The sequence below is a fragment of the Taurulus bubalis genome, assembly GCF_910589615.1.
Source record: "Taurulus bubalis genome assembly, chromosome: 15".
Classification (NCBI taxonomy): Eukaryota; Metazoa; Chordata; class Actinopteri; order Perciformes; family Cottidae; genus Taurulus; species Taurulus bubalis.
In genome coordinates, this window is record NC_136603.1 from 13,212,028 (window position 1) to 13,340,507 (window position 128,480).

General features: G+C 39.3%; 8 protein-coding genes across 8 annotated transcripts; 2 read left to right on the forward strand and 6 right to left on the reverse strand.

Moving 5' to 3' along the window:
- Window positions 1-6,081: 6,081 nt before the first annotated feature.
- Window positions 6,082-12,239, reverse strand: sp3a (sp3a transcription factor; the record flags this gene model as incomplete). The annotated part of the gene is made up of 5 exons (XM_079231044.1): window positions 6,082-6,611; window positions 7,765-7,961; window positions 8,050-8,236; window positions 9,224-10,448; window positions 12,177-12,239. 5 exons carry the CDS (start codon window positions 12,237-12,239, stop codon window positions 6,319-6,321), a joined length of 1,965 nt encoding a protein of 654 aa, XP_079087170.1. The 3' UTR covers window positions 6,082-6,318.
- Window positions 12,240-18,356: 6,117 nt separating this feature from the next.
- On the reverse strand, window positions 18,357-55,714 carry LOC306748287 (obg-like ATPase 1). Its single transcript, XM_079231442.1, has 11 exons — window positions 55,585-55,714; window positions 55,389-55,477; window positions 51,221-51,364; window positions 49,992-50,119; window positions 39,073-39,248; window positions 35,711-35,791; window positions 35,260-35,357; window positions 25,118-25,258; window positions 24,473-24,569; window positions 20,873-20,995; window positions 18,357-18,914 (listed from the first exon to the last, which is right to left on the reverse strand). Exons 1-11 carry the CDS (start codon window positions 55,597-55,599, stop codon window positions 18,813-18,815), a joined length of 1,194 nt encoding a protein of 397 aa, XP_079087568.1. The 5' UTR covers window positions 55,600-55,714; the 3' UTR covers window positions 18,357-18,812.
- Window positions 55,715-58,990: 3,276 nt separating this feature from the next.
- Window positions 58,991-61,221, forward strand: sp9 (sp9 transcription factor; the record flags this gene model as incomplete). Its single annotated transcript, XM_079230768.1, has 2 exons — window positions 58,991-59,011; window positions 59,478-61,221. The coding sequence occupies 2 exons, from the start codon at window positions 58,991-58,993 to the stop codon at window positions 60,774-60,776; spliced, it is 1,320 nt and encodes a 439-aa protein (XP_079086894.1). The 3' UTR covers window positions 60,777-61,221.
- A 1,276-nt stretch (window positions 61,222-62,497) lies between these two features.
- On the reverse strand, window positions 62,498-68,122 carry cirsr (corepressor of RBPJ and splicing regulator). Its single transcript, XM_079230767.1, has 10 exons — window positions 67,979-68,122; window positions 66,909-67,003; window positions 66,565-66,638; window positions 66,429-66,442; window positions 66,260-66,312; window positions 66,112-66,160; window positions 65,511-65,631; window positions 64,553-64,659; window positions 64,221-64,306; window positions 62,498-63,871 (listed from the first exon to the last, which is right to left on the reverse strand). Exons 1-10 carry the CDS (start codon window positions 68,048-68,050, stop codon window positions 63,166-63,168), a joined length of 1,377 nt encoding a protein of 458 aa, XP_079086893.1. The 5' UTR covers window positions 68,051-68,122; the 3' UTR covers window positions 62,498-63,165.
- Window positions 68,123-68,823: 701 nt separating this feature from the next.
- On the forward strand, window positions 68,824-71,973 carry scrn3 (secernin 3; the record flags this gene model as incomplete). The annotated part of the gene is made up of 7 exons (XM_079231162.1): window positions 68,824-68,979; window positions 69,115-69,296; window positions 69,459-69,658; window positions 70,736-70,948; window positions 71,043-71,205; window positions 71,302-71,482; window positions 71,672-71,973. The coding sequence occupies 7 exons, from the start codon at window positions 68,824-68,826 to the stop codon at window positions 71,831-71,833; spliced, it is 1,257 nt and encodes a 418-aa protein (XP_079087288.1). The 3' UTR covers window positions 71,834-71,973.
- A 94-nt stretch (window positions 71,974-72,067) lies between these two features.
- gpr155a (G protein-coupled receptor 155a) lies at window positions 72,068-81,122 on the reverse strand. The gene is made up of 15 exons (XM_079231249.1): window positions 80,635-81,122; window positions 79,350-79,749; window positions 78,771-78,939; window positions 78,515-78,670; window positions 77,769-77,852; window positions 77,541-77,661; window positions 77,338-77,422; window positions 76,945-77,035; window positions 76,637-76,832; window positions 75,655-75,744; window positions 75,345-75,475; window positions 74,502-74,597; window positions 74,353-74,417; window positions 74,061-74,198; window positions 72,068-73,846 (listed from the first exon to the last, which is right to left on the reverse strand). Exons 1-15 carry the CDS (start codon window positions 81,098-81,100, stop codon window positions 73,651-73,653), a joined length of 2,484 nt encoding a protein of 827 aa, XP_079087375.1. The 5' UTR covers window positions 81,101-81,122; the 3' UTR covers window positions 72,068-73,650.
- Window positions 81,123-82,126: 1,004 nt separating this feature from the next.
- On the reverse strand, window positions 82,127-90,480 carry LOC306747592 (acetylcholine receptor subunit alpha-like). Its single transcript, XM_079230656.1, has 9 exons — window positions 90,389-90,480; window positions 89,248-89,390; window positions 89,116-89,160; window positions 88,203-88,312; window positions 87,577-87,772; window positions 86,498-86,735; window positions 83,579-83,802; window positions 83,154-83,393; window positions 82,127-83,060 (listed from the first exon to the last, which is right to left on the reverse strand). The coding sequence occupies exons 1-9, from the start codon at window positions 90,429-90,431 to the stop codon at window positions 82,932-82,934; spliced, it is 1,368 nt and encodes a 455-aa protein (XP_079086782.1). The 5' UTR covers window positions 90,432-90,480; the 3' UTR covers window positions 82,127-82,931.
- A 5,145-nt stretch (window positions 90,481-95,625) lies between these two features.
- Window positions 95,626-103,931, reverse strand: chn1 (chimerin 1; the record flags this gene model as incomplete). The annotated part of the gene is made up of 7 exons (XM_079230710.1): window positions 95,626-95,797; window positions 96,044-96,149; window positions 96,888-97,025; window positions 97,752-97,829; window positions 99,158-99,331; window positions 102,257-102,341; window positions 103,680-103,931. 7 exons carry the CDS (start codon window positions 103,929-103,931, stop codon window positions 95,626-95,628), a joined length of 1,005 nt encoding a protein of 334 aa, XP_079086836.1.
- Window positions 103,932-128,480: the final 24,549 nt, after the last annotated feature.

The window sequence follows — 128,480 nt, forward strand, 5'->3', positions numbered from 1 at the left end:
AATGATGACAGCTCTAACTCAGTGCAGGTGCAGCAAAGCATGGCAGGTTGGTCAATTGCCCAGAACCCATTACTTCTCTCCCGAGACCAACCTTGTAATGTGCTAGGTAACTTCTGTAAAGGATTGACCTACTGTCAACAGAGAAATCTCTTTTTACATAAAGACACAAGTGCACCTCACAAGGTTACGCAGGCGGGTTAAGGGCGTGTTGAATACCTTTTGAGTGCACTTTTTGCAGACATTATATATTATGAAAGAAAAAAAACTTTAAATAATAAAACCTTTGGATTTGCTTTATCCTTAAACCAGTGGAACACTGTCTTTGTTTGGAAAACAAACAGTAGTATAGCTATCGGCAAAGAAATGCTCTGTCTGCACTTGGTGGTTGGTCTTGTTGGACAGGTTCGCCCCGTTGAGCTGTAGGAGACACTTTGGTATTTTGTAAGCACAGAACACAATGCCGGGGAATGTACAATTCATAATATTGTTTCTCCCTTTCTGCCTTCACAGGAGCCTGAAACATGTGCGACACTGCCAGAGATGGGAATAGGATGACCTTGGGTGCCAAATACATCTGTTTCGGTGTCATCTTCAGACAGCCACAGTTTGACCACTATCTACCAGATGCATTCCATCCGACACTTGTAACAATAGTGTAAATGGGACGAAAATTGAGCTCACCTTAAAGGCGGACTTCAGTCCTCTTGAAGGCTGAAAGCCCTGGATGAGTCCGGTGCCCAGTGGCAGCTCAGAGTCCTTGTTTTGCTCCCTGAGACGTGTGTAATCAGAGAGAAAGTCCAGCACAGATTACAGTCTTCAATCAGTCAGGGAGGAAAATGATATGTACATCATTGTCTCTGCCGCACATCCCAGGCACTGTCAGCCTGCATGCATATTACCTGTGTCAAAACTGCCAGGGACATGACGAGAGAAAGTGAGAGCCATCACAGAGCCGCCACTCAGGGGGGTGTCGAGTCTTCGAGCGCAGCAGCCAGATTCAGTCTCCATGGGGACTCTACTCTGACCTCCAGGATGTTGTTGACACCATTTAATGTACATTTTCAGATACAAAACGACTCCTTTCATATCTGAAATTGTTTTCAATGGGCTAAATGACACTGAAGGCCAGCTCTTGACACCAAAAGAGAATATTGAGCGCACGCTTGCAGTTCATCCTCAACTCCAGTCTGAGGAAGTTGAAGCCATTGTCACATTTGACCTTGAGGTGCACAATAAAGACAAAGAGTTATTTCGTGCCATGAGAAAACTATACGACTGCTGTGAGGAATGGCTAAAATTATACGTCCTAATCTTCTCATAGATCCCAACCGCATCTTATGCAATTGTCTCTTCACCAAAAACAGACACATGCTGCGTATGAGTACAAAGAACAACATAATGTGGAAAATTTGATGGAGGTGTCTCATTGTTGTCGGTTCAATTTTCACAGTTGGATCTGGTAAAAAACGTACATACAGAAAATGCAAACCAGCAGGAGAGAATATGGACAGAACAAATTGATCAAGGAGAGTTCCACTCTCCTAAAATAGAACGTAGTCAGACCATAATTTTACTGTATTTAATTTGAAGCTGTGAATGGCACTTCTGAATGGAAAAGGATGATGGAAAATGTACGCACCTTACTTTTATACCCAGTGGACATCTTTAAATTTAAACATCCACCCAGACACTCAATAATTGCCAAAAATACATGAAAACCTAAACCCACAAGCCCGCGACTTCTGGCCATGGCCCAGGTTTGCATAATAGCCTCCCTGTCCCTCACTAGGTATCTGTTCACCTTGAAAAGTCCAGCCCTAAACACAATGTCAACACAAGCACTTTCTAGCTCGACGATTCTGTTTGTCCTGCTGGGGCTCCAGAGGGAGGTTACCAAATTGTCTCTGGAATAAAAAAAAAGGCGCTGACCTGAGCTAAATTGGCCACACTCAGTAGACAGGGAATATCAGGTTATTGAGTTGATCCATGCTGTGTTTCCCTGCATGGGGAAAATGATCTGCGCTATTGTCTGCCTTCTACAGTTGATCAAGGGCAAGAATGTGTCAGGAATGTAAAAACACAGGACACTTTTTTATGTGGTTTCAAATGTCCTAATGGTTTAAGAGTGAAAACACCATTAGTACCCTTCTATAAACAAAATATTAAGCATGATGCTAAGTGCATTTCAGTCACGAGGAGACATTCAGTTAATATCCAAGAGGAAATTAAATAAAGGATTTATTCTCTAAATTCTGTGTTTCACAGAAGGGACATATTGCAAATAAATGCAGCTGCTGAACCCCAACAATTCATCGCACTGTACTTTCAAGTTGTTGATTCCTTGAGAAAGGCAAATAATAGTCACTTTGCAAAAATTGTAGGCCTATCCTTCAACAACTGGGGAAAACAGTTACAATTTGGCAGGGATACGGAGGGAAGAAGCAGCCCTCTTGCGCAAGTATCTTGTATATTTGGGACCGAATAATACAAGAAGTCATTTCTGCCAACAGTTCACATTACCTCCCAATGGTTAAGAACCATAATCCCAATAGCATTTTGAATTCTATCACACAAACAGATGGAAATGTTATTGCATGATTACAGTATTTATTGTGTTTATGCATTTTGTACATGAATTGGAAGAGAAGTTGTACACCATGTACAATTGCACCAATATTCAAGCTGAGCCAGAAGCAAAGCCGTTTGCTGCAATAAAACCACACAAACAACTAGTAGTGTAAACACTATTTTTCCATCACAAAAACACAATACTGAAGCTGCATTATTGAAAAAGCTTTCCTTTTACTCTCCAAAATAAGACTTATGTTGAATTGTGTTTCATTCCTCTTTTGCAAAATTCGTTCTCTATGAAGTTCAAACTACACCAACGAGAAACTAAGTGTGTGCAGTAAACACACATTTGCCTCCACAAATCAAAGCAACAAGATACATGTCTTGCATCCGTTTTAAAGAAACTAAAATCACCTCTCCAGATCAATTAACTGGGCTAACAACAGTTCTCTGCTCATAAGGTTCCAGGCCAGTGCCGACATACATAAGTACGCTATTAGACGAGCTGTTGACAACAGTTTGTTGACAAAGTTAGCCTCTAATCCAGGTGGTCAGTTGAAATGACAGCGTAAACAGTGTCACGCTCAGCAGCCCGATCTCTCTTCCTTCCTTTAACGTGCAGAGGAGGTTCGCCAACTGATGGCAGCTTGTATCTGCAGTGGCCAGAAGAAGCATCCCTCCTTTTGTTACAATGCAACGTGGCTGTCTAGCAAGAGAAAGTTAACCTGACTCTGGCACCGGACAATCCTCCTCAACACATTTCACACTGTGGGTGTGATTTGCATCATAAAAGCTAAAGGCAGACATACGCAGACTCTGGTAAATAATATTCAAGCATTCACAGAGTACAAATTATCTAAAAGCTGCAGAAATATTCCTGAACTTCACACCTAAGAAATATTTCACGTTTTAAAAATGAAAAAAAACTCAAACAATTCTCTAAGCAGATTGTCCCAAAGGTCTGTGTATAGGTTCATTCCTGCAGGGGAGAACAAATTATTACAATATTCAGATTACCGAGCAGGGGAAATTAATTGGACTAATTAACATACAAGTAAATGATGATACCGTTAACACATTTCATTAACTCAAACTGTCATTCTATGTTCCTGATGCACTTGGTATTGCATTACAATGAATTGGATTCATTAAATTATGCAAATGAAAGGAACGACAATACGGACAAGTCCTTTTTAACTTTATAGACCACAGCTTCTGACTCGCTTTCATCAAATTGACTAAGACTCAAAAAGCATGTGCTTTCCATTCTGATTAAGCAGATAAAGCTTTTCATAGACTACCATTTTAATTATGTTCACAGACACTAAAACCAGGAAGGCTATAATACATATTTAACTCCCTTATGCCGCTCTCTTTAATATTAAAGAGAAAATAGCAAAAGTACCTAATTAGTCAAATGTCCAATTTAGTGTAAGAGGCACAGATAGTGATGCAGATACTGTGGGAATGTAATATCAGGTTAATATTAAGAAATATTAAGAAACGAATGGTAACTCTAGCAAATGATAGTGACTGGAAACTGTATGGACTCTTAGAAGTCAGTAAAAAAGAGAGCAGGTTATTTAAATAGGTTCCTGATAATTAACTCACCTATACATGAATCTAGGTCATAAAACCAGAAGCTGTTACCTCCCGTGCGTCTGTAGGGTTTGTTCAAAGTCATGAGACAGTACTTTGTTCTCAGAATATGTTGCTGACATTTGTGTGTGACATTAACTTGTGGTCCACACCTCCTGTTAGCCTCAGTGACTTCTGTCCATATCTTAGCGGTGCTACATGGGGAAGGTCAATGGGTCAAACGTACCTCTCGTCCTGCTCCCTTGGCTGTAGTGACATCTACTGGACTACTAACCCAGAGTTTAAGCGACGGGGGGGAGAATGAACCGCTGGCTCGATGACAAGTCTTCGAAAAGACACAAAACAAAAGGTTTCAAGTAGAACTCGAACTTGTCTTAAGTTAAGTCATTTTAGTATGAAATATCAATCTACCAACAACGTTCATGGATACAAACCTAAAACAATTAAGGAAAAATAAAAATAAATTCAAGTGTAACAGAAGGTTTATATTGATGTTATATGTATATATTTATACAGAAGATGTTTAAGTGAGAACAAACATAAACAGTGTTTAGTACATAATATAAAGATACTGTTTTAGTGAGGGGGTAAATCATTAATCTCCTGAAGAGGACAACGTGTCCAAAATCTAATCAAATATGACACCATAATTCACTATTCATTGTGCATTAAAATTGACAATTCAACAGTTGGGGGGATAAAAAAAAACACATAACAAAGAAGAGGGAACTGCAACAAAAAGTTAAAGAACAAGTATCAACAAAAAGACAAACATTTTTATATTTACTGACTGAATATAAAGGACAGTTTCTTGGGAAGTATACAAACAAAATTATACAAAAAGGATTAACAACAAGATGAAGTGATGAGAATAGTGCCGTTATAAAGAGTACCGCTTTCAGGAATGCACAACGTTTTTCCAACTGCATGACGGAGCAAGAGGCTGATGAGAATTCTGCAAAGCTGTTTCTATAACACGAACAGGGTCGTCCTCATCGTAAAGACGGACATGGTAGAATTCGACGAGCATTGGCAACATGGTGACAGCTTAATTCACCTCAGCTTTTGGTCCATCATCAAATACTATTTCTTCACATCACCACCACAGCCCGAGAAGCTACAGGGGTGCTTACTCTAATTATATCACACAGTCACAAGTCACCCTGAGTTTCTAGACGAATTTGGCAATTCCCTCAACAAAAATGGCTTTTCTTCTAAATATTACAATGCATGTTTTTTTTTTAAAGTCCTCCAAAAAGGTTTTATAAAAACACATTTAAATTACGTATAATGGAGCCATTTGAATATTTTTGACTTTTAATATCACAAATGTGTTTTCTATGTAAAGCCCAAATATAAATAGCTGTTCAGTCAAAATATTTAATCAGCAAATAATGTGCATCATATCAACAGTATGTATATATATATATATATATATATATATATATATATATATATATATATATATATATATATATATATATATATATATATATTCAAGAGAAATTACAATACAAAATTGTGATTGTTTTGATTTTCACCTGCAAAATGTAGCAAGTGTGAGCAAAGCTTTTCAGGAGGGCTGGCTAATTTGCAAAAAGACTAAAATAAGAATGCATAATATAAAAAACACACACAACATGAATAAATTTGCATGGACATAAGCAATAACATTACTTAAAATTAGCTCTGTTGCGAGATTCAATCTTTGCTTAAAGGATGGAACAAACCTTGCTGACGAAGGACATCATAAGAATATACCATGAAAAAAAAGCGAGGAGAAAATTGCTCAACTTACCAATATTCTTTTGTGAAAAACACATTAACACAAAATAGTAGGTTCAAAACAAAATGGCATCCTACATTTCCAACGACATAATATTGTAAAAAATAAGGCATTTCCTTGTGTGTTTACTGCAATGTCATTTTCCACTTTTATCTTCTTTTTGTCTCCCTACTAGTTTTTCCTCAGTAAAAACTGAGTACAGACATGACCTGACGATTTCCGTGTTAAAATATATACTGTATATATACATATATACTGTATATATATTTATAATTTTAGTTTTTCTTCAAAACTCGAATAAAAATGCAGGTAGGAGTACACAGTATGAGAAAGGTTGTAGAAGTTCATAAGTGTAGTGTAAATCACTCCATGACTTCGCTGGCCGCTACCGTGGTGACGAGCTGGAGAGGGATCTCTGCGTTGGCCAGGATGTCCTGGGCGTCGCTGGAGCCCTGCTGGATGCTGGTGAGGATGAGGGTGGTCCCGCCCGCCGTGGTGATGATGCTTTCCGAGGACCCCGCCGATTCCATCGAGGCCACCACAGCGCCGCCAGAGTTCACGCCTTTTTTGTTCTGATGAGTTTTAATGTGCTTCGCCAGGTGGTCGCTCCGCATGAAACGCTTTGAACATTCTGGGCAGACAAACTTCTTCTCTCCTGCCAGAGAGGAAATATAGTTTGAAAGATGAAGAGTGTGATGCTGAATACATTTGGAGAGACTCAAACATGGCATCTATCTGGACTGTATGGTTCATAGGCGAGGAGGCAAGTTTAGGAAAGGGCAGCCAAATTCAATGTGGTTGTCTGAAATAATAAAAAAGGCAGAAATGTCCCTGAAGTCTAAATAATTTGATTGTAATATTATTTGTTGAAATCCAACCCATCACTGACAAATTGATACTATATAGGTGATTACAATTATCACAAATTATAAATCTAGAATTATTAAATACGCAATGCTTCAAGGGATAGTTTGGACTATTTGTTGTGTTGTACGAGATAATTTTCCGCAGTCAGTGTGGACCGTAACAGAATCGCGGTCGGCACGCCCCCCAAAACGTATTTTAGCCACTTAAAAACTACTGTGGTAATACACTGAGTATGGATAAGTACTTATACAAGCCCACTGAAAAAAAAAAAAAAAATCAGAACTATCCTTTTGATATCTGAGCTTGAAGCTGACATTTTTATGAAATGCTACTATAGGCCGTACTGTCAGAGGCCTCAGTCAGTCAATTATATGGCAAAGGCTTGTAAATTGGTCATTTCTCTTTTAAAAGTCTATTCTGGGGGTAAATGTCATCAGATAATATAGATCATTATGTTGTACTCGTATATTTCCCTGGATTTCGTACAGGCTACTACTTCCTATAGCTTACCCAATGACAACAGACGGTAACTGCAGGGAAAGATTTCATTAAACAGCAAATTAGGTAAACTGATACAAGATTGTTCAGATTAAAAAGGAGAATAATGTGATAAACCGAAAAGCCAAACAGCTCACTACAAGTATCTCTTGAAACACTTGTTATTTAATCTGATGTTAACAGATCCTGACTGTCCAGTCTGGATCTAGACTGCATACAAAAAATGTTTAAACCCCATTCTGAACTAGAAAACTGGGAAATCTGGTTGTACTTTTTTCACAATGAAATCAATCCTCAACTGACATTTTACATGTAAATCTAAAGGGGGACAAATGCTGTTAATTCTTACGTGACTCACACTTTGCAGGGCACAAATTAACATATTTTACTGGTGTTTTCCTGATGTGCAAACACAGAGGGAGCAAAAAAAAAAAAAAAGGCACCTGTGTGTGTTCTCCTGTGTCTCTGCAGCTCGTCGCTGCGTGTGAACCTCTTCCCACAGAACATCCAGCTGCAAACAAAAGGTCGCTCTCCTGAATGCCAGCGCAGGTGTGCTCGCAGGTGTGATGTCTTTCCATATACCTTCCCACAGCCAGCAATGTGGCAGATGTGCTGCTTCTTCTTCCCTGTGTTGGATCCCCTGAGGAGCACAGGTACGGACAGTTAGGGTCCCGATGTGTTTATTTCCAATGCAGAGCAGTACAGAGTATGAAGTCCGGTTTACTCACCTCCCACCTGACTCTTTACAGTTGGGGCACGTGCACGCCACTCTGCGCAGCCTCTTGCCCTCTTGACCCAACTGATCCTCCTCATCCACCATCCTCACGCGAAGGTGGGACAGGTCGCTTGTGTTCAGGGTGGAGTCGGTGCTTAGCTGCCAGTCTCCAGAGTCGGGCTCTTCTTTTATCTGAATGTCTGGAAATAATGTGTACGTAAATATCAAGCTCTGGTAAATTTATCAAAAAGCCTTCAGAGAGAGAGATACTCCATTATTCTGTGTGACTGACAGCATGGAAGCACATTTCACAAGTTAAACTTAGTGATAAAATAATTACGTGATTGACAGAAAATGCATCAAAGGCAATTTTGATAATTCAATCAACATACTCTGTGGATTTTTGGCCCACAAGTGGCAGAAAATGGAAGGAAGGACTTTGCTACAATGAAAAACTTCATCATAAGGTTTGGATAGCTATTATTACATACAAACTAAACAAAAACCCATTTAAAGATGCAATGCATTTTGCAGAGATGCTGAATGTAAACAAACTATATTTATAAAGAAAACTCCAATTGTTTAAGCGGATTATCTACGAAGAAATACCAAGTTTATACAATGTCTTTGTGGATTTTTGCTGTATACATTTACAATTGACTAAAATATGGACCATCTTCACAACACATCATATAAATAGCACAGGCTTTACTGGTTGTTTGAGCCAGCGTGCACATTACCAGGTTTGTGAAACTGAAGACGCTAAATGGAATTCAGCCATCATTCATTTCATGATTTACACCTGTGCTTTTCCTGCTGTGACGCATCAAGGTGTCTTCAGTGTAAAAGACCTATTGACTGATTTAATTGTAGTAGTTTAGTAGTCAGTTAGATCCGTACAACAGTACAGATGATTTTACACAGACGGCACATTTAATAAATTAGTGTGACACAAAAGTCGGCAATCTATTTGATATGAAGTGCCATTCTTAAACATTCTTATTAATCAGTATGCCATTTCATCATTAAGGTTAACATTGTGTTCAATTACGACACCACAGAGAAAAATGTATTCGTCATAGATAAATAATCACGACATTGATGACATTGTATGATTTCTAAATATCTATGCAACAAAATAAAAATTAAGTACATTATAAATGTATTAATAAAAAGAGCTACTGTACCTCCAGGATAGTCTGTGTCTCCTTCATGTTGAGCCATTGTGTTGAGTGTCACTGTCTGCAGGTTGGGGATCTGTCCCGTGCTGATACCGACTGGACTGGAACCCAGTGATAGCGTCTGGACTGGTGCCAGGGTTATCTGCTGGGGTGGGGTTGTTGGCAGCTGCAGATTCTGTAGGTTATGCACTCCCTGCACCTGAAAGGTCTGCCATTGTATCTGACCCGACGGTGTGACCGTCTGAGCTTGGATGATGAATGTTCCCGGGTTGATCAGCTGCACGTTTTGCAGGTTCTGCCCAGTTGCGATGGACTGGACCACCTGACCGTTGGTGGTCTGAATGGGTACCTGCTGCAGCTGGATGATGGGCTGAGCTGAAGACACCTGGATGCTTTGCTCCTGGTTCTGTTGGAGGAAGCCCTCCTGGAGACCAGAACTCGAGTCAGATTGCTCTGTAATCACTGATGACAATGAAGTGTGTTGTGTCAGCAGACCTGATTCGTTCGTTTGAATTTGTAGCTGAGAGGAAGACGTTGGCACATAGATCTCATGATTTGCATTTGAGCCATCTACTGGTAGCGTCTGTGACAGGTGATTATCTGTCTGACTGTCCGAGCCATCAACGGGCTGACTCGTTATAATTAGCTGGCCATCAGCAGTGATCCCTGTTGCTATAGTCTGAGCACCAGAGAGGCCAAGGGAGTCCAAGTCCACACTGTTAATAGGAACAAAAGTAATGTTCCCAGGCAAACCAGCAGGCACATTAGTAACAACCTGACCCTGGTTGTTGAAGGTGGCGCTGCCAAGAGAAACCCCCTGGAGCTGCTGGACATTACCAGTCTGTGATATGAGGTTCTGGTTGTTATTAAGGATGTTTGCAGTTGGTGTTATACTGAGACTCTGGCTACCGTCAGGCAAGATCTGAATCTGCCCTGTGGCTCCTTCCATGCCGGAAGTGGAGAAGCTCAGCTGTCCATCTGCTGTTTGAAGCTGAGGAATTACTTGGTACTGAATGTTAGGCACTGAATTGGCAGAGGAGGCGTCCGTTCCCGACGTCACAAAGATTTGCTGACTCTGTAAGTTCTGGAGAGGAAGAACATACTGTCCGTTCGATGTTAACATTCCTTGATTTTGGATTTGTATAAATCCAGATTCATCTTTTGCTGATGTGGTGGAGGTTAAAATCTCCCATTTTTCAGTTCCAGTAAACTGAGTAGATGGATCCGATGTCTGGGGAAATAAATTATTGAAAAAACTAAATTAGGCATTTATTGTTAATTACATATTTTAAGTCCAGTTATAACCTGTTTTTTTTTTCAAATATACAGGAGATATATTTGAGACTTTGTACACAGCGTTTCACATGCATGTTCCTGTTCTTAGTAACTGGTAATCTATGAATGTGATATTACCTGACCTTTAATTCTGTAAGGTTCAACGCTGATTTATCATAAATAACAATACATCAAGAGTTCATACATTCAACTCATACATTTGACAATCTCAGTGGTGTGTCATCCTGCGTCAGCTACTCCGACCCATGAAACAAAATTCCATGGCCGACAGCAACTCCCGCTACACCTAACTACGCTTGAAGGCTATATTTAGCATATTGGCAAAAGCATTTCATGTGATAACATGTAGAAATGTACATCCCAAAAAATAGTCCGAACATCTTGGGATAAGAAGAGCTTAAAAATGCTTGATATATATATACACTCACACAGTTGCTCATAATCAATCTCATCAATAAGCACAAATACAAAACCACATCTTGACCTCCATTAATTTATCTAGAGTTTAACTTCACTTCATTCCCTGATGGACTTTTAGTTAGGGATGTAAGAAAATATCAAAAGTATTGCAATATTATGTTTTGTGATGTGTTTTTGATACAAGTGTATGCAGTAGAGATCCCGTTCTTCTGATTGCATTAAAAAGTTGAATTGTTTTTTTACTCATATTCTACAGATGTGATTTGTTCTTTATAACAGATTTTCCCAACAATTCTATTTTTAAATATTGCAATATATCGCTTTGCCTGCAGTATCACAACACATCGCAATCACACCAGTATCATGATATGTATGCTTGCCCATACAAGCCCTACTTGTGGTTGATGTTGCTTTTTATCTGAGGGCAATACAACATAAGCACGAAGCAATAGAGTGAGTTGCCAGATGTTTACACTACATTAAATATAGAATATCTAGTTACATAGTACTTCCAGTGATAACTGCAATTGCGTTCAATAGGTCATATACAAGGGCCACTGGGTTTAGCCCCAGTACACGTAGCCACATGACCAGAAGGATACGGATGCCCTTACGGAGTCTGTTTTAGTAGTTACTGGTAAAAACATTCCAGTTGATGCAATGAGATATCCACCTAAATGTCAAAAAGTGTAAGCTTGACTACTGTCCAACCACCAACGTTGCTCAGTTGTGACTGAGGACTTAACCTAACTGCTGTGTCTGATCTAGCAGAGGTGCTGACTTACCACATCAGCTACAGCACCTCTGTCCACCTCTGACGACGGTGACCCAACCTTAGTGCAGGTGGTTGCTAGCAGGTCGAGGGGTGATGGCTGAGTGTCCTTCCCACAATAAGCACATTTTAAAAAAGGAAGAAAGTGGTTGTCCATTAGTCTGGGCCACATATAAATAATGACTCATTGCCAAAGAGCAAAGTCTGAAGTTAGGAGGTTAAGGGACTTTCTTGTGTTGAGCCCTGAAGGCAGCACCTATGATAGCACCCACGTGATGTTTAGATCTTACTGGAGTTCACAGCATGTCACTTGAATCCAAGCTAAGGAAGCGGGATTCGTAAACTGCCTGAGAAGAACAAATGAGGGCACAATCCCCCTCTAGAAGTTTGAAACGTGTGAACTTCGGTAAGCTCCACTCAACGACATATGGGAGTCCCAACCCCGTGAGGGAAACATTTACGTTAAGTTACCTGGCTGCCTTGCTCCTGCTGCAGGAAGTCGCTTTGACTGCCGTCCACGTCCAATGCAGCCATATCTTCTGGTTTCATCGGCTGTTCTGGGGCTGTGTAGTAAAGAAAAAGCATACAGCTAAGAGGGGGAACAGCCGAAGCTAACGTGAGCTAAACAAGCCTGATACTCACACAACTAGAGGACAAGCACACATAATAACGTCATAACGTCGACTAGCAAACAATAACACCACAACTGCCGCTACCACCTGAACTAAACTCCAAGAGGAAAATAGCGACGTGGCAATAATTAGTTTGAGACTAGTGATGTGTCCTAGACAAGCTAACGCGGCTAGCTTAGCTCACTCAGCGATGATTAGCGGTATCACAGCATCCACTAGCCTGCGAGCTAATTCAGCCAGAGGATGCCTGTGGTAGCTCGTTAGCTCGGCGGAGAACAAGATATAACGCCGTGTTACGTACCAGTCATCACGTGACTTGTCGTGAAAGGGAGAATCCTGATAGTCACAAGCCAAGGGACATTATCAGCAAATACAATTGATTGTTTACGCGTAGAAATAGGTGATAACTGTCAGATTTTTTTTCTTCTATTTTGATTGACGGGCGGTAGGTAACACAAAGGGTGGGGCCTCCAGTGTTGACTGGGAGTGTTTGCGTCACGCACAGGAAATCCCGCCCCTCCTTCTTAAAAGTGATTGGTTATTCGTTTTTCACACCGCGATGTTATTTGTCGGTGGAAATGTCAATCATCCTTTGTTGGGTTCTTTTCCTGTGTAATATGCGTGTTCAGTTGTACAGTACTGAGGTTGATGGGAGGGAGGGTTGAAGTTTCATTGTTTACTCTCAGTTACATTGTTGTTATCAGTAATTTAAACCTGTTCAGTGAGATGGTTGCGGTTATGCACTATATATACAGTACATACGGTCGCCAGTCTGTGTTTGTGTGTGTGTCATCTGTCTGTCTGCGGTCAGATGTGTTGTGTCAAAACAGTGCAACATGCAGTCACATATTGTGACTGGTGTGATCCTACTATCACAAGATGTTTTCTTATTATAAGTCATTTTTTCAGTTATTGTAATTGAACATACCTAACAAAACACAACTCACGGTTATTTAAATTAACAGATTCTTTATTTCACATATAATGCACCAATAACACATTTCTCCATACTGATACAGATAAAGATCTATAACCAGTGCTCTCCCTTTTCCAAATGTAAAATCTGTATACGTCGCTACGCAATGCTTATTATCTCCACTCGGGTTATATGAACATCGTGTGTGCATGTGTCTGTGAATGAGTGTGCACCTCTGTGTCCGTCCATGGCTAATTTTGCTCTGGTGTGGCCACTTATGGCTGCATGCTCAAGGCCTCTTGTGTTTGCAGTGACTCACACTTTCTCACAACACATTTCATTGCCTGTTTTATACTGCTCGTTTTTATAACGACATTAACTGCCAGCCGACTGGTCCACCAGCACTCTTAACCGGCCCTCTGCTGGTCCGGGCTATACTAGTGATTACAGTGCATCGCCGCCCCATCCCTCATCCCTCATCCCCCAGCTGCTCTGTGCCCAGAGACACATTGGGTTAAAACAGTTTGCTCACTTTTATTGTTTTGGTGTTTAGCTAACTGCTACTAGTACACACACTGATGACATTGGCGCCACTCGACCGCTGTTACACAGGCAGATAACTTGGTGAGTTTAGTTTGGTTTTTCGCCAGATTGCCTGCAGTCCTCTGAGCTTGTTTTGAGTTTGAATAAAGTGTCAGCCTCTTGCTATGACCGACCTCTATGGCTTTAAAAACTGAGCCGGTGGCCTGCTGGAAGTGAATGAAATACAACTGACAGAGGAAACACTGCATTTTACTATGATTCTGACAAAGAAACTGTATTTTAGAATGATGGTTCAAATAAAGGCAGATTAGATCAGTATCTCCTTATTTTTAAGTTCACAAAACAGACTTCTATTTAAGGCATTGTTAGATGAGATTCTCTCATGTGTTTCTGCAAACTTATAATGTCTTACCTGTGAATAGGAAAGTGATCAGCAATTGAGTTTTAAGATGTGCTTTGATTACTAGGACCAAAAGGAACACAATCGAGACACAATCTGAGTTTGTATTTGACATGATTTTCCCCCTCCATCTGATTGTGCACGGTACACCATTGTGAAAGTGCATTGAAATGAGAGCCTGCATGCTATTGTACATGCTCTGTGATGCTATCAGGACCCCACTTCTAAGTATTATTTGTGGTGTGTCAGTTCCTCACAGTGCGCGACCGCAGTGAGGCTATTTCTCTCAACCTTCAATTCAAACTTGGCCCATTACAGCCAGACTACAAAAGCACTTTCCGTGCACTCAGGAGCTCACGGTAGTGAATGGTGGATATTTCCAATCACTCTACTGTCAATCCAAGTGTCAGGTAAACACAGGCCAATGGAAACAGCTTTAGAAAAACCTTTGCAGCTGTGCCTGTCTTACTCCAGGAGTCCTTGGAAAGGTATCAACAATTTCTAGAAAGACCTCCAAGTTAAAGGTAAAAGTCAAATATCCTAAAAACAGCTCAAATGCAACACCCTGGTGGGCGCAGGGGCCTACACAAAATATAACTGCCATGTTTGTCTTCAGACCTGTGAGTGTTGTCACCAGCTCTGGCTGCAAACAAAGGAAATGAGATTTTATTGCAAACCTAGTATTCACTTTGTGAGAGGAATCTGTGAAGTCTGTGGAGCAACTACCCCAGTCATAGCTTCAGCACATCTATAAGGATTCTGTGTGATATATATAACTGTAAATAGGGGCATCAATTACCTTCTCACTGCACAGACCCAGATTTCATTGAGTATTGTGACGGGGAAAATTCAATGATATTTTTTAACAAATCTGATTCGAAATTGATTAGAAATAGTAATGGAAACTTTAATTTTCAAAGCAATAGCCACTGCTCACTGTATTCTTGGGGTGAACATTGTTTTTGAGGCACAGAGCAGAATGGGAAGGATAAGAGGAGCACCAGAGTGAGCCGACAATAGTGTTTCATATTAACATATTGACAGTTGTTTTCATGAAGGTTAGTGCAAGGGAGAGTGACCCCACAGAGAAACTGCCCTGCTGGAGACACCTCGTGGGACACTGTAAATGGGAGCTGAGAGAGAGAATTGAAGTGTGGATGGAATATCAAATCCCTGTCTGAACTGATATAATGTCTGAACTATATAATATCACTGTTATACGTAAGTAAGAGCTGCAAGGTTTCTATAATAGTTTGTAATGTGATAGTTCAAAATATCTTTAACATACAGATGTAACACACAAACACATTTAGTATCAGAATTTCACATATACAAGACATTTTATTACAGTTTTCAGTCGCTCTCATGACAAAACAAAACAAAGACAATATGGTTGCACAAAGATAAGCAAACAAACAGTTTTTATGCGTAAAAATAGAAACAGCAATTAGACAACCAGCTCAAAGTATCTATATGTGGAATAATTGTTGGTTAGATGTGTGTAAACGTGGGTTGAGGTCTGGTTGGTAATGTGTATTACAAGCAGGTCAGTGCAAAGATCACTGAAGTAATATGATATATATATATATATATATATATATATATATATATATATATATATATATATATATATATATATTACATTTATCTATGTACAGATGAGGATGATGTGTGTCTGTTAAAAAGCAGATTTACACTCAGTGGCCACTTGTACAGTAAAATGTAACCTAATCAATAGAAAAAGAGATATATACTTTATTCATCCCCAGGGGGGAAGTTACAGAGTAAACATACAAATATTAAGTATGGGAAATACTCAATATATAAAATACAATAAAATAGCATAGCAGAACACAGCTGTTTTGCCATACAGTCTACTTTTATAAAGCCTATACTGTTGTTATACTGGACTGCATTATATTGATCTCAGTAATGACATCATTATACATGTCCTCAGTCATAAATATAATATCATTTACATATTGTTGGTGCAATAAGAACTGCAGATGTGAACAAAATACTGAATTTGTCAATCTGATTATGGTTTAAACACTTCTTTCTGTGGTGCCTAGCTTCTACGGTGTTTCTTTCTCTCAGGTTCTATTCATCTGACGGAGAGAGCAATAAATCAAAGCACCGAGATGAATCATGATAGGTGAACACAATAGTTGCATTAACTTTTATCAATGAACATGAAGTGTTATTTTAGTAAAATCTTGATTCTACATTGATTTCATGTTTGTTCTTTGCACAGTATATGATGCATGTGACAGACAGAGAAGTCACAATGGCAATAATTATAACATGGCAACACTTTTATTATCGTCCAAAATAATTCCTCTCTGTAATGATATGATACAATGTGTTTACAATAACCATTGCACAATCCCTTGTGCATCGTAGCTGCTCTAAAAAATGCTGTAGTTATTTATCTGTGTATTTGTTATATGTAATACATTCCTGTTTTTTAAAGTTCTTCAATAGTCTTTGGTGTGCATGTGATTTACAATAGCAGTCGGTTTTCCGGGGTGTGTGTTTGAAAGCAAGCTTTCCACGCTGAGCCTTCTTGGTTTGATGCCACTGCGGTTTGCCTCTGGGCAGAGTGGCACCACTTGATTGATGGTGCTGACAGAACATTTGTACCAACAGAGGTTCCGTCATATTTGGACTTGTTTTTAATTAGATGTACGCCGAGGTTAAACCAGTTAGAATTCTTTACCAAGCCACTTACGACACCTGATGTTGTTTATATCAGGTGCTTATGTTTGCATATATACTTTAAAATGTGCTCAAGTCAGGACAGAAAGGACATCCAATGAGTTTATAATTCAGAATGAAATCATTATATTATTATAATTCTTGCCTCTTTGTTATGGTGTTTTGTTCCTATTCTACATCTGCATGATTCTAAAAAGCTTTATTTTTTGCTCTGACAATATTTATTGTCATTTTATGAAAAACAAAATATTCCACGCCCCAAACCACTGGGAACAACTCGTCAATCTTCGAGCCTCAAAACTACAGCAGATGAAAATGTGGGATTTAAGTTGGCCAACACCACCACCACCACCCTGGGAGGAATGCAAAGCCCCTATTGTGTTCTCCAGAGGATCGGTATGGTTTCACTTAGAAAACAGTGAGCTGAAAACAGCCTGTTGTTGCACAGAGGACAGTATATGAGAGCTGTAAATGTTGCTCTACTGCATGAAATATATTTAAGTCATTAAAATCAGTGGTTAATGCTAAAGCAACCAGGCAAAGAAAGCTTAATGTTATTCCATACACATGTTGTCATCCTTCTTTCGTTCCATCCAACCACAATAAACACTATCCTATATTTTGCCACTGATCTCAAACCTCAAAGACTATAATCGACCTTATTTCCATGACAAACACTGTGCTTTGTAGTGCTAGCACAGGCTCGGCTCCTTTCCAAAACTTGGATATGCAATACTATCTCCGTAAAATGACAGTTTTTATTCAATCTTTTTGTTCCCATCAAAAGGCCATTTTGTTCTCTGCAGTCTTAATGGTTACACGATATTCACCAAAGCACTGCTGATCTACAGCTCTTTGTTCGGACTCCCATGGAGAATACAATCTTACTTTGGAGCACTGCGGCTGCAGCCATACAATTCCATCAGCATAAAAGCTTCACAAACACTTACACACAAAGTATAGAGGCGAGAAAAACACTACTTCAGACAACAGGAATCGTTTTCTGGTTGTGGATTGTGTCAACCTCTATTTTCATACTATACAGAATATCACAAGATGTGGACTTCTTTAAAAATAAGAATATGTTTGAATGAATATTTCTTCATGTTTAATTATATTTACTTGTAGGTGTGTATTTGCCTTCAATGTTCGGGGACAGGAAAATAAAACTGTAAACATAACAAAGATGCTATATTAAGGGTTTGTAACAAAGTACTGGAGGGAAAGTAAAAGAGAGGACACACATATTCATCAATCATAAATGAAATTGATGTTGTAAATGAAAGGTTAACTCAATCATTTTACAAATAATAATTTAAACTGACCAGTTCTTTTGGCCGAAACACCTGCATCCTGCATGTGCCCTTCTAAAATCAGCATCACTTAACAGATTTAATTATAATTGTCCCCTCTCTGCTATACAGTCAATGTCAGCTGTGTCTTTTAATTCTCTAATCAGTGGTCGGCAGGACCACTATCACCATCCCCATGCAGCTTCCCACTCAATACAGACATCCCAAAACACACACAGACTGGTTTTGTCAAATGTTTTATTGAGTGTAGACATCTGGGCTACTGTAAAACATGCATTATCTGCAGAAGGGGGAGAAGAGCAGGTGGCATTGTCCCCGCTGTCAGCTGTGTCAGTGCTGGCACCCGTGATGGAGATTAATGAGGTATCTGGAGAGTAATATGCTCCTTCAAATGCTGCAACAATTTGGAGTGGGGGCCGATCCTGATCTTAAATAGCAAAGCTGTCAGAGTTTACTGAACCTGTGCTTTGGATCAGAGGGGGGATTTTATCCTAATGTGAGAGCGTGGCAATGGGTCTCAGGCCAAAGAAGACAGCAACGGGTCAGAAGAACTAGTCAGTTATGTAAACAAACAGATTGTTCTTGTCACTTTTTCTTTGGTGCATTTGGGGTGTTAAACTTGAAAAAGATGATGTCTCCATCTTCAACAACATAGTTTTTGCCCTGTTGTCTGTATTTCCCTGCTGCCTGTAAGATAAGAAAGAAAGAAAAAAATTAACAATGGAGCACATAATAACAGTGTGCATTGTAAATAAATAATAGTGGAAAATAATAGTTCAGTCAAATTCTCTCTCTCTCTCTGTCTCTCTGTCTCTCTCTCTGTCTCTCTCTCTCTCTCTCTCACACACACACACACACACACACACACACACACACACACACACACACACACACACACACACACACACACACACTCACAAATCCATGTTTTGCTCAAGGGGTGCCTAAATTCCCACTGACTGAATATTCCTCTGTTCTGCTCCTTGCAGTTTCATGTGTACAAGCACAAAATGTTAACATGTCTTTGATTACAGCACTATCCAACTTCTCAAGGAAACAAAAATAAGTTCTAACATTTCTTTTGTATACAGTAAGTGTTTGTTCTCCTTCCCGGCAAACTCAAAAATAATTGACTTGAAGTGCTAATACGGACAGGTTTATGCATTCTGGTTCAGCACAGCGCACAATTAATTAGAAGAATCAATGTCCCTTTAAAGGCTCAGGAGACCATTTAATCCAAGCTCAATACCACCAGAAACACTGGATGGAGAGGGAGACAGGGAAAAAAATCAATGGCTATTTGTGATTCCTGAGTATGTATTAAACCAGACACGTCTAACTGGTTCATTTGCACTTGAAAGCAGCCATCTGGAGCAGCAAGCTTGGCTTAAGCAGATATGATTACTAATAACGTGATATCCCCATACACTGGCCGTATTCAGACAGCCTATTCCCACACATGGCATTAAATAGCACAGACATTAATGCCACAGTCAGAAACGCTCAATGTTCTTACGAGGCCCAAAAAAGGATTAGTAAGGGAGCATGCAGTAAGGACCTGACACTCAGATCTCACCCTCGGATAACAATGGTGGAACTCCCCAGGGACCCACACGCTTCACCCTCTGTTTGCAGCTTATGATGGGTGTGGACAATACACTGCCGCTGCATTAAAATCTAAAAAAAGGCTTGAATAGTAAAGAGATTTAAATGTTTTCATAGTGCTTCCTTTCCACACTGGTCCCCGCAGGTCCCTGTGTCACGATAATTACATTAGTTGAGTCTGTAAGTGGGCACATGGAGTTGATGGTGGTGATAGTGGGATTGTAATAGCATGGCTTGCAGCTGCTGCTCACAAATGTCACACATAGCAAGGTTTAAGTCACTATACTGCTTTAATTAATCAATTTAGAATTCAATTTTTAAAACAGAAATTAAAGTATGAAAAAGAGCATCTTTGATTTGAATGGCATCCTACAGCGTTGATTAACAGATTATTAACTCTGTACCTTCAATTACCAAATTACAGTTTGCCGATATGAAACTAAATTAATGCCAACCCCTAAAAACAACACTTGTAGTAGGAAGGATTAGCATTTTGCAAAGTAACGGATGCAGCACATGAACAACCCATACCCCAGTTAAATAGTCAAAAACAAACAGTGGCCATCATAAAAATAAGATACGGAAGTCACATTTATGTGCTAACCATGCATGAAACAGTCCTTATTTGAGGAATTTCACACTTTATTTAACTTGCTGCTTTATATCACTGTCACATGCTTACGGCGGCTTGGGGATTTGGCAACAGAGAACTGTGAGCTAACAGCACACTCTATAGATCAGATAAATGCCTGGTGAGGAGACGAAGTGCTGCCTCCGAGCGACTGTGCTGAGCCACGACCAAGAGCTGCCATCAGCCAGTTAAGACACATTGTGATAAAGATATGCACAGCTGGAGCAGAATGGCAGTGTTTAGAGCCAGAATCAGTTGGCTTGTCAGGAGTGGTGCTGGAGTGTGTGTAGTAATTTCTTCCCCTGAGTAAAGGTGAAGAGCGGTTTGCAGTCGGAGCTGTGTGGTGACTGTCAGCTCCACTGATCACAGGAGACTTCCCCTCATCTCTGCTGGCACCCTGACTGCTCACCTTGACAGCGTTCTCACTGCCTTCCTCTTTAAAATCCTGGAATTTCATTACTTCCGCCATAATGAAGCCCTTCTCAAAGTCTGTGTGGATCTTCCCTGCAGCCTGTGGAGCCTTAGTTCCTTTCTGTCACGAGGAAGGAAAAGAGAGGACAAATGAATTGTTTTGGAGAAGATGGATTGCAGCATGCAAGCGACATGGTGTTTGATAGGGTGATAGCGTTGCGAGCATCACTCGGGGTGTTTTCTGTCGGGGGTATTCTTGCCTCAGCCCTGATTTCTGGATAGCTTTCCACTCGGCTGTGCCCTGCTAGGGCAGCCTGGACACCGATAAGGACCCTAGCACTGCTATCAATGCCTTCTGATTCCCATTCCGTGGTGGTATTGATTTCTGTCCAAGCAATCTCGCCCTCATTGTGGGTCGCTGCTCGGCTCTCTGGACATGACAGCAAGAAGACCCAGTGTTGCAGTGAGAGGCCAGGGTGGTATAGGCCTCACTGCAATGGGCCTTACTATTTTGGCACAGCAGAGTTTGGTTATTCAAATTGATTTCAAACCTTCAATAATATTTCACTGTTCGAGATGCAGGGCGTTTATTATGACGCTGTTTATGATGTCTTTAAATTGACTTCATGATTTTATCCTTTAAAACACACATTTAGAGCTGCGACTAAAGTTATTTCCGATGCCAATTTAAAAAGCACAACATAACAATTGAATAGTTTTATATATTTGTTGTACCTTGCATCCTCTTCTAAACGCAAAGAGACAACTGGTGACTGATAAAATGTGCAATTTATATGCACTGAAATAATGCAGGACGGAAATGACAAATGACCCAAATAAGTGACGTGGCTGCTGTGTATCATTATGACTCCTGCCTGTCGACCTGCTCGCTCGCTCTCTGCTCTGCAGCTCTGTGCTCAGGAACTGTTGAGCAGTTTTAATTATGTATATAATCAGGTTGGGGTCAACATATTTCATGCCAAAAGAATGATGCGTATTTAATGACTCTAATACATTACCATCTCTTTGCAATCTCGTTGACGGAGTGCTTGTGAGTTTAACTACCATTAATCAGCATCAAGGTTTGTCTATCTGGAGAAAAATAGATTAAGGGAGGGATTTTTTTCATATGGAGCATAACAAGAGATCCACATTGTCCTAGTTAAGAGCTATGCAGAGCAGGCTGATAGATAATGCTCACCTCGAGGCTGCCTAATAAAGCATGTTAAAGGACTTAGGAACACGACATTACTGAGTGGAGTTTTTACAATACAAGATGTATTGGCTTAATATAGTTACCCACTGATGCTTACCTGACTAAAGGCCCCTCACACACAATCAAGGCTGGCTGTAATCAGTTATGTCCATGAGGATAAGAGTGTTTTTGAGGATGCCTTTGAAGTGTTTCAGGACTTTTTTGTATATAGTGAGCACATCAGTCATGCTGAGATGAGTGTGCGTCTAAACCCGGTGATGTCATCTGACTGAAATGTAATGTGTCTGTGTCAAAAAAAAAGAAAAAAGAAAGGAAGTGAGCTCACCTTCCCCTCTGGCCTGTACTTGTCTGAGAAGCCATCATGAAAATATTTAACAACAGTTCCTGTTTATAAACTTGTGTGGACACGTTTTATATCATATATACCTTTACATTTAATGTTTATATCAAATATGAATTAAATGATGCTATTTGAAGATGAGTGTTCCTCACATGGAAGTTTGATATTCATGTGAAGTTACAGCACTAACATAATTATCTGATCCAGTCAGTGGCAAAATAATCTTCTGCATAGAAATAAAATTTGCATTTCTGATCAAAATGGGAATATTTTTCTTAAGTATCAGCATGGGGCGTCCTGTTGGCAGGCGATCGAAGGCTCATACTGGATAATGAAAGTGCCGTCCTGTGTTCCTATCTGAGCAGGAGGGGTTTGTTGTTGTTATCTCCCTTTCTTTGTAAACAAACTACTGAAAGCAACACCCTGAAATAATCAGAAAAAAAACTACTCAGTATGAGTTTCTGAGTCTGTATTTTCTTACATTGCAACACAACACAAGAAATATCAAATGATGTGATGCATTCCTGTATTATTTGTGCATATTGTGACTCCTGTAAACCTGAAACATTTTGACCTTCCAACTGGAGATATCTTCCTATGAGATAACCGTAAATGCTGTTTAACACATGTCAAATGGGATTTATAATATATATATATATATTATACATTTTTGAGTAGTGCTTTGTATATATATATATAGATAACGTCTTATCTATTTTGAAATAATGGTGTCTGCATGCATACTAATTTAGTACAATAAATACATCTTGAAGAGAATAACAGGAAAACAGGCTTTGAAAATATAAAAAGGCTTTTTTTATCCTCTTGAAATATTGCATCCTGTCAAATGGATATGATGCACAACCCAAACACACCTACTCATGCCCTGTAAGTATTGTCGGTGTTAGAGAATTTCAAGCAGTATCTGCAATGATGATTGTAAGACACTGATTTCTCTGGCATTACTGGTTCCAAATAAACATAATTTATAGCAGCTTTTTCCACAAAGATATTGAACAAACTGGAGAATTTTTGAAAATGGAAATAACTCACATTCAGGGAACAAAGCCATAATGATCTGCTAGGCAACATGTTCTTTGAATAGATGTCATTGTGGGAAATTGCAATACCTTTTGAAAACGGTCATCCAAGTTACGTTTCTGGGAAGTTTGAAATTATAACCCTTTATCAAATATCTGATGGGATGGAAGAATATGATTAAGTGTGACAGGATAAAACTAAAATCTTTAGTTTTCAAAAGTTTGTTGAAGAGTTACTTTGCAGTATTTTTACAATGTGTGACTCTTAATACCTTATTTCATTGGCAATCGATCCTTCTATTTTCTGAAGAAAAATAAATATATACATAAATATATTTACACAATACCAGCATGCAAAGCCAGCGTCTGTATTCATGTATATCCTGCGATCCCGTTGAAGCTCTTGGCGGGCCAGGCTCAGTAAACTGAGACACACAGGGAGGAGGAGCCCCCTGCAAGGCCCACAAACAGTCGAATGAAAAGCAACATCAATTTTGGCACAGACAACCTCCGTCACACAGATTAGGCAGGCACAATGCACAGGCTCCTTATCTCCAGCGGCAGGAGGAGGGCAGGCAGATCTGCACAGGATGGAAACATTCTCATGGACGTAATGGGCAAAATCAATTGTTGCCCTCCTCAATCAATGTAGCCCCCACTTTCACTGTTCAGCAGCTCACCAGTAATTGAAGTTATCCTTGGCCTGTAATGACTAGCTAAAGCACAACCATGACAAAGTTGAAAGTGTGTGATATCAGTGAGGGTGCCAGCAGGGTGGAACGTGGGACACCGTGTGTGTGTGTGTGTGTGTGTGTGTGTGTGTGTGTGTGTGTGTGTGTGTGTGTGTGTGTGTGTGTGTGTGTGTGTGTGTGTGTGTGCGTGTATGTGTGTGTGTGTGTGTGTGTGTGTGTGTGTGTGTGTGTGTGTGTGTGTGTTCCTGTGTGTGTCTGGTACACAGCCTCACACTCATATGTGTGTGCACAGCAGACAGCTGGCTCTTACCCGCATGGTCCATGCACGGACCTCATCGGGTCCAACAGTGAAGAAGTACTCCAGCAGCAGGGCTGCGTAGCCTGTCTTGATGATCTTGGCCAGGGCACTGGTGGAGAGAAATTTCAGTTTAAATTGAGGGGTCTGAACTGTTTAAGTATTATTTATTGCTACTAATGCCAAGACAAAGTTCACTTCAGTGGCAAGGCCCCATTCATTTCAATATAAAGTCATTAAGTGAATAAGATGGGTCACTTCGTTTCACATAAGACATTCAACTCTCCAATGGTTTCTTTGATTAATTAGAAAGCGTGTAGACTCATTTAGCATTTTTAAGAATGCAACACGGCGCCTCGTTCTGCACCAAGAGGAAAAAAAACATCTGTTGCCACAATTTTTCTCTCTACAGAGGTTTTCACGCGAGAACAATAAGCCCAAAATGCCCATGTTATAATTATACCTACAGATGACAGATGACAGTTAAAAACTTAATACAGAGGAAAACCCTTTGACTGAGTTGTTCAGTAAGAAGAGGGATCCTTTGCTTTATAATGGTAATTACTCTTCCATTTATTATTCTATCAGCACATGCAATTAAAGGAGTGCATGGAGGACACAGCTGATAATAAAGTGTGAGGGGACTGAATGATAATTAACCTCTGTGTCTTGTGCTCTGTGCAGTGCTTCTGCCTCTCTTCTTCACTCTTGTCCTGGAGCTGGCTCTCCAGGCTGCCGCTGAAGGGGATGACCAAGGCTCCGGGGTCATGACTGTCCACCCACTCCTTGATTTGCACCAACCTGGTAAAAATCAGCAGCCACAAAAGCAGTTGAAGGACTTGATTCACATGAAAGTATTTGTTATCCGCTGGTGTATGCATAGCCATGAGAACAGCTGAACACATGAGTGTTTGCAGGAGAACGCACTCCAACAAGCGTTGTTTTTTTTTTCAGAGAGTTTGACTTTGTTTCCTTAAAAGTTTTTGACTCATACATTTGACTTGGCATTGTCTCATAGGAAAGAGTATAGATCCACAAATATGTAAAGTCCCAGAATCCCGCAGTAAAAATACAAGTACAAGTTCTGCAATTAAAAACACATGCTGGTCAATATTTTATAATTGTATACAAGTATTATAAAGTTTGTGTTCTTTCTATCCAGTTCATGGCACACACAAAGCTTTTGGTTTTTACAATAACAAACTAATAGAGTTAATTCACCCCAACTAAATATGTACCATGAAGCCAGGAAAGAGTAAAGACATTTACCGCAAAGTGTCTCCTTACTCATAAATGTCTTTGTCATTCTCTGCAGTGTTTTCAGAGTGTTTTTTTTCTTCTTCTCTTTTTGGCTTCCTGTCCAGCAGGACACCTGACATTGCAGGACAAAGATATCCTCACACTTAATGGTAACTCTCGGTCAGAACAATACAAGGGGGTTAGGGCAATTATGAGATTAGCCCCACAAGCTCTCAGGCTGGGATTGGACAGGTCTCAAAGAACAGCATCACACAAATCCATTTTCACACGGAGGCTCTGACCGAGCTCCTAGGCTGGATTGATTCTACGGGGTCCCTGTCATTATCTGTAATCCTAGTTTCCTGTTTAAAGCCCATAAGAATCAAAGACTGGGAGGGACCCAACCCCCTCAAAACCACATCTATTCCAATAACAATGTCACTGCTTTATCACCTACAAAACCATATCACTGCTCGTACCTAATGATTATCAATATACAACATATGACAGGGAGAGCACAGTTTTGCTTTAACTGGATGTTTTTCCCAACAAGGTAGAATAACACTACAGGCTAGGTATTTGAATTGCCTCATATGCCTCTTCAGCTGCACATCTATTAGGATACGTAACCTAATATTTCCCTTTCTGTTCGACGTTTGACTGCCAACGCAATAAGATAGTTGCCATGTCTCACCAATAAAAGGACAGAAAAATAAAACACATTTAGTCAAAGCCTAAAAAGCTGAAAACAGGAGATGGCGGGCGCTCCAAGAGGCGAAAAAATCCAATCTGAGATAATAACAGCTGTAGTTTGTCACTTTTAGCAGCACAGCTGTCTATTTGGTGGCATGTTATTTGCATTCCTCAGGTATTGCGTACTCTACAGGCGGCTGAATAATGATTCACAAATCACTCTCTCCACACCAGTCAAGGGCTGTGATCCTTTGAATAGACCATTGTACCTGAGACTGTAATTGGTGAAGACTTGACAGAGCTGAGCCAAGCCAGCCAAGTAACAAAGAGGCCCTCGGTAGAAGGCTGAGGGATGATTTTAATAATGTGAAGCCGAGATGGAGAACGTGAGCTGCAAATGAGCAGAGGGGTCTCTGGTCCTCACACTGAGTGACACAGGACCAGACAAACACCTTGCCACAGGAACAGGGAACTCCCCCTTCCCTCAACTCCAGAAACAAAGCACTGTCAATTAAGAGCTTTGATGTTTCGTCAACATGGCTCCCAAAACCGATTCTGTCAACTTCAGCGCTGTCTTTGCAATTTGTATTTATGTCCTTTCCAATTATTTGTGTGAAATTCTATGAGGATGTGTAAATTGGGAAAATTATTATGTAAAACATGCTGCAGATTTTGTTCCATCTTGTCATTCATACAATTCTATATCATAGAAAGGTCTCCATGTAAATCTGTTTTTCGGGGGAAAAAAAATGTTGACAAGAATCATGTTTTCTAGACACCAGTGACTGTTTACAGTAAAGTCTGCTCAATGGCATTGTATCAGCATCTCCTCTCTTGAAAGTTGACATTTTTTTTATGCACGGTTTATTTCATTTCATCTTAATATACAAATCTTTTCAGATAAAATTGAAAGTATTCTACTTGGACATGCAAACTTCCATGACAGAAATAGCAGATACAATATTTGTTAATGTAAAAGATTTAAAAGGTCTATGCCGCACACAAAAGAAATCCAGTGTGCAAGATTGTGTGTGTGTGTGTGTGTGTGTGTGTGTGTGTGTGTGTGTGTGTGTGTGTGTGTGTGTGTGTGTCTTGTCAGTCTCCTATTATGTCCCGGCACTGAGTGCCATCTCTCACTGCTGGTTAATAGAAAGATTCAGCACTTTCTGGTCTTGATATCCCTCTCTGAACAAATGATGCCTGCAATTTTTATTCTTTTTATAATGGAATTCCAATGGCCTCTGCTGCAAATCAAGTGGAAATTTTTGCATATCAAGTGGCCAAAATTAAATATTAACCACGTTTTAATGTGATTAAGGGTGACAGGGACATTATTTCTGCTAATCATTCACCAGCTTTCTGGCTCAAACACAGCTAGGGAACAATCCATGTTTATGCTTTTGCTGCTGCTCTCGATTTAAAGAGGAAAATAGTTCAAACTTTTACAAATCTAAAAGATGATATGCATTTATTATATATATTTCGGTTTATTTTCACTTATAAAACAAGAAGATAATAGCCAATATATGTTCATCTTACACCGAGAAAGATATGTCAAGTTATTTGTTCTAGGCGTGAGATTTTATGTTTCTTGTATTTACATTCAATTTAATGCAAAAATATATTGTGAAATGAAGAAAAAAACAATTGGCGCTTTCACAACAGGCTGGCTCTGAATGGAGATGTCCCACAGGGGGCCACCCTCTGGGGCTAGTCTATTTGTCTTTTTGTGTGGGAATCCTGAGGGGGGTAATTTCTGTGTTTCCGCATGCCTGGGGCTTCCCTGGGCTTTGTCAGAGCTTTGATCTGCTTAAATGGCTCAGGAGGGGAAAACAATGGGAGTTTCTAAAGTACAGGGGCAGCTACCTGAGACAATGACCTGGGCCTGCGTCAAACATACATTCATACAGGTTGGCTTTATTAGGAGTGCTTAGCCAGTTAAGCCTGTAAAAGGTGGGCCATCACCTCCAGTTTGTGAGCTCCTTTCAGATGTAATTGAATGTTGATAGACCTAAAGAGTAATCTACTACCTGAATCCACCACAGCTTTATCACTGACACACCCAACATGGAGAGTGGTGAAGGGACCGACGACAGGTGTCTGTGCAGGCGGGCTTAAATAATTTAGGAACATTGGCCAGGTGTTCACAGTTAACGCAATGGCACCTCAGCTCCACACAGGACCGAGGCAAAGGGCGCTGGGGCCGCCCCAACCAGCCGATTGTGTTACTGAGCCGTTCCACAAACCTTGGCAGCTGCTAGCGTGCATGGCAGCACAGACTCATCAAGTAATAAACCCAGGGTCCCCTCTGTTTTGCTACACCCCAGTTGCAGGGACAAGTATCTTCGAGGGGTAGGATGCTGCAGCACACAGCGCATACTAGCACCCTCCTCTTTCCTTTTTCTGCGGAGGGAGACAGCTATGAGAGGTATGAGCTCATGGTGGCTTTTGAGGCTGGAAAGTTGGTAGCTCTGTGGGAAGCTTTTCATCTTCCCAGTGGTGAGCTCCTGAGCGACAAGAGTGCAGACGCTCTATGCTTCCTGTGGCCATGGCCTGATGGAAAGGAATTACACATCAGTCTCTGAGATCTGACACAGACAGAGACACACACACACACACACACACACACACACACACACACACACACACACACACACACACACACACACACACACACACGCGCTCGCTCGCGCGCACACACACAGACTATCTCCAATATTGTGAACTTCTTTCAGCCTTCAAAGCAATCACAGGCTGGAGGAAACAGAACCCAGCGCAGGCACAATGGGAGCAGCTTTAATTAAGAGCATCATCTCACATCATATCTCAAACAAACCTTGTGGGTGTGCAGATAACAAGCTTTTTTCTAACAACTTTTTCTTTGATAACTACACCCGTAACATTTGTTTGTGATTTTAAATGTTTGCACGTGATAGATAAAACCCTAAAAGAAATCATCTCCCCCAGTTTCGTCTTTACGAAGGCTGTTGAGAGCACATTATCAAAGCTATAGCCTTGTTTAAGGGTCTTTGTGAGAGGGGGTTGACAAAAAAAGCTAACAGTAACCCAGAGTAGTACATTCTACATCACCCAAAAATAATTCTCTATATGGGGTATCCATGCTGTCATTCACAGCAGTTGACTGGGCGAGAGAAAATAAGGGGGCTGGGGTAGAGTGGGGGAGTCATCAAAATGTGACAATTGTGACAAGAGCAGGCAAAGTGTAGCGTTAAAGAACACCACACGGATTTCTCCATCTCTTCTTTTTTTCCCCCTGGATGACAGCTTAATGTCTTCCACATGCAATATTTATTCTCATCGTGTGTCAGACTGTCTAGCTGTCCTAGGGAGTACAAAGAATGCCACTTATTAGAATAAAAGCAGAAGGAAGGTAATCAAGGACATATGTAACATCAGCCAATCATGTTCCCTTCCAATCCTGCATCTTTTTTTCCTTCCCCTATTTATAACAGTTCAACAATAATCCTGATAATAAGCGTTTAGGAGCTGTATGTGGCAACACTAAATTCATTTATTTGTCTCATTAGAGCTGCCGAGGCCACAGGCAACTCACTGTTGCATGTGTGTTCGGGCATAACCTTATCACAAAGATAATGAAAACCACAGCTCAACAAAGCCAAAACTATCAAAATGCATCATTAGACAAACTTTAAACTTGCAGACATTTTTTTTTAATGTTATGCCAAACTTGGATTTTGCAGGGGAACAATTCCCAAGGCACCTTCAAAGAAAGCGAGCATGTTGTGTTGCTGCAGGGGTGTCTACATACATTAGGAACCGCAGGAGACTGCCTCGGCATGAGCGTCCTTGGGTCTGACAAATGAAGGTGAAGTGACAATCCGTAAAGGATTTCTGAGAACAAGCTGATTTCTTGCAGGGTCATTAAAGAACAAACAAGAACAGAAAACATATCTTTATTCTGAAGTTTAGGATCTGTCTCATTAGTTACAAGAACAGTGCTGTGTCTTCGCCACCAGGGCACAACAAAAGACAATGAGGTGACATGTCAACAGTGTCCTTTCATTACCTGGACAGGGGACAGTCAATAACCAGGCTATCTGGACAGACAGGGATTTATTAGCACCATCTGTTTCAGTTTTACTGTACAGCCTCTCCTGTTGTTTTCACTCATTGAAAGCTCGCTGAAGGCATCCACTAGGACTGACTGTGGGCAGTAGGATACACATCTTACCATGGGAAAGTGTTTCTCAGGATCCCACACTGCACAAGGAGAGAGTGGCCAACTGTGCACAAAATATAAAAGAACAAGTGATCGTATATATATATATATTTCCCTCACGGCTTTGAAAAGGGAACGCTAACTCCCCAGATAGTGGTTACTAAACAACATGGATGGAGGCAGTGGTTTTGCACTCAATAAAGTTTCAGTTGTGTTTATGGGAATTATGGTTTGGAGTAGCTGAAGTGGGCTGCAGGACTGCTTTCATGCAGTGGTTTTAAGTGAATCATAATAGTGTCACCCCATCTCTGTTCTTCTTCTGTCTCTAAACATTGACGGGTACTCAGAAATAGCTGGCTGTTTGTCAAAATGATCACACAAAAAGAAAATGCATTTTTAACTTATTATTGTGCTTTTTTAAACCCCCAAAATGCAGATAACACAATACAAGTCAACACTAAAGCTATAGGCATGTTCTCTCGAGACAACTGCCGTGCTGCAACTCTGTCAGGGCTTCCTTTACTTTCATTGTCAAAGCTCCTCCTACGGCCAGCCAGAGTATCAGTCTCAGCAAAGAGATGTTCTTCTCCTTCCTTAACTGTGGTTGAATTTCCTTTAAACTTAGCATTAGAGATCTCACCTGGTGTTTTCAGTGCATTAACCCTGCAACAGATAATTAGGATCTGTCGATGTTATACTGTATTTTTCTTCTTGTCATCCCTGTAAAACGGATAACAGATGCGTTGAATTCTTTAGAATTATAAATATTTTCCTGAAACAGCTGGGTACAGTTTTTAGCAAACATCACTCAAGACTACCCACTGCATTTGTTGGGGACTATTTTCAGCTGCGGAGGGATACACGTGTTGTCAGTTAGTGGGTATTTTTTAAGAGCAGAAATCAAAATAAACGACATGTCCTTGTAGGTCGTTAAAAAGGAAAATGTCCCTCCGTTCTTAGACAACAACGGAGCTCTATGACACGGAGGGATAAGATCAGGCTTTGACTACACACACAACAATTTATAGAATTCTTACATTGTTGGTTTTGATCTTTTCATTAGATTTGTTGACAATAAGAAACATATATCTAAACCATATCCTTTTTACTTATAATGAGTAAGGTAGACAGGGGTTGAGTTAGTGTCTTTCTCAAAGACACCTTAACATAAAAAGGCCTTTTTTCTGAGATCAAACCGGACAAAGACTTGGAAAGAAAACAAGTCTCCTGAAGTGCTGAGACACACTGATTGTTGTTCAGACACAAGCTGTCTTTTCATCATCATAGTCAGAAATGGCTGATGAGAGCACAAGCATGGCAAACAATTTTCTGAATTACACCATGCCAGACAAATATGTAGGGAATTAATTATGAAAGATCAATTTGTGCCTTTATGGCAGGAAAAAAAAGATGATTACAAAGGCTGACTAGAAGAGCAGTTGTGGTATGTAACTATTTCAGTTGTGGTTTCCCGAAGACAGAGGTACCTAATGTAACACACATTTAGGATGAAATAGTCTTAAAAGAGACAAAATATTCAATCCGTTTGAATGAGTGTAACAATAAGACTCAAAGAGTACAGACTAAAGAAAGAAGAAGGCCTTCACATCTTCACATGCTCTGACATATACACACACTTGCATACAAGCATACAAGCACACACACACACACAGACAGACACACACACACACACACACACACACACACACACACATTATACACAGTTAATAAAAGCTCCACGCAATAGTACCCTGCAGTTCTCACACTCACCAGGAGAACCCACACGGCACACACTCACAGACATAGGTCACGCTGGCTGGTTTCCTTAAAGGTCAACTTATCTACTTAAGAGGCACCAATTTACTTTAATGCACATTGTCCAATAGAAGAACAAAATAATAGAAAAATAAATGACAAGAGAAAAAAAAACATCACAGCATATCTGGAGTATTCTAAACTGTGCTTTTTACCATTACAACATGTGACTGCTCTTGGTTCTCTGAGGAGGATTTAATAAATGTCTGATATCAAACCTATTAAAATAAATAAAGAATGATAAAGCTGGCGAGGCCAAAAGCGTACAAAATAAATAATAACTGACAAGTGAAAACACGCTAACACTGGGCAGGCTGCAGTCACCACATCATCAACAGTGCTCTAATGACCCTCTCTAACACACACACTCGGTATGCGGCACAGAGAAAAAGTCTTCGAGGCAGCTCACTGACGCCGAGGAAAGAGGAGAAAGCCTCTTGATAGACTCTTGTAGATGCCATTCCCTATCACGCAATGCCTCTCAGTCATAAACACATGACAAATGCGGCCTTAATAATTTTTTACGAGCGGGGATGTGCAGGGGGCAGTGCATGGTTAGAGGGTAGAGGGGAGCGGTGAGCAGCAGGCGGCCCCCTCTGCACAGAGGAGAGGGCCGTGTGGTAAAGTCTCCTCTGGAACATCACTCGCCAGCGATCCTTTGATCTACACACCGCAATTACACCAGCATCCAAATGAGCATGGAGTCGCCTCTGAAACAGACTTCAAACATGCACATGTACACATTCTAATACACATACACTGTATAGGATTGGAGCCATGTGCTCCTCTCAACAGTAAATGATGTACTGTCTCCAGCAGAGAACCTGGGGATGAAAGGAGGCCTTGCTCCTCGTCTGATCCCTCCATTAATGATGGCTTGCTAAAGCTAATACTGTGTATTCTCGTGTAAACAAGGGCAGCTTCCAAGGCTCCAAACAGGATGATCTTGGTTCACAATGAACTGGTTTTGGAGGCTCAAAAAGTTTGATCAAACTGCTGCAATCTCCCATGTGAGACAAAAGCTACAGCAATAATCTATTATGTCTCTACAACCTGTAATAGAGTGTGTCATAAGGAAATCAATTAACTTAGATACATTAAACTCGTAAAATAATGTTTGGTGGAGCGTGCTGCTAGAACATTAACATAAAGCCTGAGTGGCGGCATGAAGAAAACACCTAGAATATAAAACAGTGCCACTTGAAAAAACTGAACCTGTGAAATGGCCTGAATGGATGTCCTGAAAGACACAGATGAGATTGGCTTATTTGCCTCATTCTAGATTTCGCCCTCTTTTCCTCCACACATTTTTGAGCTGAGATTGCAATTTGTCTTGCTGTTTGCTTTGAATAGTCCTTAACCGTATCATCATCTCAACTGTGCTGGTGGAAAAACACGGGAGCATGGCGACAGCCAAATGGCAGTCTGGCGTCTCTGCTGCAGACTAGCTACCATTAGAGCTGAGAGCAGCATTTATTGTACAATTAGGGCCAGCTAGATCTACCTGTAATCATCTCCATACAGGTGTGAGCTCCCTGGACAAGGGAAGTGACTCATCACTTGTCAAACATCAACACTTTGATGTCGGCATTGTTCATTGTGGCGCCCTCAGGATACCTGAGCACTACTGTTTGGCTCTTTAAAACGCTCTAAGATTTATTGCGTTTCACACAGTTAAAAAAGAGGCGCACACATGCAACAGGAAAAAAAAACCTCTTCCTTCTGATGACGGATGCTCCACATGTCATGAATCATTTGATTTAGGATTTCCCGTCCTCCTCCCTCCATCTGACACTCATACTTTCGTGTCATGAACATTTTAACAAACAGTCAAAGGTAAACAACTTCCCTTGTAATACAACGCTGCCAAGCAAAGCACTAAAAATACATTTAGGAAGAACTGACACCACAAGCCTAGAGGGCAATTGGAAAAGTGCAATAACAATCCACAACTTGATGTTATTGACAAAATGGCTGGAGTGTGGAAAAAGTAGCCTTTTCAGATATAATGGCTGTCTAACAGCCTACTAGATCCATTCTCACTGTGGCCACGTGACAATAAAACGTGTTTTGACAAAACAGAGCTGTAACCGAAGCGAAGTAAGTTCACATTATGAATAGTGTTGCACATGCAAAGTTAAAAGCACATGTATTTTATCTCCAGCTCGCGGTGCATCAAGAAAGCCTCAGTTGTGGGAATTTCATCTGTAAAGTGATGCTTGTAAAAAAAAAAACATGTGAGGACAAAACCAAATATTTGGACACAAACATATTAAGATATAATAAGTATAATATTCATAGTGCTATCCTTATGCTGTATTGGCTCTCTCCAGATGATTTCATTTACTTGTTGGGCTTTAGAATGGACATGTGTGTTTTAGTTTTTTTGTCATTTAAAGCCTTCCATATGACATATGACAAATCTTGATAGAAAATGGAGACCATATGCTAGTATGAGCTTAATGAAGTGAAGAGTCTGGTTTTAGGTTTGCAGAGCTGGATGTTGTGTTAGAGCTCACTTAGCGGCACCTCCAGGCAGATCCTCTCACAAAGATATGACCATTTTTTGTCAGCAGGAGACCGCATTCATCAGCAAGGCTAACTCTCTCTCACACACACACACACACACACACACACACACACACACACACACACACACACACACACACACACACTTCTCACACCCCAGCACATGCATACGCAGACGCATGCACACACACCTTTTATAGCTGAAATGCAGATTCAATCAAAGTTAGTAGAAATCAATGTAACTCTGTACATAAGTAGAAGGAAAGCTCTTCGGTGATGATTAATGGGCAATGAGTCGGCTCCAGCTTTTCCTCAAAGCACTTACCATTTGTTCTTTTTCCTGATGTAATCTTTCTCAGAGAGGTTAACGAGGTAAATCATTGGTTTGGATGTCAAAAACAAGTATTTGTTCAACACTTCGATCTGTGACAGAGACAGACAGGGCAAGCACTGAGAATCCAAACTTTTCAATGTTGCCTTTGAGGACAGCACAGATATAAGTGAAGCCAAGTCAAATTAGAGTCTGGTATATAGACGCTGTGGGGAGCAACTTTAAAGCCTCTAAATTAAAACAGCGCGGCCAGATGTCATTAGCTTGTACAAAAGTAATGTCAAAATATAACCAACTGCATAATACTAACTGCATAATATTAACTTGTGATTTGCACAAAAGACGAAACAAAAGAGGAGAAACAGCAGTTGCACTTTCAGGTCAGATGAAAAGATTAGTAAGATAAATCACAATAATACATTTGACTGTAACATCAAAGGCTTACCTCCTTGTCGTTCCAATCGGGATAGTAGCGGACGTGTTTCTTTTCATCCATTACCCAGCTCTTGATTTTGCACATAACGTCCTGTTTGGGGTTAAAAGAGAATGAACAAGAAGCCATTAAAGGAGATGAAAAAGAATATAAAACCAGCAGGGTATGGGGTAATTATTTCCTAAATGCATGGCATCCTGATGCCAAAATGAACAATGGCTGTGCTCGGATTTGAGCAGGAGTGGCCCGGCTTTGACAGGGATGGCATGCACAAGACCCCCTTCCCTCCTTTAAATCATGACAAAATGCCTTCTGGGGTGTCTCTCTCAGAGTCGCAGTTTTCAACATCAATATTCCATCGGGACTGTTTAATGAAAAGGATAGAGAGGAGACTAAATTGGAAAAAGCAGGAAACTAATTGGAACTTGGTTAGTTAGGTGTAAATGATTGGTCCTTCCTCAGGCACTTTGCAGAATGTATACTGAATAAGCACTAGTGAGGTACAGAACTAATTATTCACTGTTACTTCTGGAGAAAATATTGAGCATTTACAGCTATGTATGCCACATTCATGACTGAGGTACTTGTGGGTTGAGACCACAGGCAAGACTGGGCCCTGACAGGATCTGGAAGCGGAAAAGGGTGGGAAAAAGGGAGGGAGGTAGTTATAAAATTTGTAATAAAGAAATTGAGCCTATTATTGTTGATCCAGCCCCACAGAAATTAGCGGAACACATTCTTTTTGTTCCTGTCAACTTGACCTCCCCCTTCATATAAAAACTCCCCCACCTCCTGCAACACTCCCCCTACCTCCTTTTCCCTCCCCAAACCCTTGCAGCACTTCACAATCATACTCCCTTTTGAAAGAACTGAGGAAAAAATCCTGCCAGAGCCTCAATTACACAATGGCAGAAAAAGCTCCACACACTGACCCCCAGCCAGCTGCATTCACTCTCTGCACATCTCTCTCCACAGGAATTCTAAAGGCCTTTTAGTCAGGCAGCCAGAGTGCAGCCAGCGGGAGAGAGCGCAGGAAGAGCTGCATACACTCCGCCCGCGCCGTCCCAAGTCTTCACAGAGAGATTAATCATCTGTGAAATGGAAACAGCAAACGGCCAGTGACACAGGCTGAACCCGCTCCAGGTTTCCCTCATCAGCTCGCAGTCACCGTGCAGCGCTCCTCTAACAGGCAGGTGTTAATAAAAGGCATATAGGTCCCACAGGGGTCAAACACATATGCCTGCCACCATGAAGCGCCGCTGGTGGGCCGGCTTCTTCTTATTGTTTTGTAAGGATAGGTATTTTTGAGGATTCACATGGACAAAAGCAATGAAACATTGTTCTTATAAACACAGCACCGTCAAAATGTATTTAAATCTTCCTTTTGCATTGCCCGAGTGCTACTGCATGCATATGGATTTTGCAGAAACTCATAATTAAATATTCAGCTACTTTTTTTATTCAGACAGCTATTTTAAATAATTTTACAATATATTCCAAATTTCTGATTTGTTTTCTCCCTAACAAAACAGAATTGTCAGCATATCTTCAGCTGTGAAAGCTATGACATCTCAAACCAATACAACATACACAGGTTGTATTTCTATTCATTTGAGTGTTTCTATAGTGGTGACAATGTACAGGACATTTCCTACACTACATTTTCCAGAAAGAAGCTACTAAGCAATTTCATATTTTATGTTTTTTCAAAATATAGATTGTTGTGGTCTGATCATAATTACTGAATAAATCATTTGTATTTATGTTTTAACTAGTTGGATTTACTGTAGTTTTAATTTCACTTCCACTTACATAAAATGTGAGCAGCTATGTTTAAAAAAGGATTTAGGATTTTTAGGACGCAACTTAATGTAAACATTTGTGTCCACTAACCAGCTCTATAAGTATGAATGATGCATCATCATCAGGTGTATATGGGACAATACGCAGATACCTAAATGGTAAAATAATTGTGTAAATCCACTTCAAGCAGGATAAAAGCAGCTCTTGCGCATGAAATTTCATGCCACATAAATACCTGTAGACCTTATATGAAACTGAGTGCAACAATGTAAATTATTATTTCAAATTATTTTGCAAATTACTCAGTAAAGAGGAAAATCAAAGGAAGTAATCACCCTCTATACAGAATGCCCATTTTATTCATGCTGTGGCTCTGCAAAAGAAAGTACAAGCACTGTTTTTTTTTTAAACTGTACATTTAGACGTAGTCTTGATGGACATGTTCTGCATTTAGATTACATAAACATATATGTGCCTCTGCACAGCTGAGCGTGTCAAACGCTATGCACAGCCTGTGAGACAATCACACAACCCCTCCCATCTAAAAGCTTGCTGCAGCCTTTGATAAGCACCATTCTTTGCCATCTAAAGAGGTCTTCCATAGATTTCACTTGCCGACGTGTGCACAACCTTTGACAAGTAATGTATCATTTTTATTCATTGCCTAAAATTGTTAGCAATTATGTGCGTAAGCGGCCACCTGCCTAGCCTGAATGGCTCCTGTCTGTGGGGCTACAGGGGTGTGGGGAAGTGCTGTTGGCTGAAGGGGGGGTTTAGTCTGAGGGGAACCCACCAAACACTGGGCCTCTGCAGCAGGTGAAAAAGCCCCACTCGTTAGTGTAATGAGTGGTCAGAGCCTCCGTGTGTCAGGGCCTGAAATTGGGCATGACACTCCAAGTGAAAGGCCAGATCCCCTCGCGTGCTAGTTCAACTTATCCTGCTCCGCTGATGGAAGGGCATCATGAAACGTTTACAACCAAATCATTGCTAACATTGGCTGCTCAGCCTCATTACCTTAACAATATGACCATCTGAATGCGTGTGCATCCACATATATTTTTATCTGACATCCAGGATGTGATTTTTTTTTCTCTGATCTTACCCTGTATTTGGCCTGCACCTTGTTGCATATAACTGAGGAATCCTCTGTCAAATAATATTCTAAACATTTACGGTATTCATAGCAATTGGCATATGTGTCACCCACTGTCAGGACTTATACAATTTCCTGAGCTGCTGTAGGTGTATAAGCATGAGCAAATGCTGTGCCATGATTTGAGTATTACTTTAAATAAAAAGAGCTGTGAGGAAACACTTTCATTAGCCCAGTGCTGTGACCCAGGGTCAGCTGCTGAATAAGTAACTCTCTATTAATGATTTCTACAGCAGAAAACCCCTGACCCCTGATCACTTTCAATTTCAGAAAGGGAAAAAATGGGGGAGGGGTTAGACCTATTGGAGGGAGATTAAAACAAAACATATTTTTTTCTCCTTGGCCATGTGTGTGGGAGGGTTATTATTTGTGTCTCGCTGTGAGGGGTAGCAAAAGGCCTGCTGCGACATTGACTCACGTATTCTGGTTTGAGTTTCTTGTCACTGCCTCTAATGGCCGTCTTCTCCAGCTTGTCAATAATAGGGCCGATCAACTCCTCATCCTTCAGCCTCAGCTCCTCGTGAATGATCTCCATATCTCTCACAGGGTCCACTGTCCCCTCAACATGGATGATATCCTCATCCTCAAAAGCACCTGCAGCGACAGGACAAAAAACACACAGAGAGAGTATCAGCATAGAATTATTTTTGCAGCAGCAGCAACCACACTTTTTAATGCGAAGACAGTAAAAACAACATAATCCGAGCCACAGAATCAATATCATTGACTTCTTGAGATCGAATGTGGAACAGTGATTAGATTTGGCCCAAAAAATCATTAGCTTTTTGCAAATAATATGGGAAAAAATAAACATCCACATGAAATAGCACAGTGGGAATTACGAGGAAGTCATAACAAATATGATGAAATACTTTCATGTTTCTTTTCAGTGTGCAAGTGTCAGAACTGCAAGAAACCAGCTTACAGTGTCAAAGTAAGTTCCATTAAAATTGTCTTTAAGTGCAGCAAAACAGGCACTCTACATGAAGTGGGGAGTGTCTGGTCGTGTATTTTCAGTACCCTCTTGTCTTAAAACTGTTTGCCATTAAGTTAAAAAATATACAATAAATTAACAAAAGTGAATATGATTTAACAGAAAAATACTAATATTAACAGACCATTCTTAGACCGTCTTCCCTTATTAGTTTGCGTCGTAGACGTCTTGGCTGTGCTGGTGATTAGGTAATGAGGCTCTGAAGCAGACCATTTATCCAGCAGCAGCTCTCAGGACTCCTGATTCTCCAGCAGAGGGAGGGGGAAAAGGAGGGGGGCCACAGCGTACATCTGTCACATGAGAGTGACAGCCTTTAACATTACCAGTGGGCTGCAATATGTTCTTTAATTTGCAACCCATACAGGTGGTGCACAGTCTGTTTTATAATATCACTAGGTCAGCAAATAAAATATGGATTTACAGTGGTGATGGGAGTACTCAAATCCTTTACTTAAGTAAAAGTTACAACATGATTATTGGATTATTATCACTGATGCAAATAAGCATATTTCAGTTGTAGCTTGAACTAATTTATATATGTCATATATTTTACAGAACATATGATTATATATATATATATATATATATATATATATATATATATATATATATATATATATATACAGTATATGATTATCTTATAACATATGATACTGCACTGTTATAGATTGTATATACAGTATATATATAGTATCTTATAAAATATAATACTGCACTGTTGATTTATTATATATATATATATATATATATATATATATATATATATATATATATATATATAGATATAGATATATAGATATATGTATATATTCCTCAAATTTGGACAGTATTTAGTACTTGTAGATATAATCCATATTGTGGAACCTTAATGCTCGATTTATTTAGGACTAGTAAATCTAGCATATTTGGATTTGGAATATGGCTTCACACATTCTGTAAATCCGTCAACAGGAACTTGGGAAGTTTCATGCTGTGGCATAATGGAAATGCCGTCTCATTCAACAGGGTAGTGGATGTCAAGTGAATGATGACTTGGCGTTAAGTATTATCGTGTTGAGGGATGTTTGGAATGTGCATGGTGGAGTCACTTCATGACATCAACAATCCATATTCTTGTGTTGACACCTGAACAGTGACGGTCTGTTGACAGGTGAGGCCCTGCGAGATGTTAACGTCACTGAGGTGATCCGCTCTATTTGTCACAAGGCTGTCACATTGTATTTCAACATGTTCGAACAGTGATACATGTAGAAAATATTGATGATTCATCGCTGTGTGTAGTTGTCAAGCTTGGCAACAACAAGAGATTCAGGCAAAGCGTTGCAGAGCTGCATTATTTATGAAGTTATCTCAAGTTAACTTATCCCTACCTCTCCAATAATCAGATGCATTTCCTGGTTGTCTAAAGATGAAGCCAGATCTTTCACTAGAAACACTACAATGTCAGACTAGTGTCAGTCAACCACTTTAGATCAGACTGAAATATTGCAACAACTGTTGTCGATTGACGGGCTAGCGCTCATTGAGGTTTCACCTGCATGTATGACATTTGGTAGGCAGGTGTAACGTGTGGAGACATACAAAAAGGCCTCTTAGAGGTATTCAAAAAAACTAACAGGAACTCATATTCGCCTATGTTTAGTCTTTTACAGGCCCGTGTTATATTATTCAGACTGTTTTCAATCAGGAACTTTGATCAGACCTTTGTGATCAAAAGTTATCAAGCATTTGGGTTTTTAAGCAACATTGTAGCTGTGGCATGATGCCATAAAACAGGAAGTTTTTCAAATCTGCTCCAAATTTCTCAAGCATGCTAATGGTCCAGGCCCGTGTACATTCACATGCCAACATAGACTCATAGCGCTGCCTCTTTCATCACCAATCAACCATTTGTTTTCGACATGTGTGGCAGGCAGCATTGCACTCAGCAGAGATCTACCATGAAACTAAACAACAAGACATTTACAATCTACCATAACTGATCAGACACGTCTAAACATCGTAGCGCAACAGCAAAATGACAGACAACCAAAAATCCTAATCCAGTGGCCTTGTTCCATGCAAGTCAACAGAAACTGTAGACTTTTGTGCAAGCTGTCATCCTGTGCGTTGTCCTCATGGTGAAATGAACTTATCCAATTACTCTTTGCCTAATCAGGCTGTTTTGGTTCCTCTCCTCTTGCAGAGGTACTCCACAGTATAAACAGTTCACTTACGCCGCACAGAAAGGGGCTAATCAGTGGAATTATTGTTTTGCTGCTCCAATTTACCAGCTCCCTGTTCCCCACTGATTGGAATGAAAATGTGTTATTGTGTCTGCATGAACTCAGAAAATATAATGCAATGTAATCATTTCGTTAGCTGCAAGAATATACATATATTATAAACAATTATGATGTACAGTTTTGAGACACTGTTTCAAAATGGAAAATGTATACAATTTGTTGGTTCAATTTAGTACATATATTAATGAGGAGCAAAAAGGTTTAAAACAGGTTCACATGGTTAATAAACCACTCATGGTTAGTATAAAGTGTTAATGAAAGCATGAGAAATTACTATACGTCAGTCCATATATTCAAATGTTTAAACACCTGAAGCAAGCACAATCATTTCGTAACACCTTTTTTACTTTTTTTAAATAAGTAATCAACTTCTTTTTTACTATTGTTATACATCCCTAATAAAAAAGCTGATCAATCATAATTTCAAAGAGGCTTTCAAAGAGCAGGAGCAGCTGATCACTCACGATTTAGTCATCAGCTGACACTCTCCTCTGACTGCCACATATTCCAAAGTAATTTACTTTAATTAACTTCGCCTAATTTAACATTCACATCTACTTTACCGCCGTCCCATTCAAGGCTTAGAGCTGGAGAACAAATGCAGGAGGTGAAAGAGAGGAGAGAAATCTGAGGGGCAATCTCCACAATTAGTCTTTTAACAACTGGGTCTGGGTGGAGCTCTGTGAAGACAGCTCTTATGAGTCTGCGGCGCCACACAAAGCCACATGCAAGACAGTTAAAACACACAAAAAGAAGAAAGAGGTTGGAAAGGCCCACGAGTCAGGTCTGTCTCACAATTAGAATTGTGCTGCTTCATTTCAAATAGTGTATGTTTTGAAGACACTATTAACAGGTGCTCCTTTATTGACAGAACAAAAGGATTAGTCTCTCGAGGGTGAGTGGTGTTCAATGGTCTGATTAGGGATCAGGCTAAACTCTGCAAAATTACGGATTTACTGCGGCACTGCAGGCTGGCGCAGCCTGAGAGGATATAACTACATAAACTGACATTTACAAATAAAAAACATTGACAAAAGGAAATAACATTAATTGATTTCACTGACTTTGTTGATATGTTTTACATCAGCTTTAATATCCAGAATGTCACTTCAACACTTTTTCTTTCAATAGAAACAATATAAAAAAATATATAATTAGCAAGCTGTTTTCAGTTTGTACAGGATTAACACCTAAAACAACCTCAACCAGCATGAGCGAGCTATCATCACTTTTCTGTGAGGTACACAGACAAGGCAGTCCTCTGAGTCAAGTCAAGATCAATTCTGATTGAGCTGCGTCCCCTGATGTTGCTACCTGGGAGGATATGTGGTCAACATAATTCAGTTAAATTACAGTATTCATTGACTTCTAACTTCCTGTGCATGTTTTCACTTGCAAGATGGGTAAGAGCACATCTAAAGAACTTGCATTCCTTGCGCTGCTTTTAAAATGCTCATGCAAACCCAGTGTTGCAATTCTCCTGGTATTCAGAGCAGTAAAAGCTATTTTATGAGTCTGTCAGGAAAAGCACATTATGGATGTCTTCCCAGCATGGAAACACTGGCAGTGCACACATGCGTTTTTATGTTCATTCAGTGAATATCTTCTTGACATTCATTTTTGGATACATGAAATTGACAGCAATTTATAGTACGCTGCTTCTGTAACAGAGTTTGTGGCATATTCAGCCTTGTTTCTTTGCCTGTATCAATTATGGCAAATACATTGGCTGCTAAAAAGCAGTTCGACACCAGAAAATGGGGGTTTGAGCCCTTTAGAGAAACACTGAAACATGTTTTCTACATGATCCCATCTTTCAAAATATATCACAATGAAATCATAGTGCTTGATAGTATGAATATCTGTACCTCACAAGGTGTCTTCAATTCCCGTGTATCATCGCAAATTGATTATTAAAAGGTGCATTTTTCCAAAATATTTGCTATTACTGACAAAAAGGAAAATACATGTAGTGGAAAGCCACTCAGACAAGCCAGATCTGTGTGCAGTTGAAAGTGGGTGTACTGGGGAGGCTCTGGTTTTCATAAACTCACAGAAAACAACAGTGTTAATTCACCTTATGATTAGCGTAACCTCTGCCACTCCATTTATTTTGTTAAACCCCTGAGATGAGAGTGCCTTGATTGAAAGGAACCGTCATATGCACACCACTGTTGTCCCACATCATTCAGAGAACAAACCTTTTTAGATCTTTAACTACTATAGGGCTGCTGATTGCACAGGCACCAGCAATTTCCTAACCAACCGCCACCTGAACAATGATGTGTTCAGCTTTCAGACCCTCCAGCCTTTCAAAGGTGAATCATTTCACAGTTTGGAGCGATATCTCCATAGCAACTCCTCTTTGAAGGGTTTAGAATCACCATCCAATAATTCTATGATCATCGGGCCTTGCCTTTCCCAGTGGTTCTTTTCACAGCGGACAGGCAAGGGGGGGGGGGGGGGGGGGGCACGAGGAGGAAGCAGGAAGATTCTACAGTGTATTTCAGGCAATTCATCTTGCAGCCCCATTAGAATTCAAAATATTGCGACCTTCAATCACCGGGCATGTTATCTGGAGCTGTGGCGATCTCCAGTCAAGATGGGTAGACATTTTGCTCTAATCATCCTCGATGAGTGGAGGCTGACAAAAACTCTTCATTCTCGCTGAAGCAAAATGCTAATTTAAATGCTGTGACAGCACCTCAACACAGCCCCGAAAACACACAAAGGCAGAATGATCCCCATGCACAGCTAAATGATCTAGATTTAGAATCGCTGTATTGGTTGACATCACTAACATAAACAAAGATCCACATGCAGCATAGGGAAGCTTGTTTTTCTCATTGATTTGCAATGCAACATTACTGTAACATTACAACATTAAGGCAGGTGCTAGGACCCAGCTGAGACAACACAGCGGATATTTGTTCAAGTGTGGTGTGGGAAGTGGGTTGTTTGCTTCTTATAAACCAGTTAACTTTGCGACAGAGTGAATCATGGCTGAACATTAAAAACAACAGACAAAGAAACAAAATGACACATTAATGCACAGACACAAGTCATTTTTTGTCCAAAATTGACAATTTACTCAAACCTTGCATTTGTTCCCTCTTTGATAATGTAATGCAAGTATTAATTTGACAAAAACAGTTGTTGGCATGATGGTACATCAGCAGAAAACCATATTTCATACAGGCTTCTGAGGGCTTTAAAATAATATACAATCTTTAGCTTTATATTTATTCCTATAAATGTATACTTTGTAGGCCTTAGAAGGATTTGTAAACGGATTTTTTAAAAGACTTAAGCAAAAAAAAATTACATTTCTAATACTTACTATAGAATGGTCCAGGATGACGTAATGTCGTAGGCCAACCCCAAAAGTTAGCATCACACATGGTTCCCTCGACAAAAAGTCAATGGAGTTTGGGATTATTGCAGTTTATGATATTATTAACAACATTTTCATAATTTTTGAAGCCAGAATGCAGTCGGCAGAAGTAAAAAGCTAACGTTAGGCTGTAGTATTTACTGATATATTTTATATTATAGAACAAAAAGGTGAAAACTCTCCAGCTTGTTTTTAGCACAGATCTTATTTCAGGTATCTAACCAAAACCCCATAAAAAACTATTGACTTCGAGAAAAGGGAACCGGAAGAGCAGAAATGCTAACTCATTTCCGTGACTCATTCTTGCAGCTCATACTTCATAAATCGCACAAAAAAAACAACAAGGATAAATTACATCAACGCAACAACTGATTCAGCAGCTGAATTGATGAGAGATCCACTCATTGCCTGATCTGTTTAGATAGTCACACACATGGAAGTCAAGGGGCTAGGTGAGGTGTTCTGGATGTTTGTCAAGCTTGAGAATGTGTGAGTTGGTGAGTGATACGACAGAACTCTCGGAGATCAGCCATTACTGGCGTCAGTGAGGAGGCAGGTTAGCCATAAATCATCTCTGTCTGAATACTCAATCCAGTTTGTTCATAACGCCTAGAGCTAAACAATCATTTTGATTTGTGCACTAAGCGATTAGTGTCCTGTGCGCTGACGTCTGCATGATGCAACAACCAAACACAAATGTCCTATCAGATTCAGCAAAGTGAAGCCAACTGATTTGATCACTCACTGTTTATCATCAGATATTCATCAGTTAACGATGAATCACGTGGAAGTCACTGAGGATATTGGAGCTCTTTAGCTCACATTGCAAAACTCACAGAGTGTTTGACAGATTTGATACACAAACTAACACACAGCAACTCAATCAAACTAGCGTAGTAGTTTATTTGCTATTGGCTGTTTGATCGTATACAAGCTGCTGTTACCATACAGCTAGCATTTTACATTTACAGTGAATTATGTGACTAAAAACATATTCTCTGTTTGTAATAGAGACCTTTGCAGATTTGTGACATCTTTTGTCTGTTTAGTATACAGTATGAAGCACTGCCAACACTGAATGACAAAAGGAAAACACGTGTTAGTAGCATTGTGTACCATGGTTATGATGGCAATCAATGCACAATATAGACAATTTTTTTTTACCTGCAACTAAGAATTATTTTTACTGTCAATTAATCTGCCAGTTTTTTCTCTCAGTTAATCAATTGACCTTTTGGTCAATACAACACAAGGTGTTTTGTTTTGTCCGACAAACAATCTAAAATTCAAAGATAAAAGCCAATCTTCACAATTGAGAAGCTGGAACCCGTAAAGGTTTGGCCTTTTCGCTAGAAAGATGTCAGTAATAAATGAGTTGCCGATTCATTTCCAATCGACTAATTGATTGACGGACCAAATGTTTAAGTTTTATGAAGGATAAAGCAATGCATCGTCTCTACCGCTCTCTAGAAAATATCTCTTGACATTGATTAGTTTTACGACCCTTAAAACTGCTATCATTATTTTACAAAATGGGCGAACTGTCTTGAGTCTGCTTCAGGCTGTAGAGGAGAAGAGGGAGGAGCCTCAAGTTAACCAGGAGTTCAGGGGCTGAAAGCAGGAATATCACGGTGAGAGAAGAGTCTACATAAAAAAATAACAGCTACTTTCCAGTCAGCTGCTCACAACCACAGCCAGTCCCTAAAGAGACAGTATCTTAAAGTTAGATCCTTACTGAGTGTCACGCAACCTTAAATTCGTCTTCATTAGAAGTGAACCAGAGCATTTCTGCAGTGATGGGGGCGACATTGTGTGAGCATTGAAACATCTAATTGCTGGAAACCAAACATCTGGGAAAAAGGCCAGGAGAGCTGGCAGAGTTGCTAGCGGGGAACAGAAGAGCAGATGAAGTAGAACATGTCTGTGTCTTGTCTCAGACAGTGAGGTGTTCCAGTCACTGAGGAAGCACTGGGAACACTTAAACCATTTTGTTATGAGACCAGGGAACACCAGTCAGTCAACGGAGTCAGCTTTCAGGATGTGCAGTAATCGTTGTTGGAAGGTATTCTTGAAAGCAAATCCACTGTTTACACAGGCTTTTCAAAGTCATTAGGGGTTGAAAAATATATTCATAACGTGTACATCAATGTGGGGAATTTTGAGACATCAAGTGGAAAATCAAGTTATCAACCTATTCCACCTTTGTAAAAACTGTTGTTCACTATTTCTTAAATTACACAACTTCTAAACAAAGGAGTGTAACCCAATATATGGAATAAAAGTCCATCAGAACAGAAAATCAAGCCTGATTTCATCAGGCTCAGGTCAATTGCTTGTGTCCTCAGTTTGCACTCACAATCACGGTTTCATGCTACTGAGGCTGACGACTCTCAGTCGCATCTTTATAAACCCTTTTGCTAATTCACAGACAAAAAACATACCACTCCAGAAACGAAAGAGTGTGATCCACCCTCACATCCATAATCAAGCTATATAAAAGTAGTTGCTTCAACACGGCAGTCTGCCTGACACCAGACAGATATAATTACAAAACCAAACCATGTTTAATGGTTAACTTGTGAAACATGCAGCATTGTTTCTAAGAACTTCACAACAGTGGAAACAATGGCATGCCAAAGCAGATAGACACACACACACACACACACACACACACACACACACACACACACACACACACACACACACACACACACACACACACACACACACACACACACACACACACACACACACACACAGAGAGAAGAGGATTTTGATCTTCCTATTTATGACCGTTAAGAAATATTTTTTTATTAGTGTGAGTAGAAACAAAAGAGTTGGTTTTGAGAGAGGATCTGGCATTTACAAATCATCAAAGGAACTGTGGGTGTTTTTAGACCATGTACATGGTGATATTAAACATACATACACACATAAGTAACATACATGTATGTGTCACATCATGTTAAATAGTCTCTCAAAAAGTGAACAAATCAAAATAATATTTTTTGACACTGTAAAGGAAAATATGAAAAACTTTTCAAGAATAATGTTACATTTTTTTTTTTTTTTTTTGTACATTTTGTATTTTTGTTTTGATATTTTTATTGCTTTATTCTATATTTATTGTTATGCACCTTTCACCGAGTCAAATTCCTCGTATGTCCAATGTACCTGGCAATACACACTTATGATTCTGATTCTGAATCTGATTCTGAATCACATGAAAAGACCAAAACCATCAATAAACTGATATAGCTTATTCCCCTGTGCAATAGACCACTATTGTCAACTCCACCGTTACTCTAGTTGACCTGTTCCTTCATTCCCTTGAAGATGGGCACGGTAGTTTAAGTTGAATCAATTCTAAATATGTCCTGCAGCTGTTAAGACGTTCTAGTGCACACAATTTGTATTAATCCTCACCTGAAAATAGTCCCCAACAAATACACAATTGACTCCTGTTTGAGTAAAGATTGTTGCACATTACAGTGACATGCTGAGTTGAGGTATAACATATCCTTCTTTTTTATTAACTAAATATGTATGACCTGTTTTAAAAAGCCAAAGACGTAATGAAAGATGGGCTAACACAGTATTTAAAGTTGTTGTTTTTGTTACTTTTTTAAGGGTTTTGTTTACAATCAAAAATATAAAATAACACCAACTGTTTTAACCATTAAGATAAATTGTACCAAACGTCATTAAAAACTGAACTGACAGACTTGTTTATCTCACCTCACATGAATTGTCCACTCTGTAAATCATTACAAAGTCTATAGTGGGTGGTCTTCCAGTTCCGCTTCTCACAAACCACGGAGTTAAAGGCTATTTGAAAACTGTGCACCACTGACAAATGATTACTTTTATTCCAGCACAGAGACAATTTAGGAACAATATCACGAAATGGCCTTAATCTTAACCCTTTCTATGTCGTTATTCCATGCCTGCCATCACCGACTCTCTAATCAGAGTATTTCACACACCGGGAAAGTCAATAACAGCATACAATCAGGAAACTAATGCAACTATTTTTTAAAGAGCCTCTGAATTCATTACAATTGCTGTAATTTGAATGATAGCATGTAACACTTTGACTGTGTGAGACACGGAGGAACTTGAGGGGGACCTGCAAAGTGATTTGCAACCTGTCTCAGGGAGGGACAGACTAGGAATAATGTGCTGAGATAATCATATTTATACATTCACAAAGTCCCAGAAGGCAGTATTTTGAACCATTCCAAATATACATTACAATATATTAGCAAAAAAAGAAACCTTCATCTTCACAATGTGTCAAACTTAATGCAAAACGGCATAATGTGGTGCTCCTTCTGAATTGTCTTGTTAGGTTTCAAAGCCTCAACATATGCTACTGATTGTGTGAAGCATGAACTAGGCACAGGCCTTCTCACTTTCAGGGAGCAGTAGGAATGTGAGGTTGGATCTGACTTCATTAATTCTGACTGTGTGTTGTTCTTGGCACACACCAGACAAAGCTGTAGCACACCTCAGGCCTTTGCTTTGAAAAAACTGTTACTGGGTCTATTTAGTGTGACCAAATGATGCAGATGCAAACGCTTTAGCTCCAGTAAAAGAAATACTGTGATTTGCTGAAAATATGAATTCCTACGAGGGCGAGCAACCCTCAAGCTGAGACTCACGTGTCATGTGGAAGATGCTGTCACAGGCGCTGATATGGGACAGGAAGGCATTTCCCAGGCCTTGGCCAGCATGAGCACCTTTCACCAGGCCAGCAATGTCAACAACATTCAGAAATGCTGGGACTTTGCTGCAACCCAGGAAGTGAAAGTATAAAAGGTCAGCCATTTAAGATTGTAAACATTTTCGATATTCTTTTAATGAGAATAGAAACGTCATGCGTTGTGCTCCTATCACATCCAACAGTCCTGTAAAACAGTTTGTTAAACATGAAATTTGAAGATTAAACTATGATTTGTTTTGTTTGTGATGTTGTTGCATTAGATCATACACTGTTTTGAACAAATTGCTTACCCACTATTCGTCAAAGTGGTGGACAATATACCTGACATTCTTTTCAATATAATGAGCAGCTGAAGCTATGAATCTTTAAAAACTGTTTATTTAAAAAATAAAAACGCTCAGTAATTTCATGAAACAGCTAGTCAGTGTAGTTTTAAAGAGTTTGTAGTAAAGAGTTAATTTGTTGGGTAAAGTTGTACATTAATACACATTTGGTGCTCTAAGATACATTGCAGCATTACGATGTATGTGAGATTGACTCAATCTGCAATGCCCCAATGTTCACAGACAATTTTATTAGAAGAATCAATTCATTGTTGGTGTTGGTCTTTCATGGAATTTTTGTTACATATAACATAAAACAATATATAATAAGAATGATGTAGAATATTGCCAGGTTTATAATATTGCCAGGTTTATCATGAGAGAGGTAGGTAAGCTAGACAGCTAACATTGCAGAGCCGTTTTTATCTTGATGGTTGCTGGTGTACTTGAGGAATCTGAAAGTTACATAGAGAATATGTAGGACACAACTGTGTAAAAGAAAACTAGTGAGATTAACTGAAAGCAGGAGCGTATGCTATTCAACATATCAATTATTGTCAGTCAAAAAGGGACATTTCACTATTTCTATACAGCCCACAAATCTAAATTCAGCTGCTTTGACAGCCTCCGTAAATGTGTATGATAACCAGGTGTTAGAGATTTAGATGCTTCAGCTTTTTCATTAACAGAAAACCTTGCAGTAGGGCAGCAGTCATATATCCTACACAACTGGCAGCCACATGTCAACAACATTGTTACACGTTTCCTCATACCTAGTGCAAGGAGACCGATGGCAACTACAGATCTGAAGTGTGAATAATAGGTCAATGATGAGACCCCATACCTGGGAGGTTTGTGGAATTGGCAGAGGAAATCATAGCGTTCATCTGGAATGGGCACTCTGCTTTCATTTGGGTCAATGGTGCAGAAGGGGAAATTTTCAGCTGCCGCCTGACTCTTTGTCAACACGTTGAAAAAGGTTGACTTCCTGAAAATAAAAAACAGCAGTGAGGTCAATCCATCTAAAAGTGCTGGTGTGCAGAACCTGATGGTTCGATAGTATGATCCTGAAACACTTCAGTAAGTTATGCGAGATTGGCTTTTTTTATTTTCTGCACAAGAAGGAAAAGGTTATTCTAATGGACTCAATATTTGAGGGCTAGAACCAAAACTATTCTATGAAACACTTTGCCCGATTACAAGGTCAGATAATCCCATAATAGATCAATTGTACATGAATTGAGGGGCAAATTACATTTCTGATAGATCTCTGCTGTCGAACAGGATCAGCTGAACATCGCCCCATGTTGTGATCACAGAGAGATTAATTTTTTCATGGCTCAAGAAGCAGCTGAAGTGTACTTCACAGAAGTAAATCTACAGACAATGGCAAGTGTCTAAGAGTAATGGCGGCATAGCAGTTAATTAACTATAATCCAGGACTTCACATTGAAATTCACATTGAAAGTATTGTTTGTTACGTCCTCCAGGCAAGAAATTGCTCCAGATTGCTAAAGTGCATTACTTACTTATATAAAGCTAAATTGTTTCTCTAACATACTTGAGGGCTTTTCTTAGGTCACCTTGAGGGAAAAACAGACAGACAATCCACAGGAACTATATTTTCAGGTGTAAAAACATTCTTGATGATTACACAGAAAATGACTTACATACGTACAGATCAGAGTCTGCTGGTCGATGGGGGAAGTGATGTGTATTAGCAGCCAGATTTTAGTGTGTTTTTCCACAGATGGGTGGAAGAAACTCCTGGTTGGACATATAGATGTCTGGGCCAAATATCAACCTAAAACCTTGGACTGGGTTTACTATGAAGACTATTTTGCAGACAAACACATGTATTGTAGAATACAATGACTACAGGAGGACTAAGCAACCTCAACAGCTATGAAGACGTGTGAAGAGAAGCGAGTGAAATCTCCAGATAATAACATCTTAATACAAATCTGTGGGTGATCAAAGTCCACGCAAAAGTTACAAACATTTCATTCTTTTTATAGTGAATGAAAAACATTAGGTACACTAATGACGACAAATAATTAATACAACCTGTGGTTATAAATGGTAATCAATAATAAACAGTCAGTGGCCTGAAATCAAAATATGTGCTTCTACCAAAGAGACAGGGGGCGAAAAGAGTAGCGTCAGAGCAATGTACAAAGTAAAGCTGGAAGAGGAGAAAGATGAGGAGGATTACTGTGCAGTGATTGCACAATCAATTTAAATTTGTAAAATCATTCTCTAATCGCACACTTTTTCCTACAAAGATGAATTTCTTCACAGAGTCAGGGTGCAGGGTTGGCAGTTAATAACAAAACATGTTGCTGCACATTTATTAAATGCATGTTTATGTTTCTAACAATAGTTCATATCACAATATTCTAGATGCTTTATTATCATTTAATATATATATCTATATATATAGATATATATCTATATATATAGATATCTATATATATATATAGAACGCCAGCTCCTGTCTCGGCGGGGTTAGATTCCGACTCGTGGCCATTTGCTGCGTGTCATCCCCTCTATCTCTCTTCCATTTCCTGTCACCTTCCAGCTGCTCAAATGAAGGCAATACAAATTCATACATTTTAAAATATATTAAGATGAACTCAACCTGAGTCAGTTAGGCCGTATACTGTGCAGTGTGTCCAGTAAGGAGTTAAATTACCAAATCTAAACTTGTTGTGCCTTTGAGGAGAAAGAGAACATGTGAAAAAGATGCAAGATTGTCTGAATCACTCTCAAGTATCCCATGTGTGTGAAGGATGGTCAGTTACGCCCAACTAACAGCAAGCTGGCATTTCAACATGGTTCATTCATGAAGAAACCATGGGAGGGTTGGCAAGTTGTACTTTGACACTAATATGGTATGGCAGGCCACCACCTCAATGAGTTCTACTTCTTAGACCAGAAAGAAGTTGTGGTTTTTCTGGGGTAAGATATGAAACCAATGGACTCCAGAGAGTTGGATCTTTGAAGCACACACCTCTTGAACTGGATTTATTCTTCATCATCAATGTCCAGCATGCGATTAAATATAACGATACAAGTCCTGTGAAAAATATCTTCAAACTGTCTCTCCAGTTTATTAAAAACAACATATGTGGCTTACAGTTCACAGTAACTGAATAACGGCACGACATCATTGGCTTTTCCGTTCCTTCAAAACTTGCAGCTTTCAGCTCTTACGAAAAAAATTCTAAGCTTTTTGAAAACAACAGTTTGGCTAAAAATGACTCAAAATGTTTTAAGGAGCTGCAAAACGATGAGAACCTGCCAGCTAAGCAGAAGATAACCCATAACTCTGGCCCTTCCTGTAACTCAAGGGAAAGTCATGTAGGGTCTGCCCTGTGATTACACTCTGTCACCGATGCTGCTGAAGGTCTTGGTAGATGCTGACAAGGTGGATTTGTCTTGACATTCAGACAGTGTGCCAGCCTGCTAACACACACTGTGGACATGCAGTACAGATTCTTGTCAGGTTGTCCACCTTACCGATAAAAACATCTCCCAGACTGAGCAACTCTTTGACTATAAGGTTCAGAGAATTTTATTTGTTTTAACTAACTCACATGTTTTCATTCTTCACATCAATACAGTGTGTTGATTACATGGATTCATTGACCAACAACGCGTCTTAATTAGACTTTTACATACTCATTAATTCCTGTGTCAATGCCTGAATGTATATAAGGTCTCTTTAATTTCACTGGCAGGTGCACATTGTGAATTTACACCACTAACATCATGTATGCACCCTCCTTATCCCCTCATATAACAGCATAACATGGTATAGAAGAAAGAGAGGAACAGGACCACGTTTCACAACGTATTCTCATTGGGGTTTCAACTTGCATTTCTTATGTTTGTTGTATATAAAATACAAAAACTTATCTTGCCCATTTGAAATATATGTATAGGTGTAAGTGTCATTCAGTTCTAAAACTATATGTGTGTATACAATATAAATACTTATATTCGAGTCGTATGCTGTGTTGCAGCAGACTGGTCTGCAAGGTGGCTCAGGGAGATCCTGTGTTTGTGTTCACTTTGTGATGCGGTTCCTCAGATGTTCGGCCACACTTAAAACATGCAGGTTAGGTGAACTGGGAACTCCAAATTACCATATATATGAATGTGATAGTGACTCTATGTCGTATGTGGAGAGGTGTCATGGATGTACCCTGAACTTTGACCGGTGCATGAGTGATAAGTGGGTATTTAACTCCAGCGGACAATAGGGTTTGATAATGCCTTTCATTCATTTAACAATCTTCATGCATTAGTAGCGTGGTAGATCCATGTTTGCTTGCCGGATTTATACAAATGTAGATGGGTCTTGACACATTGAAAATATGCTGCTGTGATCATAAACCCACACGATCATGAAAACAAAGGATACACACTTGAGGTTCATATATATTGTAAAATGATTCAACAAAACTGTGATTTTGTACGTACTACAACTCTTTGAAATTACAGGTTTACCCTCATTCATACTTACATATCTGCTATAACACCCTAAAAAAGTCACGTTTGAGCAGCTCACACTTTTATTGAGACGGGGAAGGAAAACAGTGCTCTTGTGGGATTTGCTCCTAGGCTAAAGGGAACGAGTGGTTCCAGACACTTAACAGCCTGAGGAACACTCCTCTGCTTCTTTTGTACAGACAGTCGTCTGTTCTTTTGGGCTATTAGGTACATCCAAATTGTGTACATGATGCAGCATGCCTTTAGTGTGACATGCACAAGAAAGCTCCTTTAGGAGAAACAACTCAAAGTCTAAAAGAGTCTGTGTAAATACACAACATTTCTTTAAGTCTCTTTAGCCATGTATTCTACTGTACTCAGCTGCCATCTAGCCTTACATGTATTTATATTTATGGCATCATGGGAGGCATAGTTCAGACGGACAGAGCACATGCTGCTGCATGCAGTGCTAATGGGGATAAAGTGACAGTATGGAATAAAAACCCTTTACTTACCCAACATTGGGCAGGCCAACAACTCCTATTTTCAATGAAGTGCCAAACCTTCCAATCAGTGGCGTCTTTGGTGCATCCTCTCCCTTTCTCTATAACGACAATGTGGAGATGTCTGCAGTCAGAGCGAGTCAAACACCATTACATAATCTACAATGCATGCTCATTTTTGAAAGGAGCTATTCCTCATGACCTGCACCTTTTTTGGAGCCATTTCCCACTCTTACACTTCCACAACTGCTCACAAAATCTGAAAAAAACACCACATTCGTTGACAGGAAAATGTGCCAAGCTATCCTCACATGTAACCAGTCGACTGCACTTCGTCGGGCTCGCTCCCCCGCACTCAAAATAGAACATGCAGCCTCTGGAAATGAAAGTTGACACTGCGAGCCGGCAAGCTGACCTGAACTTCCACATTTAGCTGTCGATATAGTATCGATGTAGGTTGATGAGTTGCTGAGAGATCAATCTAACATACAACTGTTGGTTGAAATGTGTGTATTGAAGGCGACGTTAATCTTTATCAGATGCTTGACTGTGTTGTCAACAGCTGCCTGCTTTCTATTAACATTTGAATCATTCACTTGACAGCCGTCTAACTGAAGACATCCACGAGTTGCATCTCCAGACTGTTCAGAGCAATTTTGCCATTTCCACTTGTGTTACAGCGTTTAGACTTCCTTCAGCAATATGTTCTTGCTGTTGTCTCTACAGAATAAACAATGACTTGGCAACCTTAAAGTGCAAGAAGAAACTCATGAGAAACGGCAGCAGGTGAGATCAAGTCATTGTCATTTAAAGCCACACATATATTTGTCATCATCTTCCATAAGGGACCAGACTATTACAACCTAAACATATCAGTAAGAAAGGGAAGATATCGTATTGAAGCGTCTTGACACAATCTGCATACTTGTGTCTTTTCTATTCAATGAGTTTTCACTGAGGATTCAAGTGTTATGGTCAGACGACACAGCTTCAGCGCCACAGAAGAAAAGTGAAACCTCCTCGCACTCAATAGTTCCCTTCAACCCCCCTTTGAGAGAAACAGGTGTAGTCGCTGCACGAGCACACACAATTACGACAATTAGTTAAATGTCCTCAAATAAACTTCCCTCAGCAGAAATACAAATTAAAGCACACAGGGGCACAACCGAAAAACATCTACCAATCCAGCAGCCTGTCTGGTTTAACACGCAGAAAATGAGGCTCTAATAATCTGGTGGATTTGAGGCAAGTGAGGCTGCATGGCTTTATAGAAAGAATTCAAATGAATAGGTCTGAATTAATCATTTATCTTTTGTTGATGGATGCACCCCCACTTAGACTCATCACAATAGATGCAGAGCGTTTTGTTCGACCAAATAAATCATTCCCATTGTTTAAGGTACATTGATCAATCTAATGGCTTGTAATGGGCTTCTAATTGCCACAGAGAAGTGCTCACCAATGGAGTCCAGAAATACAGATCCGACTCAAAATTCTCACTTGAATGACAAGGAGAGATCATGTTCTCCCCCTTTGTGCCAAGCAAACATCGTCTGAAAAATCATTATGTTATTATTCTAGGTTAATCCGAATCACATTTACTTCCAAATACATGTACGGTATGTATAACAAAAATACATCTATTGGTGCATAACGACCAATTCGGGCATATTTATTTGTTAGGTTCATTATCTGAACGGTCACACAGCTCCTTATTAAGATATCATAGCCTCCTACACAAATACTCATGCAAGAAAATTAACATTTGAACAAACGGACAAAAGACTTTAAAGAATGTTTTTTTTATTAATGTAAATTAAAAGCTTAATTTATTTTTCCAATTGTGTTATATTAAGAAAGTATAATGAAAGAAAAAAACGTATACTGCGTCCATTCTCATTTAAAGCTCGAATTAATATGACTTCTTTAGCAACAATTAACTGTATTTATGTAAAATAGACATTTAATACTGTTAACAGCACTCAGCCAAATTGTCATGATTGCAAAAATGATTCAATTTTCTTTGCAGCGCTCGGTATTTGATGAGGATGATTTTGATTCACCCTTCCAAAGGTGGTTTTAAAGCAAAACGGAGTATTTGAACAAATGGCGCCTGCGTTGACTGAAAGCATTCATACTCTATAATGGAGCATTATTTGCCCGTTTTGAATACTGTAATACACATCTTTCGGTCAAGCCTTTCTCTGGAAAATTGCTTTAACTTTTAAAGGGATGGTGGTTCACGTAAGAGCAGGTCCATTTTTACATTATGTCATTATCCCTGGGCGTTTTAACAAGCTGTGGGATATGTAGGCTCATTGCATTGTGATATTAAAAGAAAAACAAGTCGCTAGTTTAGGAAATATAGTTGAAACACGGCATCCTCTTAATTGTCCACAATTTAATAAATGAGTGATTAGAAAAGCATATAATTGTGTTTCTCAGATACTCGACAGGCACCGTGCCTCCTGTTAAAGCGGTTTAATGGAGATGACTGGCGGCCTTTCAACAGGCAGCACCTGGAAGAGGAAACTTTTTTTTTTTGCCCATAAAATAGTTCTCTTTTTCAACACATACACTGCACGCCCTGATAAAGCAGCTGACATTTTTAATTAACCCCTCACCTGCACTCCCCCCAAAAGTAGGGACGGGGTACGCTTATATACGGAATGGCCGCGCGTGAACTCGACCACAAGCACGAGCGCAGACGCGCGTATATTTTTGACTGGAAGTAAACTATAGGTTATAGTCCATAGCGAGTCATAATTAGTTTTTCCTTCATGTATTCGGGGTCAAGTCGTTAGCTCATAAATGATCTCCTGGTTGGAGAAGTAAGCTCCGTGCTGTCAGGCCTGTGCCATGGACGTCTTCACTAAACTTAATCCATCTGATGTTCTATTATGATCATCATGCAGCACTTTAAGCATCCACCATAGAGCTTACAGCCCCAGTTGTTCCCCCCACGAGCATAAACTGCCCCGTGCCTAACGCACAGCAGCATGCACTGTCCTGATAAAGGCATCGGCAACACCAGCGTCCCTCACCTGGTTCAGGATGCTATGTGCTTATTAAAGGGCAACAATTCACATTGACGTGTTGCGCATGATCTGCATATTGAACACCAGAAGGAAAACCTGGGAACGGTGTCACAACAATGCACACACGCTTTAAAATAAATGAAAAAGCTTACCTCTTGGAGAACTGACGCGCGAACTCAATTCTGCAATGGAAGGAGACATTGAGCTTTCGTGTGAGAATACACTACATAAAAATAACTGTATGCATTAAAAAAAAGCCAAATCGTGTCTTGTATGACAGTCTGAGCAGAGGCTGCACAACAGATGATTGACGGCGGGGTTTGTGGCGTTTGTGCCTGCGGTCGGGGCTCTGATTGGCTGACTGCATCCACAGCCATACATGCAGCGATCCGATTGGCTGCGCGTCCTCGCCAGCTGTACTTCAAAGAACACGCTCTCTACAACTAGGTAGTTGTTGGGAGCTGCGAGCCAAGAGAGAAACCGTGTGACCTGAGTCAAACACGACGAGTCTGAATCAAATTGGAGGCGTACAGCATTGAAATCGCAAACCCTCTCATCCCAGCACAGACCCTGGATATGGCAACGTCTATACTTGGGGTGAGTCCGACTTTGTATCCGCGAACAAGTTGTGCGTAAAGTTACCGCAGTATGCTGCTGTTTGCGGCTTTCACAAACTTGCTTTCAAGTTAACTGTTTTTATGTCCTGCACTGTGAATTACGATTACCTTCTTTGCTCGTTTATTGTTAAAACATGAAGAGTTAAGTGTCAATAAATGCATTTAGATCAGTATTTTTACTCGCTTATATTCAGCGCAGATATCTGACATAATCTGAGAAAGTTTGTAAAAAATGTTGCTTGTTAAAACACGCTACTCCCTTCTCCCTAAACACATTTATATTGGCTCAAATGGTACTTTGAATACATGCAGTTGTTATAATGTAGGCTATTTAGTTCATACTTGTTTTGTCTGCTTCCCAAATATCCAGATTAAACGAAAATCTTTCAGCAACATTTGTTGTTGCCCGTTTTATTAAATCCAACTTTTTTGTGTGTGTTTTTCAGGAAGAGCCACGGTTTGGAACTACACCCCTAGCTATGCTGGCTGCAACTTGCAACAAAATTGGTAACACCAGTCCTCTTACAACTTTACCTGACTCCAGCGCTTTCTCAAAAGGTGGATTTCATCCTTGGAAGCGATCCTCCTCCAGCTGTAACTTGGGCTCCAGTCTGCCCGGGTTCACAGTATCAACCAGCCGCGCGTCGACAGGACTAACATCGACCAGTGGCACAGGCAACAGCGCCTTTTGCTTAGCCTCCACCTCCCCGACCTCGTCTGCGTTTTCCACAGAGTACAGCGGTCTGTTTTCCAACGCTGCGGGAGTCACGTCCCAAGACTCCGGACAGTCAGCTTTTATATCCAAAGTCCACACGTCAGCAGAGTCTCTTTACCCCCGTGTGGGGATGGCGCACCCGTACGAGTCGTGGTACAAGTCCGGTTTCCACTCGACCATCTCTGGCGATGTCGCCAACGGCGCGTCCTCGTGGTGGGATGTCCACACTAATCCCGGGTCGTGGCTCGATGTCCAGAATCCCGCAGGCACCCTCCAGACTTCACTGCACACCGGGACGCCTCAGGCCATCCACTCCCAGCTGAGTGGCTACAACCCGGACTTCTCCTCGCTGACGCACTCTGCGTTCAGCTCCACTGGAATCAACCCCGCGGCGTCTCATCTACTGTCCACCGGTCAGCACCTGTTAACTCAGGACGGGTTCAAAACAGTCATCCCCACTTACACAGACCCTTCTGCCGCCAACGCCATGATTTCTGGGGGCAGTTCAGGAATAAGTAGCTCCTCGAGGTCGTCCCGGCGGTACTCCGGCAGAGCGACATGTGACTGCCCGAACTGCCAGGAGGCTGAGCGGCTGGGACCCGCCGGGGCCAGCCTGCGCAGGAAGGGACTCCACAGCTGCCACATTCCCGGCTGCGGTAAAGTGTACGGAAAGACATCTCACCTCAAAGCGCATCTGAGATGGCACACCGGCGAGCGGCCTTTTGTCTGCAACTGGCTTTTCTGTGGCAAAAGGTTCACTCGGTCCGATGAGCTCCAGAGACACCTCCGCACCCACACCGGTGAGAAAAGGTTTGCTTGCCCGGTTTGTAACAAGCGCTTTATGCGGAGTGACCATTTGAGCAAGCACATCAAAACGCACACGGCCGGTGGAGGAGGCAAAAGGGGGAGCGACAGTGACACCGACACCAGTAACCTGGAGACCCCGAGGTCCGAGTCCCCAGAACTTATTTTGGAGGGGGTAAATCCCAGAATCAATGTTAAGGATCCGTCTCCTCAAGACGAGCCCTAATGAGGCTTCACCCAAAATCAAACCAGATTCAAAACTGCACAGTATTGTAAACGGGTCTAATTTGACAGACGATAAAAGGAGAAAATATTTCAAGAAAGTCTAAACAATATATTCTCCACATGGCGTAACGAGTATTTCATTCGTAAATCCATCTAAAGAAAACACAGGCAACTTCAAAATGAAATGGATGTTTGAGGTGACGCGAAACCTGTTGAACTTTGGTTGGACAATGTGAGTTACAACTTGTATATTGACGACTAAAATATGTGTTATTTTCATGTAAATGTTAGGCTATGATTGTTTTATTCGTGTTGGTATCCTGGAAATCAGGGAGTTTACTTTCGACGCACTTTGTGGATATGTATGTATACAGCTTTTTCAACTTTGGTTAACCATTTTATTTCTTTGCTAAAAAAAATCTATATATAAATGTTTACCTGTATAAAGTCACACGTATAAGACTTTCATTTTATCGTAATTAAAACATCTTTAAAAAAGGCTGTAATTGTGTGATGTAGATTTTATATATTTATTTTTGGTTTAATTATTTATTTGAGGTTTAAATTTAAAAAAAATAGTTTCATTTAATTCAGAAATTTAGAGTGCTGCTCCTATTTTTTTTCTTAAAATCACCTATAATACCTTGCCTTTCACTATTTCCCCTATGGAATAAATCAATGTTTAATGCCCCGGAAAAAAACATTTCATGGCCAAATGAAAATCTTGTTAAATGGTATTAATTATGACTTGGAGCACATGGCAGCCCCATGTGTCTTGTATTTGCGATTAGGGATTCGTGTCTTATCAAATATCTAATTAATCTCCGAGACATCTTTTGTTCAGTTTCACTTTATCGGGGGGTTTCCAGGGGGGTTTGACGACAAAGGGCCCTGAATATTTATTCTAATTGTCCAAATTAACTGCTTTCATTTGCATACCAATCGATGGAGCGAGAATAAGGATGCGGCGTCGTTCTCTTGGCCAGAAGCCACATAGATGTTATGGGAACAGTGTTTTAAACTTTAGAAAGAGAAGGGGCAAAGAGTCACATGCAAATGTTTGAATTTGAAATGCTCTTTGCTCAGCGCAGTCAAACAGTGCCTGCATGTTATTTGAATATCAGTGGCCCCGTATTGAAAGGGTTCAAGGATGCTCTCTGACTTCTTTGTGCTTACCCACTGCAGCGTCCGACTCTCAAAGAAAAAGCCGGGGAATAATTACAGCGCGAGTCCAGGATGGGAATACGTCAAGGGAAAGCGTCTCATCCAGACACCCTCTCTTTTTTTTAAAGAGGATGTTAAATTGACCAGAAGGCAAAAGAGGGAAATTATTTTCATTTCCTTTTGTGCAACAGCGGCTTCAAGTAAACGGCCAGATAGTGGAAACTATTAGATAGCCTATTTGAATTTCATCAAAATATAAACGCTCACACTTAACTAAAAGAGATAGAAATTCAAGCTTTTGAGATAAAAATGTATTTGTTGCTTTTATTTGAAAAAAAAAAAAAAATTCTCCAGTCTACATTGTGGAAAAAGTGTAAATATGGGCAGCACAAAAAAGAGGTAATATAATAATTTTATTCCAGTTTTCCTCAAATTAAAATATATAGTGTGCATTAATACAAAAACATGCTGCTGCTTTTGTTTCGTCGCGAGGCTATTTACACACATTTGGACAGAAATAATATTTGTTTTCTTTGACGCCCGCAAAAGCTCAGCATGTCGTATTTCACAGCTTTATTGATAAACATTGGGTCATGACATTCAGGGAAACCGGCCTGAAAAATATAGCAACATCATATATATAAAAAAATAAGTAATAATTTGCTATCAAGTGAGCAGAATTAAAAAAATCCGTAGATGTATTTAGTGGAAACACGCTGACGGTATTCAACAGAGTTCTTCATTTTCAACCGGTTTTAGACGCTCACTTCATTCATCCATTCAAAACAAAAGCAGTAGATTGATGATTAAAATTTTTATCGGAAAATGCAAAGTCCAAAAAGATGTTTTTGCAATCAACAACCGTCAAAGCATTACACCTTACAATGTCGAAATGAAAGCAAGATTTAAACATATGCAACAGAAATTAGTCTTTCTAGGGGACATACAAAAAATAATTGTTCCAATATTTTCACATCATAGCTACAAATTGTTTCCAATGGTAATCAATAAATGTAGACCCTTTCATAAGGTACAGGACAACACATGAGCTGTGTCTATATCGTCTGTCGACTGCTTCCCTCTACTGGAGGAAAAGGAGAATACGGCACAATATCTGCATTTCTAAACAGAGGGACACTTTGATTACCAACAACACCGTAGAATACTCGGAGCAAAAACATCCAACACGTTTTGTCCAATATTGTAAGCGTGAACAAAACAAACAGTCAGTGCTTTCTTTTGGCTCCGTCTTGGCTTCTCTCTCTTCTCCCCCGACTCGTACTTCTTCCCCTGCCCTCCCTCTCCTTTCTCCTCTCCCTGCTTCTACTCCTCCCATCTGCTGTTCTGCCTCTCCTTCCGTCTGAGCTGCTTCTGTTCCTCTCCCCGTCTCCGCTGTGTTGCCCGTCTCTACCTCGGTCCTCCCTGCCTTTCTCGCGGCTCCTACTTCTGTCCACGCCTGACTTGGAGCTGCTCGGCCTCTGCCGGTCCCTGCTGCTGTGTCTCTTTCTCTCTTGACCTCGCTCCAGCTTGATCTTGTTCTCTTGGCTGTGACTTCGACTCCTGCTCCTTCCCCTCTCTGTCCTTGTTTGTCTATAATCTGCGGACTCCTCTTCGTGCCGCTTCTGTCCAGTGTGAGGGCTCGCTGACCTGCTTCTGTGAGAGGAGGCCTTTTTCTGACTCTTGACTCTCCGCTCGCTCTTAGAGCTGTTATCCCGACAGGAATCTTTTTTCTTGTTCTTCTTTCTCTTCTGGCTCTTGCCCTGACTGTCTGAATCTGAGTCTGAGTCACTATCACTGCTGCTGCTGCTACTGGATGAGTCACTTGAGCTGTCGCTACTTTCATGCTTTTTCTTTTGTTTTCTTTTGCTCTTCTTCTTCTGTTTTTTGCTCTTCTTCTTCTTGGCCTTCTGCTTATCCAGGCGGTCGAGTTTTCTGTAAAGCAGGCGCACAAACGTTCAATTAACATTCAACAAGGCAGCAGACAAAAACTGAATATCAACATAATAAAGTCTATAAATCACATTAACGGTCAAGCCCAGGAATGTAAAAGGAAATGAAACAATCTGATGAACAATATGTATTTCCCTCTTTTCTCTAATACTAATAGTTTTTCGCTTAAAATTTCAAATAGATTTATAAACAATATCATTGTTATTCATTAAAACAAGGACATCCTTAAAACATTACAATATATTCAAACAATGTTACAATAATAAGAATTTTGCTCCACTCCTTGAAGCTTTCATGAATACACATTTGTAAGTTGTGGTACATTGTTTACCCAAGGAGCTTCTGCTTTTGCTTGGTCGTTAATGACTTCAGAAATTCCACTTCGGGGTCTTCCTCTTCATCACTGGCAACATATTCCTGCAAAAGCACAAAGCAAATTGGCATTCAAATCAAAATGACATATTTGAATACATCAGATGAACACCTTTAAAAAAAACTAAAGCAATTTAATTAATCTAATCTGTTCATTTGACAAGTTGCACTACAGCATTTATATACGGACACATCAAAGGTTTATGGTTGGTCTTTTCTCTCTGAAGGGCGGTATACGTGTGTGCGTGCTCTTCTATGTGTGCAAAGACGGGAGTGCGAGAAGACAATTACCTGCGATGGATCACAAACAGTCGAATTCCGACCAAGAACACATTTTTTCAGGGCAAACCCACTGTTCCGCATCTCCGCCATTAACTCAGAGGGGTGCATCGACGGACCTGTTAGCACAAATCACAGCCTCAGAGTCCCATTGATGTCAAACCCAAGCCAACCACTATCTCCACAGTGGGAATTTCAGGGGCGGCTTTGTTAACAGAATGGGACATAAAAATCAACTCACTCCACTTCCGGCTGAGCAAATCATACAATATCATTCTCTGCCAAAGCAGCAGTTAGAGGAATCAGAATACACAATAATTACATATTTTTCTCCCGGCACAGGAAGGGGACCATTACAGCATTCCACCATCAACACCAAGCACTGACTGGACTCTCCCGGGGTAAACGTTATTACTTTACTCAACTCGCTGATTGCAGGAGTCAGAATGAGCTCAAGACTGGGAGCTGCAGCTGAAACCCCGGAGGAAGGATACAGTAGGTGTACCTGCTGCAGAGTCTGTGGCGGACTAAAGCTGACACACTCGCCACAAATATCAAGCGGCACAAAAAATATTCTGGCTCTTTGTTCTTTGTTGCTACCATGATTATTCTTCTGTTTTTTTCCCCATTGTATAACTAACAACCATGTTTAAACTGAAATATATGTTTCCGCAAGTAAAACCTCTACATATCAATTAAAACTTTGATGATTATGTATTTTAAGTGACCCATTGATGTTGAATCACTTACTTTAAAATTGTACATGTATAATGTTAACATGGGCCTATATGATGATGCTAATTTCAATGACTGAATTAGTCCCGTTTAATTCAATAGCGTCGGAATAAAATATGTATATAATGGTTGTGGTTTGTTAACAGACATCAAATTAGCATTTAATTACATCCATGAACAAAGAAACTGTAGGAAAGGTGTTTAATGTTTTTGACAATTATTGTATGTACTCTACCTGCTGCTTCCTCTGAGGCCACAGAGCTGGCATTGATCCCCGACAGCCCATAGAGAGGACACTCTCTGTCTGTGTTCACATGGCCCCATTTGTGACATTTGATGCATCGCACGTTGCGCACCTGGAAGTTAACAATAGGCATTACTACAAATTGTGAAGATGTATGCATAATTATTTAAACAAAACAAAATTCTTCAAATAGGTGTTAAAAATGATGGCACACCAAATTATGAGGCAAATCCATTCCAATAATGTGTTAGACTTTATATTCATGACAAGCTCTGATTAACTTTCTGAAACTTTGTAATGTACAGCAATGCATACCCAGTAAATGTAATCATAAAGTGGTTTCCTATCTTTTCTGTGTCTACACACGCAACCCGTAAACACAATTTATGGCTTCAGTGTGGGTGCTTTTTAAACGGTTTCCTTTGTGGAATGTTCAGATACCTGAAGAAATAAAAGTACCCAGTATTTCAAAAGAATAGTATGTGAGAATTATATATCATTTTATTTCTTAATCTTTTAATCTACTTGTTTCCCCCGCTTTGTCGTCACTGGCGAAGGCTATATGCTTCAAACAAATAAAATCAATACACACCTGGATTCCAAATGGCTGATCTCTAATATTCATGTCATCTTTCGCATATCTACATAAGAAAATTACGGATTAAAAGAAATGCAAATTCTGGAAGAGGGCCTGACAATATGGTACATTTTTTTTATTGTGTATAAGATAAAATACTTACTTTTCTCGAGGAGCCGACTTCTGCCACTCAAATTTGTACTCTTCTTCCCCGTCCTGATAAGACACATTTTCATTCTCAATCTTACTATGTCAATCTTATAAAACTAGATACAAATTAGTGGAAACAATATTAGTAGAATTGTATAGATTCATAATGTTCTTTACTTTACCTCTTTCGTTTCCTCTTCAGGACGAAAGACGATTGTGACAAAAAAACAAAATGTTAAGCACAATTTCCTTTTAGAATCAGGTGTTTGGGATTGAACATGATATAATATTTACTGTGCTGCTCAAGTGATCATTTACCTTTGGATGCTCCAGGTGGAGCCTCGTACATGAAATTGAGGCCATTTTTAACACGATCATCCCCCATCAACACCCTAGAGGTGAGAAAACAACATGTTACTTTCTTTTTTAATGGTGATTATCAACATTTACAATATGTGAAGTTAGCAGAGGTATTTGGAAAATGGTGTTTAAGTTAGCTAGTAAAAACGTTGCCATTTACTGAGACTGATACATTTACACAGTATGTATTTATAAATACAATAACAGTGTATTAATGTTAAATGTAAAATTATTGTTTTAAATAATGATCAATTATATTAAATTAGCAGTTTTTTTTAGGAGGTACAAGCGTCCCCTCTAACCTGTTGTTGTAACAATCTTGCTCTTTCGTGTACGCCTGCAAGAGATCTTCTTGCTTCTTCTTCTCGAAGGTCAGTTTCTGTTCTGCTATCCATACCTGTAAGATAAAGTGAAAACAATGCACACAATACTTCTGCATACATTGCCCAAACCTGTTTTTGGGAAAGCTTACTTGCCCGACAAATAACTGCATAAACAAGTCAGTAACTTGAATACAAAGATGTCAAATTTGAATGCACTTTATGCAATTACTGCTTTGTACATAAATAATTAGTAAATTTACTGAATAATTCATTCACTTTTTAAACGTTATCATTTTCTGCTATGGTTTGTCTTTTAAAGTAGTCAATGTAATATATTTTGAACTACATTGATTGAACAAGAAAGCACATTTAAGACATCAACTATATATATATATATATATATATATATATATATATATATATATATATATATATAAAAAGACGATATACATTTAGACAACTAATATTTACCAGAGGTTGCTGAGAGAATTTATTAAAAAGGACACACTCTACTAGCTTCATCCAGAAACAATAGTAATAATGTTCATATTGTGTATTAAACAACGTTAACAATCAGTCAAATAGAACAATTATTTATAAAACATTACTAAGTGTGGTCCAATATATTAAGACACAGAGCCATAGTATTACTCGTAAAATCTTGATTTATTATGTATGATTATTAAAAGACAAGATAAGGCCAAAACAGCTTTGTTTAGAAATATGGAGATTTCTTGCTCAGAGTATTAAGCAAGTCTCTCCTTTTATAGACAACGATGAGTGAACTAAAGACAGACGAAGTTAACGTTTTAACTTTAGGTTTGATATGAACCACGTAACTGTAGTGCGAGCGAACAATTTGCGCAATATGTTCGTGTATATGATTCATAAAGTAGATATATATACTATGCAGGGCAACGTTTTCTATAAAGTAACGTTGGTTCTAAACGTGGATTAAGTCGCGTATTAGAAAGCAAACAGTTAGCTTAGCTCTAGCCGGATGTCTGCTAGCATCAAGCTAACTGAAGCTAACTGAAGCTACCACTCACCTTTTTTATATTTGACTTCGACGCAGGGTGGAAATCCTTTTTACACATGAAATTGGCAAACGACTTCCCCATGATTGAGTCCCGATAACGTCAACTGAGTGAAAAACGTGGCGTTTATGTCTGGCTAACAGAGTCACCAGCGTAGCTTCCTTCTCAGGTAAACAAACCCGTCTGCATGAAGATGGTTCTGTATTGGTGTTATTTGACCTCTGAACTACGGAAGGCAGGACAGTCGTGTAGTTACTAGATTAATGTATATACACACAAGAGATATAATATAACGTAGCTGACGTTATATTATGTTACACATAAAGACGAAAGCTATGTAATTTGATTGTGATATGTGTTGTGATAATTGTGATATAAATGGCCATCTTCTTCACAGACATACTTGATCTAACGTTATTTGATGATGAACATTGCAGATCAAACGGCACAGTAACGATTTAATTCAAATAGAATGATATAGCTGATTTTTTATTGTAATGTCGAATATAAAACAGACTTCAGCTTGGTCACGTGACTACTGTTTCCGTTTCCAAAAAGGTGAATTGTGAACGATGAGGTCACATTTATATGGAAACAGAAACTTACAATGGTTATTGGGTAAAACCCGCGCACACAGGTAAGGTTATCTTATTGTAATGTTGAGCAGTAACATTGGCATGTAGCGTATGTTAAACAGCACACATTCAACGTTAGCTCTCGATCTGATGTCACATCAGTGAGGTGAAGTCGAAGTTTTGTAAAGTGTATTGGCTGTTTATGCTTAAGTAAATCTTAACATCTGTTCCTTCAATAATGTAACCCATCCAATCAACTGTTCTCTCTGTTTGTGATTCAGAATGGACCCTTCCTCCTGTGACACTTTTGTGGCTCTGCCCCCCTCCACTGAGAGGCAATGCATCATCTTTGGGAAAAACTCCGACAGGCCTTGTGATGAAGTCCAGGAGGTGGTCTACTTTCCTGCCAGAGACTACGATGCAGGGGAGAGAGTTGAGGTAGGGGACACAGACAGCATGCTATTGCTGTCCTTCAGTTTCCCGCATTGTGCCTGTTCTTAGGTGAAAGTGCAGTGGACAACTATTAACAGAGGTTTTTTTTTTGCCCCTGTGTTTTGTGTCTCTTGTGAACAGTGTACATACATAGAGATTGAGCAGGTTGCCCACACATATGCAGTTGTGTTGAGCAGACCAGCTTGGCTGTGGGGTGCAGATATGGGTGCGAATGAGCATCAAGTGTGTATTGGAAATGAAGCAGTTTGGGGCAGAGAGAGTGCAGATGGCAACGAAGCTCTTCTTGGCATGGATCTTGTCAGGTTTGTTGTACTAAGCCTCCGTTACTTGTTAATTGTTTGTAATGACACTGTATCGACCAGAAACTATTTTGTACATGTTTTCCCCTTAAAGTTGTCAGTTGAGAATACATTTGTCAGAAACACTGAAAAACAGGAGGAATGTGTGACTCTATGATTTTCCAGGATTGGACTTGAGAGAGCCAATGCAGCTGAGAAAGCTGTGGACGTTATTACTGAGATGCTGGAGAAATATGGCCAGGGAGGATCTTGCATGGAGGATGAGAGTAACTTTACCTACCACAACAGCTTCCTCATTTCAGACAGGAAAGAGGCGTGGCTGCTGGAAACGTCAGGGAAGCACTGGGCAGCAGAGAGAGTGGAAGGTAACCAGAAAAAGAATATTACAACTGAGTGACCATTTGATATAAAAGGTTAAAAAAAGAAGAAAAAAAGCTCTTTATTGTTTAGCTTGCAGAGTTATGATAATAATATAATTAAAATCCACAAAGAAACCATGGGAAATTAGGTTTCCTACACTGATCAGCAGCTGTTTGTTAAATTAAGCTTGCAGCTTCTTAGAAAAGCGCATGAGGATATTTGAAACATGTTGAAATCAGAGCCTGCCAGATTAATTATATTGGCTGATATTTTTTTCATCACAGATATATTGGTATCTGTATATATTCCCCCTTAGAAATGTCAAGAAATTGTAAGAAATTGCAGTATAAACTGCCAAAGATATGTTTGTGGTAGAACAGTGTTACCATACAATAGTTTGTCCACCAGAGGGTGCTGACAAGTTACTTTTTCAACTATACAATGTCCCAATCAGTACACTATTTTGGTTACAATGAATTTTAATCTCAAATATCAATAATGGTATTGACCTAAGAGAGCAGTATCTGACAGCCCAAGGTAGCCAAGGAGAACATGGCTGCAGACAAGATGGTGGATCTGACCACCACAATCATCAGTATATACACAGTGTCACATCACATCAACGGCTGGAAGTGGTATCTTACCTTTCGAAAGCAGAATTAGAACCATTTGTTTGCAAACTTAGTTTAAGTTGATTAATTGGAAGTACTTCCGAAAGTTTTTTTCCCTGCCTTTCTTTATTTGAAACAAAAGTAACTTGTTAGATTTATTTTTAAACTTGTGGTTTGTCTGCAGCCAGATCCTTTGAGTAGCTGTCAATCTAATTCTTCATTATTATCATTATGCCTTTAAATGTTTTCAGTTTTCGACATGAAAAAAAGTCCCTCCTTTTGATTTTGTGTACTGTACTCAAGTCAGCTTAACACAGCCTTGCAATAATTTGAAGTAAGAGATAAATTGATGCAGAATCATTTGGACTTAGTCATTAGTTTTCTAATGACACATTAAACTTCTTAGGAAGCCGTTGAATAACTGTTTGTTTTCATATTTGTGGCACATCATCTTGTTTTACTCTTCTCTAGGTGGACATCGCAACATCTCGAACCAGTATAGCATAACGACTAAGATAGACAAGGAACATCCAGAAATGAGGGAATATGCACGAAGCCAGGGCTGGTGGGATGGAGAGACGAGGTTCAACTTTGCCACCGTCTACTCCTTTATGACGACAGCCAGAATAAAAGCCTCTGGGAGCCGATACTGCGAGGGGAAGAAATTGCTGCAAAAAAGCAACGGTTCGTACTTCACTGAGAAGAATTGACACACAGGAGGAAACCGTTACATGACTTTTACCTCTACTTATGCATGTGCTGCTTTTATTTACTGAAGGTCACATCACCGCTGAGACGATGATGGATATCCTGAGGGATAAAGATAGTGGCATCAACATGGAGGGCACGTTCATGACAACAGGAAGTATGGTGTCTGTGATACCCACGAATCCTGCTCTGCCAGGGGTTCACTATTTTACAGCAACTCCAGACCCTAAAAGGTATAGCGCTTGATCGCACTTCAGCTGATAATGCACCCTTTTAAATTCATTTTCCACAGCAGTTAATGCTTACAATTAATTTGTTTTGCACAACAGGTCTGTGTTCAAACCGTTCATCTTTGTGAAGCACATTAAAGAGCTGAAGGACACGTCTTCTCCCAGTTACGGTGCAGATGACCCTGTAAAGAAGAAACCTCGCTTCCAGAGCAAGCCTGATCGCAAACACCTGTTGTTTGTCAAACATGAAGTGGCGGCTGCCACCATTCAATCCTCCAAGGTATAACAATTTAATTCCAGCCTACTATTTACTTTAATGTGTCACTTGGCTTTGTCACGGTCTGCTGAAAACGTACTCACAATATACTGTATATATCTACAATATACTGTATATATCTACAATATACTGTATATATCTACAATATACTGTATATATCTACAATATACTGTATATATCTACAATCTATAGGATGAAGGAAAGAAGATCACAGAAAGTATGAGGAAGCTGGAGAAGGAAAAGATGACTGAGATGGAGCAGATTCATTCAAATGGTATTGATGAACCAGATTTTTTGGCGGATCTGTTCACAAGGTCTGTTCGGGAGGAGATGGCCGTGTACGGAAAAAGCTGAACCACAAAACATGTAACCAGGGTGAGAGTAGTATTAGATGCCTCTGCATTTTGATCAAGTATATGTACAAGCATGCTCATAATAAATCCTGAAAACACAACTGAATTGTAAAATGATTGTACAAAGAATAAAGCAGCAGAGGATACTGTTGACTAACAGGTTGACTTGTATGCATCAAATCATTGACCAGAAATAAAGAAAAGAACAAATGTATGATGTGAGACATGATTTGAGGGTTCGTTAATAACATTTATTTTTAAAACAATCCATAAATATGCAGCTACTGTATTTTTATTAAAATGAAAACCTTTTTACACCAGTTTTCTCAACATGAACTAATAATAAACACAAAACGTTGCACTTAATTACCCAAAATTATAATTACGCCGTTATTTTTCTACTTATTACTATATATACCTGAGAGAAAAAGCTGAATTACAGCAGCTCGTATCTTCCCAACTTCCAGTGTCAACGTGAGTACTTTCAAGAAAACATGCATCAACACCAAGTTCTGGCACTCATTTATACAGTTATCACTTATTAATAATGACAACTTTACATTTTTAAAGAGGCAGTTTGCTTTTGTTGGCATGTTGTTTAAATTGTGTATCAAGATACCACTAACATAGCCCTGATTATCAGTGTCACCACTATTCTGTATCAGTGCAAAGTCATGTCAAACTGCAGGCTATCAAAGCTACAATACTCTTGCTTCATGCAATATTACCAGTTCACCAACTTGTGAAACTAACTTAATCAAGAACACGATGGACTACACACAAAGTAAAAATGGATGCAGATTTAACCACATCTTCCCTTTGGTTGAAGAGTGATAATACCCTCTGAAGTTTCCCTGTAGAGAAAACAATACATTCAGAGTGGTATTTTTGCCTGCACCAATCTTTTGCTTTATGAGTACAGCCATTTTGTGGATTGTGCAAATGACACAAAATAAAACAAAACAAAAATCATATAATGAAATAAATGCTTACAAAGTCTTGGCTCACCCTTTAAGATTGGCTGTTCATTGTATAGCTTTGGCCATCAGTCCCATGCAGCTATGCTAATATTATATTCACTAGCTTTAGTGCAAATTAAAGGATGCAGTGGCATTAATACAACTGGGTCAAACAGCACAAGGAAAACAGACCATTTGACCTGTAAATAAACTAGTAGGGAAACTGGCAAATCTTACAAAATCATGACTGTCTGTTGTACACGTCACTTTGGATTTCAAGACTGACTTCCTGACTAAACTCTTATCTACAGCACTAAATATTAGCTGTGTAGTACATGTTCCAACCAGTGAGCGATTAAAACTGCCATTTAAGGTACTCCCCTTTAAGGTTTTACCTAAAAATAAATGGTTATGTTAAAAAAGCTAAACAGGTACATGTACGATCATCTGACCGCTCCCGTTCCTGTCCTGATTGACTGTTGCAACAATGTTGCCGCAACACAAGAACTCAGGCAATTATCCTAGTGAATGAAATGTTAACTGTAAAAAAAATAAAAAAAAAAACTAAAATGTTAAAACAATCCCTTCAAGACCAACTCAACAACATGCATTATGCTCTGGCATCTTAGGTTTGAATTGTTAAGTCTGTTGCACTGCAGTGCTGTACAGTACAGGATGTGCTCAGTGCATGGCAGTGCCGCCACAATTTTTCAGACTGGGTGCAGGGATTTTTGTAAATGCCAGTGTTGTTCCTAAAGTCATTTTTTTTTCACTAAAGTAAATGTCATTTTATTTCAATTCAAATGCCCTTTACATTTGGTAAAAAAAAGAAAGCAATGTGGACTTCGATCCTTGAGTCTTACGACATGAAGCGGTAATAAAGGGGACTGTCTTGGAAGCCATGTTCCTGCTTGATGTGCTGCAGCACGCCACCCTGCTGTAGCCGCGTCCCATAGAGCACCGCCTCACCAAGGTCCTGAGCCAAGCCCACCTGCTGGAGCCACTGCACTAGTTCACAGCCAAGAAAACAGTCCGCCGCAGTCCTCTTCCCACACCTTAGAAGAGTTAAAAGAAGCAGTCACCCAAAAGGACTATGGATTAGTAGAAGCAAATTGAGCCCACAAGCACAAACACTATAAAATAGTAATACAAGTAATGGTTAAAGTGTATTTTTGTTGGATGTGAATGACTACAGAGCACATGTTTATTCAGACATCTTCTCATGAACTTCTGACAAGAGCAGCAGTGAGTAAGACGATGTGTTCTCACCTTCTCTTTTTGACAATGTCATGACAACACTGGTTCTTGTGATATTGTGTGAACTGGGCGCAGGTTAATTTTATTTCCTCAGGTAAATCAGTCTGCGGCTGCTCTTCTTGCTGCTTTCTATACCACAGACTGTATAACCTAAACACCATTCACAAAAAACAAATATAAATGCATGGAGTACAGCGTGTGTGTGTGTACACACACACGGTATACATACAGTATGCCGTGTGTAAACACAACTTTAAACATCCTTTAGAGTGTGGCAATAGTATCACAGATGTATGTTGTTTACCTCTTCTTAAATGGCAGTATAATCAAATGTTTGTCCAGCCCAAACAGAGCAAAGGAGAGGAAACCCTGGAGACAGAAAACATGTCATGACACTGGTGCTGTGGGACAATAAATGCTCACAATGTTGGTGCTAGTGTCTAGAACAGCAACCTGTCCATAGTTGGCCACAGCACAAAAGAACTGCAGCTCCAAGTAGAGTCGTCCAGGAACGTGATTCAAGAGCAACCACAAGCAACTGGACAGGTTCTGTCAGAGTTGAGAGGGTTGTTATGTTTATGACACATGCAAAACTAGCTAATCCTGCTGATAGAAATAACTTGTAGAACATGTTGAGTTAAATAACAATGTATTAAGTGTCAGTAACAGAAAAGATAATGTACCGAACTGCCTTAAAAGGTCTAGTGTGTAGCATCTAGCGGTGAGGTTGCAGATTACAACCAACTGAAACTTCTCCCGTGCGCCAAGTGTGTCGGATAACTATGACGGACGACGTTAAGAGGACAATCTCCATACGTAGACATCAACTGGTCATTCTAAGGTAACGGACACATAATGCTTCTTATTTTTTATAAGATTATACACTCAAGAAACTTAATTATCATTGATATTTCCATTTCTGCCTATAGATCCCCCTTAATGCTACACACTCTACCTTTTAAATGCACACTTAAGAAAAATGTGTATTCACAGATTGTTTTTGTTTTCAGATTCACAGAGACCCAGTTAACCACATTACACACAATGTATTGGTATTAACTAGTCATATTTAATATATTTCTTATCTGTTATGACCAATAAATACCAATCAAAACATAAGAATCTTCTAATGGGTTTCTTTGGAGAAGGCATCCGTCGATACTGAGTGAGTGAGGTGGAAATTACACGGCTCAGCCATTTGTGTCTGATTTGGTTTGTGATGCACTAAATATAATGATGCAGGCAGTAAGGCTGACTTAATGTCACTGCAGAAGTGAAAGGTGGTGGTTTCCTCACAGCGAGCAAGCTGACAGTCAGAAGGAGACATAAGAGCATATGACGGCCCACTTGTCCGTCTGCAACCTGTTCGCGCTCCTCCACTTGGACGAGCAGGCAGTCTGAGGACTCGCAGATATTCTCACATTGACCTGGAGGAGGCAGCAGAACAGAGAATTATACGGAATGTATTCACTGGAGAGAAAAGCTTTTCATTATTCAATAGTCACGGTTGTTCTGTGCTGATGTGTTTAGGTTTTACTTATTGGGGTTTAATGCATTCTAAATTCTGTCAGAACAAATACATGTCTGTTGCTGGTCATTACAATACCTGTGAGTGTGGATGGAGTGTCGTTCATATTTGTGCTGGTGATCATGTCAGGCATGGGCTGGGGTGGTGCACAGTCACATATGAGACACGCTGATAACAAAGTGATAAAAGTGAGAGACATTCTTTATCATTTTGCTATGATATCCTCCCAGTTCACACTGGAAGCAAATTCAGTATACGAGTAATGCAATATGTGATACATAGCTCCATGGTACATAGTAGAATTTCATATGTCATATGCTGGCATAATAATAGCTTGAATATCTCAACAGGAATGTTTTCATGCAGCTTCATGAAACTTTCCCTTTGTGATTTAAGTATATTTTTTCACTTTGATGTGTTGCAATGACATGTTAGAATCATGACGTACTGCAACAACCTAGCATCAAACAAATCACATTCATATAATGGATAAGTGTTTCCCTTCAACACTTTGCATCTATTATAATAGAAGATAATGGACCTAACCACCCTCTTCTTCACTTCTTGTTTCAAAGTAACAACCTTAAGCCATGGAGCCAATACAAGGCATGGGATTCGAAAGCATCACTTATGGAGAGATGATCCGTTTAGTGTTGCTTTTTATTGCTTACTTTAAATAACTAACTTAACTTTTCAAGAACCTCAGATATTGTGGTGCTCCAGATAATGACATACATTTTGTAACAGCAGAAACATTTTTTTCTCACGTAATTGAAAATTATCTGTGGGGTGACGAACATCAGACATCCGTTGCATTGCCTACATAGCGGTTTTCTGTCGACGACTTCAAGATAAGGGTTGATTGTGCTCCTTTCCTTTCAACTTAAGCTTTGGCCCCTCAGGTGACAGAACTGCCTCTGTATGCTTGTGATTATCATGTGATGTGATGCAGATCATCAAACTCTAAACTGGTATTTATTCAGTGTCATCAAGGCTACATAATCAAACAAATATTTAATTGTTAAATGAACATTTCTGTTAAATGGTCTAGAGAAAGTACCTCCGTTGAGATCACCTGATGGGGTGATTGGCTCAATCAGAGTCTGGTCTTCTGGTTCAATCTCAGTCACTAGATTCTCTGTAGAGTTTCCCTCTTGGCTTTGGTCACTGTGGGGCCAGCTTCCTCTACTGAGACAGACAAGAGAGCTCCCACCCAGTAGTATACTGAAGGCAGCTACAACTGTAGTGCAGATTATCTGCCAAAGAACACACATACAGAAATGCAGATATTTATGTTAATTCCTTGGGGGTTCAATAGCAGTTCTTAAATGGCAGAATTTTTGTAATGATTTTCACTTATGTTGTTACCTGCGGTTTGCCGTAAAAGAGTGCAGAGTCAATAGTGTCTGACATTTTTACCCCAGAAATGAGCAGCACAGCAGTTACTAAGGCTGGAACCCTGTAAATTATGACAACAATTACACACACAAGATGTAAAAGTTAAACTATCTGAACGACACTGAATTGCAGCTTAAATTAGCAGGAATTTAATTAGTTTGTTTGATCATTTACATTCAAGCGAGGCATCCCCCCCTGTTAAACCTCCCTCAGTAGTCTTGCTCATAGTTCTAGGTGATACCTGCTCATGGATGCAAATCTAAGCTTTGCTGTCCAACATGTGAACTTTACTTTAGGGCAGTTGTTCTGATTATTCTAGCTTAGTTTCATTTCCGAGTTCAGTCTTCCTTAAAAAGGGCTCACCCCCAGCCAGCAATGACGAACACGCCTGGTGACACTTTCACATCCTCAAACCTTTTTATGAGCACAAGAGAAAGTGCTATTAAACCTAAAACGACAAAACATGCAGTAAAGAATTAGCAATCAAACTTTAGATTTCACAGCTTACCAAGATAAATCAATGTGGGGTTAATGTGGCTATATTGTTGTGTGCAAACACAGCATACCTGGCCAAACAAAGGTACTGTAGAGTGAGGTACACAATAGTGCGAACGTCAGGATTTGCCCGACAAAGTTGTCTTCTTTCACCACAAATTTCCACAGGATCATCCCAATACAAGTTAGAGACTAGATACCATACAAAGGATGTGATGTTATACCTACTGGTAGATGTCTTGTCAATTAATTTAATGGATAATAAAATGCATGTAGTGGTTATGCGCAAGTGTGCTTACCTGTGCCAAGAAAAGGTTGACTGTGAACATGTGAGGTAGCCGCTTGAATTTCTTGCTTAAAAACATGACAGTTATTGTCCACACCTGTAAGAGAAACTTTCCTTTTCAAATTGTTCATATTCAGCGACATAAAAACATTTGCAGAGATGCTAAATACAACTATTATTAAACATTGTTGGTAGGTTATCTATTTAAAAGCAAATAAATTGTGAAATTATTCAACAGAATGAGACAAGAAGCGCTAAATATGAACAATTACAGTATAAGATACTGCAGCAGAATACAAACTAAAATGTGAAGATGTTTTATCTCCACAAAAGATTGGTCATTGTGTACAGCAATAAGTTGCAGGTTCCTTTCAAAGATACACTGAAAGTAGAAATGAATGAGGAAGTAGGTCCGTCAGTTAGTAAAGCATCTGTTTGGCCAAAGCTTCCTCTGAATGACTGAGCCTATTAAGTCAACTGTGGTTTAAACATTTAACAGGAAGCTATATTCCCTTGTATTTGCACTTAATCTGATAAATGATCTCAATGGTGCATTATGCCAGGTTACGGAACAAACAAACTGCTTAAAGTTAAGAAGTGGAGCATGCTATAACAAATGTATTATGAAACATGACTTTGAGCTCAGTTTCCACATACTGAGATAATAAAAATAAAACAGCCGTTCAAAAGTCACTTATAAAATATTCGCCAACAACAAGTGTGTCACATGTCACACGAAAGTGTCTAGTTGTGACTTACCAGTGCAACCAAGGTAACTATGCTTATATTAAAACTGACATTCTGCAGTGAGTTCATCAAAAGCTGAGGATCCATGCAGCGCATTGTAAGTAACCAGGCAGAAACATACATTATTGGAGCAGAGAGAATAGTGCTGATCACCATCCCAGAGGTTACCTGTTAGGAAGCAGAATTCAAAATAACGTAGGTAAGATACAAAGAAATGAACAGTTCAGAATCTGAATGAATGATTGGCTGGTAGATGTAAGCCACTCACAACTTCTAGCTCTGCGTTATAATAGACAGCATAGATGGCCACACTTGGTGCAGTGGGAAACACTCCATAAAGAAAAGCATAATTGGAGAGGCTTGAGTGGTTCAAAGCGCTGTCGTTGCTATTGTTCAACAGATCCACCATTTCCCTACAAATCAGCGGCATCAGCAACCTGAAAGTCAAATCAAAAGACTGGTGTCATGAACCATTATTTGAGGGTTTAGTTAACACTACACTGAAAAATGCAGTTCTACCAAAATTTTTACATCCACACACTAGCTATTAACATGCTACACACTCCTGAGACCTCTCTGTATGTCATCCATTTGGTAAAGGCTTGTGGTGTGGGAGATGTCTGAGTCACCCAAACCATCAGCACAAAACAACATGTTGGGAGTTCTAACCTGCTGACTCTCTACACTCTTAATGTTGCGTTCACACCAAAAGCGTTGTGAATATTCACAATGCTTTTGGTGTGAACGCAACATTAGGGCCTGTCTGATTAGAAAGAGGTCACCTGATATCACAACATCATCTCTTGTACAAACATCAAGAGGAGTGGAGGAGTTTTTTCCCACTCACAGTTTTGCTGTGGTGAGTAGTATCAGTGTGACGACTGTAGATCTGGTTAATTTCCCCAACTGTCCCACCATGGACAGACCCAAGTAGAACAGAGCTGCTCCCCCGAAAGAGTTGGACAAGCCATTCACAAATTCAGCCATGAAGGAAGGAATTGTCTGGTGCAGGGCAAAATGGGCAATGATGCCGATGACAACCATGAACACTATAGGGTTCTTCAGCACCTGTAAGACTACAAGTCCCACAATCAAGAGTTTTTTCTGTTGCTGATTTGACCCATTCTTCCACTTCTGGACCTCGCAAAAGGCAAAGCCAATGGGATTTAGAAGCATCAGGGACACAGGTGCAACCAGGTAGATGTACTGGAGGTACTCCGGGTATGTGCTCTGGTATAGGGCCTCAACTGTGGATGAAGACAAATGACTCAATATCAACAAAACCTGCTTAGCACATCTGACTTGTTAAAGCATGCATCACACAAACAGTAAAGAAAGTAATGTATAAAACAATATTTGACACTCCCAATCCTTGTCTACAAGGAGGCTCATGTAAACAAATGACTCTAAATACATGTGTACATGTAAACACTTCTGTACAGTGGGATGATTTGAAAGTTTGTGTAATTGGAACAAATATGCAGTCACTCATTGAAAGCAAACTAAATATTGGTTTTGGAATTGTCACCACTAAATTATCAAATGGGGAAAAGGCTTATGAGTAAGTTGATGCTGCTATAAATTCTGCTTCACTTGAATGAAGAACTGATGAAATTACCATCCACTCTATTTCACATTTGCATAATTGTCAGTTATTCAATCGAGCGTAAATGGATTTGTTTATTAATTTGATAACAGCCTGAGACGACTATGAACAGACGTATGTAAAAGAAACAAGCAAACAGACCATTAATGCACAGTTTTTTTTTTGTTGCAAGATTGGACCATTAGGCAGTTTGGGTAGATTTCATGTACACCTTTCCAAATCTACTAAAAGATACCTGCATAAGCATGATCGAAGATGTGTTTATATTTCTGCAAGTATGCATGTACAACATGATGAATCCAACTTTGCCATGAACTGATCACAACCTCTGTATTGTTGTGTATAAACACAATGTTAATGAGGGAGAGCCCTGAAAGCAGTGACATTCAACTAGTAGTTTACCGTGTAACAAAAGATAATTATAATTTTAGTTTGAAGGATGGGCAAACAGTCGCACAGCATGATTACAGTGGCAGCAGTGAATACACAGCACAGTGGGTGGCAGGATTAAAGCCATCATACTTACCAATGGGATATCCCAAAGCAAAGTCATTGCTCTGGGTGGCAAATATTGAGAAAAGCCCAGCCTTACTATAGCGGCCATCAGGACTGGCAACTATCAACGTGAGGACGCAGACGAGGGTAAACACAGCAACTTTGGCAATGAGGATGCTCCACAGGAAAGGCCAGATGACATTACCAAAGTCCAGCAGCACCATGTTCTTGAACAGCAGAGCTGGGAGGGCAAACTTGGACACAAAACTCCCCAATCCTTTGGCCTGCGTGGACGTGATGATGTTCGCCCTCCCTGCGATGTACCCACACAATATGATCCCGAAGCACTCCAACAGAGCCGGCAGGAGCTTGTCAATGGACATGCTGGCCGAGGGAGTAGGGGAGTCCATGTCTGCCCACTCGTGGGAAACGTTTAAGTTGCTGGCTCTCTCCGGTGCCTCCATTGCGCTGGTCCTCCCTCCAGGGTGACCTGTCATGCCCGGGGTGAAGTCATGTCAATATCCGGGTTGAGGTCACGTCAGTGTCTGTGCTCGGACCGTGCCATGGCACTAAAAAGTGTGAAATGAGGAGGAGGTTGGTGCAAAGATGACGACCAGAAAACCGAAACAACGTCACATGACTGACTCCTCGTGTTCGCTGGTCAAACGAGCATCTCAACGTCAGTGCGAGTATTAAAGTTAGTTACTCACCTCCGTCGTCGTACTGTGTTGTGTCGTGTTGTTCCCCCTCATGTAACTCTGTCAGTCACTTGGAAAGAGGAGTAGCGGTTAGCCAGCTAACGTTAGCTCAAATGGTGAACCGACAGTCAGGGTGTCGTCGAAACTGGAGTTAAGAGGAAACTGTTTCCATAATGGTGTTCAAACTGCGTGTTACATAACCTCGATATTAAACGCTAGTTTAGTTCCCGACGGTCCGACCAGCAACTTTCATAATCTCTGATTGTCAACAGCGATTTAACCAATCAGCGTATATAGACTGCGGGAAGGGGCGGGGCTTAATGGACCTCTACGCCTCAGCTCTGCTGCCCTTTGGCAACAATATTACGATGTTTTGTAACAATTTTCAGTTTTAATGTATTGGGCTTTTATATCTATAGACGTATCATCCTAACTATGCTAGTAGCAAGAAAGCTTCTATGCTCATTGTGTTGTGAAGACTTGCTTGGTAAATTGTTCTAAGTTGTTTATTTGACTGACGTTTGACTAATGTTTCATACTATTATTGTAGTGTATGTGTATTGTAGTTATATGCTTTTTGATATTTATTTATTTTATAAACCAATGTAATTGTCAGGTGAAATTTGTTTGTACATATACCGATATAGTAAAACAAAAGTTATCTTAAGTTTTAGGGGAAACAAAAATCTTCAGGTAAACTGATTTCCTACAGGTTCCTAATCAGATCGCAAGATCTAAAGATTCACTTCTGGAAAAACAACTAACAAAAATAAGTTGGACACAGGTCATACATTTATCATTCATTCATCAAGTTTTAAAGATGCATTTATTTAGTTAAAGCTGCAGTAATCAATATATGTATGTTACCTATTGATCACATGACTAATGGCATTAATGTGATGGGATAAGTTGTCAGGATATGCCCACTGTCCCTCATCTTTAATAATGACATTTTTAGTTTTTCGGCATGCAACTTTCACTATTTTGGATCTGTCACTCTCATAAGCATCATTGCGTCATGTTTGCGAACTGTGTGAATAGGAAACTATAAACATATGTTGAGCTAATAACTCAAGAGAACATGATTTGCATTCATATTTGAATGTGAAATGGAGTTGTCAGAAAAATGAACACATCTAAATAGTGCAGTAAAAACTGTGGTGAACCCGCTTCATAAAGACATACATACGTTCTTCAGAAAGCTAGTGTTTCTATTGGCCAACAAAGCCTGTGTGTCCTGACAAATCAGGGGCAAAAACAGTATCATCAAAAAGTCCAAACGCCATATTAGAGTTAATGTGTAATTGTATTGTACTTATCTCCTGAAAAATGGACAAAACACCTTTTATTCAGTTGTTCCCTATAAACATGTCAAGGACATTATTCCAACATTTTCCTTTGAATGAACATCAACATTTCAATTGCGCACATATATTCCCTAAAAAAAGCAAGAATTACAACACTGTTTCATCATAAAATATGTTGAAGATACTGAACATCATGTTTTTTTACAATCCTAGATAGGACTGCAACAATAAAGAGCAAGCAGAGATTTGTGAGTGTGAATGCATCCAAAAACAAAGGTCATAAGTGTCACATAAAGCAACAAATATGAGAAGGTCGCAAGCCTTTAGAGCATGCTCAGCTCAATGAGACGGCCTGCGAACACGCCTAACGTGCCGATGAGACACACAGCCATGAACACACACAGCAGAATATGATCCAACACCATGGCCACAAACTTCCACTCTTCAGCAGCCTGGAAAGAGAAGAGGGACAATGTGTCACTTACACACAAGCAAGATTCCTTAAATAATCATATTAGTGACTTTTCCTGTGTGAGAGAGATTACATTGTTGGATTCCTCATCTGATTTCATGGTTTCTGCGATGTACTTGACTCCTTCAATGGCACTGCGGACGTCAGGGTTCTTGGTGATGGGTGACTGGTAGGTAACAGAAGAGGTCTGGTTGCCAGAGATGTCTGAGATGTCAAAATCAGCACCGTAAATACTGGATTTAGTCTGCTTTTCTTTCCCTGGGCGTTTCATTGTTGAGAAGAACATGATGTTGGGAATGGTTTCAATAAACACCTGTCATAGAAAGACAAAGTAAATGCACAATGTCAAGGGACACATAGAACATCATAGCAGTTGGAGTAAAAAAAAAAAAACTGATGTTCTATCTACAACCACTAGATGGCACAATAATACAGAGAAAAAAGATTAAGGATTGTTCTAACAATGAATTTCTATTCAATCAATGCTGTTGTGCTCACCATGCGGACCCAGTCCGGCATTGTGTGAGTGCTTGGGGAGCGGTGGTGGGTGTTGATGACGATGACAGTGATGATGATGGAGGCAATGACGAAGACCATGGTGAAGAGCATGTACTTCCCAATGAGCGGTACAGCACTGGAGGTAGAGGGGATCAGCTCAACAATGACCAGCAGGAACACAGTCAGAGACAGCAAGACAGATATGCTGAGAGTCATCTTCTCACCTATGAGACACAAAAGAACATCGTTACTGCTCTTACTAGCATTTTTTTAAGGTTTAAGAGAACCTCATGCAATATGCAGTTCTAAGATATATATCTATCAACATTTAAACCAATGTTTCTCAGTGAGGAGGTCAGGACACGGTCAGAAAGGTAGCATAAAGCTGAAGGGTCCAGATGAGTAACAGAATGGGAAGCGAGGTAAGGGCACAAATTAACTTAAATAAACTTAACAATTAGGTTAAATTTAGACCATCATGTGCATCCCAAAATCTTTCTAATTGAATATAGATTTAGTTAAAGAGGACAAGTTGTTTTTTAGTGAGAAATTGAACATAGCATTACGCATGCTGTGTTGTTCAAACACATCCTCTACTTTAAAGGACACATTGAAATGAATAACCCTGAGACCGGTCTGGGAATTGTGGAGCTGCCACTTTAAACAGCTTGTTGGCTCATGATACTGAAGAGAATTTAATGATTTATATGTTGTACTGCCTTACTTTGACTAAAGTTTGATGTCCCACTCATACTAAAGAATGTGTCTCGAAGCTGAGCGAAGCTGAGAAATCGTAACTGGTCAAGTTCTCAGTCGCTTTTGACCTTGGCTAAACAGATTAGATACAGACAGACTGTCTTTGCTGCTGATGTCAGCTAGATGTCTGAATTACAGACGGACTCAGCTCCCTTTTTCGCTACTAAGACTGAGACAAATATGAAAGTCAGATAAGGGGGAGTCTCACAGAAATGGGATAAATATCCATTGTTCTTAGAGAACGGGCCACTCTCATTCTGGGGGTGTGCTGGCTGTGTGCAGACTGTATGCAGAGCAGACCATCAGGGGAGCTGAGTCCAAGGCCTTGTATTAGGTATGCATTTCATGTATGTGTGTAATTGCTAAATAAATAAGCTTAACTGTAATATAACCTGTTCTGTCAATTCTTGAACACTCGAGGAATATCCTGGCGAGGAGGATTCCTTTTCAATACCAATACCATGCAATCTTAATACATTGCCACAAGGGAGAGCTGTTGCTATGAGTAAATACTTCCCTTCCCTTCTCATCCAATCAGGATAGTATTTACACAACAACACAAGAACTGCACTGATCAACCAAACCAGCAAATCACATTTAAGGAGCGTGAGGCATTTAGTCGATGTTGCTTTTCAACCCAATAATAGCACAAGTAAACAGATTCTGACACCATCTCACAAGTGAAATGTAAGACATGTTTTTGTTGTTCAGTCTGAGCAGTTATACCAGAGAGAGCATCTTTTGGCACCAGCTTCTCCTCCTCCATACTTTCCTGTCAGCAGTCATATGAGAAACTGGGATCAAGTGATCTATTATACATTAAAGCAGAGCCCTGCTTTCAGACTTGACAACACAGAGGGACTCTGGGTAATGAGGCAGGCCTACACACTGGGAGCACGGCCAGATGTGCACACATGCCGTTTCCTGCAGCAGCTGATGGCTCAGAATAAGGGACAAGGATTTGTCCAACATGTTGGTTATCATATCATATCTGTGTTTTCCTCACATATCATGAAAGCGCAGATAATTAAGAAAATGTAGAAAGTTTACAGAATGTTTCCTAATAATTACTATATTGCTTTGACTAAAAAATAATACTCCACTCACCGTATAGTAAGGAGATCCGAACTGCGTTAAACAAATCAGTCTGATATAAAGAAACAGCAGACAACTGTAGAATGCAATAATTACCAATCAGAGTAGAGCATTCAACAAAGATGTGTAGCTACGCTAACAGTTTCCTTGTTGTAGTTTCATGTTCAACCCACAGACATGGAAGCTACTAATTTCCCAAACTAGTTCTTAAACGTGGAGGACAGAAAATGTCATTCACTTCTGAACTGCCTGGTCAAGTATGTGTGTGATGTACTATGAGATGCTCAACGATGCACTAAGATGCACATTATCATAAGAGATATGCAAAACAAACTACAAAAGTCACTTTTAAATCAATAAAATCATGACAAATTATATTTCTAATACAAAATGAATTGCAATAAGAGGAATAACGCAGCACAATAATCATTACGTGATATGAACCCCAACATGGAGAGCAGGATCATGACACAAGTTTTAAAGGTGGTGGGCAAATAGGGAAACAGCTGGCCTGGCATGTCCAAAGGTAAACAATCTGCTTCCTAGCACCTCTAAAACACACTGTTTTGTTCTTGTTTGTTAAACTCAAACAGAAAGTGAACTGTAAACCCATATTACAGTTTACTAAGGGAAGAAATGACTTTCTGGAGATTAAAAAAAAACACAACAGTTTTTGTACAGATTAAACAAACAAAAAAAGTGAGAGCGGTGTCAACCTTTTCATCCAACTCAAGAAAACAAATAAACTTATTTCCCAAAATGTTGAACTATTGCTTTAAAAGTACAGTTTTCCTGATTGCAGATGTTTGATTGGAAAACGTTTGAAGCACAAATCACAAAATCAAACACAACACTTTGTTACCTTTTGCATTTCAGTAAAATTGATAGTGCTGTACGGCCTATATATCTATCATGAGTTACTGTGTTTACATATTGTGTGTGATGAATGCTTTTTGAAAATCTGAAAAATAACTTTTTCATTTTTGTCTTGATGTCATTATGCTGTTAACTAATACATAAGGTTATATTCCAGTGAAAATCAATAATGTGCAATCTGTGTTAACGTACCAGAGTCTGTAGGAAGATAGAAGACAAGACCAGTCAGGAAGGAGAAGAGCATGCAGGGGATGATAACGTTGACGATGAAGTACAGCGGGAGCCGCAGCATGAGGAAGTGGTAGGTGATGTCCAGGTAAGGTGTGTCTGGGCAGCAAGCGTAATACACCCAGTGCTTCCAGCCCCGGAAATCCTTCATTACCCACTCCCCACTTTCCATAAAGTTACTCAGATCAGGGCGGTCACTGTCCTGGTGAAGAAAGGCAACAAACAGGGTGATTAAAGGATGATTTAGAGTTGATGAGAAGATCAATACCATTCTTTTTCTGTATGAATCTAGACAGGAGACAGTTAGCTTAGTTTTGCGTGAAGCCTGAAAGCAGGGTGTAGCAGCTAGCCTCGCTTGGTCAAAAGGTACAACCCATTAATTAACCAACATATTTTCAATGGTATATTTTCCACAGAGTATTTGTTAGTGCGTTCTCTTATGAATGCCCAGTTACTCGACCGTTCAGTGCACTTGTTTAAGCGAGAAAACTACTTTGCTAGGTTCAGGATAAAATCATGGTGTGGATTAAAATAAGTATGTTTGTTATGTATTTTGCGTTAGTGGTGTTTAATACAAGTTAAGTGAAGTCAACTTTTCGTAGGTAGAAGTATTAAAAATGAAGGAGTGCAGCCTGAATTAACACAGAAACTGCACTGTTTGTGGGTTTTTATGGAAGTACAAAAAAAGTCACTGCTGCTGGCCACGAAATGGTCTTGCACAAAAGCCCTCATAAAACTGTATGTAAACTAAAAAACTAATATGTAGTTTCCCCCTTTTCTGTATGTACTGATGAAACACACTAGATATAATGTGCTATAGTGAGATTTGTAGATGCTGGTAGGCAGACGAGCCAGACTAGCTGTTTCTTCTTGATGCAGATGCTAAGATGCTAAGCTAACTTGCTGCTGTATGTAGACTTATATTATGAAGACATATAAGAGTGGTATTGTTCTTCTCATCTAACTCTCTGGAAGTAAGCGAAGAAGCACATTTCCCAAAATATAGAACTATTCCTCTAAAGAAAAGGTCTTAATGGTATTACAGGATTGACGACGACCAAGTTTCCATCATAGGTCCAGGTACCCAGCTTCATGCTGCAGTTCTGGAGGTCAAAGGGGAAATGCAGCACGATGATTTCACAGTAGCTCTTGAAGATGGCCGGCGGGTTCCATGTGATCATTCCTGTGTGTTCCAGCAGCACTTTGGTCTCGTGAACGATGGCAAAGTCTCCGTCAGCACTGCGGGCACAGAAAACCACCGACAGCATCAACAGGGAGATAATACGTTAAATGTTAACACAAGGGGACATCAGTGCCTGAGGAGGGGTCAGTGCTGGTCTCGCACCCAGCCAACCAGCGCTCAGCTTGGCACAAGTTGTAACAGCGTAGCTGGTTGTCAGGGGGGAAAAAGCAACATGTCAGATGCAGCATATGGTGAGAGGGAGAGTCAATGCAGAGTCCAGATTTAGCCGAATGAAATCTGAGCTTTCACATGCTGCATACTGGATATAGGAAAGTATGAGTGAAAACATTACTGATAGGTGTGTTAATTGTTTATAGGGGTCTGGATGCTTACAGTCATGTAAAGCTTATTGAAATGAAGAAAAAACAAGTTTCCTAAAAAAATGGATGTGGCATGGATCAAATATAGCCTGGTAACATAACCTACTTATTGTAGAGAACCAGATCAGGCCGCCAAATGTCAGTGGAGGGAACTCTGATCTTTTTGATGCCACTGTAATCCTCTGGGTTCCACTGCAAGTTCACATCTTTCCATTGCTGGAAAAAAACAGAAAAGGACACATAGAACAATGGAGAGCACTTCAATTATGATAACTGTTTTATTTTGTGAGCAGAAAACATCATGCAGATGGTGATACTACACAGTGGAGACACATTTTGTACAGATCAATATTTTAAAGAAATATCATATTTTCTACAGAAAGAGTTCATGTATTGCTATATCATTAAATTTCCTAAATTTCAGTGGTATTTCAAATTCATAGAAGAATGATACACCTCATATATGTTTTGATAACCATTCTAAACTTAGAATCAGTAATTTAGTTTGAAGAGGTCTTCATATGTAGAGCAACGTACTGTATGTCAATTTAATTGATCAATAATCCCTTTGGCTCTACAGAAAAAGACGTACCAGACCATAATCTGTGCCTCGTCACTCTGTGAAGATGGTACCAGAAAGTATTATTTTGAGTACACTAATTGTTTAGCTTGCCTATTATTGTGGTCGATCCATAGGTTTGTCTTTATGATTTATTTGAGACATTATTTGTTTGTAGCTCTTCAAATCTTAGTTGTGTTCTTGAAATATTAGCAGTGTACTTTCAACATTTGCTAAATCAAATATTTGTTCATATGCTTACATTTCTTGGCGTCAGGATTAATTTTGTTCACATTTGGGACATTTATAATTTGTAGCTATAGAAGCATGATGATGTATTTTGGCCAATCCGTTTCTTACTAATTTGTATTAGTAAATTATTGACATTATAATCTGTAAATATGAAGTATCTTCTTCTTTCATGATATCTCATCAACGTAAAAAAAAACATTTATTCAACCTGTTTCAGTCGCACATTGCTGCTGACGATCTGGTTGACCTCATCCTGTGAATCCATATACATATGTTGAGACAGTTGATGACAGTGAACTTTAATACAGATGGCGATATGGTGTGTTACATGAGACCTCACCACACTGATGAGCTGGATGAGCTGAAGGCCCACTGTAACAACCACCGGGTCCTTGAAGTGATTGACAGGACGGACCACCTTATTGTAACCAGTGAAGAGGGTTTTGACCAGACGTGTTTCATCAATAGAAGCCCAGGCAGCACCTACAATAAAATAACCATACACAGCGTGTTGTTTACAGTTACTTTATTGAAGGCATTTAGACAGTGCACTATGTTTGTACTCCTCAAGCTACTACATCTTTTCAATATTGAAACTTTGTCATGTTGCGCCAAAGTAGAATGTCGCTTTAAGAACATCTGATACTTCATTTAATATGAGTTTGAAATAGATGTGACAAGTGTCATACTATGGTGTAAATATATGTGCATTGACTTGTAACTGACCCACTTTTACTTGTGTGCTTGGGGAAACATTTAGAAAATGCTGGGCAATAAATATGTTTTGCTGATTTAAAAAATACTATATGTTCATGTACTTACTCAAATGGAGTTCCCAGATATTTAGCAGAGATAACTATGAGGGAATTATTTTCAAGCACAAACCTGTAGGCCCGAAGTATGTAAATGTATGTATTTGCGTATAGTTGGGGTGTACATTTGGAAATACTGCATTCAAACATTCAATAGCACCCCAGTGAGGTTGTTAAATGAGATGTTCTTATGCTCTTTCCACTACATATCTGTCGCAAGCCAGAGCAGGGTCCCCTTTCATTTTTCCGCTGACCTTGAAACAAAGGTCATATTACAGCAACATGTTGTTTGAATGGTTGAATGATTCTCCAGACATTCAACTCAGTAAACTAAGAAATCACATGAATATAATTATGCAGGTGACTTCATGAAGTGACAGACAGACAAAAGATTGAAAAGCAAAATGAAAACAGCACACATGGCCTTGTCAATCAAATAGCTGGTTTGCACAGAATTAAAATGTGCTTGTTAGATTTGTTGTTTAAAATGGATCAGCTTTTACAAACCTAAAGGGCAGTCTCAATATGTAATACATGCAAATAGAGTTAACTGAGACTTTAGAGACGTGTTATGCTTTAAACACTAAAAGTAATTCAAGCAAAGTAGACAGACATTTATTTTCACAGGTAACCAACACACATTTTCTTTAATTTGAAATATGTTCTTACCTGCTAGAATGACTAGATGAAAAATGAAAAATACAGTATTCATTCTTGCCAATAAACCAGGAATCCAAATCCAAGATCTGACTTCCACACGCTGCCCGTTGACCACTTGAGAATTGAAATGGTCTGACCCACCTAAAACATTCTTTCAGCACTGCCAAATGACTTACTGTACAAGCTGCAAGCTCTCCACTGGCAGCCTCGTTGTTATTGTCTGACGGATGTGAGTGACTGGCTGGAAATGCTTGTCATTTGAGAGGGCCACATTCTTTGTCATGTGTTATAAGATCAACATGCCGGAGTAATCCACCACTGAAATATCCCATCATGAAATGAGCCACACACAACCTCAAGATGAGACGCAGCACATGCTTGCTGTTTCTTTTTCTTGCAACAGCGATGAACTATCATTCTGTTTTAAATGTGTTTACCCAGGTCCATATGAGTAATTATTTCATATGTCTATAGTCTGTATCTGTCTATAGTCTGTATCTATTTGTTATATTTGTTGAGTGATATATGTAATATTTGGTATAATTTTAAAGCTTTGGACCTTAGCTAGAATTACAAAATAAAGCTCTTTCAAGTTCATTTCTGACAATATGATCCCTCCAGAAGGGCCATTTAGTAGCAGTTAAATTGTCACCTATAATAAATGTCCATCTGCTGAGGAAGATCATATGAGGCATTTTGAAAGCTCCAGAAACAACTGCTGAATGGATCTTGGCGTGAGTCTATTTTGTCAAAAGCATGGTCAGTTTGAGCAAAGCAAGATCAGGAAACATTAGCATGAGGTACATCCGGACTCTGATTTGGGAATTGTCTACAACATGTAAGAATTGATTTAATAAGCACATTACAGGAACAAAATCAAGAATTTATTGAAAAAAAAATACACATATATGAAATGTACTATTTGTATGTAATATAGTCATATATATTTATAAAAGGCTTCCTTGAACAACAAACCTTGAAATAACACGTTGAGAATACTGTAAGCTCCACAAGAGTTTTAGTGAAGGTGAATGATTAGTCTGTGACTTGATTTTTATTATTAGTCGTTTAATGTGGACAATGAAACTTTGTTACATTTCATTTTGAAAGGATTCTCACAGCGCCTTTCATATCCAGTTGCTCCACAATGTTGGATACTATAATTCTAGATGATTCAGAGGTTTAACAGCCTTGTGTGTTTCCTGGGGGCCAGGTGTTACACCCATGTCTCCCTCCTCTGCTCTGCACTACCCCACCCGGTTGGCCCTCGATGGGTCAGGCAACTCAATTTCCTCACAACCCGAATCCGTTCAATCAGCCAGTCACTCAACCGGCCGCCTCATTCATCTTACTTAGAGACAAATGACCATTCTGGCAATGTCTGAATTATGAGGGATTTGTCTCAACCCACCCCCTTTCTATCTCCAATCACTAAGACCACCTGAATTCACACCCTGTGAGCCTTTCTTCAAGTCTGTCGTGTAACACGGGACAAGCAGCATTGTATCTGCTCAGCCAACCTGTAGTCCCATGCGTTTTGGTTCTCTGTCAACTGTTAATTAAAACACTTTGAATTCTAGTCTCTGGAGGACTATGAGCTTTGTGTTTATAACTGCACTGTGTGTGATTAAATGTTCATTGAATCTGAATGAAAGCGTCCATGTAATATCTGCTGGGAGGTGGATGAAAACTGGACAACATACTGGATGTTTATGCCTCGATGAAGATTAAGAGGATTACAGTTTTCACAGAGGAGATTATGATGTGTGTTGAGTGGTTTATTTTACATGATGTTCCAACATAAATAAAGAAACGTTTGACATTGAACAGCATTCGTAACATTCCTTTGAAGAGACTCTCATATATTTACATTACCATAAACCATTATATGGTTTCCCTGTTGCCAAGTATCCAAGTAATATTTTGACAGTGTGGGTTTGTTAAAAGGTAAATTAACCGTTCATATACATTACCATTGTATATAAAACACAAACACAAATATTCATAAATCACCTTTTATTAATAATGTTATTACACTGTTGCGTGTTCTATATGAAATACAAAAACAAATCATGATCTAACTGAGTAAATATTTTCCATTTCAAATACTTCCCATTGGTGAACTGAATATATTTCTTTATATTTCAACATTTGAAATTGTATTGAGGTCAGCTGTTTGCAGGAGAGGAAAGTATTACCATCCAGTCAACAGTGAAAAAGGCAGTTATCTCATGGATCACAGCCTTTCACATTTGGTCTCATTACTGGGAATGAGGCAAATCTAGCGCACAATGCATTTGGCAGACATTACTCCAACGCGGTGTTATCACAGCCTCAGACTAATAGATTTATTGGTGTGGTTTACCTCCTTTCACAGTCAATGTCTGATGTAGATGAAGGTATGATATATCTAAAATGGCTGACAATGGCGGGGGAGGATAAACGGTCGGATGAAAATCCAATTTTGCCACACAATCACCAGAGACAAGTCAGAATTTAGCTTACATTAACTGAATGTGATGTGGTCACACAATCCGAGTGATTAAATGTCAAGCAGTGATTGCTTCTCAGATGCTTTGTGGTGATGTTTAAAGAAAAAACCTAATAGCGGGGAAAAGCTGAACGTAAAGCTTTGAACAACATGGTGTCCCAAACACTGTGGTTTCATCAGATTTAGTATCTGTCAATAATAAATACACCTGGAAGCTCACATCCACAGAAAAAAATAATTAACATGCAATGTGGAATGGAGATACTATCCAAATAACACCTAATGGAGCCTAAAACTGTTTAAAACAGTGGTTGTGTAATGAGTCACTGATAGCGGTGCATGGCTGGTTTGTAGAAATTGCCTGGAAAGACATAACCTGTGGGTGATTAAACCTAAAATGCATAAATTGAATGTGGCATTGTTTGCACATATACAGTAATTAACAGTCTCTCGAGTGGTGTGGCCTTAGGTGTTGTGTGTTTGGTTTTAATCTCACCATGAATCAGTGTGACTGATGTGTCGTTTGAGGGGTTTATCTACAGTAAAGTCACATGACATGTGGCTTTTAGGCACAACATGTCATTCTGAATATACAGAATGGAGGACTGTCAGTCATATCTGCAGCCACAATGTTGCTCAGGTCAAATTGTTTTAAGCAACATCAAATGTTTATGTATTTGTGAGTCTTTTCAAGGATACAGATGCTGTTATTATGTTTCTTATTGCCATCAAATCCCATGAAAAGACAAGGATGTGTTTGTCTATATCTTGATAATATCTGATTTCCCCTTGCTGTCCGTGGCCCATCAGTTGAAGACAGAAATCTTTAAAAATGGGTCAAAACATTTTTTTTTAACTAGGCTGATTATCTGAAATAGCTGGGGAAGTTCTTATTACTCAAACAGGAATAAAAAGTGCATTTGTTGGGGACTATTTTCAGCAATTAATACTCATTTGGTGCTATAGTGAGAATTTATTTTTACCCAAAATTGTCCATGATGATGATGGAATAAGTCAGCCAGCGCATTGAGGTGTTTCGTGCAACATGGAGTAATTAGTTTTGGCTTTACAGTCAATATTTGTTAGTGAGATAAATAAATTGTTGGTTTTAGTCTTTTCAAATGATTTATGACAATATGTCAAATGTTATTGCCGGACTTATCCTTTAGGGCAAAGACAAATGAAAATGTGTCAATGCCCTCAATCAAACAAATTGATTGTGAGGAGGTGTAGAGAGACACAGGACAGTAAAGAGTGGCTGGATTCATGTGAAGTAGGATCCCATGTGATTTCAGAGGCAGCATTACTTCTGCATCATTTGAGATGTCACCGTCCCTGGTTAGAGCTTGTATACGACTGTTGTTTACCGCTATGAAACATTTGCCTGACAAAGCTTTGACACACAAAAGCTAAAATTGTTAGTTGTTGCTGTAAAGTATATATTTTATGTTGACAATCGCAAATTATTATTTGAATTATTTACGAATCATTGATTTTTTTGTATGGCTTACAACTTTGAGATGCACTCAGCTGGGGTATCACTAGCGACCCGTCCGGTTGAGAGTAGTGAATCAGAAGTCAGCAGGCATTCAATGGCAGTATAACACATTTTTTAAAATCATTTTCTTCTTTTACCTTTATTTATCCAGATAAATCAATAGAGACCCATTTCTCACGTACAATGACGACCTGGCCAAAAAGGCAGAACAGTTTGAGCTACTGCAACCAAGGCCCTTGAGCATGCAGCTAAAACTGGGCAACCTTAATGCAGATCGCTGCAGCAGAATGCAAGATTAGCCCTGGACAGACACAGAGGTGCACATTCACTCACGGACGCACACACACGCGCAAACGACCGCATGATCTTTCTGGCAGAGAAAACGAGAGCAAATATTGGACTCATAATTGCCAGGTGACCAGGAACACAACTCCAAATGAAAATGACAACATGTTTATCATATAAACTTTTAAGTTTTGTTTACAGCTTGTTTATGCTGCCCAAAAGTGGCCGTAAAAAGTAGTTAATGCAGTTTTGACACACAATTTGATGTAGATCTTTATTATGGGAAGTGAGATGACATATTAAGAACAGCATTTGTCAGAGTAAGGTTTAATAAATTAAAGTGATCATGCACAAGTTGCGTACAAAAGCATTACAATAAAAAAATGTAATTCACAAATAATGCTGTTCTAAACACAATAAAATGTTACAGTCAGGCAAATTGCACCAGTGTGTACACGTTAACAGGAAAGGCGCATTCAACTACATGGTATTCAGGTCACATAAAAACAGTTGAGGAGATAAAAAAAATACAGCGTCATAGAAATTACCCCAGAAATATCAGTAGCATATTTTTACACCCAGCTCTACAATGTGAGACAGAAAAAAAATGCACAGCAGGCAGCTGGGAATGTAGACTATAACTACTACAAAACAGACAAAAGCGAAATCTCAGCGCTACACGATCTTAACACATGCTGCGTTACGACTACAAAGCAACAAAGACCTTGCACCATGCATGCTGGCCTGTCAGCTTCTGAAAATCCCCCGACAAAAATGGGGAGACATAAAGTAGTTACAAGTGTAAAGTTCATCGTCCACACCCGATACAGGGAAGGAGGGATGTTAGGGCAGCACTAGTCCATACAAAGGGCTTTAAAAATTTTTTATCAATCAATGAAATACAAACAGTCATTCAAGTCTTTACACAAAAGAAGGATTAGATAGCCGTTCTATAAAAGTCCTGATCTGTGTTTAGAAGAGCACATCTTCATTTTTGATGAGCACCTCCACCACCTGTCTCTGGTGGCGGATGTCATTGAGGGCCGTCATGGCGTCCAGGTCTGGTGCGCGCATGAGGGTGGGTCCGAAAATGATGGCGAGGTTCTCTGCGTTCATCAGGTTGAATTTTTCATTCTGTGTCACCCTGCATATGTATGAAAAGAAGAAAAAGTATTAAAAAGTTGGAAAAACTGACTAATTCTGGAAATAATCTGTTGGAGGGACTGAAAATAGGAATAATGAAAATTTGTTTTGTGGTGAGGGCGACTGGACATAATTTTTCTATTTTCTTTTTGAGCAAAGCCCAAACAATACATAATCATCCCCCTCTTCTACAACCCATTTCTCCTATTTATATTCACATAGTCCTTTAGCTCTTTGCATTGCTCACCTTTTTAAGTGCGCCATGAGGTACTTTAAAGTTTCACTGTGTGATGGCGGCAGCAAAGCTAAAGCCTCACGGAAAGCTTCCAGCTTCTTTTCTGGGTCTGTGAGCTCTGAACAGAAACAAAGAGGAGCGTATGGTTAGAGAGGCCAGACTACACTCTCTGACCTCAGAGGACACAAGCAGAAATCAATGTGGTTATTTCCTGTGGGGAATAAGAGCCATTAGTCTCTCAGAGGAAGTCTGAGGCTGCTTGAGATGGCTAATGTAGATTAACATTGTGAATGTGTCCTTGACTGTTGTGCTTTGCAAAGTAGGGGCACAATTTGAGTTAAAAAAAAGTCAGCTGTAGCTGCATTTGAACAATTCGGTTCCAAATGCAACTGAGGGAAATTACCAATGAATGTTTTCCATTTTCTCCTTAATAACCATACAATCTGTGCAAGTAACGTTTTAAATAACAGCAAAGGAGTGACACATTCAAAAGTACATGATGTTGAGTGCATTCTAACACAAGAACCCTTCAAACTACAGAATATATGCATTAAAAACATATTTATGGAATCAGTCTCGACAGAAATCAAATTTCATTTAATTTGATTTCCTCACATACAGATGCATCAGATTTTACATGAGTAAGCCAACATATTACAGCTAATACATGTGTCTGGCATGTTCTGCAAATAAATATTTTAAAGATAAAATACTTGCAGCTAATGTCTGTAGTGTGGCTTGCTGTGTAAACACCTGAAGACAGCAGCATGAAGCTTAACGGAGACTGTTTGCCATCTTTAACTGCAGCAGCATCCAACGCAGTAAAACAGGTGTGTTTCTGACTGTTGTGACTTACTTGCAGCCTCGATGAACCTGGGGTAAGCATCATATGAGATGATGGGAACAGGCAAATCCCTGAGGTAAAGTTTCAGTGCACCCGTGATGATATTGATGTCTTCATAGGCATTCACTGAGATGTCTGTCTTCTCACCATCTGTGAGGATGTGTGATGGAATAAGGGAGACAAGAAGAAGTGAGTTTTCACACTGTAGAAATGGTTGACATCAACACTTTCACATCATCGTGTGAATTGAGGAGTAAAGAGATTGTGTTACTGTGGGTGGAAAGGGGAAAAAAATCTTCTCTCGCTTTGTATTTTGCAAAGTAGCTGCTATCATCCGCCTGGCCTGTTTTATTCTGACTTTCCTTCAGTTATGCATGCTTTCCAGAGCAGGCCATGGCCTACTTGTGCTGGCAGACTGAACATCACAGCGCTGTGAACTGGAGTGACACTCTGTCATGGATGATCTCCCACATGCGGATCTGGTGAAGATTCTAGCCCACTGCTGCAGGGTTTTTCTTACAGTTAAAATTCACACTGCACTGAGCAAAGACAGGCTCATTTTGACTAAGTCGACTACTGAATCCCAACACAGCGGACGTTTTTTTTTTGTTATTTCTTTACAGCGATGTTTGAGGTAGTGAGACTACATCCATGCGTTGTATCCCCTGAGGTCTTCCTGTCTGTCAACACTCTGAAACCCTGCGTGAGAGGGACATGTCAGGATAGGATCTGCACTCCCAGATGGACAGTAATCCTCCACAAATGTGTCACTTTCTCATTAATCTGAAGTGTTCTGTGTCTTATGTAAACATGTGAAAGCATGCAATGTCAATCATCATGTTATAGGCCGACAGAAATCAATAAAGGAACACATACCTTTGTCAAACGACGTCTTGACTTCTTCCAACAAATCACTGAATCCAGATATTCTGTAAAGGCCTTCAGACTTCAGTCCTTGAGGAACAAACATAATAACAATGTTTAAAAAAAAGAACCTTTCAGACATTGTCAGGGCTTTCATGATTAATGTAGAAAAATTCCCCAGCATGTATCGCCTTGGGTAATTAAAAAAATGCCACTAAACACCCTTAAATATGCATAGGAAATTAAGGATAAAATGTCCACAATGTCACAAAATAGAACAACATGGGCTCATGCCAATAGTTTTCTGCATCACTGGGCAACATAATAAAGACATAAATCAAACTTAGCTACAGACATATATTAGAGGGCAGACAATGAGGGAGCAATGAGTTTCATACATAGTTGAATGATTTAACTGAAACGCAATCAAATAAGGCAGCAGGAAACGGAGTAATGTATTCCTCATTACGCGTTCACAATTACCAGCACACTTATTACTCCTCTCAGTCATTCTCCCCGCCCAAAAACATTGCCTAAAGTAGGCAGTCTTTAAGCACCTCAAACTAAGTAGTATATATATTGTAGCTCGCTTATTTAAAATGAGAGGAAAGCACCATAAATACAGTAAGTACAGTTTTATTTGTTTTTACTATATGTGTGGCACTCTGAGATTCTTTTGAAGGAAGAGTGCGATAAAAATGAAATGCATTATTATTATTATTAAACAGGATCCAACAATAGGTTACTTTTAAAACCAGCCATCTGAATGTGGACATTTCCAGAGAGTAATTTATGCATTTCAATGCATTTATGCATAATAGTTGATGTTTATTTTTTGGAGGTTTCACAGATAGACAATGTAAGTGTCCAATATCCAAATCCATCAGTTAATTAAATTGGTTGTGTCTAGATCTAAACTCTAACAGTTAAGTCATCAAAAATACATTTTCTGAAATTTAAGTTTTGAATGGGTTAAAATGCTAAACATTTCATTGTTTTATATGATTTTTTGAAACCAGAAAAAAAGACGTTTTTAAAATAAATTCCGAAACTTGAAATTAAATTAACATATTTCAGAGAAATCACAAGATGGATATACATATTTCAATGTTATAAATGTGGCTGCATATAAACATGAAGCATGCAGTGGTGACTTCAATTATTACAGCCTTTCGTTTGCATCATGTCAGCTATAATCCTTCAATAGAATAAGAGTCTAGTTCTACAGCTGTTTGGGTTTAAGATGTATTCAATTAGTATATAAACTAAAGTGCATATATACATCTTGGAAAACATTGTGTTATATTGAGATACATATCAAACACACACACACACACACACACACACACACACACACACACACACACACACACACACACACACACACACACACACACACACAGACGTCCTAAACTGACCTCTAGACTCGATCTCTCGTATGCACATGTCCACCACCATGGGTCGCGCTGTGTTGTAAGCTTTCACCAGGGTTGTGAGGTCACAGCTGTAGACTTTACGGATGTGTCTCAGGTCTGGTTTGCAGTCGTTGGGCACCAGAGATGAACATTGTTTGTGGACGTTTAAACCACAATCTACAGAAAGAGACATACAGCAGGTATAGTTCATGTAGCTTAAAAAATGTTCAAAAATTGAATTGAAAAAGAATTGTCACTGAAAATACAAAGTCAAATAAATTATTTCTTGTAGGTCAGTCATTTTATCTCTAAACTGAGGACTAAAATGCAAATGTACATTCAACATCAGGATCATTTGGATTTGGTCGGCTGGTTTCATGTGTGTTTTGGCTTGCAGAGGAGTGTTAATTCCCTTGATCAATGTTTGCCCCCTAAATGTCACATGACCACTGGAGAGCTCCTCTCTCTCCACCACACATAGCATAGAAGTCACCTTGAGCAGCGGACTGATCCAAAGTCACCTCCAGAGGGCCATTTGTTTATTAAGAACAGTAAACCAGTAACCACAAGACAGTGCATTCATTTAGGAAATGTTTGTGTGTATCTATTTTCAATTTCTATGAAAGCATTTAATAGTAATTCAAACAACAGGCAAAATGCAATAGATAACACCAAAAGTGGGGTGATTCTCTTTTATCTTTTTTTCCTCCTATATGATATTTCCCGGCGCAGGATGCCCCACACTGGTTGTTCAAATGGCATATTAGTCATGATGTCAGTTTAAGTATCCCACATTGCGTTTTGTCTTCAGTCACAGCGGATGGGGCCTGAGGCACAGCTGTTTCAGGGCAGGATTCACCTTGTCGGGAACAGAGGAGCCCGTGGAGAGCAGATGCAGAGAGAGACTGCAGCTCTGCTTTGTAACAGAGACGCATGGAGGGAATTAGAGGAACACTGAAAACACTGTGGCCTGGAGGAGGGATAGTGAGCGTACTGCTGTGTGCTCTATTCTTTTCCAAATCCAAGCTCACACACAATGGCTGTGGAAGCAGCAATTGAGGCGCTGCGGGCTACACTAGACCTAGTTTCCCAGACTGAAATAGGGCAACTCTTCAAACTCTTAGATCTTTTGAGCCGTCTCCAAGTACTGATAGCGTTTTTTTGACAAATGCTGTCTGCTCTTTTTTTTCCTAAAACATTAAAAAAAATAACATTGTAATTCCTCAGAAGTATCGCTACTTGTAAAAATACATCTGAGAGCAAATAATCTATGCTTCTGGAGGATCACAGGCAATATTGAGGTTAATATGGATCCCTGGAGAAAAGCCTGCATTTATATGCATTGATGCAGAAATGTAATTACTTTAAGAGATGATTCTCTTCATGATATGAGACAGGCAGTGCAATAAAGGATGGCCTGTCAACAGACACAGGTCTGCTGAGCTCCTGTTGTCCATGTGAGCACACTGACGGCCCCGGGTCCCAGGTGGGCCGGGTGAGGGTGAGAAAGAGGCCCAAGGGACACTGGAACAGGGGATGCTGCTTTACTGCACCGTCAGCTCCGTTTCCGTTGCTATGGAGAGGAGACTGCAGCTCTGTTTTGGCTAAAGGGCTCTGAGAAAAGGTTTAATGGTGGCTGGTTGCTAATTTCTAATCAGCACACTATCACCATGTCGACCAGCAGAGTTACCAGTTCAAGCTGGTTCCTTTCTGACTGGAACTGAAAACCAAATGTACCACTGTATTTGTTGGATGGTCTGTTTCTTTTTTTAACCAAGTAAGTTAAATAGAGGTTGAGCTGCTTGACCTAGCTCTTTGGTTGAAGCCGGTGAATTTTAATGTGTGTGGAAACAGAGGTCCTTCCCCACGCTCCGAGCTCTGCTCCTCATTAAAGAGACATGCCAGCTTTGTTTTCCTTCATGGGCATGAAGGGATGAGGCTGGGGGGCGTACTCTGATGAGGAAATGTGGCACAACAAGCACAAGCAGAGGCTGGCTTCCTGGCACGCAGCCAAAAACAGTTCACACATACAAAAAGAAAAAGGGGGTGGGAGAACATTTTTTTTTGGTATGCAAATCTGAGCATCATGTGAGACTTCGCTGCCCTAGATTCTGGTCGCTGCGGTCCAGACTGAAGAAATGACAATATAAGAGTTTATAAAGATTAGCTCCAAGCATATGTGCCTTTTTTATTTTTTTGTTGTCAGCGTTCAAAGTCAGAACGTTAATAATTAAGGCCAGCGCTCCCACAGATTTGTGTGACATACTTTGTTTCATCAATAAAACATCAAAGACACACATCAGACTATATTATAGCACTATTCTGGGATGTGAAATGAATTCCAACAACAGCTACGGTGAAACAGAAATCAGAGCATTTGACAAGCAAAGAGGTAAATACAACAGAACCATTTACCTCACAATAATGTGGGAATGTTACATGTATGACACAAAGTAAAGGAATATGAATTAAGGGTTGAACATTATTACAAATTGAAGGTGAATGTTTTTCAAAATATGCTCACACTGTGGAGCATAATGACTAAATGCATTTGGAAAAATAGAAATACCTTTAATCATATTATTTTTGTCTGCTGCTGTAGCGAGCCTTCTGTTGTGTGTTTATTAGGTTATGATGCAGCAAATGTTTATCCATGAAAGTCATGGAAATGGAATCCCATATTGCTTTTGTTATTGTAATAATAACTGAACTAAAAAACTGAATTATTTCCCAAAAGATTAAAAAGCTTTGTGATTTTCTAAATAATTTGTCAGTGATGACTGACAATGCTAAAACGGATTATTCTACTGGTTAATATACATGTACTCCATTCACAAAGCAGTAGGGGGGAAAGTAGGTCAAAACAAGGTTCTAACGTATAGTGTAAAGTACACGTTACATCATATAAAGCTCTCATTTCACTCTATTATACAACCACTAATCCACAAACCACTGTTGGGATTTTCGATTAAAACTCAATAATCCAGCTCCAGTTGCACTAATAACCAAGTAACCCATATACAGCAATGCTCCCTTTGTACACCATGAATGTACCATAAAGACAGTGTATATACGACTGTGTAGCCTGAGCACAAGCTGTACCTGCACATTTGACCCCCTGAGCCATCAGTCCCCACATGAAGTTGGCACAGTGTTCACACCAGTGAGGCCCTCGGAAGGTATGGACCTACAACAGAGAGGAGGACAGTGACAGACATTAGTAATGAAGGAGAAGACAGTGGGGAGTTGCAGCCGCTTGCTTCATAGACATCATATCTCCTTCTTTAGACCTGCGGGTGCTGCCACTTTAAATGAGGCAGAGGAGGATTGTTGTTCAAACAGACCCTCAAATTGACAATACTGAGGCTTTGCCATCACAGTAGGATTAGAATTTTCATCAGAGTGAAGGTGCAAGATGTCAGGGGAAACTTGCTATGGGAACAGTGGGAGGCCACCTTGCTGCTGAAAGAAAGGAAGTCCTAGAAATGCACCAGGTGACAAGAGCCCATCCAATCAGGGAGGCCTCTGGGAGCCAGGGCAAGCCACATCTCTCTCTGTTTTCATAATAAGTCAACAACAGAGACAGCAGACAAACAAACCACTCTGGTAAAGAACTGCTAGTTTATAAATGACATAACACGGTGCAGTTTGATCAATGTTTTAAATAATATTAACTGATGGTTATAGCAATTACCTGGAGGCATTTCTTTTGATACTTACAGAATCTTAGCATTACAACGTAACATGTCTCTAATCAATTTGTGCTGTTTATATGATTGTATAATTGTTCTTTGTTTGGTTTGATACGCACTGCATCATGTCTTTCTTTTTGGTTTACTGGCGAGAAAAACAGCTTCATGCAGGTGGTTAATGTATTTATTTAGAATAATTGATTTTGGAGGCAGAAGGTTATGAAAATGTAAAGAGTACAACTGTAGTTCAATTTAATAAATGTGATGTTTAACTGCTCGAGAGCTTAATTTGGAATGTTTGACGTGTTTTTAGCACACAGATGTTGTTGATAATTATACTTCATTATACATTTACTCACATTGTGAGACCTTTAGTTGCATGTGGAAGCTTTGATCAGGAACTATGCACTGCAAAAATGTTGAAATGCAACATTGATTAATGCAGTATAAATATATTGGTAAACATCGGCAGTTTGAAAGCTTTGAAGATAATATTTCACCTCCTGCTCCCATCCCATTAACCAGCCAAACTAGGAGAGTGAGCCTGAGCCAAGTAGGGATAGACTCCTCCACTGTTTCCCCTCTCCATCAGCCTAATCTGTCCATCTGGAGCTCAAACTAACAGCAGTGGTCCACAGACCACCCAACAGATTTTTCTTTTGATAAAGGCTCACTGGACAGACCAAAACAGCTCATGCCCTCTCTCCCACTCTGTAACACTCCCCCCTCTTCCTCTCACAAGGGAGGCATGAGAAACAGCCCTCTGGCCACACGGTGAAATTAAAGCAACGTTTTGGAGAGGAAACAGCTGATAAGAGTTCTTTAAGTCTCACCTTGAAGTTGTGGACTTTCTCAGATTTGGGTGTCCGCTCGCTCTCCTTCAGCGTGGCTCTGCGAACCAGTGAGGTGAGCTGTGAATAGGCAAATAGTTTAAGTGGCTGCCAGAAAGTGGCTGGAGGTTTCTGTGGCCCCATCCTCATCCCAAGAGCTGCCGCCAGAATATCCTCCTGATTGGCCTCTCGCTTAGCCTTCTGCACCAGGGACTTCTCTTCCTTGTGAACCTCGTAGGACTCTCTAGATGGCATGCTGGTGGTACAGTCTCCCAAATGAAGGAACAACCTCAGTGGAAAAGTCCCAAAAAATAAAGGGAAAACTGTGTGATGCTCAGAGCAAGACTATATCAAATGATATTACTTGCATTGTCCCAATTAAATAGAGACTTCACGTAAATACATTTTAATAAAAAAAAGAGATCCTGAAAATAATTTAAAATAATCCAAAAAGGGGAAAAAATGTTGTCCTTATTAAATCCTCTTACAGCAGTGACAGTAGATGAAGTGGAGCCTCTGTTATAGGAGTGCCAGGTTTTATACAAAAGAGGTGCAGCCCTGAGTGCTCATATGGTTCTCTGGGAACGTGTATGCAGATGAGCTGGGTGGTTGTGCTAATCCTCTCCTCCCTGTGCAGAGCTGATATTCTCGCTGGAACAGAGACAGCACACGATTGTGTATGGATGCCGTCAGGGCAGGAGAGCGAGGGGGAGGAGTGCAGGGGGCGGACCCTGTAGTAGTCACAGCGGATTAAATGGATCCCACCAGCCAATCACAGCATGGATACACCGGCTTTATAGTATCCACTACCCCGCCCCCACACAACCGTCTCCATCAGATATCCAAGCAGGAGACCTTGGGTAGGATGAAATGAAAGTGGGATGATAACGAGCAATGAATGAGTCATGCGTCAAGAGCGGGCTGCCGCCTGCAGAACTTGCGACAGCAGTGGGCCGTTAGAGAGGAGCTATTTTCAAAATCATGTTGCCACAGAAACTGGTCATGGCTGGGACCACGACGAGCAAAGCACCATGCACACAAGCACAAAAAGGGATCATTGATTTGAATGCACGCTTTGATACAAAGTGATGCTGTAGCTTTAAAGCGAAATTTCATTTTCAGCATTTATCATATGAACTACAAATGAAGAGAAAATCTAAATATAACAATGATAAATCAAAATGATGAAGAAGAAACAGACATATTAAGCAACTCCTGAAACAAAATATGTTTCTTTAAGAGCTTTGTTTTTAATCCTCCACAAATTGAATGTCTTTCAATGTTTCTATTTCACATGTCTTTTGTGCATCATGTGAATGATATTGAATTGCCTTATATGCAATATCAAACAAATAAATAATTCAAACCATATAGGAATTAAACAATGCATTTTAATTTGTTTGAAATCTTATCCAGTTTAATAATTTGTATGATGAATCCATGATCACTGTTACCAGCAGCATACTGCATCTTCTTCCATCAAGATAAAATATATAATAAAGAATTTAACAACGTCTGTCTGGAAGCTGGGAGCCTTTTCTCTTTTTATTTGCAGTCTTTGTCTGAATGTGGCTTTCCTTGAGGTTTACCATTGTAAACTGCGAGCGTTGTGTTGTGTGCATGCAAATGAAGTATCAAATATAGCATCAAGACAGCAATGTGGGAGAAAGGATCCAGAACCTGCCTCAGTGATTCACACTGCAAGTCCAATGTGATTATGCTCCCACGGCTCAGAGTCTAATTCAGACTCAGCTGTTAAAGTGCAGCGTTCTCACCTTTCAACAGAGGGTAGCTGCAGGAAGTGACTGTACAGACTCTTCAACGGAAATCAATGAGGACCCCCATGCCACCTCAGCAGAGAGGTATCAAAATGAGAGTATGAACAACGGAGGGGAGCAAAAAAAGGACCCTTTGAAGATCAGTGTACTTATGTGGAATGGCATCCCAAACTGTGGTGTATGACGAGGTTTAGATCACAACATGAAACACATGAAACAGAAAACTTCCAGTGCAGCTCTCCTCTCTCATGCTCATGGGGAAACCTCTGCTCAAGAGGGTACCTGGGAGTGGTATAGATAAAAGTCAGTAAGAGTCTTTTATATGCACCCGTTCATCCTCTCAGACCCTGAGCACTTTAGAGGGGTTTGCAGCATAATTGCATTGCCTGCTGTTAAGTGCAGAATGAGAGTCTGACTCCCAGGATGTGGTTTACTTTGAACGCAGCTCTAATTGACACTGATTGATTTGCTTGTTTCCCAAACATGTCCAGAGATGGGACTCTTACAGTGGATGTATACAGTACCGTATCTTTTCTCTCGTACAGATGTCCATCCGTGTCCAGCCTGGAAAAGTGGGCTTCTCTGAAAGTTGGATCCATTTATTATAGTAGTAATAATAATAACAATAACTCAATTTATATAGCACCTTTAAAAGTAAAGTTATAAATGCTTCATAATAAAATTTATAAGCAAATAAAATCCAGAACCGAAACAAGATGGAGCAAGATTGTACATGTGCAACAAATGAAATCTGTTATGGAGGAATAAGCCATACGGTAAAAGTGATTCTTCAGAAGAGATTTGAAAGAGGATACTGAATTAACCTGCCTTAGATCTCCAGAAAAACTATTATATCAATGAAAATAAATGTTGTGTCAACGCATGATGTGTCCCAGACTTGGCAAATACAGCTTTTAAAAAACTGTGAATGCAGTCTGACGTGTAAGTGGATGATTTTATCCACTTACACGTAAGTGCAACAGTGCAACAGTGCATTCCAAGAAGATGCCAACTGCCGAATCTCTACAATTTAATATTAAAAGTTATTAATACAATCCTCACATCTCTCCGGGGTTGAATCAACTGGCTAGATGGGGGACAGGTTACAGAGTGTATTGTTTGAAAGATAATTCTATGATTGTGACCCTTTTACTGATCAGATTAGAAATAAAATGTCTTTCTTGCTTCTTCAATCATGTACATTAGATGTTTTAGAGAAGCAAGGGAGTCAATGAGTTTATCCTCTTTCCAGTTTTATTCTGCCTTCCTGCATTGTCTCTTTAAGTTTGTTACATCTTCACTAAACCATATCAGAGAAGAACGTTTCAGCTTCTTACACCTGATTGGAGCTATGGAATCTAAAATGTTGGTGAAGAAATGGTTAAAAGCACCGACAAGCTCCTCTACAGAGAGGCCAAACTGTTCACTGATATGAAAATGGGTGTGTGATTCAGTAAAAGCTTGACAGAAGCAAAAACAGAGTGGATTCAAAGGGCAACTCACTGTGGGGGGTTTGTAGGAGAGAAGAGTGGAACCTGGAAAAGCACTGCCTTAAGATCAGAGACTGCAACATCAATTAATCATCCACACAGAAACTATGAGAGCACAAGGTCTAGTGTCCTTTGCTTTGGCCCATTTGATTCACAAACTAAAAGAAGTGTAATACAATTAGAAGTAAAATAAGATCAGGGGCAACACATGTGGGTAAAATTACCAAGAATAAGAACTCTGTCATAATTTAACACAATGTAACAGAATGAACTATATCAGGATCTGTTATCGATCAATCTCAATCTTGCTATTATATTATTTGATTTTGGTTTAACCTAAAAACCGGCACAATCTCAAAATGTTCTTTGATAAAACTTTATTTCTTCAATCTCTCCCCCTCTCTTGGAAGCCCTTCAGCTGTTAATGTGACTATTTCTGTGGGTTAGGAAGGTTGTTACGTAAAGGAAATGTTCTTCTAATGCACTGCTGACCCAGCACCAACATAAAGACCCATTAGGAGGACAGCAATATTCACTCTCATGATCTGTAAGCTCTCAGGGCTATGATTTATATCTCTCACGCAACACTCTTTGTTTGAGAGACATAACAGTTGTCTTCATCTTCATTCTTAAATCATAATTCATAACCAAAGCAAAAGAAGAGATGCCGCTTTAGTGATATCCAACGCTGAAAGGCTTCAAATGAATATAAAAGGCGGCTGATCCACCAACATCATCCTTGAGTAAAGCTTCATATCATGAAGTTACATAATGTTATATGACAGGAAACTACAGCATGATGGCGAGAGTGAGAGCTGAGATGTTACAACAGTGTTGTTAAAAAATACAGAGGATATGAGGTCAGAATGAGGTGTTTCCACACTAAAGCTTTCAGTGTATGCCATCCAACAAAGCAATTTGGATCTTGTCCTACATTGTAGGTCTTCACAATGTGACAGGAGTGGCTGTACTTTACCATTGTGTTGGCATTTATAGTGAAGCAAATAACACCTAGCACATTCATTCTACAGTCATCCATCATTGGACCTAAAGGCAAGAAGACAATGTGAATCGCTGGCAAAGAAAGGCGACATTTTTCGGCCACCAGCACCGGGAAATACCACATATGCATAAGATGCAGCCCAAATCTTTGCTTTTTTTGCTGAGCTTGCTAGAAACGTGGAACAAATTACCAGTATAAATAGATTACCTGGATGTGGCTGGAACAGTCTGCGTTTTGACAGTGATGTATGGGGAAGCTGCTATCGCGCTTTGCTATTCACACAGCAAGGTCACAACATACGTATGACACACTCTTTACAATACATAGGCACAATACAGTGTGAGGTTATTGTCACAGCTGCGTTTTAAACTGAATACCCTGGTGTGTGATTTTATTCTTGAGAAGCAAACACGGAATATGTACAAATATATTGCAATGGCTAGATCTGTGTACCGGTCCATTTAAATAGAGGAATATTTTCTCAATGAACCAGTCTTGATAGATACATGCATTGCGTAGAAAAATCCACGTATTTTTCTTTTCTCTCTCTATGTTTTTTTGTTATGTACAAAAATACATGTGAAAATCTACTTGGCAATAAACCCACTACTGATTCTAATTCTTAACAGTAACAGTGTTGTCTGAAAATGTCAGCAACTGAACATAACAGTGACTCAGTGCTTCAATGATGTGCAAGCAAATCAGTGATCGCATCACTGCTGTCACGTTTTACTTACAATGAGCAGCAAATCCTTGAAAAATGTGTAGTTCAGAATGATGGAGACAGTTAGAGAACAATTATACCAAATTAAATCTAGGCTGTCCAGGATGATTTTCTTTCCTTGGCAACTTTCATGTTTTTTTCCAAATGATGTACAGTTTTATTTATTCTATTATCAACTGGCTTGAAAAAATAGAGATATAGCTGCTGTAAACAGGAGCATAAATCTACCCGGGACTCCTCCACGTTTGTCTGAGCACGGAATGTCTGGCTTTGCTCCTGATGAAGAAGATTGTCTTAAATATTATTATCACTTAATCATTATATATATATATATATATATATATATATATATATATATATATATATATATATATATATATATATATATATATATATATATACACACAAACACAAACACTTGCAGTATTCAGTGGATGTCCCATAACAAAAAGTAAATACAGGCAGCCATGTACAAATGCTGCCATTAATCCTGTCTTGAGAATCAATTTAGTTGCCACAAAGCCATCTACTTTGGGAATCACCTACTTTCATAAAGAAGGACTGTATTATATGGAATGACAAATAGCTGTGGAGAATAATTAAGAGGCTTGAGTGGTCTTTTATCTCTGTGTGGTTCTGCAGAGAGCAGTTTCCCCCAACAACAGTCTGAATACCAGTGCTGAGAGCATGATGAATGGCTCATTGTACTTCGGCTATTTTGGCAACAGGGTGATGATAACAGGATAGGATGATTTAGTTAATGCCTGAAATATTTGGTCCGTCTTTGGGTGTTTTAACAGAATAGCAAAGGAATGTCTGATCTATAGGGTTCATTTACTTTTTATACAGCGCAGCTTTTCACATATATTCTTAGAGGAATAGTTCAATATTTTTGGGGAATTCTGTGTCTTTCCAAGAGTGAAAAAGTATTTTTCAAAATGTTGAGCTGTAAATATTTTTCTGGTGTCAATAACCAGCTTGGCAAAGTCTCCTACTATGTGCATGAGACTGCCTGGTATCAAATACAGTCATTAACCTTTAAAAGAAAGTCTGAGAAAAACATCAAGATATCTGCAAATAAGCCTGTGAATGTTTTAGTGCTTTATAAATGATTGAAAAGCTCCCTGTGTGAGCATCCAGGGTGGAATATCTGAGTGCACACGCTGGCCATGGTTGATCATGGATGGATGGATGGAGCAGCTCTATCAGTTATGTAACTGTACCTTACTCCTCCATATCCCTGAGGAGAATAAGGCCAGAAGTTCCTGGGGGTTGCTGAAGGACAGCGAGACTTCACAATGAGCTCTTTCTTACACGATCAGTTTTGGTTTCATCAATAACAGAAACCAGGTCAGAGGTCCTTTCTGTTCTCATCTTATAGGAATCAAGACGAAGGAATAACTACACGCTATTTAGCATTATTTAAGCATGAATAAACACTTAAATCATCATTTATAAAGCATTGTTCCAACATGAACACTCATTAGTAACTCATTAATATGCAATTCAAAACAATGTTTTATTCTTGATTAATGCCCGTCTGTGGCACGAGTGTTTCATAGTTTGCTGGAACATACATATTATTGATTATGCTAGCTATGGCTAGCTCCTCGCTAGCTAGCCAGCTAGTAAGCTCGTCACTGCTCCTGAGACACGGCACCGGAACGTGCCACCTCAGTTGTAAGTAGACCAATCCAGGTGATAGCTAGATATTCATAATCAATAATATGTATGTGCCAGCAAACTATAAAAAATACTCAACACTTGTGCCACTTACGGGCATCGCCTCAGTCCTATAATCTGCCGGCATTCTTTCTGGCCCGGGCCACGGTGGTGAAGCGTCATCACCGTGGGACACACCGGATCTAGTGTAAACATGTGATGAATTAAGATTCCAATAATAAGTCAAAGATAAATGATTATTTACTTGATTTACACAACACAACCAAAATAAGTCTCTCGATATGTTCTGCAATTATATCATCAAATTACATCTTTAAATTAATCAATAATTACTATTAGATTTATTTTTATTGCGAGGCCCAGAAGTTCCAATTATGGGAACTCTAGATGCCACTGAATAAAATTAGATTTTATTGGAACAACCCTTCTGTTTCTTCTGTTAACACAACAATATACAAAATGCTGGATGGTTGTGTGCATTTGATGTGGAAGAACTAGACTGGCCTGCTGCAATATACTCTCATTTATATTATATTTATACTTTTCAATTATTTTACAACACCATCTTAAACAGCATCCAGAACATACAAGAAATGTAAAAAATGTATGTTTCAGAAACCAAATGATCTGCTCCTCTAGCTTCATTGTTTGCAGACAGGTGGCCCAGCGTCACATTTTGGCTGCAGGGCTCGACTTTCTGATCAGTAATCTGCTCACTGTCTGCTCTGGCAGAGGAGGGCACACACCTGTGGAGTGCTAACCATATTGTATCTGATTGTGTATCACTTGCTGCAGAAGAACAGCATATGTTTAGAGTGCCATCTTCCCATGAGAACAATGTTTCTGAGCCAGTGGACTTTTTTAATACTCTGCTGGTTATCCCACAAGCTGAAATTAGCTGACTGGTCCCATGAGGAGGATGTGTTAATAGATATTTTAGAGGTGCTGATGTATGAATAATTAGATTAGTGTGCTTTATACTACACTGCACTGCAAACATACTGCATTCTGAGCAAGTGAATGCTTTATGAAATGCCTCTCTCATTTGTAAATAACTCCAGGAGGAAATAATACAAGTCAACACTGACAGAGCACAATGCCACCTCATAATGTGATGAGAGCTATATTCTCTCCGTGCAGAGCCCTCCAAAACTGCGGCAAAGGAGCCTGCAGCCGGAATCATCGCTCAAAATATTTTGGGCTCAGCTCATGAAAATGCCTGACATTATTAGAGACAGCAGCGTGAACACCTCTGCAGTGAATGAGTGAGGAAGGCGGCAGACAGTTGAGTAAAAAAAACTCCCCATTCTAATGGCTCATTCCCTGTGTGCCTGAAGGCTGCTGATATTCAGTAGTTCTGTCCTATACAGAGAACAGCGGCTGTGGTCAACTTGAATTCATTACAATGAGTGCCAATGAGAAGACGGTTGGTGTGCATACAACTTCTCAAACCACTTCAACAGCATATTCCATTCTTCTTTTTGCTTGATATGTGTAATACAATAATAGTTGTTGCCTGATTAGGACTAAGTAATGTAGCGTCTGTTGCTCTATTGCCCTCCTCAATGTTCTAACGCTCAGACCATAACATTACAATATAGATGAACTAGAAATGAGTCATTGGTTGAGACAGAACACGCTTATGCGTTTCTGGTTGTGTTTACTCTACGTCCCCCTCAGTGAGTTTGTTTCCACACGTTACAAGCAAAGTATCTTTTCAAAATAAACTTCTGTTTACGGAGGAAGTTAAGTTTAGGCAACAAAACCACTCAGTAGGTCTAGGAAAAGAGTTTGGTTGACGATAACTTGACGACTCACGTCACTCACGAGTGAATAACGACTCACAAGACAAAATGTCAACTATCTCACACTTAATACGTCAGTTGCTCTGAGCGTCTAGGGAGTGTTACATTGGAGTTACTTGAAAGTGTGGTGTGTCGGTATGAGACGCCGAGGAGCACTGAACAAGCATCGATCTTTGACAACTAACATTTGATCGTTTTATTGTACCATTGCCTCTATACTGCTGAACTCAGGACCGTGTTATGGAGACGCAGACATCTGCATTATGTTATATTCACACATCAGATCAAGCTCACAATAGGCATCTTCGCTATAATCAGATGTAAAATGACGCCTCTGCGTGTGATTATTTGTCAGTTTCTGGTTTTCACATGTTTTCAAATGAGTGCAGACAGGACAAGTTGTGAAAGTCATTTAATTAAAGGAGTATTGTAGCAAATCCTATTCCTACATCCTACAGTATGGGACTTTTTCACATAAAGAGACTTCCTGAGTTCCACTGTGCACTGCATGTTGTGTTTGTGGCTTGTAAAACAAAGCACATCAAGATTGAGATCAATTTGAGTTCAGCTTTCAACAATAATTAAGAGAACAATTTTGTAATCACCAATAGAAACACTTTCCAATGATATGAAAGTAAGACAAAGTCTGCCTGGAAGTATCCTTTATTAAAGAACATATTGTCAACAGAGGTACCAAAGTCAAACAGTATTGCAGTAGAGCACTATAGCAGCTGCCAATGACAAAGTGATTGACATTGATTGTTAAATAAACAACAAACCAGCAGCTACAAATTCATGTATATGTATTTCTATCTGTCCAATTCAAGGCATTTGGCTCCAGGCAGTTTTCAAATCCACCAGCAATGAATATCAAATCATTCAAAATGATCCAGAGCAGACATCTGGTCAACCGGTGTCTGTGGATGATCCTCTCCCCATGCAGCCAGCTTGTTAGCATATCAAACACAGAAATGTATTAGTCAGACAGAGAGAGACGGAAAAAAACTAGAATAATTATTTGAGCAGTAAAAGTAAGTTTTAGTCCACACCAACTCACCGTCACTTTACATAATACCCACAATAAGACTTTACACAAGCAGCGGGCTAATGAATGTAATCTGCCAAGATTTTCAAACAGAGTTTCTCTTTGTTTTGAGGTGGAACTCCCCTCCTCCACCACCACCACCACCACCACTATTATTCACGCGTCCCCTGCACTGTGGGAATACATAACACTCACTACAGAAGAAAGGGAGAGTTACTGCAGAGGTAATTCAGCTGCAAGTAGCACCCTGAACGTTCTCCATTCTCTGAATTTATTTCAAAGTCATGTGAAATTGTCAGTTTCTACATAATCTCTCCCTGTGCCATTAAGCAAAGACAATTTCGCTCATTGCCGACATGTTGCCTTTGCTTGCCTCTGGCTGCTTGACTGTTTTAAGAAGTCGGCATTTTCCTTTCAGAGGCCTGACTTTGTGAGAGTAAAATCTAATTAACCATCCTTTGTATTCATCGGATGAGTAAACAACTCATGATAGGTCAGTGTAAAAGTTCAATAAAAAGCAATAACTTCTATTGTGCATCAAGAGAACTTCTGCAGTAATGACCTCTTTTGTTTTGCACATACAGACACAGTTTACAAGCGACAAGACAAACAAAGACAAACACACGTTATGTTTCTTTGTGAGAATACAACCCATGTACAATTGTGCAGCAAGCCGCAAATAAAGTGATTGTTGTACTTTTGTATCATGTGAACTAACATATAAATGGCTATCCACGCCCTGCTGGGAAACTACCGACTTGGAAGCAGTGATGTGGAACACATTTTTCATTTTGATTATCGAAGCCTTCTCTCCTTGATTGTTCGGGTAAGCCTCTCCTCATGATGAACAGAGCGGGCCAACATTGATTACACTCTGATTTTTTACCATTCAGCCAGTCAGAAAGCTCGAGAGCTGAATTGATTATGAATAGTTCAAAGGAAGAATACAGGAATGCAGCAAATAAAATACAAATAATTGTTATGCATGCAAAATAAAGATACAGAATTTTTTTTTTTTATCTCTTTTCTACTGTACTGTGTATTGGTCACACCAAACTCTGTGGCATACAATGTCAAAGTCTTTACAACGCCTGGCTTTAAAAGATATTGGATAAAGTCGCCCTAATCCCCTCATTATTGTTTTCCTGACCAGGGAATAGTGGAGAACTGCAATTTTAGATATAAAAACAATACAAATGCATTAGGTTTGTAAGCACAGAGACCGAAATGTAATAAAAGGATGAAAATATCACCACGTCTTGACCGATCATGGCTGACATGTTACAGAGCTGTATGTTTACACAAGGAGAGTCCAGAGTGTTTAATATTGCCTGTAAGTAAATTAATATTTGTGTTTAACGATCAAGTAAAAGGTATTTTTCCAGACATTGTTTAAAAAATAGATTTAAAAAACAGATGTCCACCTTCCCTCTAATATAATGGGACTATACGGCGCTCGGCAAAAAAACAAAAAACATTTGAAAAAGTCAACAGACCATGTTGTGAACAGTTTCATGTAGAAACTGTTATTGAAAGAAAATACCACAGGTTAGAGGAAAAATGTGTATTTTTTCGTATTTGGCCAACATTTTTTGATTACGTTCTGTACAAACTAAAGGAAAACTAAATGCTTGGCCAGACACCACTAGAACAGAAGCAGGGCAATGTGTTTGATTGTAATTTGGCAAAAGCTCTGACATACGTAAATGTATTGGAGAAATTAGTTCAATATAAAAACACATGAAATAAAGTGGTGATTATATCTCTGTGCACATTAGCAGAAATACATATGCTATAGCATCAGTGTAATGTTAAAATAAGAGATCTTTTAGAAAAATCTATCAAAGATTATATCTGACTTCAAAGCAATTTGAAATTTCCTGAAAGCCTGTCTTAAAGCACAAACAGTAATTTGCCATCACTTAATTTAATGGAGAAATGTTAAAACAGTGATTAGCTCGTCTTTGTTGTCTTGATTAATTCATTCCCTGGCTTGAAAGCAAGCAGCTGCAAGTCTCTTAATCAGTGGCAACAATCATCACAACATGGCAATTTTCACAGCAGCCTGGTTAAAGGAAAGAGCACAAAACTATCGATCATGATTTCAGAACGAAAACTTGGAATTTGAAAGGGTTTATTAGAGCAAAACCTGTGATTCAGTATGTTTTTCCATTTGCCAGCAATGGTGATCATGTCTTTGTTGTTTTCAAATATGAATCTTGCGCTTTGTGCCAATAATTGTTCGGTGCTTTACACAGCCCAACCTACCCATATAGCTACTGGATCAGATATTCAAAAGTTATATCCAATTACATTTGAAGAAGGAAATTCAATGGAAGATGTCAAAGGAGTAAAAGATACAAGATGGCTCATGCTGCATGCTCCTTAAAAGCCTGCTCCTCCAAATTTGAAGGACTTGAAACACTTTAAAGGATTAGATGAGAGATTTCTTTGTTACTCTTTGAAGAGAAGTCATCTCTTGGTGTTATTTAAAACAAAGGACCCATTCATATCACAGATTTGGAGACAATCTGAGGATCCTACATGTGCATTTCTGTAACTGACAGCTCGAAAAATTCATTTTCAATTATTATTCAGAAAATGTGTATTATTGTTCTTCTTATTTTGAATGCAAGATGTTATTTGCAAACAAATACAAATGGCATGATCACTTTCCTCTTCATAACGGCTGATCTAATTACCAACGCTGAGAAAACAGACCTCGGTGCTCTCATCTGCATGACAATATTGTGATGGGAATCAATAAAGGCAAATCTCCATGTCCAAAATAATGTCAATAATGTCAAAGATTAATTTGTGAAAACACAGTACATCTGTGCTTTTCATTCATGTCCTGTGAAAGCAGTCATTTTGACATGTTATTGCAAAAGAAACAGTGGTGCAGTTAATAACAATAACAACTTCATTACACTCATACTTCAGAGCCCTTATTGTCCCTGCTGACACTGCGGCATTAAAATAAAATGAAGCCATCATTAATGTTCTTAGTAACACCTTCTAATTGTGACAAGTCAAGTGTCTTCTGTGAATGGACATTGTGTCTTAGAGGAACAATTAAAGGATCATTTTCATTATCATTATTATTATTATGATCATGAAAAGACCACACCAACAATATGTAAATCTGTCTCTCAGTACTTTCTGACTTCCCAACTCTGTCTGAAACAGTGAAGATTTACACAAAATGTAAATCACTCTCAAAATATGCAGTGTAGTTTTTTTATTTATTATTAAAGGCTCAGTAATTTCCTAAAACATGTTAGCAAGTAAATAGTGTATTTGTTGGGTACTATTTTTAGCAGCGGATTAATACACATTCAGTGTTGAAATAGTGTGTGTTCAATAAAGAAACAACGCTTAATTTATATGGATAACAAAGGAGCTCTGTGGCATCAAGAAATGCGATGTATTAAACTTTGGCGTCACAGAATATCACCGGATTTAGCCTTTAGAATCACGGATTACAGTGGATGTTCATTGTATGACAACCAAGGACGATATATCTTCTGAAATCATGTCTGTCCCTCTCACAGCTCAGAGGTCGGATTCACAGGTTTGTCAACAGCTGGCCCAGCAGAGCTGAGGAGTTTAAGTCGTCTCTGTCAGGCAGACACGATCGCGGTTTCACCTCGCTATAATACACTTTATGAGCACAAGACAGACTTTAATACGGCCAATAAAAGCGGTGACCTCACAGTCCCCAGTGTCATCTGATAAACCGCAGTAATCCAAGTTCCCTTCATGTGTGATGAGAAGTGCCCTCATTAGCTTGGCGCTGCTCTTAAACATTTGATAGTTAAATCATGGGTAAGCAGCCTCTTCTGTAATCCCATTAACTTCATCAAGCTCAGACACGACTCTTGGAGAAAACGGTGCAAGAACACGAGGAGCTCGCTGAGACAGAAGAAATTCTGTCAAATTGTGTGCATCTTAAACACATTTTCAAAGTTCACATAAGGATTTGGGAAATCCACATGAGGGTGAGGCTGTTTTTAAACCCATTTGGTAGATTTATGGAAATCCCATTAAAGGGTGACTGACTCAAATTAGTACTGAAGAAATTGGAAGACACAGCTGTTGTGACAAAAATGGACTTGATTCTTTTTTATGAGTCGTAATGAATATAAAAATCCAGTCGCACAATCCTAGACAGTGGAGGGGAGACTATGCAGATAGATGCCTGCCTCATTATGGTTATTGATGAAAAGAAATTAACACTTATTAACTTCATAAAATACAATTTTGTGAAAAATAAAAGTGTCTTGATTGACATAATTCAGACTGACAGCAGAAAATGGCCGCTTTGCATACTTTATTTCTTTGGCTCATGTGTGAAATCCTCACCTGCTGTATATCCAACAAGATCATTATAGTGAAGCTGAACTCTTCCGGCGTAATGCTGAGACAACCCCTTCATAAGTTTAGGGACATTGGAGCCAAGCATCATTTAGAAGCAAATTAGTTTATTTCACCTTGAATAAAATCAATATCTTATTGAACATGTTAAGCATAGTTTGTACAGTCAGCAAAGTGGGATATAGGCAACCTTGAAATTGGTGTACTGTGTGTTGTTGCTTTGATAATGAGTGGACAATTGAATAGAGCAGCAGCCAGGAACAGGCTTATTTACAAATGTTTATTAAAGCTGCTTATTTGGCCCACTCCATGTGATGGTATATTAAACATTTCCTGATATGATGGGATTTTTATATTGTGAGTAGAACTAAGAAAATAACACAATCTTTTGTGAAAGAACTCTGCATTTAAAAGATAATCCTTATTGATTACATGCAGGGGAAATAAAGTGGCACAGCAGCAGCAATACAATAACAGATGCACGAGGTAGACTAGTAATTTATCAAAGCTAGGTGGCTGGATCGTGAACAGTTAATGTGATTAATTGTGACTGTTATAGTCAGTCTAAAATGTGAATTCCTGGATATTAAATGTTACAGTACTTTTCTGTAGTGGATAGGAACTATACAATTTAAGATATTCACACAAATACAGTGAGGAGACAAGGAAGTTGTAATAAAAAATAAATACAAAAATGGCACATGAGGAAATGGAATTGGTGTCTTGAGTGTGCAGAGAGTAGTGTTAAATACAGCTATTGTACTGAAACAAAGTGTGTGCATGTCTCAAATGCAGGAGGTTAGAAATTGAGAAGTGTAAATAACGTATTGTCCAGGAGTTGTGTTGGCCCAATGTATCTATTAAAATAACCAAATGTATATCCTTAGTAAACGGAAGAAAATCGTCCAGAGTTTGAACTGGTTTTACTTAATTTTGACAATAAAGTGAATAAAAACTGAAGCTCAAATGTGAAAAAATAAGGAATATATCATGATAACCAGCAAGCAAAAGAATGTTCTCAGAGCCAGCTCAATAAAACTCAGTGTACAATATGGCCCACCATGAAATGATCAACGGCGCAATGAAAGAGCTAATGAGGGGGATCAAGATTGCTGCAGAGCCAATAAATCAACACAACGGTGCCGACAATGATACGGGAGCAATAAGTAACACTGGTCAGGGAGCAGAGGGGGGAGGGGTACATTGGGTAAGGACTGGAGGGGGAGGGGGACAGACTTGGGGGTCGACGCTGCAAGCCAATGTCAAGAGCACATTGATGATGTTTTATGGCTTCTGAAAAAGAGCTTTGTTTTATATGCAGAACATTACTTATTCTTAAAGATGATCATAAAATAATTCAATAAAAACCTTCATACTAATCCATATAAATATGGCAACTATTGCGATTAATAATAATACCTTTTGACACTTCTCTAAAAGAAATCAATCCTCAGATGCCTGCTCAAGTGTCTGACAATCAATAAGACTTTGCACTGATCAGCAGTTAGCGGAGAGGATTCCCTCGTGTAAGCATGTCGAAGCAAAAGGTCGGTCAATGCTTCAGCTAAGAGGCATCTTAGGAGGCACCTCGACAGCACATTGTGCGTGTCCTCTCGCCGAGATCAGAAGACAATTCACCGATGTTGTCATTAGTGAATCAATGGTTATGAATTATGAAACAGAAGCAAACATCAAGACAGTTTCGCCTTCAAATACTTTCATAAACTAAGAAAGTGTTCTCTGGTATTATAAGGAGGAGAACATTGTGTGTTTCTGCTAGCATGATACAAGGCTGAAAGACATTTTTGTTAGTACAGAAACGTCACCTGAATAACTGCCCTCAACCTTCTATTCCTAATTAAGAAATCAGGAAAAGTTCCCACCAAGCACCTCATCAGGAGATATAACATAGCGGCTGGAAGACAAGAATCAGACATGAGACACACGGCAGATACAGGAAGAAGATAATACCTCTGAAACGTCAGCTGGGATCAGGATATGTACAACTTTGGAAGTTAAGTTTGAAACAGTTAGCAGCGAGATATTTATTTTTTAAAGGTGTATAGCTGAGGTAAACATGAAGTTTGGGTTCCCCCTTATGACGTCTAATTCGTTGCACTTGGGTCCTGATACGACCCGTTACATTCAGTCTGTCTTGACTGAGTGATATGATGAAGCTGTGTTTTCTACTGATGCCATGACATGAAGACAGATGGATCAACTGTCATACAAGCAGAAAAGGCACAGGAACCACCAACTTGTCTTTCTGATGCTGAACATTTATTGCAGTAAATGTAAAAGCTTGCAGTGATTATACAGTTGAACAAGATTGGTCCAACTGCAGCTCTTAATGTTCACTCTGAACTACTAGAGGGTCTCTTGGCACACAAAGGAGTTTGCCCAAAAACAGCCCGTATCGTTCCAGAGTCCCCAAGCTGGAAAACAAAACAGGACAGTCATGTGATTAATGGGGATTTCAAAGTTAGTGGTCATGATGTGTCTTATTGTCATGTTGTCTTTACACCGTGTAAACGTGCTATGAATGTCCGTACTTATTGCATTATACTATAATAATGTATGCTCCCTGATATGCCTCGTCCTTCACTTAAATCCTCTCCATGTTGAGGAAACCCAGGAATATATTCATGTATTGTGTTAAACAGTTGTATTAACATCTGTATGTAGTCAACAACTGACTGTCAAATCAAATTAAATCCAATTGAATAATATCTCAACAATATTGATTGTCAGTTATTGAATTGAATGAATTATACATAATACATAATCCAATAATAAATAAACAACAGAATGCTTTTGAAATATGAGGTCCATTGGAAGAATGAAGATATTAGAGTCCATTCTTAGTTAAAGGATCTGGTCTCGCTGACCTCTTTTCTCTTTTAGTGAAATAATTATTTCATTATTTCATGTGAAATAACTTCTCTTACTTGCATACTATTCTCAGACTACTCTCTCCTGTGTGTGTAAATCTCACTTGAGTCAGGAAGTTCATCAGAATACACATATTTGATTGTCTGAGTAGCGACAACGCATGTAATTGGTCGGTGTGTTTCTTGGACTGCTGAACGAGTACCATGAAGGCTGGAAAAGCGGTGCCGGTTGAAATAGAAGCGCTCCATCAAAATGTAATAATTCTCTCTCTCTCAGTTCAGGGTTCAGACCACGGTCGTCCTATTAGTGACCCCTGCTTTATTGCATACAGACATTAAATACTCTGTTATCAAACAGTATTTTAAATCAGTGTGACATGAAGAGGTTCGGTGAGGTTTAAATGCAGAACCTTCCTTCATACTCATCTGGACTGTTTTCTTGAGCTACTTTAATAACCATCCTCCAGGGGTCATAAAAGTGTCTTTTCTTGTCTGTGGTTCAGAAGTCTGCATTCATCTCTGTTAAGTTATAACCTCTCCTCCTGAGTCTTTAGTTTACTTACCCCAGTAGTTCATCTCAACGCAACTCTCACTATTCCAACTGTTTGCTGGCCACCAGCCCAAAGGGAGAAGTTGTATTTCTTATCGGTCCAAATAAATCCGTTACAACCCTGAAAAAGAAAAAAACAAACAAGGGATTACCTGAGGAGGACTACTGTACTAACATTCATATGGTCTGTGTTTTTCATCACACCATAATTATGATCAGTTTAACGATCCACTAGTCAGCTGGTTTATGATGCTCAGTTTGTGACTCGTATGTCTTTGCACTGGAGTTGTCTGGATACTAAATCACTGGGACTTTATAGAAGTCAAAATAACCCAGAATAACATTGTTCAATACTATAATTACTTCTTCAGTACTAGCATGAGCTATCAACAACACACGCCTATTACTATTACAATATTACATTATGTTGTCTTTGTATTTAATGCCATGTGATTTAAAAAAAGAAATCTCAGACATAAATATTGTTATTTTTACTATATCTGAGGTATTCCGGGTGGCGGGTTTTGGTTATCAATGTTGTAAGTTAGTATAGATAGATAGTCAGATGTATACTTTATTCATCCAAGGGAAAATGTGTTTGTCACAGTAGCAAGCAAAGTTACATAGAAGACACAAAAAATATCATGAATAAAAAATAATATATTAGTTATTGTAAAATTGATAAAACAGCATAATACATATAACAGTGCAGTGAAAGATATCTATAAATTCTGCTAAAAATTATAATTACTAGTTATTATGCATTTAATTATTGCATTTCATGAGTCAAATCTGAATCTGCAACATAACAAGTAACATTTGTCAACCAGGTTATAAATACAGTACTACAAAAAGTTACTCTGAGGCAGAAGTACACAGTAAGTAGTATACAGCTCAGTAGGATGTTTCTATGTGGTCCAGAAGCCGCTTGTGAATTATTCTGGTGGACGATTAGTAAGAATAGTAACACAATTTAATAATTCAATAACGCATGTTTACCTTTGTGATTTCATTGTAAACACATTAGAGGCACAAACTGAACAGAAACATTCACTAGTCCGATCCAGTAAAGCTGTCTTCTAGTCGTGGTCCTGTAGGCACATTCCACTTGACACAGCTCCACTAGGCTGTGGATTGATACCAGCTCTCCATTTGTGTAGCTCCTACAGCTTCCCTCTAATCAAAAGCGATAATGACAATGATTCTTCATCCTAATTCCCTTATCTGAACTTTCTTCCCATGACCCTGAAATCATGACGGCTGTTTACGTTCCCTTACCTTCTGCTCTGATGAGAATACACAAGATCACCCTCAGAAATAAAAAGATGACTTCAATTCTTTATGTTTTGTTTTGTCTTCTAATTTTTCCTCCTAATTTAATTTTCTTTTGCAGTTTCACGTTTCAATTTAAATGTTTGGATTCAAGGTTTTAATGTGAGAAATTACCAATAAGATTTTCTATTATTTTCAAAATGACAAAATTATAAGTTTTGCTCTGGGTAAATTACCATTCATAGCTGAACCTGCTACATCAAAATACTTCTGATAATAGAGTAAATGGCCTTCTCATTTCCATAAATACAGCTTTCTCCTCTTTCTTCACATATTCTAATGAAGTGATGAGTCTGTGAGGATGAGCTCAAATGTGCTGTCTGTAGTCTGGTGTGTGTTGGTTTTCATCACCCTTGCTCTAACTTGAGACAAATATGATTTAAGGAATGCCTTCACACAGCGGTTTGGTCCAAGCTGGTACCAGCCTTGACTCTTGGCCTTTCTACATGGTGTGAGTGAATATTTGGTCCGACACATTAGGTCAGGAGTCCTTGTTTCACACTCAATATTATGGTTCAAACTTGACTTTTTAGGGTTTTATTACATTCCTGTCTGCAGTTTGTGATCGCTCTAATAATAATTTATTCATGACCAGCATCCCAAAACGAAGGCTAACTTTCTTGCGTGGAAGATTAATGTGATCAAACATCCACGGGGCATTGCAAGGGGACAGGGAGGAACCAGAGTTGACTTAACGTCTTTTTTATTGATTTTGGCACTGCAGACAGTCTTTGAGAGAAACACGTTGGTGAAACAGGACAGAAAAAAAGAGCCTGATCTCACAGAAATATGTGAAAAGACAAAAACCTCTTAAGCTCCTAACATGGTGGTAGTTCGTAGTGGGTTTAGATCACGTGTCCGCACCACAAAACAGGAACGCATGCTTGAATTTGTCCATCATATGAGCTTGAATGTAAGTTAATGCTGTATTGGAAATTAACCTTATCAATCTCTTTTAGAGAAAACAAATGTGATGTGAAACACTTAAATGTCTTTAAGCATTTATTAAATAATGGAATAATCATATTGTATGGATCAATCACAAATCAACACAAAGGATTGACTCCCACAGTAGTTGAGAAAACTATGGGTTGGTTAAGACTGTATTAAATATGGACCAGAGGAGGTTGGTCCATAAAGGAAGAGGAGTTTTAGCATTATTTAATTTTAAATTCAAAGTGATGTAACTTCATTGAGCCATCGAACAATCAGTTGAGGAATGTAACATAGGTTCATATACTGAAGTACTGTACTGGGAATTTATGTGATGGGCTTGTTGTTGAACAATTTTGTTTGTTTTTTTGCAAGATATGAGATTTACTTGAATGCACTAAACTAAAAGAGGCGCAAAGGAGTATTTACATACTGTAATATTGCTACAGCACTTGTATGGAAGTATTTTAGATCCTTTAGTTCATTTTTAAAGGATCCAAAATCATCTTCAATTACAACAAACAGTAAATACAGGCCAGACCAGACTGGTCCAAGCTCTCATGGTTTTAAGGTACAGCGTAGTATCATCAGCATACATGAATTGATAAACAGGCCTTCTGGGGCACATGTCCAGGGGCCCAGGAGGTCTGGTGGCACAACAAATGAGCATCTCAAACACAAAATGACTACAAGCCTTCAAACGGCAGCAAAGAGATGCAAAATAACCTCAAAAGATCCACATTGAGATGTAAAACGACCACAAAGAGATGCACAAAACAACTACAAACAGACACAAAATGACCACAATGAAACAACTCGAACGATGCAAAATGCCTACAATCAATGGAAACAATACAAGACGACTATGTGACTGTTTCAAATTGGATGTCTTGCTTCTATCAGGGGTAGGGAGCCATTTGTTTCATAAACCATTAGCATAGAGAGGAGAGTGGTCCAATATAAAATATTGATAACACAATAACTAAATTCACATGGGAAACAGAATTGAGTAACAGAGTAAGACTTTGCACACACAGGATGCATTGCACTTACAGTCACAGGCCTACTGCCATGAACAGACCTCATGCATGCTAATGTCAGTGGAGGCTAATGGAGGAGACGTTCTGGTGCCTCCAGAAGCACCAGGGAGTGCCCAGGGGAGGGATTGGCAGAGTCGAGCTTACTCAATGCACGTGGACATGCCCGCTGGGGATTTGCCTTTACCCGTGCAGTACACCCCTATAATACTATTAAATAGATGCACATCCCTGGTGGCAGAGCCAGATGCCATGCCCAGTCCACCCTCCAATCAAGAGCAAAAGCAAACAGACACAGTATGGTAGTATTTGGAGGTTGCCAAGTGAAAATAATGAGTGGTTATCAGTATTTGTAGAGCGAGCATCAAGAGTTCAATTAAATGCCCAGACCATGTATGAAAGAAATACATCATTCCTTAAATTTGAATAACAATAGAGGCCATCTTTGCTGGGTGCTGCAGGCAGCTTGCATTGAGTCCCATGTTTGGTTTGGGACACGACCAGTGTATTTACATAATCTGAATTAAATGTAAATCAAGCTGTTTCATCTCTGTCTACCAGGGTGCGAGGGGTTAAAAGTGTGCGCTCAAAAACACCACCCCCCTCAGCAGGGGAAAAGAGTTTTCATTGTTGAGAAATCTGGTTTTAGGCCTGGAGCAGCTTCTTTTCAGCAAACCTCTGCCCTTTTTAAATTTACCCCTGATGCCCCCTGAAGGAGAAGTGTAGCCCGTTTGTATTTATGATACAATTTACGTAAATGGGGCTGTTTGGCCTTAATCCTTGCCTAATTAAGTGCCAGTCTGCTGAAGCAGACTGCTAAGGGCCAAAGCATAATACCTGTCGAATTATGGGAACAGCTGGAGCAGCCTGTCTGTCAGCAGATCAGCTCCACTGATTATCCTGCTCATTTATCGAGAGGGTAAAACAGAGACACTCAACTAGTACCTCGGCCATCTTTATTTCTATCTTCATTCTTTCCCAATTAGGCTCTGCCGTATGTTAAGGCTCCACATCCATGTGTGGTTCATAATTGTTTGAAATATGGAGGCTGATGCTGGGTCTTTGTTGATGGTGCTTTTTATTTCACAATGTGTGAAACACTGTCTGTCTGCACGGTTCTCTTCCTGCTGCAGAAGCCAGAAAAATGGTGATATCTCAAAACATGCATTCAATGATGAAAACCTCATTAAATTAACATTAAAATAATTACAGAATGCATAATTAATAAGCCAGAGTTGTTTGCCAGGGGGAGTTTAATTAATCAAACAATCAAAATGAATAGTCTGTATGTGGAGGTGAAAAAGGAGAAATATCACATGTGATGCTCCACTTCTTTTCGCTCCTTTGATTTAACTTCGTAGATGCAGATCCGTACTGTAGCATCACTCGGTTCTAGATGTATAAATATGCAGCATTGAGCCAAACATGTTGTTATTGGTGAATGCTGTGACCTACATAACATTTAGAATTCCCCCTTGTGATCAGCAGCTAATCAAGGCGGCCCACTTAAGCACTTCAGCATCTTCAGTGTGATGGCATGCAGGCAAAATGATGTTTCTGTAAAACAGGAATTACACAAAAATGATTGACAGAACAGAGATCATTTTCTAATTATCATTGACATTTTATAAAACACCAAAAAGCTGAATTCGTAAAAAAATGAATCCACTTTGTATTAGAATACATCTTCAATTGTAAAAGCTTCTTTCTTTACGTCTATGTCTTTGTGAGATCTCCTTGGAAAAAAGCAGATACTACATAAATCAGGCACTTCTGTTTGATGAATCGTTTTGGATGTACCGCCACCTGCTGGACACTCAGAGTTGGTGCTGGTGGATTCATCAGTGAAACATTCAACACCCTGACAATACTCCACCACTTCATCACAGATGAAACATTTGAAAAGAATCAAATCTAATGGATTATTTACATGAACACAAACAATACTAAAATACTAATGTGAGAGGCAGCATTACCAGCACACATTAGAGGTCTGGTGCACCTGCAGAGTGACGCGAGGGGGAGAAGGACCACAGTGCAGGGGACGTCCTGCGGATCATCCTTTGCTCAGGTTTCATTTGTGCTCAATTTATGTTAGCAAATATGAAAACATCAAATCATTTGAACTGCATTTATTTTGTCATCGACATTTAATTTATTTTTTTGCAGTTTATCCCTCTGTATGAATGATTATTGCACTCTGGGACATTGATGCAAAAAGCATTGATTTTTTATGTATTTATTATAATGTAGAAGATAACAAATATGCTAAAAAGGAATAAAAGAGAAGACAGTTTGGAGATTAAATTAAATACCTGTGTACCTCACAATTGTTACTTTACATTTGCTGGTAATTAAGTAAGTAAGCGGTGGAATGTAATCGCATTCATGTCTTGTTTATTATTTCTATTTCATGATACTTTACAAACTACTACTACACAACTAAACTTTAGAGGAAAACATTACACTTTTTTAAGTCATGTATTTATTTGTTCCTTACTGCAGACCAAGATAACACACACGTTATTTGATCAACAAAATAAATATGATGCATTATTTTTGTAATAAAACTACAGTAACTATATATGTCAAGTTGTCAAACTTTGCTTGACTATGTTTTTAAGTGTAAATTTAACAGCATTGTGTATTTTATTACTTTTTTTTATGTTAACTTTTGCCCAGAGAACTGAGAACGTTTTACAGAGAACTTCTCTCACTTCCGACACCAAACTCTGTGATGGGCAAAGTAGACTGTGGTTTTGGTAAAATATTTGAGTATTTTCATTGGAGATACATCAAACTATAATATTAAGAAATACACCGTCAGTACCTTCACTTCTCTTATAATTTACTCAACGTGATATCTTCCACAAGGTGGCAGAATGCACCACAAGAAATGTTTTTGAGCACCAAGCAGCTTTACAACAGGACTCCAGCGCCTTAGTTCATTTAGTGGTTTTGTGTGAAAGCTACAATGGGACATTGTAATATTGTAACAGCTAGTAAGGCATGTGTGGAGGACTGGGCTTGTTTATATTGACATCATCTTGTTGTTGTTGTTGTTGTTGTTGTGTAGATCCATTCATTTGTTATTATTCACACATTCAGAGTTTCTTTCCATCTGGAGAATTAAAAGGAAGCAATGCTGGGATTTAAAGAGATATTAAAAGGTTTATTACAACAACTGATCAAATAAAATTGGAATACAGAACTTTGACAAGTTACAGGTACACTTTCAACACAGTACCACACTCCTGTTTTTGGCCGTTGAGCCATGGTAAAACTAACCAAAGCGTTCATAAACTTAGAACCACAACTCAAGTTGTTTAATGACATTTATCTGACCGAGACATTATCGAAGAAACAGTTAAATTCTCGCAGAGAATTATTACCTCATGCAGATAGTACATCACAGTTAAATAAACAATGAATACAAAATAAAGATCGTACTTAAAGAAAACAATGTGTTAGATTATCATAAAACTACACAGTAGTAAACAAGTACAGAATAAGAGAAAAGGATAATTGACTTCATGTTTGATTTGCTTCCTACTATTATTTCAATGATGAAATGCTCACAATTCCTACAGGCGGTAGTGTTACTAGTATACATGGTGTGATCCTGTTCACACCTGAATGCTTTAATTTCACATGACAAGATATGGAGTCAGGAAAAGGCCTATCCTAATATCTGAAACATTGTTCAACTGCTGCAGAGTTCAACATGGCTCAGCTACTGAAAAGTACATAACACCTAGAAAGATCACATACAAGGCATCACTGATGTTATTTACAATGTTTTCTAAAAACGTCATTGAGGATTTGCAATCATGAAAACAACATAATGTCGTTCTGCATTAAAGTCATAAACAATCATTTATAAAGCAAAGACAAGTATAAGCATACAACAAGATATTTCCTTACTGAGAAACTTCATGAGACCTTTAATCTGAGAGAACAACTGTCAACTCAAGATAATCTGCATTAAAAATGTAATTCATACAAAAACATTAATGGCACTGAATGAAGTCAACATTACCAAGATTGAGTAATGGAAAAGGTACTGCAATCCTACAATCACTGCTTCAGGAACAATCAGACTACAGGTGGAATGTTAATGAAATAACACACATTTCTAAAAAGCTCATGTCCTTAA

What these genes read in the sequence shown, in the direction of transcription:
- LOC306748287 (XM_079231442.1), bottom strand. An exon ending in CAATTCCACAAACCTCCCAG is followed by an intron (nt 50,120 to 51,220) that starts GTATGGGGTCTC and finishes CCTGGGTTGCAG; the next exon opens with CAAAGTCCCAGCATTTCTGA. An exon ending in ACAGAGCACAAGACACAGAG is followed by an intron (nt 24,570 to 25,117) that starts GTTAATTATCAT and finishes TCTCTCCACCAG; the next exon opens with TGCCCTGGCCAAGATCATCA.
- cirsr (XM_079230767.1), bottom strand. Translation starts at nt 68,050, where the DNA reads ATGGGGAAGTCGTTTGCCAATTTCATGTGTAAAAAGGATTTCCACCCT. An exon ending in CGAAGTCAAATATAAAAAAG is followed by an intron (nt 67,004 to 67,978) that starts GTGAGTGGTAGC and finishes TTTATCTTACAG; the next exon opens with GTATGGATAGCAGAACAGAA. An exon ending in ATCAGCCATTTGGAATCCAG is followed by an intron (nt 65,632 to 66,111) that starts GTGTGTATTGAT and finishes GTTAACTTCCAG; the next exon opens with GTGCGCAACGTGCGATGCAT.
- gpr155a (XM_079231249.1), bottom strand. Translation starts at nt 81,100, where the DNA reads ATGACAGGTCACCCTGGAGGGAGGACCAGCGCAATGGAGGCACCGGAG. An exon ending in TCTTTTACGGCAAACCGCAG is followed by an intron (nt 76,833 to 76,944) that starts GTAACAACATAA and finishes GTTCTTTGGCAG; the next exon opens with ATAATCTGCACTACAGTTGT. An exon ending in TGACTGTCAGCTTGCTCGCT is followed by an intron (nt 74,598 to 75,344) that starts GTGAGGAAACCA and finishes CAACTCTGACAG; the next exon opens with AACCTGTCCAGTTGCTTGTG.
- LOC306747592 (XM_079230656.1), bottom strand. Translation starts at nt 90,431, where the DNA reads ATGAATACTGTATTTTTCATTTTTCATCTAGTCATTCTAGCAG. An exon ending in TCATCTAGTCATTCTAGCAG is followed by an intron (nt 89,391 to 90,388) that starts GTAAGAACATAT and finishes ATTTTATTGTAG; the next exon opens with GTGCTGCCTGGGCTTCTATT. An exon ending in ACTTGGTCGTCGTCAATCCT is followed by an intron (nt 86,736 to 87,576) that starts GTAATACCATTA and finishes TTTCTTCACCAG; the next exon opens with GACAGTGACCGCCCTGATCT.